The sequence below is a fragment of the Lates calcarifer genome, linkage group LG1 (assembly GCF_001640805.2).
Source record: "Lates calcarifer isolate ASB-BC8 linkage group LG1, TLL_Latcal_v3, whole genome shotgun sequence".
Lineage (NCBI taxonomy): Eukaryota > Metazoa > Chordata > Actinopteri > Centropomidae > Lates > Lates calcarifer.
Genome location: NC_066833.1, coordinates 7838381 through 7982559, shown reverse-complemented (window position 1 = coordinate 7982559; position 144179 = coordinate 7838381). Strand labels below are relative to the sequence as shown.

The 144179-nt window shown below is 41.7% G+C and overlaps 3 protein-coding genes across 8 annotated transcripts; 2 read left to right on the top strand and 1 right to left on the bottom strand.

Annotated features, from left to right (window-relative positions):
* Window positions 1–17305: 17305 nt before the first annotated feature.
* gtpbp8 (GTP binding protein 8 (putative)) lies at window positions 17306–22927 on the top strand. Of its 5 annotated transcripts, none has more exons than XM_018683078.2 (9): window positions 17314–17443; window positions 17563–17648; window positions 17801–17995; window positions 18071–18224; window positions 19574–19672; window positions 20219–20349; window positions 21105–21204; window positions 21923–22041; window positions 22659–22927. In XM_018683078.2, the coding sequence occupies exons 3-9, from the start codon at window positions 17826–17828 to the stop codon at window positions 22747–22749; spliced, it is 864 nt and encodes a 287-aa protein (XP_018538594.1). In that variant the 5' UTR covers window positions 17314–17443; window positions 17563–17648; window positions 17801–17825; the 3' UTR covers window positions 22750–22927. The 5 variants fall into 5 exon arrangements, with proteins under 5 accessions (XP_018538595.1, XP_018538599.1, XP_018538594.1 ...); XM_018683082.2 differs by having other exon boundaries at window positions 17318–17443; window positions 17628–17648; XM_018683081.2 differs by having other exon boundaries at window positions 17321–17443; window positions 17593–17648.
* A 134-nt stretch (window positions 22928–23061) lies between these two features.
* slc10a2 (solute carrier family 10 member 2) lies at window positions 23062–31748 on the top strand. The gene is made up of 7 exons (XM_018683077.2): window positions 23062–25364; window positions 27610–28096; window positions 28739–28857; window positions 29077–29165; window positions 29242–29417; window positions 29539–29696; window positions 30643–31748. The coding sequence occupies exons 1-7, from the start codon at window positions 25166–25168 to the stop codon at window positions 30831–30833; spliced, it is 1419 nt and encodes a 472-aa protein (XP_018538593.2). The 5' UTR covers window positions 23062–25165; the 3' UTR covers window positions 30834–31748.
* Window positions 31749–54554: 22806 nt separating this feature from the next.
* On the bottom strand, window positions 54555–126288 carry gli2a (GLI family zinc finger 2a). 2 transcript variants are annotated; one of them, XM_051069880.1, is made up of 15 exons: window positions 125652–126288; window positions 111661–111799; window positions 87329–87434; window positions 79690–79895; window positions 75632–75841; window positions 68618–68819; window positions 68118–68316; window positions 66772–66843; window positions 66123–66233; window positions 65568–65708; window positions 62538–62687; window positions 61152–61316; window positions 60545–60826; window positions 58999–59365; window positions 54555–58809 (listed from the first exon to the last, which is right to left on the bottom strand). In XM_051069880.1, the coding sequence occupies exons 2-15, from the start codon at window positions 111773–111775 to the stop codon at window positions 56528–56530; spliced, it is 4608 nt and encodes a 1535-aa protein (XP_050925837.1). In that variant the 5' UTR covers window positions 111776–111799; window positions 125652–126288; the 3' UTR covers window positions 54555–56527. The 2 variants fall into 2 exon arrangements, with proteins under 2 accessions (XP_050925837.1, XP_018538600.1); XM_018683084.2 differs by lacking the exon at window positions 66772–66843 and having other exon boundaries at window positions 125652–126286.
* Window positions 126289–144179: the final 17891 nt, after the last annotated feature.

Below are 144179 nucleotides of genomic sequence, written 5' to 3'. Positions count from 1 at the left end.
CTGGGAGCTTTACAACTGTCAGATAGTTTAAACTAAATGTGGTCAGGTTAAAGTTGAAGTCATTCAGTCACACAAATGAAGGATGAAACTGACACCAACACATGATGATGATCTCCGTCTGAAACCAGCTCCATGACTTCAGTCTAAACTGACACAGCACCAAAGCTTCACTGAAGCTTCTGACTCAGTCTTGGATTTTAGTTTCATTCCTATGTGCTTGTTACTATCAGATATTAGTCTCATTACTTTGAGGTCATTGCTTCTTAGGCTGTATCAGAGCTGCATTCCTCATAACGCAAACAGAGAATTTCCTGCTGCTGCTGCAGCTTCACAATAAAAGCCTTTCACAACTCTGGAAGGCTTTTGTTGTGAAGCAGGCTGAGGAAATGGAACAGATTTGTTCAATACAACAACATATGGATGTATAGTGATGACATCAGTGCTGTTCCAGCTGTGGTCAGTCAAGGTTAGTTTCACAATCACAGTGGTGTGTTTGTGTTGTTGTGTGGTACTTAAGAAAATTATCTGAACACTTCTTCCACCACTGAGAGTCACACAGTAACACAACCACACTAACAGATGGAGGCAGTGGTATTCCAGCAGCTCCCAGTAAAATCCCTGTTTTTGTTAATGGAGTCTGGTAGTGATATATAGAGATGTTTTCTGGTTAAACTAAAAGGATCTTCCTCTTTAATAAAAAGCTCTGTCTCTGTAGGAATCCTATCATCATGTTGTCAGACACTGAGAAGAACAATCTGAGTCTGTCAATGGTAAAAATACTGGAGTTGTCCTTTGAAATAATGAACTTTATCATTGTGTTTTATTTAAATTTGAGCCATGATTTCCACATCAGTGATCTTTAATTTAACCCTCAGAGTCTGTCTCAACACGACCACTGTACATTCATCATTTTCATCATTGATCATTTAAATACTGAGACATTGTGACATCAAACTTTTCCAGAGTTTCAGTCGGTCAAACAGAGCCTGGTTCTGTTGTTTGATTGCTGTGGGATGGACTCAGCGTTCCCTCAGCTAAACTCTGCTTTCATCCCATTTTACAACCACACTGTCCTCCTAAGCAGGTGCCAATCACAGCAGGCTAACTCGCCCCAAGAGCTCTGAGCGGCTGGAACTCATTAGAAAAAGCTGGGCATGTTTTTGTGCCGGCACAGCCCACACTCATCCAGAAACCAATGTGAGACATTCCTCGGGGCGGGGAGAGGTTAATCAACAGGGCAAAAACAATGAGCTCAGGTCCTGCAGGTACGGGGGGAGGAGGAGGAAGAGGAGGGCGGATGATCGTCGGTGTCCGAGGGAGAACGAAGGACAACATTGTGGGTCGACTGTGAAATGAGCAAATGCATCAGGAAACGCACAAGGACGTCCAGTATGCTGCAGGTTTCTGTGTATGCAGCAGATTTTAGAAAGTCAGAGGACATGAGAACGGCTGGAGAAGTGTCTGGAATTCAACATCTGTTAGGAGTGAAAGGTCTTACAGTCTTCTGATCCGCTGCTATGAATTCAGCACAGTTCATTTTCATTCTTCCCATTGTGTAGCAAAGCTATCATTAAGCAAAAGAACACTCATACGCATAACAAATGCAGAAACCGATCTGATCTGGAAAAAAATAATGTGGGATGAAATTGAGTGGAACGTGAAGGAAATTGAGGAGACATGTTTTAGCTCTGCTTTGTTTTCTTGTGCTTCACCTCATTTCTAATGGGAGGCTCCGTCCATGTAATGTGGGAGCACATGTAAAATATAATACTGCACAGTTGGATACGTGCACCTTGGCTCATTTTAACCACTAATGGTGGTGGCCTGGTGTGGATTCAGGGCTGGTCCAGCTCAAAGACTCGCTGCAGTCGCTCTTTAGGAGACTTCAGCTTTGGCCTCGGCCCATGCCAAGCTCACTCATACGGGACAGAAATACAGTTTACTGACCAGCAGACAGAGTAATGAAGGAGACAGCAGGGCTAACTACACTGTGTTTGTCAGAGGCTCCAGGGAAGATCGTTTATTTTGAAGAGATGAAATTATCAGAGGAAATGAAAGATAAATCAAATGTCTTCACCCTCCAGGTTCTTAAAAAATTGTTGATACCATCCTCCTTCTTTCCCCCATTGCTGCTACTGCTGCTACTGGACACAGTCATTAGCATATCCGGTCATTTTCCCTCATTAACATGCACCTCTCTGATTCGGTTGTGCCTCAGTTATCAGCTTGTACCATATGCTGTGTAGGAGAGAGTCTAGACGGATCCTTTGGCAACTCTATCTGCTGGACCCTTGAGACTTTCCTCTTAGTTTAACTGCTTCACAACATGAGTTTATTCATCCCCCTGTGTGTTTGATAAGCCTCCCCTCCTGGCCCTGTGTGTGTGTGTGTGTGAAGGTGCCCGCATGTGTCTGAAAAGGCCGATCGTGCACATTCTCCTCTATAGGCATTAATCATTTCCTGGCAAAGGTGTGTGTGTGTGATGTCTGAACTGCAGCCACTTGTGTTCAGGGTTTCTCTTTATCGCTGCTGTTGTGAAGCTGAATGAATGTGTTCAACTGTCAACAATCTTTGTTGTCCTGAGCTTTTCAGTTAATTTGACTCAAAGAAATGTTTTTAACTCTGCTGTTTCAGCTATATGCAGGATTTAGCTGCTTGTTTGTTCCTGTTGCTGTTATAAACATAAAGGTGACCTCACAGCTAGTGTTCATTTTAAAGCAGCGGGTCGTCAGACAGAACAAAAACCAGCTTCTCATCTTCTGTCAGTTTTACCAGCTGAAATGACAGCTGCCATTTTTATCAGCTGTAGTTAGCTAGCTACAGCTAACAATAAAGAATAGCTTTAGTCTGTGTAAATGATCAGTCTTTAGGATCATTGCAGTTTTGAACAAGAACAGTGACCCAGTCACTGTAAACAGCTGCTGTAATGTAATCCAGTGGACTATTGTCCACATCAATGTTCATTCACTAAAGTTCTTGTTTTGCCATTGCCCCAAAAACATGAGAAAATAAAGAGTTTCCAGGTTCAAAAATACTGGAGTTTTCCTTTAATTTCATAAAACATAAAACAGTTCAGATGTTTAGTGTTGTTTAAAGAGTTCATTACTTTGGTTCAATGCAGTGGTCAGGTTATGAGATACCTGTGTTACTTTCATGGCAGTTGATTGGTCAGTTTTGGTCTCACAGTTTACATTGACTGTTGTTGCCAGATAGAAAATGAAATATCCTAACTGGACCTCTGAGGCCATTTGGTTCTGATTGTATTTCTGTTTTAGAGGACACTAAACGTTCTGTCACTCATCAGAATGTCTGCTGGCAGCAGTTCCACTCATAAATCACTGAAATTAACACAGTCATCATTCTACAGCTAATAAAAATGCATCCAGTAACAATTAGACTCCTCCACTAGTTCATCCAGCAGAAGTCATGACCGCCCTGCCCTGTGGGTTCCCACACTGACCTCATTATGTTTTATATTCATCGATTTGGTTCCTTCTCTGTGGTTTAGTTTTCATAAAGTCCTCAGTGGAGCTTTGACTAATGTGGGAATCAGAGCTTAATGACTGAATGATAAGTCAAGAAAACACAATGGAGCATGTAAACTTTATTAACACTCAGGTCACATCCATGTTCCCATTCATTTCTCAAACTGTTGTCCTACAGCTAATAGACTGATGATCTTATTGTTCAGAGTTGGAGCAGATGTAAGTGATTATATGACCACACACTCAGTACATTCTCCACATCCCCTCCTCGTCTGCAGGGGGCAGCAGTTCACCCTCCCACCGACAGCAGAGACATTACCATTGTGACATTGGTTCTCACCTGCAGGGTCTCCATGATCTCAGCTGAAGCCAGATTTCAGAGAGAGGCGACGGGCTGCCCAGACAGGCTGCCTGGACCAGGGCCAGCCACGCAAGCTGTGAAAAGGTCCTGCGGCCTCCCTCACATTTTGCCAGCATTACATTTGTTCTAGCTCCTCTCTACTTCCCTCGCCATCTGTGGTCTTAATGAAGCTGTCAAGAAGCTGTCATTCACTCATGAGTGGCTGTGCCTCACAGCACGATGGCTAACATCTAGCCAACAGGGACTCAGCAAAAGCCTTGAGCTGTGGCACAAAGTTGCAGAATTGCTGTGTAAACTATTTTCAGCACATCAAACATCATCACTTGTGAGCAACTTTTTACCTGTGACGATACAAGCGAGCTGGATTAAAGAGCACAGTGGAGCCTTTGCATGTAGTCGTCGTTGGGAGAATAGAGGCACAGGATGTTTTAACAGAATGAGTAATGACAAATCACAGCACGCCACAGAGTCTTGGCCCAGAGTGAGATGGTAGTCGTGAAAAACAAAAGAGAAAGTTGGTGGTGAAGGAGCCATGGCAACAGTAGATCACTGGGAAGTTGCTGAATGACAGAAGGGATTTTGATTCTCGTTCACATGGTGTCACACATGGCTTCACGGCGCTGTGTCCATGCCCTCCTCTTTACTGACTCTCCTTTGTTTTACAGGCGCAGTGTGAAGGTAATTTAACAAAGTAAACCTGAGGTTAGGAAGGAAGGCTGGGTTTGGGATCTGGGCTTATTAGTCATAAAACTTTAGAACAACCACAGCGCTGTCACTCCAGGGAAAAGAGGTGCTTCTCCTCAATCCATGCACTTAAATGTCACGAGCTAAAATAAAAGCATTATTTCACCGAGCAGAGAGGATTACAGTGATTTTCCAGCAGATCTTTTTAAAACGACTGTAGAAGACGTCCATGTCAACAAGCTAAATTTAATTTGTCACTGACAGTGTGTGATGAAAACCATGCCTCTTTTAGTCATGTTGTTTTAGTTTTGTCCAATATTAAAGACATTCTAGGAAAAAATCATTTCAGAAAGTGAGAAAATTACAGCAAAGACTTTTATTACTGATGTATAAGTTGTATTATTGGAAAAACACCAGAGAAATTTCTGTGGAATAATAATGATATATTTGACTTAAAGGTTTTGTGCTTTGAAACTTAAAACTAAATCATACAGGAATCATGTCCATGTATTCATGGCTGGAGAGAAATGAAATTTTTAACTCTGGAGTGAATGAAGTTCAGGGTGAATCTAGAATCACATGAGAGAAGATGGCAGATGTCTAAACATGAGAAAATAGTTCTGTCTATGACATTACAGATGGAGGTGTGTTGGACACCTGGCATCACCAAAGGTTTCAGTGTCTTGACCTCTCTTGACCAATGTCTGAAGTCAAACTGAAAGTTATTGGTTATTATCTGAGAGGATGAGAGAGGGAGGATAGGAGACACATGTCCAATCAATGGAGACAGGATGTAGATATACATGCAAAGCTCTTTAGAGCGCTTGCAAAATAAGACCCAATCCAAAATGTGGTCGACTCAAACAAAACCTGCCCAGCTTGGGTCTTGGGTCATTGGACCAGAGCATCAGTCAAACGAGCACATGACAGGCTACCTACTGCTTCAAAGAGATCACTATCCCAACTCCTAAATGATCAGGCTCAGGCTGCAGCTCCCTCAGTGTTGGTGAACTGAGGAGGAAAAAGAAAAAATTACAAACAGATTTGGATACGAGTCCAGTGTCTTTGAGGGGAGATTTCTAACCGTGAGAAAGTGTTGCGGCTGTCGTTTTTTCCACCGGAGCTTGTTAGGGCTGTGAGAGGTGGAGGGGTTGGAGGCTTTTTCGCGAGATGCACGGTGCCAAATGGTGATGAGTAAGCAGTCCCACAGAGCCAGAGGTTGTTCTGGGCCATAAGGAGTGTGGCCACACTGACGTTAGCCAGCACTCTCTCCTTTTGTAGAGGAGGAGGGCAGCGTTGAGCCAAAAGAGGCAGAGGGAGCCAGCCAAAGCTAGCAGCAGAACTTAGTGGCTGTGGCCCATTCTCATCGGCTGGCTGCTAAGCCTGGACAGACACCCGCAACCGCAGCGCTTGGAGCAGACCGCCGCTCAGTCCCTTTCATTTAACCAATCACTCTTTCATTTCTCCAGCTCCAGCCTCTCTCTTTTCTCTCCATACACATCTGTCTCTGTCAGTTTCTCCCTCCACCTTTGGCTCCTGCTCTATCTGTCTTTTCCTATGCGTTTTCTTGGCTCCCCTACTTGTCAATCTGCTAAACCTATTAAGTATTACTAAGAGGGTAAAAATGTGGCGTAATGAAATAACACAGGGAATTACACCCTGTCGTGGATGAAGATGAAACTGGTCTATTTATGAGCGCAGAACAAATAAACCAGCGTTGAGGTTGCACCTGGACTGTGTCAGCCACAGAGCAGTGACAGGCCTCAGAGAGCAGCATGTCTTCTGTTGGAGGGAAAAACCATTTTACTCTTATAGCTGAAAAACAAACGTTATGGTTGGCATTAGCTTAGCAAAGTCTCTGCCTACTGTGCCTGATGCACCAGTGTTTTTAAACTGTATTTACCTGGGGTACAGTTCGTCATAATGTCTCAGGTAGGTTTTTTTATACAGATAATGTTGAAGTCCTCCATCACAGCTGCTCTCCACCTGAAAGCAAAGCCAGTTGTATTCTCTGAAGATTGTTGAAAGCCATAACAACAATAACTGGTAGTGTAACGTGAATAACTCATGTTGTTGTTGCCATGGTTACCTGTGAACACTGGTTGAGAGCAGTGGTTATTATTAATGTTTGAAGTGTCTTGAAACAGTGGACATGACTGGAGAGGATCAGAGTCACTGACCACGAGTCGTCGGACGTTCACATCCAAAGGAAAAGAGGTTATTACCTTCATGTCTGTATATACTGTATATATATGTATATATAGTATTTGTTGGGGGCACAGTCTTTGACAAATTTCTGTCTCCAAGGTCAAGAATGAATCTTCATGAGCAGTTTTTCTACAGTTCTTCTGTCTCTACGTTTTACAGGAACAGCTGTTGATGTCAGAGAGTGAAGGAAGGAGCTGATGGGTTTAGCTTAGCTTAGCTGGCTAGCATGGGCACAACATGCTCATGCTAACAATGCTAACATGCTAGCAGTAAACACAAAGTAGAGCTCTTCAAAGTCTGTAAGATACGTCCTCTGGGAACCATGAGTCAAGTAGCAGTGAAATTACATGTAGGCTACTCAGATCAAAGTTCAGTTTTGTGTTACATGTTTAAAATATTTCATTGTGTTGATAACAAAGCTATAAGATAGAAATATCAATGCATTTACATCATTCTCAGGTGAGAACTGTCAGATATAAAACCAACAATAAATCCCATCCCTATAGAGAAGCATTCTGCACTCTGTACATACAGTTATTAACATACGACCAGGAAACTCAGACAGTTTGACCAAAATGTCAATAGATACAAAGTCTGGATAGCATGGCAGATATATATAAAATATAACAAATTAAATCCATGTGAATGAATGAATCAATCAATGAATCAAACTGCCTAATGAACAGAAGATGAATGCAGTGATGTATAAATAGGATAAAGCCCACAGCAGCTCCAGTCACAAACCAGATAAAACACTACATTGCCAGGCAATGCAGTGGTTGTTGATGTACAGTGAGTTACAGCCGTCACGTGTGAACATGTTTATGAGCCTATTGTTTCACTTTCTTCAGATATCCATCCTTTAGCATCTGTGTACCCTCCCAGGTCTCCACCCTGTCCTCCGTCTGTCTGAGCTGGAGCTCAGTGTGTCGGAGCAGGACTCAGGAGATAATGCTTAAAGCTACAGGGCAGATTTATTCCAACATGGCCGAGCCAGAAAGATCCTCGTCACCTCCTAAAGCCCAGCGCTGCTCCCCAGAGCGATGAGGACAAAGGAAGGGGAGCGAGTGACCGAGGCCTCAGTGGAAACGACGAGAGAGATCAGACCTTTCCCATCACATCCTCTCTCTCTCTTTCTCCCTCTCTCTCTCTCTCTCTCTCTCGGAGGTCAGTCATCCATACAGATTACAACACCCACTGAGGGGACGGTGGATGGGTTCTTGCCTGACACTGAGCTCTCCCTAATAATGTTATTTTTGGAGCACCTTTGTCTGATGATCATCAGCCTGCAGACCAGCCCAAGGCTTTCCACATACAACATGTGATGAGCTGAAGAACTATCTGCTCTAATTTACCTGTGAGGTGTGTGTTAGAGCCTCTGATCTACAGTCATTCCTTTCACAGACATGTTGAATTCATGTTGCACAGATGAACTGTAGAATAGATAGAAATAAATAAGAATAAAAGTAAATAATAAAGAAAAAAAGTATCATTATGAAACAGTCTTTTTTAAGTTTTGTTCTCGGCCATTCGTTTTCTGTTTTATCCGAACTTTAACCTCAACTTTTTGTCTTCAATGTTGAGGCTAATTTTATAGCCATTGTTGAACGTTGTTGAACAGTATACATTGACATTTGTATTTTCTAATAGTAGAAATTAAGGTTAATCTAAGTGTATCTGAGGTAATTATTATTATATTATTACATAATATTCAAGGCAGAAGAGGAAATTAGTGGAAAATCTCTTCAGATCAACTTTAACTCCAGACAACCTCTGACTGAGGGCAGAAACTTCCTGTGAAACCATTAGGACATTATTGTGCAACTTGGTCCTGTGCTGTGTGCTACTGTAAACCTTTGAAATAAGTGTGTTTTCTGAGCGTTTTCTGTGTTCCAGGTGAGAAGCCAAGCTGCTTCCTGCAGCAGCTTCTCAGAAAACAGCTCGTTGGCAGGCGGGCTGGTTCCATGTTGGCTTCAGTGCAGCTCGTAATCTGCTGATTTGGGTTTTTCATTTCAAAATAAAGCTAAGCTATCATTAAAATCAATTACGTGTGATGAAGGGTTGTTTTTTTTTTCAAGTGGTCTTCATTTCATCCCATTTTTCTCTCGACCCTCGGGTTGGAAAGCCGTGTAAACCCTCAGCCTGCCTCGGGCTCTGTAATTTAAAACGTGAGCAGGAGAATGAAGGCTGAGAGCTGCACAGATAAATAATAAAAAGAATGAAAATAAAAAGTGGAGTGAGGCTGAGTAACGAGCATTAGGTACACCTCCTGTGTCTGGCATCTCCCAGGAACTGTGCAGAGCATTAGATGTAAACTCTGAATGACTCAGCCACGGCTCGTTCACTCATGGTCCTCTACTGCCACCTGCTGGTCACAGGCAGGAAGACAAACTGCACGCTGAAATAAGAAGAGACCAAGCTGCACAAACAAATCTGTGCCATCAGGTTAGATGTTCATTACACAGGAGACAGGTTCAGGAGCAGCTTCATGGATCCACTCAGGGTAGAAAGTGAAGTTCAGACGTCCATTGTGATGATGATGATGATGATGAAGAGATCTGCTCTCAGACTCTAATGATAAACACATGTGAGTCTTCCCATTATCTGAGCCAATTATAGACAGCAGACTCTAAACTATCTATCACAGCTGGAGAGAGAAACATCCTCCATGATACAAAAGGAGGATAAAAAATGAGCGGGGGGTGTGTGTGTGTGTGTGTGTGGGGGGGGGGGGGGGGGGGCGTGAGAGCAGATGGATTATGAACTATAAATGTATAACAAATGAACAGAGCAGGGGGCTCAGGACTGCCAGACCTGCTCAATCAATCACCGCTCTAACAAGAGAGTGGGCAACCTGTTGAAGTCTCAGAGAGGAGGAGTGACACTCACCAACACATGTCCACCCAGACACTCTGTTCGTTGTCTGATGGGTTATGAACTCATCAAACAGCTTCAGCTTCATCTCTGCTTTTATGTTGGTCTCCATTGTCCTCTGTCTTTTTCTTTTTACAGCCACAGTAACAGCACAGCTCCTCTTGCTGTCGTCTCTCAGTCCACAGAGAAATATCTCAGCTATGACTGAAATCTTGAATTCTGTGACTTTTCTGAGTGAAATATTTTGACAGCTGTGAAAGGATGAACTGCTTCATCCATCCTTTAACTTTAACTAGCTGCTGTTGTAGTTTGTGTTCATAACACAGTATTCTAACATGCTAACATGCTAAGCTAACATGGTGAACATCACCTGTGTCATGGTCGGCCTCTGGGGTGACTGTTATCGTTATCATCTCTCCTGTTTCTGGTTTCTTGGTTTTATTTTGGTTTTTCTTCTCCTTGTCTCTGGTGTCCTTGTCTACTTCTTCCTGTTTTATTTTGAAGTTGCTTTCCTGGTTTGTCTCATGTGCTTTACTTCCTGTCTTTGTGTCTTTCCCTCCTTTTTTGTCAGCCTCACCTGTGTCTTGTTGGTAATTATATGTAGTCCTGGCTTTCTCTCAGTTCTTTGTTGGAGTGTTGAGTTTTGGTTCATGTGATTTACCTTCAGATCCTCGACTGTCATTCCCCGACTTTTTGGATTTTTGAACTCTCACCTGTCGCAGTGTGTATGCTGTGACATTTTCTGTTGAGGTGTTCAGTCTGACTGTGAACCTAATTTTAGATCTATGTATTTATCATAAAGCTACAGTCAGAATTTAGAACAGTTAGAGATTTTAATAAGAGCTCCCGGTAGAGTCTGAGCAAGTCTTTATTGTTGTTGTGTTTACCTGCTCTCACCTGTCATTCACCTGTTGTCACTCCTCTCCTCCTGATCCTCTCTGCTGCAGATTGACTCTGTTTTTCTCAGTGACCACACAGATTGTGTCTCTGACCGCTCTGTTTGTCCTCAGTGATACCGCCTCGCTGCCTCCTCATTGTCCCCGTATAGATGACCTCACCCTCCAGCCGGGGCCCCCACCTGCCACCAGACGGAGATCGGGGCCCCCGAGGACGAAGGGGCTAAATGGTCACATGCAGCCGCAGTAAACACATTGTGATCACTGTCAGAGTCCAGAGAGTCACAATGAGCCGACAGGCTGCAGAGACGCCACGGGAGAGGGACGTCCTGTCGCTCAGGGCCTGGAGACAGAGGGAGGAGAGGGAGGAGGATGGGTGAGGGTGATTCAGAGGACACTGCATGCCTCCTCTCCCCACCCTGCACCCTGCTGTCCTCTCAAAGTGAACAATGAGCCTGTAACTGGATGATCCACAACACTGACTGAAGAGAGAGGAGCTGCTTTTTAAAGCAGCTGAACTCCAGTGTACTCAGTGTATGTGTGTTATTATGGCCAGTATATATCTGTATCAACTCTGAGAGTGATTCTGATCAAGGTTCGTAATTGAAAATGTTAAGTTTGCTCGATGACGTCATCATCACTCCTGAGCTCCTCCTCTGTGGGACAGCGGTATTACTATGAGGATCCGATCAGGTGAAGAGGACGGGACAGTGCTGATCACCTGGAACAGAAATATCAAACAAAGCCGTCTGTGTAGGTTCTCAGTCATCCAGGTCATGATCATCTTCAGAGCTGGAGTCAAAGGTTTCTCATCTGAAAGGCTTCATCAGGTCTAGAGGCTGGTTGGAGTCCCAGGTGTTTAATGTGTTGGAGATGGACCTGTCGTCATATGAGTCGTTAGTATCACATGGGTCGAGGTGTGAACAGAGGTTAAAGGATCTCAGGACTGTGTTATAGGTGGATGATAGTTTGTCCCATAGTCCACCACCTCTGTTCAAAGATGGATGATCCAGATGGACATAGACGTCCTCCTTCACTCCTCAAACCATCTGTCCTCTCTGTCCAACATGTGGACATCACTGTCCCTTCTCCTTCAGATGTAGATGACACAAACTGACCAATCACCTGTCGTACATGTAGCTAAAGCTAAAACTAAAGCAAAAGCTAAAGCTAATGCTAATGCAGACATGTGCACTGAAGCAAATTCAGCCTTTGTCTGACTCCACATGTGCTCTCCCTCCCTCTCAGCTTCCTCCTGGCTCAGCCTTTATGGGCAGAGAATTGTGAACCCCACCCCCCACCCCGTCCATCTCTCACCAAACAGGGACAGGAGTCTCACATCAACAGGACCTGAGACCACTTTTTGAATCTGGTCTATGGTCATGAAGTTCTCAGTCTGGTCTCAGATCAGTGCTGTTTCTCTGAGAACACGACCTCCATGGATGACAGATATTCTTTCATTTGTTCCTCTTTTCTTCTCTTACTGTTCTTATTTTTAGATTCTTTGTTAATAAGATCTCCTGGATGTTCAGTCTCTATTAACCATTATACTCCGCCCTCCATCCATTCACTCTGAGCCAACACTGACAATGACCTCATATAGGTGAAACACCCATAATTTTTGGTTATGTGAAAATGGAGCCCGGGGTTTCATTATTTTTATGTTCTGCTGCTTCTCTTCTATATTTTTGTCTGGGGGTCGACCATGTATCTTCCTTAGACAATTGCGGTGAAGTGGAAACCTTCCCGCCTGCGGTGGTGTCACCTCCCAAGGCTCTGGCATTATAACTCAGAGAGCCTCTGCAGCGGGCCTCGCTTTGCTGCATCACCTTCATTAACCACGGTGTTGGAAGCTTCTCTGTCATCCCCGGGTCGATGACTCGCCTCTCCACTCCGGCTTAGCTTCCCCAAGTTTATTTTTCCACTTATCTGTTGTGCGGACGGAGGGAGGCAGAGACAGAGGGAGAGAGAGGGGAGATACTCGGGCTGTGTTTTTTAATCTGTTATTCTCCTGTATTGGCACGGGCGTCTCCAGTACAGGGATTAAGAATCCAGACAGAGTGATGGAGCTCGGCACTGACCCCGAGGGCGGCTGAGGACTGGAGGAGGAGAGCGGAGAAACCAAATAAATCATCTGTGTGGAATGAAAGAGACTGAGAGAAAGACGGAGACACAAAGAGGCGGGTGGAGGACTGTGAGTCTGTGTGTGTGTGTGTGTGTGTGTGTGTGTGTGTGTGTGTGTGTGTGTGGTACAGAGGCAAGATAGAGAGGTGCTGGCGGTGGTAATGGACTTGTTGAGGTGGGGAGCGGTCTAAATCCTGGAACATGACCTAATAAATCTGAAGGTTACCTCACAGTGTTGCACAATGCATCGCTCTCCTGATAAGCAGCTGAGGAGCACCACTGACTTCACCCTTCATTTCACCAAGGACCAACATCGGGAATACACTAGCTCATGGTTCTCTGGACTCAGAGATGTTTCCTCCAGCAGAATTTACAGTGTTGCTTCTGAAGGAATGGTGTCCCATGGTTTTTAATTGGTCTCGGATGCATTTTCATACGACCCAGAAAGAAAGATCAAGTTGCTCTTGTTGTTTCAGGTGTTATTTATTGTTGGAGCATGTAAACATCAGTCAGACTCCACTTCCCTGTGACCTGTAACAGACTGAAGCATCAACAAACCATATGAAATAAGCTCAAATCTAAACGTGGTCACATCTGAGACGGCAGCTTATTGAAGACGTTCTAGTTGTTGATAAAATTCTCTCACTCACAAAGAATCCATTTGAATCAAACTCAGAAAATACTCACAAACCATTAAACTATGAAAGGATAACTCCAGTATGTTTGAACCTGGGTTTTTGGCTGTAAATGATTAATCGGGACAAAAATCTGTTCACTAACAGTGTATTACTGTAATGTAATCCAATGGACGATCATCCACGTCAAAGTCCGTCCACTATAGTTCTTGTTTTTGCCTCTGACAGACTCAGATTGTTCTTCTCAGTGTCTGACAACATGATGATAGGATTCCTACAGAGACAGAGCTTTTTTATTAAAGAGGAAGATCATTTTAGTTTAACCAGAAACATCTCTATATGTCACTGCCAGACTCCATTAACAAAAACAGGGATTTTATCAAGAAGTTGCTGGAATACCACTGAAAGTGACAAGAATGATCTGATCTGATCGAGGCAGTGATTCACCAGCTACTGTCTGCTAACAGTAAGCACTTTAGTGGATGTCCTTCGTTGTGGGCAGGACACTTACCCAGTAGATTTCATCGTCAAACTGATAAACTCCTGCAGTCTGATGTAGGTTCACCTTGCATCACTTTTTTCCATGGAAAGCTGGGACATGTAAAGACACATGCTCAGGTCTTTCACATAGCTGCTGCTTTTAACACAACATGAGTGTACTTTTCTTTTTAAGACGGGACGTTGGATCAGTTTGTTGATCAGATTTGTGAACTGTAGGATCATCTCTGCACAGATACACAGAAACATTTAGTGTCTTCTCTAAATGGAAAATCTCCTGAATCAATACCAGTTGAAAGAAAAAGATATTGCTTTAAAATACTCTGAATTTTTGGTGTTCCCTTATTGTCTTTCCACAGACCTCCGAGTGTCACCCCTGAGTCTCTGCTCCCTGACTTCTTCAGTGTTTTGTTTCCCTGCATTTCCTTCCTGGGGCTTTATTTGTCAAGATTGCTTCCTGGCTCAAGGTCATTCCTCCTCATCCTCCCTCCTCTCCTTGATGTATTGATGCCAGTAGAGCCATGCTTCTTGGCTACTAAAGCAAAATCGATATCTCTGAGCGCTCGGCGCTTGTGCTCTAATATCCTCCAAACACCACCTGCCAAAATATTTATGCTGTATTCATGGCAGATGCTTAGAGAGAGACAGAAGGAACAAGGAGAGACACCGCTGACGGCCTGTAGGATCTTAAATAGAACACAGTGAAGCTCGTTTTTCAGCGTCTCAGGATCTTTCCTCTTATTAAATGATGCAGAGTCAGTACAGCCGACTTGACTCCATTTTTCTGTCTTAGCTGGAGTGCGGTGAGGACTGTGAATATTATTGATGTGTGGGTTCAGCAGGGTGAAGAGCCTGATGTGGAGCAAAGGGGGGGCAGCCATTCCTCTGATTGTTCTGTTTATTTAACAGAGACACAGAGTAAAGAGAAGGAGGTGGAGTCGTCCACGTCTCCTCACACTGACCACAGAGAGATGGAGGATGGTTTCCACAGGTGTCGGGTCTGACAGCATTCAGCCTGGACAGACGGGTCGACAGAACAAATACAGCCCGAGTTAATCTCTGCTCGTCTCTCTGGCCTCGCAGCGAGTGTGACAGACGTGTGTTTGTAGGAGGTCGACTGACACTTTGACCTGTTGACTACATAAACTCCTCTGTACTTCATCTTCCTGGACAAACAAAAGGAGGAGGGAGGGGCGCATTGGTATTCTGACCACGCACGCCCCATTATGGCCCTGTCACATCTTGGCAGGAGCTGGTGGAGGTGGTGGGGGCCTGGGTTAGGCTTCGGTGGTTAACATGCAAATGAGCGGTTTAATGGGGATAGAAAGGTCACATAGGTCGACCTGTGTGATAATTCAGTGTCAGATTAAAGCGTCGTCAGTGTGTGTGGGTGGGTGGATGTGGGTGGATGGTCAGAGCTGCAGCTGGAGTCCTGCATCCTGAACTCTGTGTTGGACATTAGTCAGACACAATGAAAAAAGACATGGACAGAGGGCAACTGAAGAACTGATGATGATGATGATGATGATGATGATGATGATGATGGTAAGTGGCCAGCTCAGTGGTGTGGACAGGGAGTGTGGTGTGGTTGTTTGGGGAAAATCAATTTTGTATGATATCTTTTTTTATTTCATTGATATGCACCCTGGGGAGGTAAATGCCATCATGGCCGGCTCTGTAGATGTCTGCTTGGTGTACGATTGATTGGTCTGGCATTTGATCCTCTGGCTCACAGTGAAGGATGGGCTGATGGTGTCATGAGAGCATCCATGCCCCCCCCCTCTTATCCCCTCCTTCCCGCTCCTACCTGCCTCCATTTATCTCTCCCTCCTCCTGCTGTATATCCCTCACTGTCTTGTTTCCCACCCAAGTGCCTCTTAAAAACTCTGCTGAAGTGTGGTCTGTGAGGTTTAAAGGTTCTGTCCACAGCTCTGTTGTGCTAAAAGCATTATAAATGGTGGATGGCTGAAAAAAAAAAACCTATTAAGCAGCTGATCAGCTGTCCACAGTGTCCTCGTCTCTCTGTGAAATAATAATAAGTTGAAGAAATGTGACCATTCTCATCTCAGATGAAGATATTTAATTAACTGCCAAACACATGTAACACAGATGCACATGGAATAAAAGACAGACAGAGACTAAGTGGGAACATTAATTATATATTCCATTCTCTACTTTAACAAGGCACTGGGTTCATGTGAAATCTACATTCTCTTAAACAGGTGATGAATGAAGAAGGCGCACGTCACCACACGGCACCGAAGAATAAAAGACTGTGCTGCAGAGAGGATGGGGAGAATATGAGAACTCTAATTAGATACGTGTGAATTAATTTGTCCAGTGAACATACTATGAATCACATCAGGTCATAAAACCCAGATGGAGCAGAGGGAGGATTGGCACAAGGTGGTGAACATGTCAGTCTGCAGAGGGCAGCTTTCAGCAGCCTGCACTGCCACCATGTGGACAGAGAGGGGAACGACACGCTGTGAAGATCACTGATTCATTTTAATGTGCTTAGTTTAAAATGAGATCCCCAGAGAGAGACAAATGTTCCACGGTTCAAATAAAACAATGATTTTCAAACTATTAATCAAAGCTGAATAAATACTGGGACTGGTTTCTCCATAGGAAGGAATGTGGAGGATAAACCCGACCACTGCTCCAACATGGCTGCAGATGAAACTCCATTTCCTGGTGGGAGTCTCAGTGTGAAGGAATGCAGAGAAGCTCGGAGTCACTCTTATCACTGCCACCTCGTATAAACAGATTTATGAAGACATTTTGTTGGCATGCTCCACACAAACGTTAGTTTTCTAATCCTCAATAAGCCCCGGTGAGAGGGTGATGGAGGACGTCTGTGACAGGCAGAACTGAACCTTTCCCACATGGACAGGAGATATTTTCAACCAGGAATGTTTCAGCCATGCATCAGTGTGAGGAATGGAGCTGAATCTTAAACAGGATTCATGCTCACAGATTATGTCCCAGTGCAACAACAGAACAGATCAAGATGTAACTGTTTTACCTCTTCATCATCTTTTTACTTCAGTCAGAAGGAAACACTGATGTAGTGACATGTCTCCAGAGAAGATGTAACACAGTGAACCAGGTTTGTTCAGGTTACATATCTTCAGCTGTCCCGAATTTTTAAATATACCCAAATGAACAGACAGAAAATTCAGTTAAAATGGGGCATTTTTCTGAAGTGAAACCAGCATCATAAAATCATTAGACACCCTGCTTGTGTGCCAACCTTTCATATCACAGACAGCTTTAAATGATAAAGATGACGTAGTGAGTTCATGTCAGCCACAGTGGTCCAGATTATTGATTTAGGCTGATATCATTTAAATTTGTTCATGTTCTTATTTAGTGAAGTTAACTCATGGGTTGTTTTGAAATAGTAACTTGTAAAAGATCTGTAAGGGATTTAATGTTGTTAATGTCTGAACTGATGAATGGATTAAACCATTAAAACACACATTTCTCTACGTGTGTGAACAAACACACACCCCTCATTTTGAAGCGGAACCCAGAGCAGGATTAAGTTGTTTCCAGTCGGACTCGCTTAAGCCCTGCACATAACATGGAGGACAGAAATAGAGTGTGTTCGCTCAGCTGCAGTTAAACTAATCCGCGTAATTCATCACTGACTGATGAAAACATTTGATGTCGGTGAGTGAACCAACATGTCGAAGAGTTTGTTTTCGATTTGAACATGTGATGCTAATGTTTAGCTAATGATCGTTAGCTTGTGCGTCTGTCTAATGAACCCTGACTGTATATGTTCATAGTAACATCACCGACATGTTTTAATGAAACAGACGTCATTAACCAGCTCCTCGGTGTTTTACTGCAGAGATTCAAGCTTCATCCTCAGGTAGTTTCCTGTGGAACGAATATATAAATATAATTCTGAGTTTCAGCCCAGATGAAACTACTCAACAGTTTAGGTGTTTCTGCTCTCATTAATGTTGACCCTGTCTGTCTGTCTCCCTCTCTTTCCGTCTGTCCCTGTGTCTGTCTGTGCAGACACGTCTGAAATCTGCAGGACTTCATGTTCACTCTCCGGCTGTGTCTCAGGCTCCAGTCTGGGCCTCAGGTTTGTTCTGTGTCCCAGCAGAGGACCCACAAACTGGCCTCAGTCCAGACCGCCGCGAAGCTCCCCACAAAGAAAGCCCGGAGCGTCCTGTACCCGTTCACTGATCTGGAAGCTTACCTGGACAGGTACGGTGGTTTGTGTTGAGATATGATGAGACTGTCTGAGGCTCTGTCACAGCTGCAGCTGTTTTACATTTGCAGGTCTGTGGACCGGACTCAGTTCCAGCTGTTTCATCCCAGTGTGGAGGACATGATTAAAGCAGAGAAACTCTTCGTCTCTTCACCATCTCATAAGATCGATTACTTCACCTCTGCAGAGAGGATGGACCACGTCCCTGCTCTGCAGCAGCCAGAGGTGAGTGAACAGCCTCAGTCACTGACAACAAATCATTTATCTGAGGAAGAGAGTCTGTGTCCACTGCTGAAGTCTGGTACACAGACAGAAGAAGCATGAACTCTGTCAGTAAATCCCCCACTCCTGATGTTTGAAGCTTTTCCGTGTCTTAAAAAAGGCGGTTGCTAACGAGTGTCTAAATGAGACTACAGAGGTTGTCGGGGACGTTAACATGAAAACCCATCTACTCACCAGTCCACCTTTACAGCCTCGTTGTGTTTCTACTCACGCTCTTTCAAACTCTCACTAACTTTCTAAGAAGAAAGGCTTTTGTAGAAGAGCTCAGAGCTAAATGAAATGACCAGTTGGAAGCTTAGTGGTGGAGACGTTGACGTCATGTGACCGTGGTGTAGTTGGTTTATAGCCTAACATTAGCTTCTTACTTCAAACATCAGAACAGTGGTGTTCATCTGTGAAGATGATCTGATCAACTAAACCTGAAGGATCAGAAACTTTAGCTGCTCACAGTTTATTTTCTGGAATAATCCAAAACACAATGAAAAAATCCCATTGGCTTTTTGTGGAGGGAACCAGGCTGATGCTCACTTCAGGACTGGACTACAGAAACACATCATCACTGTGGGGCTGTGTGTGAATGGAGTTATTAATTCTCAGTGATCCTGTTCTCTTTTTGTTGACCTCTCTGTGGATGTTGTGTCTCTGTGGTTTTATTGTTGGTCAGTGTGACCTTCAGTCTCCGAGATGAACAGAGTAACAGAGTGGAGGTGTGTTAGACTCAGTGAGGATGTTGAACATACAGAGGTTGTTCACATTGTTCTGATGATAGAGACACAATATCAGTGAAAATGTAGTGTAATGTCTCTTTACCCTCCTGCAGTCATAATGATAATTCAGCTGGCAGTTGATAATAAACGAGCAGGTTTCTAACCGTACAGACAGCGGTGTTCAGCCGAGGCTTCAGGATGGAGCAGTGTGTTGACAGGACAGCAGGGTTTGTCTTTGTCATGCCCGGTCAGTCTCCACCCTGCCCCTCTGCTCCGTCAGACACTGATATATTCTCAACTCACTGGCAGCTCCAGCCTCCATCCATCTGTCTCTTGTCAGAGGGATGGATGAGCCCGAGCCACGTTCTCTGGGACTTGGCGGTCGTCGCGGCAGCGGCGGTGAAACAGTAGCAGCCGATCGCATCGGTCCAGAACAGTCAGAGCAGGTGTGCTGCTTCAAATGTAAAAGACCTGTAAGGAAAATATTCATCATCAATCTCTGCTCACAGGTCTGAGATAAAGTCAGGTGGTTCAGTCATTAACAGCTGAGTACAGGAAACTCTGTATGTGTGTGTGTGTTCTCAGGTGTGTTTCATCGGCAGAAGTAACGTGGGGAAGTCGTCTCTCATCAGAGCTCTGTTCTCTCTGACTCCAGAAGTGGAGGTCAGAGTCTCCAAGACTCCAGTGAGTAGTCCTGACCCACAGACGGCTTCAGCTCCAGGGTTTACTCTGGAGTCAGAGCAGGAAATACATCTGTACTGAAACTGGAGTCATCTGTTGTACTGTAAAAAATTATGTGTGTTAAAGTTCAAATCACCATGAAGCTTAGAGACTTTTCTGCGGCTGTAACTGATGAATCTCAGTCTTTCAGTTTGATATTCTGTTTTCAGTTTTTATTAATGCTCTAACTGAAGAACCATGTTTGTTATCTTGAGCCGTGTTTTTCTGTCTTCACCTCAGCCTCACAGGATGAAAGACAAACATGTTGTTAGAACAACTGAACCATTACTTTGTTCTGTGTCTATTGATTTTCTATGAAAACTCTTACACACAGTGAAACTGAAGGTGTTTGGACCACATCCATCCATTATCTATACTCTCTATGATCTGTAATCACAACGATCAGCTTATTAATCAATACATAAACAAATCAACCAGTGGGTTTTAAAAATGTGTATTTAACCTTTATTTCTCCTCGACATGTTTTCTCTGTCTGTGTGTGATTGTCAGGGTCACACAAAGAAGATGAACTTCTTCAGAGTGGGCAGAGCGTTCACCGTCGTCGACATGCCGGGCTACGGACACCGAGCGCCTAAAGACTTTGTGGACATGGTGGAGCCGTATCTCTACACCAGGAGAAAGTGAGAGACTCACTGTGCCTCAGCGTTAACAGATATACATGTGATAGATGTGTGGAGGGTCAGAGGAACTCTCTTAGAAAACATCTCATTAACACACTGTTGACTACAGTTTTCACAGTCTCCTGAAACTCTTTGGATTTATCTGTATTTGAAATCTAAATGGAGAATAAAGATTCATTTCCCATAGAGAATGATTCAGCACATTACGGTTTAGCAGCTCTTGTTGTGAGTGTTTTCTCTCTTTGTACGTTTCCATAAATGTTTGTGCTTTCTATCTCGTATCTGTTTTGTCCTCAGGGGCCACCATACAGAAGCAGATCTGTTTCTGCCCCAACATCAGTCTGCTGCCAGATTTTATTAACAAGAGCAAATAAAATAACAAATTAAACGATGGAATAATGTTTGAAATGTAAATGAACCATTTGAAGTAATGACTCCCAGAAAGAAGAGGCATTTAAATCAACATTAAAAAATCAAATTCATTTATCTGTGAACGAACAGAGTGATTCTGACAGTATCTGATTCATTCTGTGTGAAAAGCTCCGTCGGTTCATTAAACCTCTGCAGTGGATTCAGCAGGATACTGTTGCTTAAATTACAGCAGCTCTGTCCGTCACTGCCTCCTCTCCAACTTAAAGTGATATTTTATGTTTTATTCTTCAAACACATGATGGTGAAAATGCTGCTATGTCTCCACACACACAGTAGAAACTGAACCTGTGCTCATTTCATGCTCCTGCTTTGTTCTCTGTCAGACTTGTGAGGACGTTCCTGTTGGTCGACGGCAGCGTCGGTCTTCAGAAAGCTGACCTCATCGCCCTGGAGATGTGTGAGGAGATCAGACGTCCATATGTGGTAGGACACGCACACGTTTTCCTCATGAACGCATACAACATGTTTGTTCTGTGGAGAGAGAGTTTCCAAATGCAAACACCAGGAAGGAAAAGTTAATTAACTGGAATTATTCATCTGTATTCAAATATTCTGAGAGTGAGTGTTTATTAGATTATCTCTGGGTCTCTGTTAGAGGTGGTGAACACTCAGAACAACCAGATTTTATGTTTGACTCATTCTTCTTCTAAATCCTGCTCATTATGTCCACACTAAATTAATGCTGAACGCTCCCACTCAGCTATTTAAAAACTGCTGTCCCCTCTGAAAAGCCTCTGCTGTGGCATTATAATGAAGCACCCCCACTCTCTGCTCATACTGCAGTCAATTATTCATGCTCACAGGTTATTAAACACTTTTACCATTATTAAGGCTGTGACAGCTTTTAACAAAGATGAACTCTCAGTGCTGGAGTAAAAAGGAAGCATGAAAACCCAGATTCAGCAGCAGCTCAGTAAACGTGTGTGAGGGATTTTAACCTGTTCAGAAACAAACAAACAGGGAATTTTCAGGTCTTAATTGAAAGCTGCAGTTTTCCTGACCTGTCAGTAGATGTCAGAATAAGTCTGACTAGACACAGTCTGGTCCCTGACAGCTCAGACACTCTGTGGATCAGTTTAATAAGTGACAATGTGTTGGGTCTCTGTGCTGTTTCAACTCTTCAAACCTTGTTGTCGTGCAGATGGTGGTGACCAAGATTGATAAATGTGGGCGCGGGACTCTGCTGACAAACTTCCTGAACCTTCAGGATGTGGTGAAAACACACACCACCTGCTGCTTTCCTCAGCCCTTTCTGGTCAGGTGAGAGTCACAGATGGTCACTGATGATACTTCATATGTTTCTGACCTGGAAGTGTTTGTTTTTATCTGACTGAAAACCAGGTGCAGAGTAACTCAGATCAGATCAGATCCATTAATGACTGTCATTAAATCTGAGACATAAACTCTTTTATTCTCGCTCATCATCTGACTGTGTCCAAATGAACTTTCTATTTATTTCCCTAAATAATATTTATCTTCAGTTTATTCACTGTTAATGAATAAATTATAATTATGTCTCACTTGAATACAACACGCACAGCTCTAAATATACTCTGTGTTCAGTCAACACACGTCTGAACACAGTCTCAACAAACACTGAACCTTCCCAGGAGGTGTTTTCAGTCATTACAGAGTCCATGTTTAGACAGGTCAGAGAGATTAATAACTTTAATGATCAGTGATCAATGGCTCAGCTGCTTTCAGGGTCCTGGTGCCTGCTGGTTCACTGCTTATTATTATTATTATTATTATCCTTTAGTTTCCTGACTTTCTGCCATGATATGATTTTAGCAATGTGTTGAGAACAAAACAAATACATTTATCGGTTTGATGAATCATCTCAATTTCTTTTCTCTCTCTCTTTCTTTCTGTAACAGCTCACTGCAGTATTTGGGGATCTACCTCCTGAGATGCTTCATTACTCATCTAACAGGAAGCATCAGGTTGTCAAACACCTCTGAGAGCTGACCCCAGGACAGATCAGTCTCCATCAGGTCTGGACTCTTTGTCTTCAGTCTCTGAATAAGAGCAGAAGAGCAGAGGACAGGACATGTTTCTCCATATTTCTGTACCTCAGAGGTGACGTGTTGGCCTGTCTACATACAGCTGTAAGATGATTCTATTTTCTAATAAAATGTAAAACACACCCTTGCTGGTTGTGTATTATGCAGACAGAGGTAAACAACATGGCTGATAGTTTGTGGACATTAATCCACTCCTGAAGTCTGATGATAAAAAGGTCGACTGATGTTACAGAACTACAGCTGAGTTTCAGTTATCAGCATGTTGTCACATTAATTGAATCTAAGAGGTCCAACCATGAAAAACACCAGATCAGTTTCAGAAACACTCCAGTCAGAGTCAGTGAGATCTGTACCTCAGTGATTTTATGATTTTATACACTGCTGAATATTCATGGATAAAAAACACGAATAAGCAGGTGTAAAGGTTTCTAAAAAAGTGCTCAGTGAGTAAATATTGTAACTGAGCATATAGAGCATACACAGAAGTTTCTGTGAATTTGTTTTGTTCTCTAAGCCGTTGTTTGTGGTGAGATCAGACACTTTACATACAGAGAATACATAAGAAATATTCACAGACAGCAAACCATGTTTCATTGGCAGACGTAACTTTTTCACACAGATGTAAAACATTGAATCATTCATTTGAAATGTATTATTTAGGACAATAATAGTTATAATAGGTGATAATCATTTGTCATGGGATAGTTATCTTTAAAAATCTGTTTTACATGTGGTGACCAGAGTTTGAAGACTGACAGTAAAAGTTAAAGTTTAAAAGCTAAAGTAGAAACTTTATGTGACGCAGTCAGTTTACTGAATCTTTACAGAACTGAGAAACAAACTGTCACAGTCAAGGTTCTTGTTCCTTCATTGAGTTTTTTCTGTTTGGTAACAGAAGACTGATGAGAATCTGATGGGAAACACCGTCTGCAGAAAGGAAGGTTGTGAATCAGCAGTCATAAAGGTTTTTATAGAAGCTTGTCAGCAGGAGGTCAAGGTCACACTCTGAAGACCACATCAGATTTTTTTCCTTTTCATCCTCTTGTTACATAAAAGAAAAAAAGAGACAGTGGATAGTTTAGTCTTATCATGGTTTCCTTATTTTACAGTGCAGCAGGAACACAGAGTGAAGTGTGGACTGATCAGATTAGATCACTATCTGCTATCAGATCAGTAAGATAACAACCATGACATGACATAAACCTTCACACACTCATTCAAACATCAGGAGCACAGAGATACTTAAAATTTATTGCAGCCTGAATGAAGGACAAGTCTGATGGAGACGAAAAGATAAAAGCTGTTGAGACAGATAAAGACTGATAAACTTTCTGCGAAGAGCTACCATCAGAGTTTGACTGTCCCCTTCCTCATAGCACAGACGACTGAGACGTGAGTCACTGCATGAAGCTTTAAAGGTGTGGTTTACATATTAGTTTAAAATAACCCTGACCCTAAGCTTTCATTTGGTAAATCTACAATAGAAACTAATATGGTACAGCGAGGACACCAATCCAGGATTTCTTACTTTCCCACAGAAATGATTTATAGGGACAAAAATCTTTGGAGTCGATGCGTCATCACTGTGTCTAATAACGTACTTCTTTTAACCGTTAACAGGCTCAAATTATTATTATTATTGTTATTATTATTAAGGTGTCAGTGGCAAGAACAAGAACTTTACTGATGTACTTGGACTACAGCAACTGTTGGCTGTTCTTACTCAGTGCTGCACCAAATCCAAAGATTTCTGTCTCTATCAATCATTTATACCCAGAAACATACCAGAGTTACTGTTAAATGTCAGATACCAAACCACACTACAACACACAAAACACACTCAAAGATTAGTCAACAACATGAACATCAGAGATCCTCTAAACTTTTCTGTCCTGTCCCATTTTGAAGGCTTGAAAAATAAAGAAATCCTTCTACGAATTATTATTAATTTCTAACTTTTTGACAAGTCAGAACATCTGCTGTGAAAATCATCCATCTGTTGTTTTTCCCACGTGCAGCGTTTACTTCCTGTTGTCCATTTTTAAATGATCTGTCTGATGTGTCCTGATCCTGTTTGTTTCACCACATGGATCTTAACGTCTGTTTCTCTCTGAAGGTGTCTCAAAGTCGACCAGTCTTTATGGACAACAGACCACAGCCCACTTTATCCTAATTAGTGTCAAATTAAATCCAATAAAAATCCGCTTTGAACCAGAACCTGAATCTGCCAGTCTCAAATAAACATTTTATGAGTCCTAAGGGTTGTGCTTACAGTAGAGTATAATGTTTAACTGTATTAAATTGTACAGATTACATTACAGTTTTACTGCACATATTTAAGTCTAAAATGGATCCACAAAATGCAGCTAATGGATGCTGAGCCTCCCAAAGCTCGTCACTGTTCAGACTGCACACACATAGTATACAGCAGATACACAGTGGCTCCAGTAGCTTTTATTCTAAATGGTCTTAAGTTGGTGTTGTCTGGTTGTCCTTTAACTTTAAAGTCAAGCATTACTCCCTTCAGAGGGACACACTCTTCAGCAGGACTCTGCAAAGGTAAGAACAACACTATTCTGCATGTTTTGTTTTTGTTGGACAATGGAAATTTATTTTAAAAAGAACAATTAGAATAATGACAGAATTTTTCCTAATCAACAGAACGTGGTTGTAAGTCTCATGCACTGCTTGACTTTGGTCAAACATTAGTGCATGGAACATACAGGGACTGAGCGTCAGCTATACAACATTATGATGCACCTGAGTGAAGACATTTGTTTTATCACTCTTTAACTTTTTTATTGTTTCCACACTTGGCACGTGCAGCACGTTGATGTAACATGCTAATTCACCACCCTTGGAAGGACATAATTAAGACTGGCTGTAACAGACTTTTGACACCAAAAAGACAAACATGTCACATTGTTAGTCAGAACTACAAATCTCTACAACTGATTGAAGTGAAATGCAAATAAAAAAATTGCACAACTGTTGACCCAAGTCAATATTTAGCATAAACACATTTTACGAGAAATTACATTTGTGATGTTGGGTTGTTATATTTCTATCAAGGAATTATCTCACAGTAATTATCATTATTGTTTTATCACCTAGCCTGTGTGAGGGGCCTGATCTACATCAGGTTTTGCCTGTTTGCTGCACAAAATCCGACCCCTTCCCAGTCACTACAGGTGTAGAGTCCTGGGGCCCCTTCTCTTTATCTGTTAATCTTCTCCCCCTTGGCAATATCTTCCATAAATTCAATATCCATTTCCACTGCTTCGTGGATGCTCTACCTCTCCAGCAACCCAAACTCCACTTTCCTACCTTTCTCCCTTACCTCCTGTTTATAGGAAATAAAATCCTGGTTCACCTCAAACTTTCTAAAATTAAACAGTGATAAAACCGAGATCCTTCTTATTGGCACCAAATCCACTCTATCCAAAGTCGACAGCTTCTCCTTCACAATTGACAGCCCCCCAGTTTCCCCTTCCCCTCAAGTTAAGAGTCTGGGTGTCATCCTCGACAGCACTATCATTCCAATCTCATATTAATAGCTGGTCTGCATACTTCCATCTATGCAACATTAATTGACTCTGCCCCTCCCTCACCCCTCATGCTGCCTCCATCCTTGTCCACAGCCTCAGCACCCCCCACATTGATTACTGCAACTCTCTCCTCTTTGGCCTCCCTCAAAAGTCCCTCCATAAGCTTCAACTAGTCCAAAATTCTGCCACTCATATTATAACCACAACCCCCTCACACCATCACATCACAACGAATTGAATTCAAACTCCTCCTGTTTACTTTCAAGGTCACAACCTTGCCCCTCCATACCTATCAGGCCTCCTACACATCGCCACCCCATCCCTCAGATCTTCCTCCTCTATCCACCTCATTGTGCCCTCTGCCCACCTCAGCACCATGGAGAGCAGAGCTTTCAGCTGCTCTGTATATTGTACAGTGTCCTTGAGTGCCCAGAAAGGCGCTTATAAATAACACTTATTATTATTATTATTATAAAACTGATCAAGTTAGTTTCTAATTTTACCATGACTTTTGGATTGAAGTGTGGACTGGCCCATTTCAGAACATTAGCACAACTTTTCACTGTATGTTGTAGTGTCTTCCTGTCTTCAAACTCAGATACTGAACCATGTAACTCAGTCAGTTTTTTCTGACACATGGAAACCTGACGAAATTTCTGTATTCTGATGGATATTCAGTGCCTTGGGAGTTTTTGTGTTTCCTTCTCATAATTGCTTTTTATTTTTCTAAGTTGTGTCAGAGTTTTATTTTGTGTTGCATATTTAACTAAATGTAGATCAGTTATTGGGTTTGGTTTCACTTAACTTTGACATTAAAGACATTTTTATTGAAAAGTATGAAAAGCTCCTTCTACATCCACTGTTTAATGTCAAAAAAGTAATAAAAAAGGGCGAGGGGTGTAATTTTTATAAGCACTGTGCAAAGAAAGGGAGTGCCCTGTCTTGTCTTTAAGTAGTGCAAGCATCTTCCCTCCTTAGTTGCATTGTGGGATGATGATGCTGTTTAGCAGAGCAGTCCAATAAAGTTTAAAGAGGCCAGAGGGCAATAAAAGTTGGAACAATGGTGCAATCAAATTTCACATTTCAAAATGATTCTCTTTTTATGTGCATGTGCTTCTGAACACTGACCCCATAAAACATGAAGCATTGGTTAATTTTTTATCTTTTTTTCACCTGATTTCCCTCCCAGTTTTATTTGGCTGAGACATAAAGAGCTTTAAGTCTGACACCTCTCAGTGTCATTGTCATCTCTTCAGATATTGGAGAAGGAGTCTCCTGGAATCAGAGTCTTCTCTCAGGTTATCAGCCGCTCATCGTCTCCTTCTCCTCCATGACACTGTCCACCATGTCCATGTTCAAGGTGAAAACTGTGGTTCCTTTAGCCTGTGACTCTGTGGCCACAGTCTGTTCAGGTCCAAACTGCCTTGTTCCTCCCAGTGACTCCAATGCTGTGCTGAGCCTGGTGCTGAGCACGGTGCTCACTGTAATGCTGGCCATGGTCATGTTCTCCATGGGCTGCACTGTGGACACCAAAAAGCTGTGGGGCCACATCAAGAGGCCATGGGGCATCGTCATCGGCTTCCTCTGCCAGTTCGGCATCATGCCTTTCACAGCCTTTGCCTTGTCACTGGCCTTTGGTGTGCTGCCTGTCCAGGCCGTTGTCATCATCATCATGGGCTGCTGTCCTGGAGGATCTGGCTCTAACATTATCTGCTACTGGCTGGACGGAGACATGGACCTCAGGTAAGAAACCAACCAGGTTGACTGACTGTTAGTTAATGATGTGCTGACTGGACAACTGAATGCTGTCCACCTGACACACAGCATGGTTTTCTTGTTAATGGACCAACAGTTTGACAAACTGCTTCATGAAGCAAGCACAGCACAGTCATGTAGTAAATTACTATGTTTCCAGAGAGCCTGGTGGCATTTCTCTTCATATAGAGCTCAAAGCAAATATATATAATCAATTCATCAATATAGATTTTTAACTTCATGCTCTACAAAAACAAATTTATGCATTTGATAGTTATAGGAAACAGCTTCTGCCTGTGTATGGTCAACCATTTTTAAAGATAGCACATTTAGGTCCTGTTTGGGAAACCCAGATAGCTCCATGTAGAAAGCTAATGAGGCTAACGAGGTCGAGTGGAGACCATGTGAGGAATCATTTTCAGGCTCCAAATGTCTTCTTAAGGCACCGCACTGTACGTATATGTACCTTAATGATCAGGCCAACGTGGGATTCAACTGGAACCAATGAGTAAAACCCAGAGTTAACTATCAGTGGATCGGGAGACTGGCATAGCACTAGTTACATTTTCTTTCAAGCTGGTGGAAAAATAAAATGGAAAGACTGATTTGTCCATGTTTATTCTTCATCAGTATCAGTATGACAGCTTGTTCTTCTATCCTGGCCTTGGGGATGATGCCTCTCTGTCTGCTCATTTACACCTCCATCTGGACCTCCACCAGCACCATCCAGATCCCATATGACAGCATTGGTAAGGAGACAACTCATGGTTGATTACCCGCCTGTAATGTTGTAAGAAAATTAGATTATATAATTCTGTCAATCTTCTGAATGGTTTATTTTAATGGCTTATTGTTTTATTGTGTTATATAATGACTGTAGTTTTTTAAATGTTACATAAGTCTATAATCATAAAAATCCAATAATCATAAAAAAGGATTGTAATGATGTGAAATCTTTGTATCTTCAGGAATCACTCTGTTGGCCCTTCTTGTCCCGATCACCTTTGGGATGTACGTTAAACGTCGGTGGCCCCACAAGGCAAAAAAGATCCTCAAGGTAGGACCTCTGCAGTTTACAGATCCATGTGAATATATCAGCAGTGACTGTGTTTTAATGATAATTCTGTGTACAGGTGGGGTCCATCGCAGGCTTCGGCCTCATCATCATCATCGCTGTGGTTGGAGGAATCCTCTACCAGTCGTCGTGGACCATCGCGCCCTCTCTGTGGATTATCGGCACCATCTACCCCTTTATTGGTTTTGGCCTGGGGTTCCTCATGGCCCGCTTTGTGGGTCAGCCCTGGTACAGGTAGGGTGACTTAGTATGTGCTAAAAGACTTCATAAACCACAACTTCATCCATGAACACAAACAGTACGCTCACACATTCTACTGACTCGTGAGGTTGTTTATGATTCCTGCTTTTTTCAGATGTCGAACCATCGCACTGGAGACGGGTTTCCAGAACTCCCAGTTGTGCAGCACCATTGTCCAGCTGTCCTTCAACCCTGCTGAACTGGAAGTCATGTTTGCCTTCCCCCTCATCTACAGCATCTTCCAGCTGGTGGTGGCAGTCATATCTGTGGGAGGTAAGAGGTTGACATGCAGACATGGAGAGTAGCTCCCACTTGTTGTCACTGCTGGAACATTTAGAGCATCAGAAGTGGTTCTTCATCCTCCTGTGAAAAGACTGAACCATGGTCTTTTCATCAAACAGAGCCATTTAATAAGCAACGTTAACAAGTACTAGAACTCAAGCATGTTCCAGTTTTTTACTTCTTCTTATGTGAAATGAAGCTGTCATTGAAGATTCTCAGTTTGAACCATTAGACCAAAAGTAAATTGGTTCAGAACCTGGAAAGGTTGTTCCTAGTTAGAAAATTAACAGGTTTCCAAGAGTGACCTGTGACGAGTGAGTTTGTCATATTCTTCAGTTTGGATAAACAGGATGGAGAAGGCATGTGAAGAGTGCTATGCTGACAATGTAATAACAGTGAAAATGTTGCAGGTAATCGGTGTGACCCATTGTCCATTAATGATGCATTGTTGATCACAGTGGATCAGCTGAACACTGGTGGAAGTGCAGAGCTCATTTGGTGGAGAAGTGGTATCTGTTCACCTCTGAATATATATCCCAACATCCAGCCAATTAGAGACAGAGAGAGAGGGAGATGGTTTGACTTACGTCTCATTCCTAACTTCTTTAAATCTGAGTTATATGACTGCAGTGAAATGATACGAGCAGCAGAGAAGATGCTTCTTGGCTGCAGCGAGTTCAAAGACAGTGATCAAGGTTAATGACAATAAAGTCTGTGATAAGAAGCTGTATAATTTATACTTTGTGGAGTTCTGTTGTTGGTCCTGGTGCAGGCAGGGTGACAGTACTGCAGCTGCACCAGCTGCTGTTAGTCTCTGTTTTAACCCTGTCCATGTTATTTCCTATATCTCCCAGTTTAAACACAAGGACGGATAAATTCACAACCAGAGACAGATTCATCTCATCTCTTAAAAAATGTCTGTTTTTTCCCTTCACAGCCTACCAGGCATATAAAAAGTCATGTCACCGTTCAGCTGACGAGGACAGTGAGGCTCTATCAGTGGAAGATGGTGATGGAGAACGGGCCAAAGAGAAGGAGCTCGCTGTGGAGAATAACACCTTTGAATGTGATGAGAATGGAAACAGTGAAGAGAAGGGTAAGGACATCGAAAAGAACACCCAGCTGTGACATTACAGTCCTGAAAATCACAGACTGAACAACCAGGGCCAGAGCATCAACTGTGAACACACACTGCCCTCTGCAGGCTAGAGGTGTGAACTACACGTCCTCACAGACGTCTACTGCCGACACTTCACCTGGCCAACACACTGCATTGAATCACACTGTTTAAGACATGAGGCCCTTGTTTCCTTTAGTTTATTCATATTTAATTATTTAAACGGACTTTACTCTGTATGGTCCTGATCAACACATTTGTTCTGTGTCTCATCAGAAATTCAGACCTAATGTTTGATGCTGTTAATGTGGATTAATACAGATATTTACTGTACTCTGCACTGAATTGTAGAATATACATCCAAATAAAAGGTGATAAGGTGCAGAATTGTGTCACTGGACAAAGTATAAAGCTTTTTCTCATGTAGCAGATGAAATCACTGGTTATTACAGATCCCCTGTCAGTGTTTCATTCTTTATTTATTCTGATAAATAAACTAATATCAGGTTTGTAGAGAAGAAGACAGAGTTTATCAGAGTTCAGCTTTTCTAAACACAGTTTCACTCTGAAATACTGTGTGTACGCTCTGTCCAAACTGAAGAAAACACAATTATATATATATTTATAACATATTCACACTTTAATAATTTATTTGCCCACTGTTGTGACAAACACACAATCCCTTGTGTGCTGTATTGTAATAAATGATGATGATTTTGTAAGTGATTACAGTTTTTCATGGATGTACAGAAACTAAATATTTTACTGAACCTCTGTGCGTTCCTCTTTACCTGAATGTGTTTGACATGCAGGCTGAAATAATGTATTTTACATTTTTGTTGTTTATTTTGTTGTAATAATTGAAGTTTTGATATAAATATGAGTTCAACTATCAACTCAATAAACATACTGTTTGTAAACTTTTATTTTGTAGGTTTTTATTTGGGCTAAAAGCAAGGATGTAATAATTGTAGAATATATGAGAATGTTGTAATTATCCAGACAACAATGACCTTTGTGTCCTCATTAAAAAACTGTCTGGTGGAAATCTTCTAACATAATGTAGTAAAATGTGAACATTTACAGACCACGTACAAGGTCAGAAACATGCTGCTTCCAAATCATAAAACAATCACTTTTAACAGAAGAGAACAGCTGCAGGTGTTCACAGTCCAAACTGTGACATCAGAGCTACAGTACAGGTGCAGTCATGTGATGATGAGTGTGTTCACCTGTGTGTTCACCTGTTACTGATGTAACACACACCTCAGACTGCTCCACCAACATTCACCCCTCCTCCTGCTGCCTTCACGTTCTGCTGGGAATACTGGGAATTCACTGTTTGCACACACCAAACATTCCTGGATTTGTTTACCAAGTCTTTGATTTTCAAATAATCACACACTGTGACACTGTGATTTGTCATATATATAAGAAAACCTTACTCCCTGAAGTCATCACTTGGAGACCACACTGTCGACTGAGATTGACCTAATGGTCAATTCTTTGCTGACTCTGGCAACTTCGTTATTCACAAGTCTAAATTCATAACGAGGGTTAGGATTACCACCCATTTTCATGTCCTACTATGATGAAGTTCAAACTTTAAGTCGCTGAAATTAATCAGATCTAAACATGCCAGAGATCTCTATGTGTCATGAGAGAATAATATCACCAGCAACAGGTCTAACAAGTTTATTTTTTTTCTTTTTATTTACTATTTTTATTAATAACATTTTTGTTCTACTATAATTTCTCTTTAATTTCACACTATTATAACGTGCGTTCATTATACATTATGAAATATTTAAAGGGTTGTGAATATTCGCTGTATTTGTACATTTTCTACAATTAATTATTTAATCTAATTATTGGTCATTGACCAATCAGAGCCGGAGCACAATGAGCCGACCAATCCCTGTTTGCCTGCGGATGTTGGCCGGCGTGTGACGTAGTTGCCCACAACGCGTTGCGTCATTGAATGTGACCTGTAGCGGGAGAGGCGAGCAGAGCGGCTGAAAAACAATGTCGGGAAAAGGACTGAAAATAAGAGACCAACGTTTGAGTCGTCGCTTCGTGTTGTTTTTACGCGGAGAAACAAGTGTGCGTGTTAAAGCAAGCTTTGGAGCTGTTTTTGTCCAACACGATTGAAGCTGGACCCTTAGCAAACCTGCTGCACAGAGGTAAGCTAGCAAGCGTTAGCATTAACATTAACCTGCTCTTCTAATTATATCTCTTAGCTTTATTTAAATCTTCAGTTGTCTTTAAGGGTTGGTAAGAGTGTGTTTGTGTTTCTGTGGCTAAAGTGGACGGATGAAATGTCGATAGTCGTTTCTATATTTCTCTTTATGGTTGCTGTTGTTGATGTTCATGTCGGTTTAGCATCAAGCTCTGGTCGTTTCGCATCTTTGTCTGGTCAGGTGTTTGTCTCTTTGTGTTCATTTTGTATTGTTGTGTGTCTCAGGTTTGTGTTTGGTTGTGGCAGCATTGTTTTGCCCCTGTGCTATAACGGATTGTGTCTCTTTGTATTGTTGTATCCGTTCCTAGTAATCTGTTCAGTCATCCATTGATCTCCTGTTGTGTATAAAAGTGTTTAAGTAATTTGTTTGTGATAAGATAAGATAAGATAAGATAATCCTTTATTAGTCCCACAATGGGGAAATTTATGTTGTTGCAGCAGCATAAGTTATTGAAAAAGATAGAAAGACATAAATACAAGTAAGGGCAAAAAATAAAAACAAGATAAGGCTATTATATATATATATATATATATATATATATATATATATATATATATACACACAACAGTATAAACATGACAATGTAATAACAAAATATTAACAGAAGAGCAATATACACAGGACAATACAGATATTGCACATTTTGAAATGGCATTGCACACAATGAAACACAATGAAAGACTCATAGCAGGTGTTTTGGATTAGTAACAGTGCAGAACCTAGTGAAAATGGTCTATGTGTGTATGTGGTGTATTAGGAGCAGTGCTGGTTGTAGAGTCTGACAGCAGCAGGAAGGAAGGACCTGCGATACCTCTCCTTCACACACTTTAGGTGAAGCAGCCTGTCGCTGAAGGAGCTGCTCAGTGCTGTCAGACTATCCTGCATGGGGTGGAGCTCATTGTCCATCAGGGATCATAGCTTTGCTATCATCCTCCTCTCACCCACCACCTCCACAGGGTCAAGAGGGCCCCCCAGGACAGAGCTGGCTTTCTTGATCAGCTTGTCCAGTCTCTTCTTGTCCGCTGTCGAGATGCTGCTGCCCCAGCAGACCACTCCATAGAAGATGGCTGATGCCATAACAGTGTCATAAAAAGTCCTGAGGAGTGCCCCCTGCACTCCAAAAGACCTGAGTCTCCTCAGCAGGTAGAGTCTGCTCTGAGCCTTCTTGTAAAGTGCAGTGGTGTTGTCTGTCCAGTCCAGTCTATTGTTCAGATGAACACCCAGGTACTTATAAGATGTCACCATCTCAATGTCTCTTCCCTGGATGTTCACTGGTGTTGGGGGGGGGAGTGTCTGCTCCTGCGGAAATCCACTACCAGTTCTTTGGTCTTCCCTGCATTGATCTGGAGGCAGTTCCGCAGGCACCAGTCCACAAAGTCCTGCGTCAGTTCTCTGTACTCCCTGTCATCCTCATTTGTGATGAGGCCGACGACTGCAGAGTCGTCAGAGAACTTTTGCAGGTGGCAGTGAGGTGAATTGTATTGGAAGTCTGCAGTGTAGAGGGTAAAGAGGAATGGAGCCAGGACCGTTCCCTGTGGGGCCCCCGTGCTGCAGACCACCATGTCAGACATGCAGTCCTGTGTTCTCATATACTGCGGACGGTTGGTGAGGTAATCCAGTATCCAGAGTGTGAGATGCTGGTCCACCCCCATGTGTTCCAGCTTGTCCCTCAGGAGTGTGGGCTGTATGGTGTTAAAAGCACTGGAGAAATCAAAGAACATGATTCTCACAGTGCTCCCAGGTTTATCCAGGTGAGAGAGAGCTCTGTGAAGAAGGTAGATAACTGCATCATCCACCCCATTGCCAGGCTGGTAGGCAAACTGCAGCGGGTCCATTGACTGTCTCACCGAGGGCCGGAGATGGGCGAGAATCAGCCGCTCCAGGGTCTTCATCAGGTGGGATGTCAGCGCCACCGGCCTGTAGCTGTTGAAGTCCTTGGGGTGCTGCGTCTTCGGCACCAGTACCACACAGGATGTCTTCCACAGCTGTGGGACTCTCCCTAACCTCAAGCTCGTGTTGAAGAGCTGCTCCACGATCCCACACAGCTGGTCTGCGCAGGACTTCAGATGATGACTTGATACTTGATTGGTACAGTTTTGTTTTACATACAGACTTGGATATTGGAATTATATCAGATTTGTTTTTTTTCTCTGTGTTTTTGTGTTGTTCCACTGCAAACAAAAGAAATAAACACCCAAAGTATTTTAACTGTAAGAGGTGGTGCATTATCTGAAAGAAGAGTAAGGGTGCCAATATTTTTTGCCATGACTGTATATGATTGCCACAGCGACTAATTTCAATTCAATATATTGCCATATCACAACAAGTTGTCTCAAGGCACTTTTCATACACAGCAGAGGCCTATACTACGAAGGGAGTTTAACCTACTCTGATTTAACTCGGGGTTATCAAGGAAAGTCGGGGTTGACAGACCCTGACATTAAACTGTTTATGTTCAGTATTCAATATGTCAGAAAAGTATAATAATAGAAGTAATCTACAATATAAATATAATGTATAAGTAATCTGTATTAATAGAAGTAATGTAAAAGTAATTAGCAATATCAGAAGTAGTATGAAATAAGACATAATAAGACATAAAAAATGTCATAGTATAGTATAGTGTCTAGACCGTACTCAGCACCAGGCGACAGTGGCAAGAAAAAACTTCCTTTAAGAGGCAGAGACCTTGAACAGAACCAGACACAAGGTGAACAGCCACCTGCTTCAACTGGTTGGGTAGTATAGTGACGTATCAAAAATGTTGTGAAAATATCATAGTATAGTAAGGCATGACAATGTCTTAGTATAATCAGACATAAACATCTTTTTTAAAAGCTCTACTTCAGCTGTAATGTTGAATATTTCTCTGTGTTTTCATGGTTTAACTGTTAATGAGGAATAGGTAGTAGTGTATTGGTCATTTTCCTTTCTATGTTTCTCTTTGATTTCCTCCAGGTGTCACCACTTCGTCCACGATCGTCCACGATCGCTGAGACATGGTCCATGATTGGAGAGACATTGTTGAGGATGAGGGAGACATTGTACACGATCGCAGAGACCTTGTCAAAGATGAGAGAGACGTTGTCCATGATCAGAGACATTGTCCCATGCTTCGTAGAGCTCTGTGCAAGAATTGGTAGAGACACTGTGGTTCCTCTATTCGACAGCATGACCGCAATCATGGAGACATTGTCGATGATCACAGCGATGCCGTCTATGATCTCAGAGACATCGTCCACGATCACGATCAGAGACGTAGTCCACAATCACAGAGAGTCTTTGTACAATGAAGAAGTTCTTTGAGACCAGGACAGAGGCCTCCAGGTAATTCAAGTAATGTAAAAGTAATGAGCAATATCAGAAGTAAGATGTAATAGTCAAAGTAATCTGTTACTGGATGTAGTTTCAACAGTAAAAGGTATCTGTGCTATTCAAATAAAATTTATTTGAATTTAATTGAATTGAATCTGTAAATTGTAAAATGCGATAAGAAAAGATTTATGTTAGGCTAAAAGTAATGTAATACTAGAGTAAAACCAACGAGTAGTATAAAAGCTATGCAGAAATAATAATAATCCAAAATAGAAGTAAAAATATGTTGTTATAATAAGATGTCAAAAATGTAAAAAATGTCATAGTATATTAAGGCGTCAAAAATGGTCAAAAAATGTTATACTGTCTCTTAAATGTAAAAGATAATTTGTAGTATTGCAAGCAACAAGAACAGGAAAAGTTGTATGAAGTAGAGTCATTTTTTCTTTAATTATACTTGGAATAAAGTTTCAGGGCTTGAAGCTTTGGAACGTTTTTGTGATTAACATGCTCTGTCTCTGCAGGAGAAGAAGACTGCATCACCTGAAGAGGACAACAAAAGTACTTAAATGTTGTTAAAGATGTGTGGAAATGTAGAAGACTAATAAGTTTGAGCTCATCATTACATGAAATGTGGGTTAGGGTTAGTGTCTCCCATCATTATTTTTGCTGTGGTTTGTTATATGTTTTCTAGAACATAATCAATAAAGTGTTGTACTTTTGAGTTGAGTTTATTTATTTTTAAATTAATATCACAAAAAAGATTTTGTTATGCAGAAATGGCAACTATACTTGCTCTAACCCTGACCTCTGACTAAACATGGCCTTTGGTTAATAGTGGTAACCCTAACCCTAGCCTCTGGCTAAAAGCTGTAACCCTAACCCTGACTTCTGGATGCCTGTCCCTGTAGTTTTTCCTAACCCTATCCATTGGGTCCTCTTGCCTAACCCTAACCGTTGGCCTTTGGATGTGACTCTGGGACACCTTCCTTGAGGGCTTTTCCTAACCCTAACCAAGTGGATGGACTTACCTAACCCTAACTGGTGAGTTGCAGTTTTAAACCCGTTTTGGGATTTTATTTTGACACTGAATATGGTATTTGACGACTTTGACCACCAGAATTAATCCTATTCTTATCTGACAACCAATTGCCGATGGGACACACCCTGAGACTTGATCAATCTCGGCGGAGCCTCCCTCGGGTGAGGGTGGCTGAAACACCCGATGATCCTGGGGTCCACTACTGATGATGTGTCCTAAAATTCTTTTAATGACAAGACTCGACTTATTAACTACAACACATTTCTTCCCTCATGTAGAGATGCACACTGTACGGAGTTCCTAGTAGCAATATGCGTCAGCCTATGCATTACCTTTGGCTCTCCACACCAAACCGTTGAGTCGGCGGACAAAACAGGGAGGGTCAAAGAGATATTCTAATAACCCTAACCCTAAACCTAAACCCTGACTCCAAACCTAACCCTAACCCCAACACAGCACCCTGAACCCCAACCCCAACCCTGTCCCTGTCCCTTTCCCTAACCACTCCCACCCCTAACCCTAACCCTAACCACCTGCACCCTCTGCCCTAACCCTAAACACCCCCCCATCCCCCACCCCCCGACTTGGCCCGAACCCTAACCCTAATTGGATAATAAATAAATAAATAATCAAAAAACATATTAATTGACAATTTGAAACAATTGAGAACAAATTAGTTTATGTAAATCTACAGAAGTTTAAAATAAGATATTTAATTCATTGGTATTGTAATAGTAAAAAAAAAGTCAAAAATTGGCATAGAAAGGGTTAATAATTCATGTTAGAAGGGCTATTTTAAAACAAAGTTCACTGGGACAAATAAAATCTAAGAAATTGAAACGTAAGGAAAACAAATCTTGAGGGGGAGGTTATAAATACACATACAGGACAGACATAGTAACTCTTGCTCTGACTACTGGAGAGACAACATCTCTGAGGCAGAGTGAAGACAGCAAGCTCTTTTTTGTTTTGTTTTTTTTTGGTGTGCCTTGGCCTGAGGAAGACCCATTTGGGTCGAAATGTTGCCTGTTGGCACACAATTGTGGGTTTTTATTTGATTGTGTTTCTTTTTCTTTTTTTGGGTTTAATAAATAATAAATATTTGATTTAATTTTCATTTGATTTTTGTTGTTTGTACTTAGATATAGATAAAAACAATTCATTATTAATAAATAACAAAGATAAAATAAAACACAGACACACAAAAGAAAAACAGGTTTAAAACAGCTCAATGAGCTGGCAGTAGGAGGGCTGGACCGAGGTGCACTACGGCAGACGCATTGAGGGTCGCCATCAGCGCACCTGGGACCAGAGGGAGAGGCCACGCCACACTGGGGGATGGCCTGAGCACCTCCCAAATCCTTCGGGGGATGGGTTCCCTTCCCCTCACCTAACCCTAACCCTAACCCTAAAAAAATTGTTTCCAACAAACTACCACCATTCGACTCCAAATGACCTGAGATGCGCTCCTAAACACTTCCCCTGGGACACCCATAGGGTTGTTAGTTGTTGGAAATTTTCGACTGCCCCATTCATTCCCTATGGCGGGACATTTTGGACTATAACTCCAGAACGAAAGGTCCTAGAGACTTGGAACCTGCATCCGTTGGACATAATTCGACACAACAGTATTTATATCTCATACATTCTTAAGATATTGATGATTATCGAGGATCGTCACTTTGACGGTCGTGGTTATTACCCCTTTACCTTAACCCCTAACCCTATCCTTTTACACTTATCAGGTCCTACTAATTCCAAAAAGCTAGGAGAAATGCATACAAAATCTTAGGAGGATAAAAGATGTTTTACATTAGTTCCAAATGTACTTAAAGCTAAAAGAATCAAATAGCTGAAATTACGGAATATGATGTTTCCTCATGTTTCCCAAATATGCAACTATCCTAAAATCAGCATTCAAAGTGCATTGTACCAAACAGTTTTATTTTTTTTACATGCCATAGTCGTGAATATAGTAAAATAAAGATAATAAAGTACAAACATCAAATATACACATATGTGCAGTGCTTCACTGTGTCCTGTATCACGCACAAGGGGGCACCACAACCTCAGAAATGATAAGACTTGGGGTTATTTCTTCAACAGTCTGTCAGTGCCCATGATACAACTTTAGAGATATCATGTCAAAGCAAACCTGAGAGCATGTCACAAATCCCCCTCACTAATGGATCTGAAATGGATAACTGAGCTTAGCATAATGAAATATAAATTATGTGTGTATATATATATATATATATATATATATATGTGTGTGTGTGTGTGTGTGTGTGTGTGTGTATAATTTAAATTATATTTATATTCCTTGTAAATATAGTATTTGCTTTTGCTTTTTGCTCTTACTTTTACGTCTACTTTTTTTTAAATCTCTTAGTTTACTATCACTGTTTTTAGCACCAATATAGCAAGAAAAATTCCTTTTAAGTGCAAACTTACTTGGCAATAGTGTGATTCTGATTATGAAATATATGGCACATTATCATTCTATAAACATTATAGGTTGATTTCTTGAAAACCAAAATGTATGTGAAGACCTAAGACTGAAATGTAAATAACCATTCATAGGTTGCAAATAAATTTTAGAATCTACTCATAATAGCAAAAGACAGATGGTCTTAAGAGAGTGGAGGAGGGTGGTGAGTACTTGTAGCAGGCGATAGACAGTCACTGGGTCACCACACAGAAGAAGTCCCTCCTCCCTGAGAGATAGACAGTCAGACTTATGGTTGAATGACCAACAGGCCAATGCTGCCCTCTTTTTTTACTAATATCTATTTCTGCTTATACAGACTAGCACAGACAGGCACACAATTTCCTGTAGAGAAGCTCCAGATTTTGTGTTAACAAGTGGGTCATGATGATATGCAAGGTATAGTAACTACTACTGAATATATATATATTGCTTTTTGGCTATTCTGAGAACCTGGACTATTTGAGTGCAGGTTCCCAGGAGAGAGGCCTAGTTTGTAACAGCCATGATATACAGCACAAGACGGCAACTATCTCCATGATGTTTCTTCCGTGAAGAGTTTGATACGTTTATAAAATGGCGAAAACAAGCAATTCTGGTCATTAGTATGCAGTCTTTCTGCCTTAAATGTGAAAATGGGCAAAGTCAGATGTTAGCTCTAAGTATGCGTGGCACTGCAACATATGGCTGAAAGTAATCTTCAGGGGGTCATCTTTTGGGGATCAAAAGGTCATTCTGGTGGTAAGTGTGTCCTTTCTATAGCAAATTGTGATGAAAGGGAGATGTGTGAACTAAATGTTGGTGTAGACTCAGGAGAAGAGATGTCTGTCTCAGTACTCAAAGGTTAACGTGAAATGCAAACAAGTACACTGAAGTTTATCCTTCCAGTACTGTTTTCTGTTACATATATAGTGATTGTCTGTGGTCAGTGAGAAATGTAATGCACAGAGGTGCATTAAGATGTCTGACGGTATGCCATTACTGTCTCGCTGTGATTTGCTCCTACCCACACAAAAGTGAAACAAAACAAAACAAAAATACTGGCAACTTTATACTTCCACAGAAGAATAGTTACAGTAATTATTTCTATCATAACCAACAGTGCTTTTCCCATTAAAATCTAGTTTAATGTTTAAACAAAAACTCTTTAATTTAGAACTAGGAAATTTAGAACAGCTGACAAGACAGACAGTACTATCTACTCATTATTATCATTATTATTCATATGGTGAATGTATTTTTTGAGAGGGATTTGAGTTTAAGTGTAAACATGTGAGAGTTACTTAATTACTAAATTTCTTATACTTAAAAACTTAAATGTTCAAAATTTGGTTCGTGTGTGTGTCAGAGTGATTTTGACACAGTACTTCCTCGCCTGTAGAGAGCGTATCAGAGCTGTGAAACACTGATTTTAGCTCAGTCCAGTCTGATTGACCTCTTTGTTGTTTGGGGGTGGGGGGGTCTCATTACTGTTTCTCTTTTTGCAGCCTGATGAAGTTATTGTTTTTGATGAAGTGAAAAGCACATGTGTTCCTTCAGTGGTCAGTGGGGATGAAAATGATCCAGATCATCTTGCGCCATTCTACCATAAAGTGCAGCTGTCCATCCCTACATGAACACATCTGTGAAAAACTGAGCTGGCTGAAAATTGGAAGAAAAACTCACGGTCAGCTCTGCCATCTGAGATTTTGCCTTCATAACTGCTGTTCCCACTGAAATAATGCATCCCATTCATAAGGCATTACTGCAGTGATCATAAACTAGATTTAGCAGAGTGGAATAAACATTTTTGTGACATATTTTTGTGAATTCCAGTACAGCAGACAACAGCAAGCCACTGATTGAACTATCACCCTTGGTTTTATGAACAATGTGTGTTTTCAGCTAAGTCATAGTAATCACAGATTTTAATATATGGATCTATGGACAGTTTCCCACAACCCCTGAGGAGCGTTTCTCATCGAGCCTAAAATACACGACCCTGTTGACCTGGTTCCCAAAAGTCCACTACCACACAGCCCAACCTCCCAACTCTGTCTGCAAGCCTTGAATTATAACCTTTGCACACTGATGGGAGCACAATGTGACGATTGTGATTGTATTTTAATTCTGATGGTGAAGTGAAAAAAGATAGCTTCCTCTGAGAATGGGTTAGATTTATGGGCCCTGTCCTGGCCGCCGGCCCCACATCCTCTCTGATCTGCTTTTACTCTGACGACCCCTCAACCCTCGGGGGTCATTAGAGAGCCCCCGAATGGTCCGGCTGGCTGCCAGCCCATCTCACACTGCTTGTTTTTCAATCAAATCACTATATTTAACGGGGACACGAGCCCAGGGCCAAGTCCAAACAGACATCTGTTTGAAATTGTTGCCCGCAATTATTTCACACAGAAGTTCTCCCTCTGCAGCCCCTTCCGCACTCCTCGCCCCACTTTGGTCTTTTGTTTGTTGTTGTTTGTTTTCAGCAAAAACTCCCCCTCTGAATTGCTAATGGACAGAAATAAGAGGGGGAAGTGGGGGGTTTTATGGTTGGGAAGTGCAGTGGTGGCGAGGGTCTGGCTCCTGGGACCGTTGTCACAGACATATGCAGCCAGAGGAGAATAGGAAAACCAGCGAGGGCTTTTTGATACAGCACAAAGCAGGGTTTACACTGAACACAGAGAACAGCTTTTACACTCAGGGGCCCTACACTGCTGCCAGCTCAAATGATGTCTCCATTAAGACTGTCAGTTAGTGGCTTTCATACCCAACTGATGGATTTATAAACATGGATTAATAAACAAGGCCAATCTGACACCTATAATACACCTATTAGTCTTATTACTGGGTAGGTTTGTTTTACCTTTTGGTAAGAAGAATAAGATACAAGGCAAAAACCTGCTTTACATAATCCGTTCAACTGGAAAATCATGTCCTTTACGTAGATATTATGTGTTGTGTGACACTCTCATGCACTTAAGTCTATCATCCCAATTGAGTGCCTGTTGTTTTCCCCTTTGTAACTAGCTTAGGACAAAAGGCCCTCTGTCCTTTGAGACTTTCCTCAAACAGTGGACTTAGAGGAAAAGATTAGACCAGGATCTGCCTGTTTTGATCATAAGACTGCCTTACAGGTGTGGAACAAGATGAGGCCACATTTCATATTTGTAAAGAGTCTATGGTCATGCTACTGGCCCTGTGAGGCTGTGCTAAACACTAGAAACACCTAGTTAAGATTAGGAAAAGATTGTGGTCTGGTTTAAAAAAAACGACTGCAGTGACCTCAGACAAAACATGTCCATTAACATTTTACTTAAAGTGGTGAGCTGATCAGTAATCCAACAGACCAGCATTGCCATCTATAATCTGAAAATACAACAATTCAGGTTAATATTGGAATAATCTGCTGAAGTAACGGGTCCAGGTTTCATTCAAAGTATGACTACATTTTTAAGAAAAGCTTTCTCCTGGCTGGCAAGATGTGAAAAGCCATCTAAATGTTAACATAACTAGAAAAAGTGTGGAATACTGTTTTTGTCAATAAGGTTTTACTTTGAAAAGCAGATTCTTCTCTCACTTTCCCAGACATTAAATTGAATATGCCATCACAGTTCTGACATGGCAGTCTGATACAGAGGCTGCCGATGATGAAGAACTTTAAATTCAACAGGTTAGTGTGACAAAAATGTACCATGTAGTAAGGTACAGCATTCCACAGCTTACACTTTAAGAACTGCAGCATTTTGTTTATTCATCAGAGAAGTGTGTGTGTGGGACAGTGAGTACAATAGATAGATAAGATTTTATTATTCCATGTCTGATGACCTCAGGAGTCTAGAGAGTCAGGAGGAGCCTACTTCAAGGCTAAAACTGTCAAGTGGGGCCAGAATTGTTGTAGTATGGTTTCCTGGATATATTGCATAAGTGCAGGATGATAGATTTAGTATGAGTAGACAACGAAATGCTTTTGCATCAGAGATTGATGTTTAGGTCAGTTTTCTCTGATGCACATTCAAATCTGTTGTGGGTGATGGGTGGCTCAGACTAACTATGTAGCTATATAGTGTGTGTTGGATATATGAGTATTTAGCAGGACTGTCCTGCTGTCAGTTAAAATTATGCTCTTAGTCACCCCCACCCACGTAGGCGGAGATTAGATGTGTGATAATGCTTTGTCACCTAAAATGGGATGTTTTGACACTTTGGAGTGCTAAAAGCCAAGATATCAGAGAGGACTTTAGCACTGTACCTAAAGTCACACTAAAAGCCAAGTAGTGTGGTCATTTGGTAAAGATGCAACTATGAACAAAATACATGTATGGTAGTGATCTATGTGAGAGTAGATCCCAGGTTTGGTTTCTTATTTAATTTAATGAACAGAAACATAGAAACAACTAAGTTCCATGTTGAATCTTAACTATATGCACATGAATATAAAACTACCATCAGAAAGGCATCTGATATAATTTTCAGTTTTTAGTTAGTACAGCACAAGATTGTTGGGATTCAGTGTAATACTGTATGTCACCCATAATTCAATTTTCTAATTTATTGGCAGATAATAGTATAAAAACATAATAACAATAAAGTCTTTATCTACATACCATACCACTCCTGATAACTGGTGTAACATAACCTGATAACCTATTTAGCCGCCACAGATTAGTAAAATAGAAAATTTGTGGTCTTGTTTACATTGTTAAAGTGATTATCAGTCGAGACATGTTCAAGGTGCATGAGGCAATGGACATTTACAATGCTGTAAGAGCAAATCCCAGTAGCACTGTTCATCTACGTCTTACACGGAGTATTATCTTCATTTAAAAGAATATTTTTATTTGTCATGTACAATATAACAGAAAGAGAAGCCTTTCAAAATTGTGAATGCTCCACTGCAACAGGAGACAAAGAGAGTGAGCTGTCAAACTCTTGCTACAAAGCCAAATACTGTATTAATGTCTTTATGTAAAAAAAAAACAAAAACAAAAAAAAAACAAAACAAAAAAACCCCTGAACTACTGTCAAAAGTGATGTTGACAATGGGGCAGGAGGAGGGAGCCTCCAATGTGGTTTTGAAGCTGGTCAGTTATACGTCTTGCATTATATTTAAATGTCTGACATTTAAAATAATTAATTTTAGAGCCATATCACATATATAACCAAATAACTATAAATCTGAAACTGATTTATTTAAATAAAATGATGCAGAGGTTTTTGGCACTTGTTCATCCTTTCAAGTGTGAGGACACTGATGTTTACCTACAATACAAAATTCATTCAGCCTGAACCATCTATCAGGCGATGGTTAAAGACCTTTGAGTAGATGGCAAATTTCTATGCATTTCTTAGATGCAGCTTAACCAAATTACAGTGGTTTAAAAGGACACAAGAAGATGACAGAGAATGAAAAAGGGAAGAAGCAGTTCCTCAGAATAGACAGTATCCCACATGTTGGCATCATGTCCAGGATATATATGTAACACTTATTCCTTCCTTTGAAGAGCACCACAGTGGTTTACCATTCTACACAGACCTGCTGTGTGTGCTAAGAGGAACTTTTTTTTGGCAAGTGGACCATTGTGCGTTGTATGGAAGGAAACAATCTGTGTGTTGTGTGGGCAGTTTCTTTTTTTCTGCCCCAGACTCCCTCTCCTGCTTCCAGCACTGGAGAAAAGAAGGGGTGAATATATGATACTTGTGAGATGGTTAGGCCTCATGTTAAGTGAAGTCACAAGCTGGGAATTAAAGGAAACTGACCCCACAGCCTTATATACTGTGGATGGTTTCTCTAAAATGCATTGTGGCACCAACATCCTCTTTGTTCCATTGATTTATAATGGTATGAAGATTATCTCAGTGCTGAGCTCTTTTAAAGGATTTCAGACCTATGTGGTTGAAGAAAACAAACATGTTAAAATATCTGTTTGCAAGGTTGTAAGGGTAAATTTACATGTAAGGCTTTTTTAGAAGCCAGTCATTCCACTGTCTCTCAGCTCTGCTCAGCTATTCAAACTGTAGCTCTTGTTGGTATTTCCACTACATAATAACTAGTGTCGTGGATGTAAAAATACTAGTCATCAACATCAGCTACAACGCAGGTCTCCCAACCACTAAACAAGGTCAAAGGTTCAGGTTTAGGGTGGGAATACTCCTTTGGCCTATTAGTATGTTTAGAAGAAGCAAAAATGCTATGATGAAAGGGTTTTCAAAGTGTTGGGAGGAGGTGGCGCTCTGGTCAGTGTGGCCTGCTGAAAATGTGAGTGAGCCAAACCAAAGGAACATTAGCAAAAACGGAGCTGCCCATACTCCCTGTGGTCTTTACTCAATACATTTTTCTTTTCCACAATAACATCTATGTCTATTTTTTTTTTTTTAACTTTTGAGTGCATACAGGGTTATTAAAGATTTTAAACATGTTTTATTCCAATAACATTGCATTCAGCAGCAGACAAAACTAAATGTACAGTTATACTTTAATAATCAGAGTGACTGGTGAGTACTGATATACTGTGCATTTCAGAGGAAGAGAGCAGTGGGTTAGGGAGATTAGTGGGTGTGCATTCTTTGAACCAGTTACAGCGGAAAAGTCTAAAAAGCATAAAAGACGAGCTTAAAATGTTGCTGACCAAAAGCTTAGACAAGGTCATCCACTCCCTACATTCACACTTTAATCAGAAGATCCCCCTGACTTCAATCAAACGATGGCATTCCTCAACAGCCTACTCATGGCGTAGCTCTCATGGCATCTGACCTCCGGTCTAGCTGGCAATAGAGTATAACCTAGGAGAGGTCATGATCTGGGTTAGAGACTAACCCTGGACTCTTACACCCCCGAGAAAGGCCACAATGCCGGCCTTCATCACAGACATCCCCTAGGCTCTGTGTGAGTTGCTCATAATTCTTGCACTTCCAGGGTTTAGAGGGGCATGTTCTGTATTTGGGCCAGCAGCAGCAGGATGCTCTATAGGAGCAGTAGGTAACCCTGACTCAGACACAGGTCATGTCCCTCTAATCTCAGTAGGGTTTGGGCTCAACGCAGGAAGCCTTTGATGAAAACCTAAGCCAGGTCAGGGGAAAAAGGCACAACAGCCCCAGCCAGTGAATTGCTTTATTATGATGACCTGCCCTTGAAGTGCAAACTGTGACACACTCCAAAACTTCTTCAAATGTGCTCATTCAGTATACATTTCAGATGTAATTTTTCATATTTTATCATAGATTCACAATCATCATTTAGGTATAATGGATGCAAACTGGTGGACACACAGTTATACAGGGTGTCTAGTGACCTTGGTGTTAATTATCCTATTATCACATTAGCAGAGCATTCCATCCTCTAAACAAGTTACATATTCAAAAATATATGGAGGCCCAGTCTGTGGCCCACAGCCACAGAAATGCTGTCACCTGCACTGAAAAATACAGCAACTCCAGTCAGTGGAGATTTGGTGATTTGGTGTGAGCAGCTCACCACAGTGTCTGTTGTTGTGTAGTTGCTAGTTGTGTTTATCATTTAGGCTACTTTGTATTTACACCCTGTAATAGTTCTAGTATGGTACTTTAGTTTCTGTGTGGTCTGAAGTGATAGGGACTTACTCATTTTGTAGCCCCGGGTACAAGCTCCATTCACTAATTGTACTGTGTCACAGCTACTGGAGAGGAGGCCAACTGGTAGATATAACACCACACACACACTTCTAGGTTACTCTCTGTACAGCCACACTTAGGCAAGGGGTGCTACTTCTCTTGTAACTTTGGTTAGTGGTTTGGAACAGCTTTTATTTATTTTCCCTCCATAGACCAGTTCAGGTTAGAGCAGCTCCAGGAACTTTCTTGCAGGACTGAACAATGTTAAACTTTTCACCAGAGTAATTGCTGTGTCATTCTTATTTAGGAATAACCTTTTCAGAGTAGTGCACATTGTTTTGTACTGTGGGCCTGTAAAATCTTACTACTTTAAAACTATGAGCACTTTACTGTATATGAGAAGCTTTCCAGATTACATTTGTTCAGTGTGGATCAGCTGAGGATAGCAGTCTTTCATCCACTTGACAACCCTGCCCCTCTGATACATGTTATTTTGTCTGGTTGTAGCAATGGTGCAGGGTGTGAATGTCACCAGCCGACAGCTGACTTCCTCTGAATGCCTTCTACTTAACAGACACCAATACAGTGAGACACTGGTCAGCTTAGAGACAGCTGAACTGAGAGGAAGATGATGCCTCAGGTAAAGACAGGATGCTTCCCTTTCCCTCCCTCTCCACATCTTTGACACCTTAGAGAACAATGAGACCTCCATGATTGTGCTGCTTTAAATGGGAACTGCATTCTTATAATTTACAATACAATTGTAATGTTGATATTGAACACACTGATAAGGGATAGACTTAAAGGTAAGATAAGATAAGATAAATGTACTTTATTGATCCCATGAGGGAAATTCTTGCATTACAGTGGTAGAGACAGGAACAACAGGTGACAACAGCAAAATGAGAAATACTCTTAAAAATATATACAGGAAAATAATTTAAGTTGCAATTAAATAGTTATGTGCAATTTTCATCTGAGTGAATGTCGAGAATGTCGAAAATACAGGTAGGAATATGTAGAAAGAGAGAAAAAAATGTATTGAATATGTACTTCACAACAATATGTGCTAGTGTTAATGAATAAATACTTTCAAAACGTATGTACAGGTGGCAGTGTTCACCTGTCACACACAGGTGACTTGTTGTATAGAGCTATGGAGAATGGAAGGAATGATTTTCTGAATGAGTCTGTTGGAGAATGAGCTCCACTGTCTCTGTAATGTATGATGAAGGGAGTGGGATGGGTTGTTCATAATGGAGAGCAGTTTGTTCAGTGATCTCTAATCCCTCACTGACTCAAATGTCTCCATCTTGTGTCCAATAAAACACAGAAAAATGACACTAACACTCAGGAGCTGCTGCAACAGGCTGCTGCTCACACTGCGCTATCTTGTTCGTTAACCAACCAAATTTAACTTTGCTAAGCAATAGCGCCCTCTGCAGCCAAGACTGGTAGTTCATGTTCCCCAGCTTTCAGAGCCACAAGTGCTGTTGCTGTAGCAAACATAACAAACTTAAAGGGCAAGTGTCCAACCTGTTAAAATCTCAGTCTTTATTTCAAAGCCAAAATTTTGTGTTGAGTATTGTGGAATCTGGTTGATCACTTTATCACATGTAGATGCATTGTACTGAATGTCTGTGCTCTCTTACAGTATGAAGTTATGTCCTTTGGGACATGCCATTTCTCCTCATTTGTGCGCTTTGTCCATACATCCATTTCTGCCTCACTAACCTCTTGTTCTCCTCACTTACCCTGAGGCTATTTTTCTCCCGTCCTTCCTCTAAGAGAATGAGGAATTCTAGTGGCAAAAGCAATCACTGTGCTTCACTTTTAACCAGACCCCAGTTGAATTGGCTGTCAGATTAAAGGCTGTTAGTTAGTTTAGGTTAGTTGTTGTTCTTTTAGTGTTCTGAATATTTTATTTTATTTTCCAGTTTTTATTATATATATTTTTATACCCCCATCCCCTTACTTTACATGTAGTCTCCTGTGTCACACCTTTTATTGACTTTGCTCTGTTATTCTCTACAGCAGCTCTTTCTCTCCTGATTTTTCATGTCCTTTCCTTTGCCCTGTTTTTTTTTCCTCTCTCATTTTCCTGTTTTATGTGGCCCTGAGTGCTCTAACATGCAAACATAAAAAGCATACTTAATGAACACTATACATTATCTACTCATTAGCAGAGAATCAAAAAACATGCACTGATGTATACAGACGAAAGATGGGGCTTCAAAGCAAAACAAATGTTGCTCCTCTATTATTAATACATATGCACTGCAGTTATCATATAGCAATCTAAAGACACCTGACTCTAAGGCAACAGAAAGGAATGTGCAAAGAGTTAAGATAGATAAAAAAAAAGGTATTTACAACAGTGTGAAGAATTATTTTTCATTCTTGCTTTCATTCATCCTCCAGTAACATGGTTTGGATTAATAGAGTTAAAAGAGAAGTAAAAGAGAGGTTTGTTTTCCACTTTCATATAATTGAATATAATAAATAAAAAAGCAGCACTGAACAGTTAATAGACATTTTGGAAAATGTACCTGATCATTTTCTTGCCAGCAGCAAGATGTCAAGATCATTACCACTCTCTGACACTTACATATAAAAAAAAACCTTCCAAAATTGCACAAAAAGTTTTTACGCTTGCTTGAGGTAGTATAATTCCTGAAGCCCTCTCTCCATTTTTCTCTCATTAATGGCCAAGGCAGCTGGTTTTGGTTCTGCCTCTTCTTTAAGGTTATTTTGGCAGCAGAGAGACAACTTGTTTCTGGTTTGCGATTTCTATAGATATGTAGCCTATATCACCACCTTCTGATGAGACTGACCAACAACTAATGTTACTGCATCTGGCCAAGTAACTGAGAACATGATCCTACATAAAAACAATTACTTGTTTTCACACTTCAGTTTTTGTGCAGATGTGACAAATGACACATAATGTGTTAATTAGTGCAGGTAGAAAAAAACAAAACAAAACACAACATAACAGAATACACACACACACACACACACACACACACACACACACACACACACACATACATACATATATATAGACAAGCTAAAGTGATGCTGGTTTTAGGTGGTCTTAGCTGGATTTACAAGGCTGGTCTTGCTGGTTTGTCAGTATAGTTGGTCAGCTGGGTATGTCTGGTCACCCAGCCAGAATAAACTGGTGTCTGCTGGTCAAGCTGACCGACCAGCTGGCTGAACTGACCAACAAAGCCCAGCTGGTGAGGCTGGTTTAGATGGTTAAGATGTAAAATACCTGGAGGGTCAGTTATTTAGACTAACCAGGCTGGACTGGTCAGCAAAAGTCAAGTAAGGCTTGTTATAGTTTCTCTCTGCCATGAGAAAGAAGCAAGTTAAAAAAAATTGAGTTAATGACATTAATAATTTTTAGAGGATTTATATGAGACTGTCCCAATGCCAGTGATCTATTTATCCCACGAAGGACAATAATAAATATGAAAAAAAAAAAAAAAAAAAAAAAAAATGTTTCCCATATTTTAGTTCATAGTTTATATTATTTCTTAAGCCCAGTTCCTTCAACATTATTCATATCTGAATTAATAAAAGGTACGCTGAGTGGGGAATTGCTTTCTCTCTTGCAGTGATTATAGGCATATGTAGGGTTTCCCCTCAGAAATCGATGAAGTGGTTGAACCCAAATTCAAACACGTCAACACGTCACAACGCGTCAACACAACACGCTCGCCATCTTAACGCATTAACGCCAGGTTAACGGTTAAACGCGGTAAAGGTCGGGTTAGCATGACGTGATGCACTTTTATTCACATTCAGTGAGCTTTTCTACACAGTCCGCTAACTGCCCTGTTTGTCTGTGCGAAGTGTTTGTACACAGCTCTGGCTCAGTAATCGGGATGTAATGAGGTGGACAGGTGTGGTTCATTCCAGCCAATCATGGCGTCAGTGCACAGGTGGTGGGAGGCAGCGGGAGACGGACAGTCCGGTGCATGCTAACGTTTCAGAGCAGAGACGGTGTAATGTCAGATAAACAGCCTGAGAGGAAACAGACAGAGGAATATAAATGTAAAAAGAAAGGCTGTGATCAGGGAGAAGACCCGGGTTAACATTAGAGCGGGTTTCCAGCGGTGGAGAGACCTCCGGGAGCTGAGAGGCCTGAAAACAGACGCTGCTGTGTTTCTGCTCGACAGGTGAGTAACATTAGTTTACTGTGTTTACAGAGTCAGCAGCTCAGTGTTGTTCTGTCCTGTTTGTTAGAGGAGGAGAGCTGAGAGTATCTGTCTGCAGCTGCTCTGTTAGCTGCTCTGTTAGCTCTGACAAACCGTCTACATGTTAGCTTTGCTTCAGCTGATGAAACACACAACCTAAGTGATCTGTTTATTGTTGTGGTATTTGTTCTTACAAAGTTTGGACCCGAAAACAAAAGTTTGCGAGCACAGTGTGATAGTACAAATCTACAGGGGTGTCTTCAGCCACTGCAGTTCTGTAACAACCCAACTCCTGCTAGTTTTTACACTGTTATGTTGCAGATGTTTTATCTGTGTGTGCACGTCGTTCCTCTGATTAGATTTTATATAATGTTTGTTTGCTTCAGCTGTAAATAAGCGGACACACAATGTTTCGCCATTTTCCTCCCCGGCTTGTTGTTTGAGTCTGTTTCCATGGCTGTACGCGTCCGCGAGTTTGGGGGGCGGAGCTTCTAAAGGAATGCTGAAGGGAAGGATGTGCTTGTTTTACTGTTTTACTGAGTTGGAATTTGGCAAAAAATTTGGGTGCTACTACTTCATCGGTTTCTCAGGGGAATCCCTACGTATGAACTATAATCATTCGGAGTGAAAACCATTCCCTTCTCAGACACGTTCCTGCTATGATTGTTCCCTTCTCTAGGGTTAGGGTAAGGACAAAAATGAAACGTGCCTTGAGATGACTTTTGTTGTGATTTGTTGCTATATAAATAAAACTGAATTGAATTGAACATCAGTTGTCATTTATTGTCATAGCAACAGCAAATAGTCACTCATGTTCAAACTTCTTTTTATACTGTTGGGTAGTTTAAATACTTAAAAGGAATGCATTATATTTAGGGATGCTCTGATACCACTTTTTTTCAAACCAATATGATACTGATCCGAGTACTTGCCGATACTGAGTACCGATACGAGTACTTATTAATGCCATGCAGGAGTAAGCTAAGGCGGAATGTTTATAATGTCCAAATATCTTCCATCCAACTGCCACAGCATCAGCCACGCTCCTCTGTGCTAAAAGCCCCTCGTTAACGGCAGGCTCGAGAGTCCAGCACCACTCATGGCTTTGATCATGTTTTTTGCATTATCACGTAGCACAACATGAACAGAACTTTTAGGGAACTCCATGTCTGAAGCATGTCATCAAACACACCTGCGATGGCTTGGCTGGTGTGCAAACCCCTAAACTGTTTTGCATGCAGGACGACTCTTCGCGGAGTAAAATCCTTGTCAATCCACTGTGGAGTTAAACTGATGAGGGACACTGGGCTAACGCTGCTCGTCCAAATATCAGTGGTGAAGCTGAGGGCCGAAATGTCTCGCAACAGGCTGCGGATGTGCCTCTTCTTCTTCAAAGTTGTGTAGCTTTGGCAACACTCTGTCAGTGATGTGGTGTCGGCTAGGGATCTCATACCTCGGCTCCAGTACGCTGAGAAGACGTTTAAATCCCATATTATCAACAACCGACAATGGCTGGTCATCAAGAGCAATGTACTGGGTCAGAGCCTCTGTTATTTTCACTGCACGTGGGTTGTCTCTTTGCTGCAAAGTTGGTTGTTGCTGTTTGCCATTATTAGCAAACGCTTTGAACTTGGCATCGTGTTGGTTTTTTAGATGTTTTATCAGATTGCTTGTGTTGAAAGTACTCGCTTTCCTCCCTCTTCTAGACAGCTTTGCAGAGCATAATTTGCATTCCGCTTTACTTTAGTCAACATCATCCACTTTGAAATACCTCCCTCCGCCGACATTGCTCCTCCGTGCTCTCACTTAGCACCTGACTGCCCGAGTGAATGTCACGCTGCCGTAAAGTGGAATCGGGCTGTGGTATCGGAACAGTTTTATGAGTACGAGTACGAGTACAGGAACAGGGTATCGGACTCGATACCCGATACTGGTATCGGTATCGGTGCATCCCTAATTATATTTTATATGCTGATCATTTGCATACAAAAATTGCAAAGTAGCTATTAACTACTTTTTGCTATACTAGGCTATAAACAACTGTAGTTGAGTTAATAGTATATTCTTTATGCCAAAGTGGTCATAAAAACTTACAAGTTTAAAGCAATGTAATGTAACTTTTGGTCAGCAACAGCTGAAATGATAATTCATTCTGTCAGACTGCATAGACTCTGAGCGGTTAAGTGTTTTTCATGTACAGAAAACATGGCTGATGGCATGTATATAACATGGCAGTATATATTCCTCATGATCCCCAGCCTCCAGAACTGTGAAGTGCTTTCACTGTGACAAACATGCTAAACTCTGTTTAGACGTCTTGATATTTTCAAGGTGTCCTTGCTGAATATTGGAGTTGAACACTGGTTTTTAAAGACTTCTCAGTCTTTTTAACTCATCTACAGTTCATAGTTACTCTTGAGCTTGCTGGTGCTGATTCCAGCAGTTGAAGCTAATGACTCAGTTACGCACTTGTTATTGAAGATTGTACCTGCTTACCAAAGTTACATAGGGCAAAAACTTGTACTCAGGGAGTGAAGTGGGAATAACAGAGGCACCATTCTGCCAATTACAGGTCAGTGTACCATCGCAAAGATTTTGAAGCTGTTATTTTAAGGTAAAATAGATGTATAATGTTGCCTTGAAGATGTCATGACTATGCTAAACCATGTGGATGAAGGAACTATTCCTTTTAACAACTCAAGTTATTTGTCACATACATACAAACATACCTCTTTGGAAACTGACAGAAATTGTTGGACATCATTCAATCTGGTGGCCTAGAGTCAGCTTTACTGTACCCTTCAGACATATGGCCACTGGAGTTACAGTGAGTATACTGGTGCTTGCCCTTACCACTGTATTTGACAGCAGTCTCAGAGCATGCCAAACATGATTTCACTTGTAGCATACTACTCTTACTGTCACATGGCCTTCGGGGACCACAGACCATGTGATTTCAAAGAGGATACAATGAGGGGATTTAAACAGAAAAAAGAAGATAGTTTATTTGAAATGTACAAAAGCTATATACACACTCATACAAATCAACACACATTGAGCATAGTAAAGGTGAATGGTGGCATACACACAAACATTTGAAAGGCTACTTAGAAATTCAGCAAACATGATAAAACTGAGGAATTTGGAGGGTTAGTTCACCAATCCTGTCAGAAGTAGGATTTCATTATCAAAGTTGGAGTCCCTTCCTAGACTCTTTGCAGTTCATCCAGAACCCAGGGGAGGTATGGGCTGTAGTGAAGGGAGGCGGTATGAATGTGTTAATTAGGGTTGGATCTCTACTGAGAACACACAGAGGTACTTGTATATTCTTTTAGAGAATACTCTTCATCAGACACAGGGGTTCATGTGCCCTGATAGACTAACACAGGGGCATATCCTTGTCCTTTCCAATTATTTACCCTTGTGAGATGGGACCACGGAGAGTTATTGCCTCTGATCCAGAGGGAACAGAAGGAAGTCTGTTCAGTGTTCATCAGTGCCATCCCTAAGAGCTCAACCATGATCAAAAAGCACCTAATATCTGTGTACTATAATTTTCTTACAACCATGTGTTTAAACTAGGGCTGTCAAATGCTTCATTTTCTAAAAACCGCAAACATTTCCATTTTGAATAGTATTACTGTATGTTGACAGTTAAACAAACATAAAAACATATTTTCACTATGCCTGATGTAAGTAAAGTTTGTTCACAAATAAACCTTTATTCCAAAATCTAGGTGTATTTGAGACTCAGCAATACAGAACTAGTAAATGCACAAGACAGGGTGCTACAGTAACACCTCTTTGCTTAGTTTTTCTGCTGCAAGATAGTTGAATTAAGTGCATACAAACTGCAACAACAGTTAATGTTTACAGTATTTTCATGATAAGCATGTATCAATTTCAACATGCAAGGTTTATTGTTGGGCCCTGTGTTCATCAACCTCAATGCTTTAAACATCAGCATGTTCAGCAGTGAAATGAAAAGCTTAATAAACTGTAGTTCTAAAAAAAAAAATACATAGCACTATAGCTGTCCTTCTGAATCGTGATAGTTTCAAACCTGATCACCAATAAAAAGTTCCCCTCTCTTATTCATTTTCATAACTTTTCTGTAGTGTGTGTTCCAGGTTATCACTGTGAGTCTCTTATCTAATATATTGAATTGGTCACATACTAGAAGGTACAGCAAATTGTAGCTTAGCCTTGAGAGAATATTTTGTAATCTTCACAAAAAATTATTGGTGTCATTTAAAAAAGGCAAATTCAAAAATTACATTTATCATCCTTTTTGAATTAATGGTAGGTGTTCATGTGTTATTGTACCTTTGACAGCCCTAGTTCAAACGTCAGAAGTCTATAGCATAACTTTAAGTACCATACAGTATAATCTATATACATAAAGGTCTTCATGAGAAAATAATATCTGATCTCTACATATCATGTCCATGTCCTGGTAACTCTTTTTCAGACGCTCAACCATGATGTCCTCAGCAAGGCACTATGTGAACTGCTTTCAGTGCACCAATTTGTAAAGGGCTTTTACGCCAGTAAATACTGAATGGCATTTGTTTGTAGATGCATGTATATACCCTGGTCTACCATATAATTGTAGCTAAAAGTATGGCTTTTTAACAAATGATGATAGAAAATGGTCCTTACTAGTAACTTCTTAATGTGACATATCATAATCTGAGGCAAATATTACAAGGTAAGCATATTGCTATGGACAATGATGAAAACATTTATGAAATAACCAGTTTTGCATTGTTCAATCAGTGCTTTCTTGTAGTCCATATATTCCTGATGTAAAAATGCTAAAAATGGGTGGATGGTGAGGTGTTTGCTCTCAGCTTATCATGTTGAGGAACTTGCTTTCTTCAGCCAAAGCTGTGAGCATGGAGTTCATATCACCAATGGCCATGTTGCCAATCCCTGCCGGTACAGACGCAAGGGTGACAGAGTTGCGAGGGGTGGTCAGACGTGAGGAACTCTGGGAGAGGCTCTGCAGAAGGCCAGGACTCAGGGTGCCTGACATTAGGCTGGAGTGGTCTCCATCATCTAGCATGGTGTCAAAGTCAATCTGGGCATGCTCCGTGCCACCAGATCCACCAGTGGAAGAATCCACTGTACTGCTGGAGACCTGGTTGACCCCCGGTGAGGCCATGTTGGCTACTGCAGTGTTGTTGCTGGCAGGGGCCTGGCTGGCACAGGGGGACATGGGGGTATCAAAGCTGACAGAAGTTGGCTCAAGCATATGAATCTGACCTGTGTAAAACATAGCAGAGTTTGGGTTTTCAGAGTTACTGTTGTGGGTCACTGACCCACTGGGCCTCTTTGGACTCGCCTCTGAGGTGTCATTACTACGACTGTGGCTCAAATCAGTTGACTTGGGTATTCGGCTTTGTTGGGTATTCATGCTAGACCCAATGTGTTGTCTGGCAATAGACTTAGGCTCTGTGGGAGGCCGGGGTTGTAACATTGCCCTGCCTCCATTATGAATATTGGGCTGCTGCTGCTGGGAGAGAACATTACAATTTTGATTCTGATCTACTTGTGTTACATGAGAATACCCATCAGCCTGTGTCCTTGCCCTGTAACTTTGCAGTTCTGGATCTACCATACTGTTGCGGGTAGGTCTCATGCTAGTGCTCCCAGCTATAGAATTTGGGATTGCCTCTTGGCCATACCCTTGCTGAGGACTCATTTGCTCACTAAAGTTCACATTGTTGCCTTGTCTTTGTTGCTGATTCTGCTGGTAGGTAATGTTCATCAGCCTCTGCCCGTTGTGGTTTGCATACCCCTGCATAGACATATTCTGACTCATAGGCACTACCTGCTGGTTGCTGCCCAGGCCCTGACCTTGTGCCTGAAAGGATCCAAAATTGTTCCTCTGCTGAATAACAGCTAGGTTTCCCCTAATAGGATGCTGCTGCTGTCTGGAGAGCTTGGTTGTGGTGTCCACAGTCCCCGAGCTCACCTCGTTCCACTGCACTGGCATGTTATTCTTTTTCATATTGTCGGATGGTGCTGAGAAGGGAGGATCCTGAACAGACTGAGTCATGGTGGTATCCACCATGGCCATCCTCCTCTGTGCATAAAATGATGCTGGTGGCGCCATGCCTGTCTGGTAGCCCTGAGTCTGATTGTTGGAATGATAGTCCACTTGCCCCAAGTTGTGACCCAAGAGGCCAGAATTCTGGGACCTGAGGTACTGCACCACATCATCTGGAAGAACCATATCATCCTCCCCACTTTGCTCTTCCCCAGTTATCATCCCATCTACTGCCATGTTTTCCATGGCTACATTCTCAGAAATGCTAGGTGGTCTGGGAGCAAATGGGTAGCGTTGCAGGCTACCATCAGAACGAGTGTAGCCCTGCATAGCAAGTGCCTGGTGCCGTTCTGCAGCTGATGGACCATTCACAGGGTTCATGCTATTCATGCTGTTATAACGCTGGACCCTTGGAAAGGAGAGATGGTCAAGTGTGGAACGACGCACTGGGTCACTGGCACGGCGAGGAAGGTTGGTTGGTACCTCATGGGGCATCATGCTCTGGGTGGCATACCCAATATCACTACATCGCCGGGGTGCAGTTCCAGAGGGTGGCTGATGGAATGGATGAGATGAGCCTTCCTGGGAGTCACTGTACAATGCCATGCGGGTCCTCAGGCTCATTCGATCCATATTGGGCAGAGGAGTAGGTGGAGCTCCACCAATGGCAGCAGCGTACTTTGCCTTGAGCCGATAATGCTGAGCTGGTGTCAGACTAAGAAGGCTTGGGAGACCTCCTCCACTGACACCACCACCTCCACACTGGCTGGCCTCACTGGAACGGCGAGACAGATCAGTGGAGATTGGGTCATAGGAGTCAGCTGAGCTGATATTATTATGGCGGTTAGCACCAAACTGGGACGCCTCGCTGGAGCGACGACTTGAATAGCATGGTGAAATGCCGGAAGATCGCCGACTCAAGTTGTAAGCTGAGCTGATGGTGCTGGTGGTGCTGTCACGCCGCTCATTCAGCTGGTTTAGCAGTGTTATTTCACATGAAGACAGGTCCCCCATGCGTTGGCTGGGGTGCAGACCACCTAGGTTACTCATTGTGTTGGAGCTTTCCAGCAGGGAACCTGGCAGATACAAGAACCATTATTATATATGACACCAACTAATGACATATTTACAATTATTTACTATTATAGGATGAAAGTTACTGTATATGGCTGTTTTGTTTATTGGACTTGCACTACTTGGACCTCATTTTAAAGCACTTTGCCTTAAAAATGACAGCACACATTTCCTCAACCTTCCATACTTACCGACTGCAGGTATAGGAGGCAGCTTCATGCTGTTGCGATGGCCCTGTGGTGGTTGTGGTCCAGAGTTGACCCAGGGGCAGGAGTCTCTCACTGTCTTCAGCCTTTCCTTCTTGATGTTTTCCAGCTTGATGGTTACCCCATTACCAGGACCCGTGGCTTTCCTTAACTGCAGCCCCACCCCTCCCTGCTGTCCCCCGGCGGGAACAGTGGAGTCAACCATGGGGCACTCATCCTGTGTACTGAGGTCCCCGAAGCTGCCCCCGCTGTGCATGGCCATCTCTACCCCACTGTCGTTGTTGTTGGCGCTGCTGAGAGGCGATGGCTCACTGCTACATGACGAGTGGCCGCCAGGACTGGATTGATATGTCTAGAGGATGACAACAAGGAGGAATTTGAAGTAAGTGTAATGACTCACACAGTAGAAGCTTAATTGTAAATAATAGTAGTTCATCATTAGTAAATAAATATTCTGCCAAAACCTTGGTAACACTGATAACAATGCTCTCTGCTATATACGCTATGATGCAAAAAAACAAGAAAATGGTGGGAAAAAAGTGAAATTTAAAAATAGAAATGAAGAAAAATATATATTACAAGCTACAGTCTCCTGCCAAGTTCAGAGAAGTCCATTATGTATTCTTCAATATTAAATAATCACCAGATTTAAAAATTCTGATTGTAATGGTGTTTTGTAATAACTAATGTAGGACTATAGTTTCATAATCTCATAAATTATTGATGGGTTTGATTTATTTACAACAAGAAAACAAGTGGATAATAGATGAGTTCTGTGAGCAACAATCCAGCGGCAACAGTAATTCAGACTGGCCCAAAATGAACTAAAGTCTTGATCACAGTTTGATGCTGGCACTATTTGTTCAGCACAAATGCTAAAACAGCCCCAGCCTTTGAATATTAATGTGACAATGACTTTTATCATCAGCAGACAGCTAAGGCTACTCACAGTGATCTTGTGGACAGAAAAAATCCAGTTTAAGGAAAGTTTAAGTGCGTGTGTCTCCACACATGCATCCTATATACAAAGGAGCTCTTATAAATGCGTGAAAATAGATTATCATGCAACCTGTTTTATATCATGCAAGAATAAACATGAGCACACATTCACTCATCTCCCATGCTTAGTTGTAAGAAGACAGACAGTTTGAGTGCTCACCTCAGTGAAGTCTGTCCATTAGGAAGGATACAAAGGAAAGAAAGAAGCAAGTTCAAGCAACAAAGAGATGAGTTAGGAAGGATGCAGGCAGTGCTGGCAGTAAACATTTAACCTCAGAGGAATGTTAGTAAAGGCAGTGAGGAAATAAGTTTGTGGCTCTCTTTGTTGCTTGTTATAAAGCCATGCAATTATGTCATCATGTTATCCTAATAGGTGACACAGATAACTTTAAGTGCTGAATGTGGCAGTTTCCCTCAAAGGTGCAGTCAATCAAATCCCAACAATGTAACAATGATTTTCCTGCACAGAAATTTTTCATGAACTATAGAATGTGTGGGTGACTTATTTTAAATGTATGTGATCGGGACACACCATAGAGTTCTCTGTCTTGATAGATTTAATTTGTAGGCAGTCTTCCACTCCTCTAGAGGTGCTGTTGGCCTCAATCTTGCCGTCCACCCCTCTTGCACTGTGCTTGGAATTTGCCTCATTCTCCCCGTTGCCTTTGGGTGGCTGCTGTCTTGGAGGAGCGTCGCTACGTTGTTTCTTGGTGACGTGGGCCTCTGGTCCGTGGACTGTCTTAACATGCTTCCTGAGAGAGCTGGGGTCCGTGTAGCGCTTGGTACACCCTGGGATCTTACACACATATGGTTTCTGCCAAGAGGGATTTGACACAATTCTTATTGTGGAAGGAAGGGATTATGACTCCGTCTCAGATGTGGATGGAAAATATTAGTATACAATACAAAAGCTCATCACAGAAAAGCCACAACATATGAAGATTTGATTCTTAAAAATACATCTACATGAGGAGAAATTTTCAGAAGCCTAATGTTGCCCTGTACAATAAATATTATCTTAAAAAGATACAAATTAAGAGCACAATGTACTCTGTAGTAAAGATGCAAATACAATATTACATCACAAAATATCAGCATGTAAGAAAACATTGTCAGTTGATCGCTGTATGTAAACATACTTCATTTGAGTGTGTGCGGTTCTGGTGCTTGGCCCGGTCTGAGGCGTTGGAGAAGGCCTTGTTGCAGCCTTCATGTTCACACACATACGGTTTCTCTCCAGTGTGGGACCTGAGGTGGGTCTTGAGGTTCTCCAGACGAGAGTAAGCTTTGGAGCAGCCCTCAAACTGCAGATGGACAGACAGATGGAAAGACAGACAGTGAGACTGCCTGAGTGCTGTAATTTTGTCTGCAGCTGGTTAGAGAAAAGAGCCCGGCAACAACAACAAAAAAGCTCTGTGTGTTTCAGTTTTCAAATGTAATCTACTCTTGGACTCTTGCCCACCTACTGTGGCGTGCCACACAAAAGCAGATCCCTGCTACACTTTTGTAAAAAGGGCTATTATGTGAAATATCTAAACTAAGTGTGAGGTGTGGTACAGCTCTTTGTCTAGTGTGCTTTGCTGAGACAAAGACAAGTCTGTGTTTTGCCTCTGTATTCACTTGTAATGTACAAGCTATAATTTGGTATTCCTTCTGAGCAGTTATTGGGAGTGTAATTGGCTTTGAAATTAAAAGAGAATCAAATTAGAGTAGCTCAGAAATGGGATACAAAAGTCAGAAGATTCCTGCTTAAAAGATGAGACTAACGGGGAGTTAAGAGTGTTATGAGAAGATACACGTGGGATTTGTGCAGAGAATATACAGCGGGGTCTTAATAAGGACCCATGGCCCCATGCTAGTCTGCAGATTTTAATTACACGCCCACACTGTCAATCAGCTTTCTTAACGCTCTCCTTTACAAGTCATCTGTTTTAATGCATTCATAAGAGCCTGTGAGCGAGCTTTGAAGCCGAGCAAACAGGCCCTCAATTTGATCTTCACACAGCAAATGAAGGCTTCAGTAAGACCAACATTATTTATTGACAAGGAAATATCACTGGCTCTAAGCACAAAGAAAATCACATGAACTTTTTTTAAAATCACTTTTTCCTGAGGCAAAGGGAAGGGCTGTAGGATAGAGACTGTATGGCTGCTAATGTGGCTGACATCCAAGTTCCATTTCTAGTTAACCAGTTAACCAGTTGATCAGTCAGTGCAAGGACCAGAAACAAAAAGCCTGTGGAACAAACTAGATGGGTGGAGTTTGAAAAATGACTGCATTCTGGTAGGGAGGGTAAACCTAAAGTCAGTGCTGGTTGCTTCATGGTAACTCTGAAATCCATTGCTTTTGGCTTAAAGTTGGGATATCTTAACCTTCAACCTTGACTCTTCTTTTTTAATCTGTCCCTAACCTTTAAGTAAATGTAATACTTAACTGGTGAAGTACCTCTAAAATGCAGTGACTAGCTAGTGACCAGATAGTAAACAGTTCACTACAGTGTTTGATAGTGACGTGAGGTTCTTACTGTGCATTTATGAGGCTTCTCCCCGGTGTGTCGCCTCATGTGGACCACCAGCATGTACTGAGCCTTGAAGGGCTTCTGCTCCCGTGAACACTCCTCCCAGCGACACACAAACTCCTTCTTCTCACCATGAATGTGGTCGTTGTTGATGTGCTGGGGAGAAAACAAATCCAATTTGATTCAATTACCACAAAGTATTACAACGTGTCTGTGACACAGGGCTGTAGATGTTAAAACAGTGACTAAACACTGAGTGTGTATACCAGCATGTGTTAATAAAAATGAGTCAGCAGATTCTTGTCTTTTCCCACCAGATGATTCTCCCTCTTTCATGTGTCCATGCACGAACACACACACACACACACACACACACACACACACACACACACACACATGTTCTGAGTGACCATCCATTATGGCTGACAGTTATTATGCATCTGTGAACATGAGACAATCACTCTAAAAGCTCTGTCTGTTTTTTCAGGCTGTGCATATCTGTGTGTGTCAGTTTCTCAAGGAAGAGGAACTTCCTCAGAATATCAGTAAAAGTGATCAGGAAGAGGATTTTTGTGACCAGCTTGTATTTATCTTCAATTCTTCTCACTTTTAACAGATCAGGAAGTCAGTGGGGGATGCAAACATTCCTGTACAATGCTTAAGATTAAAATTTTGAATTAGCTGCAGTAATTTCAGACACATTAACTTGTAAACCTAAATGTGACATCTTTGAGAATTCTCTTTGAAATAATTTGTCTACACTACAAAATGATAAATTGTACTGGAATTCCAGTATGTATTGCACCTTCAACATGTTTGAAAAATGTCTTGTTAAAATCATTAATTTGGAGGAGGGAGTTTGTCACTCCTACTACACCGTGTTGACATGCAAAAGAATGACACATTGCCCACAGTACCTTCAGTTATCTTAATTATGCCCTCAGATGCAACAGGCTTTATTAAACTGCTGACAAATACACACTTATTGTGCACACAAACACAATGTTTCTGAACAGACACACACTTGAACAACACATCCTGTTCACCACATGCAAATATCCACACACCCAGAGGAACCACTTCATTTCCTGAGGACATCCCAGGCCCACAATGCTCCACTTATGTGGCCAGGTCTTCACCAGTAAAAAAGCTCAGCGGTCGATGATTCTGCTGAGATCTATTTTGGGTGAAGGAGGAGGAATGGAAACAAGTGTGTGGCCCAAGTGCAGGCCTCTATTTTCAGGTTACACACTACTGCAAATCCATAATTTGGGGGCTCTTTAAACAGGATTACTTTGGTTATGCAGAAGCCAAAAAAACCCACAGGTGTGTGCTTTTTTTGATGATATTGTGAGAACCTTTGTGTGAAACCCTGGATGTCCTTAGGGAGATGGCATCAAGAGTTTTTGTTGTAAGAATGGATTTTAAACCCCTAGATTTCTAGTTATTTTTTATAAAGTTGATGGAAAGCACATTTAGGAATGTGTTGGCCTCACATTGTCCATCCACATTCCAGATAAAACCACCACTCCACTGACTCGCTAATCCTGGCAAGCACTCACAGAGTTTGTAGTTAAGGGGCTAGAGCTGGGGCAAAAGTTCTTAAAGGTAACTCTGGTCCTGACTCCTGCTGTCCACCACAACCCATCAGTCTCTGTGTCTGTGGACCTGACACATGCCCCTCTTGCCACTGCTTTGAAATGACTGAGATCCAGTCAGAAAGTGGAAAGCAAGAAGAGAAGTTGGCCTTGAAAGGGGGGCATGAGGTTCCATAACTCCAGAGTTGCTGGCATGACGATGGATTTATGGCCAGCCCTCTGGGCTTTAGGGGTTGGGGGTGTTGCTGGGAGTGAGAGGTTAGGGGTCATGGGGCTGAGGGGTTGGTGGGGCACAGCTGCAGGGCTTGGGCTTGAATTTGGCAAGAGCCAGCAGGCTCATTAATGCTGCGTGTGTCAACCTAACAGGAAAGGATCAGTTACTGGACTGCTTTCTGACTGAACTGAATCAGAATGGATTTAATGAGTGGCAGAGTTGTTTGAACTTTTCTCTTTTTACACAACAAAATGCAGTAGTTCTGATGACATAGGTTGGAATTTACTTTCACTAAAGTGAAGGAAACTAATAATACTGATGACATGAACAGGGTTCAGATTAGCAAAATGAGACATGCCTGCGAGACTTGACGTTAGACGGCTTCTGTTTTTCATAGTGGAATAGAGCTGCAACTGATAATCATTTAGATTTATTATTGAAAATAGTTTAGTTAGTAAGATTTCCCACAGCCTGAGGTGACATCCTCACATTTCTTTTTGGTCCAATCAGCACTCCAACATCAAAGATATTCAGTTTACCGTCACTATGTCAGAGAAAAGATTTAAATGTTTCAAGGTCTATATTCTGTCAGTGGGCTGTAATAAAAAAGTGCAACAGTGTCTGCAATTCAGTAAGTTTCTACACTAGCTAAAAGGGCCCTGTTCATACCTGGCATTACCATGAGCTCTTGGTGATCAAATCACAAGTGGACTGCTCTAGTCACAGGTGTGAATGCATCCAAAATGAATTGAGGATCCAGTCGCTCAGACCAAATTCAGAGATGGTCTGACACTTTTTTTTTAGCAGCGTGTATGTGAATATGTCCTGAGCCACAGAGACATCCTCTGCAGAATATATTCATACATACTCACTCAGTTGGTTCTCATTGCGTAAGCTGTCTTTGTCCATGATGTCTGAAATTTTTGAAAATCCTATAGAGATATATTATGGGTATGATCTAGTTTGCATGGAACACTCCAAGGAGTAGACCCAGTCTGTATTGTTTTGAATTCCTCTTTTAATTTATGGCAGACTAGGCACAGGAAGTTCATTGCAGTTCATGAAATAATATATGTGATATTTTGCATATAGAATAGGAAAGTGAGTTCCGGTCACTGGATGTGGACTGATGTACTTAGAGCTGTTCAACTGTTGAGAGATCACCCAAGACACATATTAATGCCAGGTATGAACAGGGCCATGGACACCAAGACTGATTCTCACATGAACAAGTTGATCCTGGGTGTCGTACTCCTTGGTACAGCCCTCCCAGTGGCAGTTGGTCTCATATATGGCCTCAGGCTCTTGCTTGCACTCGTCTTTATCCAGATCCTCACTCAAGTCCAAAATCCCTCCACCATGGTCCTGGAGAAAGGGGATGGCACTTGTCATCAGGGAGAAGCTAACAGACTGTATAGATGTACATATCCATTAATGCAAAAAAAAAAAAAAAAAAAAAAAAAAAAAAGGAAACAGACTGCATCCAGCAGTCTGGGCTATTTTGCATCTTTTCCTCTTCTTAATCGTAAGGAGTTGCTGCTCAAGCTCAATGTGTGACAGCATCTTTTGTCATTAATTAAAGCTGCATTTTTATTCATTGTCTGTAATCAATTGAAACCAAATTAACAACTGCAGTTAAAAAGAGGACTGTTTTCCTCCTGCAGAGGCTGAACTTAAAATGATACAGCAACAAAATCTGTGTGGTTGATGAGGATTTTCTGAAGGTCAGTGCAGACCCAAATTTTTGTACTTATATCAGCTATTTTTTGATTGCCTTACCTGAGAAGTTGGTGAGATAGGCAGCGGACCTTCTGCTTCTGTCTTAACTTTTGATCTCTTAGTGGTCAGTGGGTTGACTGTGCTGCTCACTGCTGGGTCTCCACTGGCATTCTGAAAGAGACAGACAGGGTTGAAGAGGCACACTTGTACTGCAATGAATATGACTTTCTTAATGCCTTTGTGAAGCAGAAAAGGAGGCAGAGTAACATGGATCTTAACTATGCTTCTTTTGCCATTCATGCATTCTGTGCCAACCCACTCATTCATAATCAGTGAATCATTCCATTAATTCTAACATACACCAACCTATTCATTCATCTGTCTGAGCATCCATTAGCCTTCCCACTTTCCACTTCCTTACCTATTAATTTAATCATTCATTCAATTTATTAAACCACCAGATTCCACTGTTGCTTTCCACACGGTCATCACAGAAAGCGACTGAGAGGAATCAGATAACTAAGTCGCAAAGATGCCATGCAATTGTTTTTGGCTCAACAATCAGCTGCAAAGAGATATGAGGAGTCACGGTTGCACCAGGCACCACGGCCCATAAGTCAGACTAGGACCTGCCACCAAGACTAAACAGTTTAGACTGCTTTATGATCGCAAAACCCACAAGAAAATATGAAAGAAGAGGAGTTATTACCCTTGGTATAGAGTGGGGAGGAGACAGGGTCGGGGGTTGGGGAGGGAAGGGGCTTTGATCTGCCAACAGACTCTAAACAAGACAGAAAGACAAAGACTCAAAAGGCCTGTTGAAGCTCTAATGGAGATGAAAAGAAAGGAAAAATATAAATGAGTGTGTGTGTGTGTATACATTGAGGTTCATTGGAGGGTGTCCAACATTGGAGGGGGGTCTCTTAATCCCACCCAGACGCTACAGCGTTGAGCGTTTCTGGGGGCCTCAATGATTCATGCAGTGGCTGGAGACCAAAAGGGAAATATGTTTCTGATCACTGTTGAAATGAAGCTGACTGTGTGTTTGTGTATGAATGGGGGGTGTGTCTTGGACACTGTTGGTGTGTGTCAGTAGACACTGTGCTGAAACTGTGCTTGAGACAGTTGACAGCAGTGTGAGGTGGAGTGATTCACTGAGAGGGAAGTTTACATTACGAGTGGCTGTGGTGTATACAGTGGGCTGATAAAGAGAGACAGAGGAGACAGTAGGAAGTAAGACAGATGGAGCTGGGAGGGAGTCTCCTGCATATTTTTGACCTGAGACACAATTTACAAAAATTCTTCATTCATGACAACAAATCCAAACTATATTTACTGTACAACTCGTCTTCAGTTCTGAATAAGTGTCAAAAAATTAGTTGATTAGTTGATCAACATAAAATTTTGATAAGCAAATGATTATGTCACGTATGGAGCAGAACATGCTGGTTCCAGCTCTTGAAACAAGAGTATTTGTCAGGTCAAGCTTAGCCCAGACCCTCAAGATTATTGAGTCGCTGCCCATATATCATAATTTTTCTGGTGATTTAAATAGTTCCGGATTTGTTGCCATTGAAGGCTGCGTGTTTGGTTGACAAAACAACTGAGACAATTGGAGCTTTGTAGGTGAAATTAAGAATGGGTATGTCATCTTCCTGTGCCACAGCCAGAAAAATGGTAACAGAAAAATGAGAGTGTGAATGACTGACTAAGATGTACAGGTTGTTTTAAGTGGCCTTACCTGAATAACAACTCGTAAATCTGCATATTTATATCTATCCAATAATCTATACGACTGATTAAGGAAGCTGAATGAACTGGCAGTTCAGTTTGATTGTAAGGTTATGGCATGAGTCGTCTCCAGCAAATCCAGTCTATCATATGAAAGTGAAAAATCATCTTTTTGGAGGTTGTTTGCGAAAGCCTCAATACAACAGCCATACACAAATGGGAACTGAGGTAAAGACTGAAAGAGAAAGGGTATTTCCACTTGAATCTGTGTGTATGTTAATATACAAGTCACACATTTATCCGTAGAAATTCACTCATTCCTACCTGGTTTGCCTCTGCATTGGAGCTGTTGTGGGAGGTGGACATAGGCGAAGCAGTGAGGGGGTGCTGGCGAGCAGAGAAAGAGGATGGTGAAGGTTGAATGAGAGGAGGTGTGTGGCCGAAGGCGTTGAGACCCCTCTGCTGGGACAACAGCTGCTGGTATGCCACTGGATTGATGGGATGAGGAAAACTGAACGAGGGGCTGGGAAAGAGGGAAAAGGAAACTGTTATCCTGTGGGAATTATGAATTGAGTTTTGTCTGCTGGTTAGTGTTCAAATAAAACCACCACTACGTTTCTAATAACTCTTTTTTTCTATTAACTTTTTTATTTACTCTAGATGTGATGATTTAATGTTAAAGGGTAACGCTGGTATTTTTGAATCTGGGCCTTATTTTCTAATGTTTTAGGGTGTAAATGATTGATGATCAAGTTCATACCCAGAAGTGTATATCTGCCTGTTAGTGTGTGCACACTATGTATGCATGGGCTCCATGTACATACCTGATCCCTCCGACTGAGAGGTGGCCATAGGAGCTGCTGGCAGCTGAGCTGGAGCGGGAGTTGTTGATGTAGGCCACAAGGGAGTTGGGTGAGGTGCGGATCATGGTCTGCAGGTCGATGCTGGCATCTGACAGTGGAGAGATGGACAGTGCCCTCTTCCTGCTCAGCCGGGGTGTTAACCGTGGGCTGGAAAAACGTGACACTGGAAACAAAAGACATAGAAGCTGCGTCGTCATCTATTTAGGCATCACTACATTGATGAACAACTTTAACACAAATTTATATGATATGTAACGTGCAATATCTTTCAGACACTGCTGGCATTCCTCACATTAACTAGACTGGAGAATGAATGTGAAAAGTCCCTGTACTTCTGTTAAATCTCCACATGGTCGCAATTGAAACCAGCATTTATCCTGGACCATGTTAGCAGAAACATTTGGCCCCAAGCATTCTAGTGGAGGTCATAGCCATGCTAAGCTACACTCTATCTCCCGCATCTCTCTCTCTCTCACACACAGCTCCCCTATTTAACTTTCGCATCCTCTTATGCATAATGAATCGCCCTCAGTCATTCTCAGTAATTACCTTGATAGCAATCTCTTTCAGACCGCTGTACTTGGGCGAGTTAAAAGGAGGCAATTTAAACAAATTGATCTCAGAATACCATTTAAAAAGAACAAGGCTGACTCTCAAAGGTAGGGTTCATGGCCTCCTGCTAGACCTGCTTGTTGTACTTTTTTCTTCTTCTTGTAGAAAAGAAAACGATGGAGGAGACTACTTTCCCATGAACTTAAAGAGAAAGCTATTTGTTTTTCCATACATACTGAGAGTCCATCATTCATGTCCAGACCCCTCCCTCAGATACAGAGACAGGTCACTTGTTGGGACCAACAGGTGCTGCTTTGCTGTGTAGAGCAGGGCTGGTGTGTGTTTGTGCACGTATGTAATTGGGTCTTAAAGTAGACATCATCAGAGGCGCGAGAGGCAGGAAACTCATAATAGGCCCATCACAACACACCTCAGCACATGCACAGTGACCTAACATACACACTGCATGTCAACTCCACTGCTGCCAATATGTTGCCAATCCCCAAGTCTCTGCTGGTGAAACTCAGCCCCTGAAGCCAAATGAATCCAGGCACCACCATAATCACCATGCCAGACCTACAGCCATAAACTGGGGCCTTACTTCCAAAACTGTTATGTTTGGAGGTGGCGAATCATTAAGCAGAGGCATATGCACTTGGTTAAAAGGCTGCTGGGAACTTCAGAAAGCAGACAACAGTAGTTGGGGGTCTGGAAAAAAAAAGACTGCTAGAGATGACAGAGACATGCATGAAAGAGCTGGCAAAAACAACAAACGGTCCTCAGGAATGTGCCTCTTTAAGGCTAATAAATAAATGTGTCATCTTTCGTTAACCACATAGAGGGTTGGGAGCAGAGTAAAGGAGGGAGGCAGTAGGAGAGAAATGCAAAAAATGTTGAGGGTGAAGAAGCAGGCAATCGTCTTCTTGGGAACATTGATTGTTGTGAATGAGGACTTCATTCTGGTAAACTATGCATTGCTCCATATGGGTCATGCAGCTGCTATGATCTGCTGTTTTTGCAGTGAGGCGAACTTGCTGCCTTGCCAACAGATTTAATGGGAGATAAGTGTATTAATATACCCCTTTATAAAGCAGGAAACAGTCCTCATAACCTGGTGGCCTGGTAGCCTGCCGCCTGTCTCACCCTTCTGGGCGCTGTGCCCAAAACACCGCCCTCTACCTCGATCTTCAAACCACCCACTCAATCTATACATCTACCTCAGCTCAGAAGAATTCTCAGCGCCTCCAGCAACAAAGTTTAAACGTCTATAATGTTCGGTTTTCTATTGCTAAGGTGCAGACAAACTACTTTTGTTTAGCTCGGTCTTGTTCCTTGGTCTAACCTAATTTTACCTGGAATAAATTTCACACACACGGACACACAACTCTCACCACTTGGTAAAGGAGTGTTTTATTTGTGGTGGTTATAATTGAAAGGGCGAGCAGGTTCCGGCACAGAGTGAAAAAACAGATGTTGCACAGGCAGTGGCGGCACAGCAGTGTGTGGTAATATGGCATGTGTGGGTAAGAGTATATATGTGAGTGTGTGTCTATTGTATATGTGTGTTTTGTGTGTGTGTGTGTGCGTGTGTGCGCGTGCCATTGCTCTGTGTACTGTCTCGTGGGCTGGTTGTAATTGTGGGATCTGGATTTATATAGAGTCATAATTACAGGCTCTCCAGTATGCATTGATACAGTAAAAAAAGAGAAGAAAAAAACGATAGTGTGTGTACATTATGTGTGTGCGTGTGTGTGTATATATATATATATATATATATATATATATATATACTCACACACACACATAAGGTATATGTGTGTGTGCACATAAAAGGATAGGGGTGAGGAGTGTGTGTGTGAGTGTGTGTAATTATTTTAAGTATTTGCCTGTGCTGTTTTTACTGAAATGGCTTTGTGGAAAATGAAAACACTTTAATTGGAGGGTTGAACTAATCCCCAGAAGGAGCACCAGCCCAGAGCATGTAGAGGGTCACTACATGGCTCTGTAAAGAACTGGCTTGTAGCCTTTTCTCTCAATATAGTGATTCTAAAACTGGGGCTGTCACATCAAAAACACTGGCGTTTTTAGATGCAAGAAAATAAAATCTGAAACTGACAACTTCAGATTCAGATTTATTCATATTTATGAGTGAAAGCAGTTGCAGTTTTCATTTCTCTGAGAAATCAGAGATCTTGAATTCATGGAGACAGTGGAGCCAACAACTGAATGATGAGCAGTCCTGAACTAGGCTGCTGCTGAGTTGAACACCTTGATTTAAATTATAGATTGTTTTTAGACATTTTAATGCAGAAGGTTTAGATATTATACCTACCATAAATACACAGGTCACAGAGTGATGGGGGGCTGGAGGGGTTTCAGTTGAGGTCTTTGAGGAGTTAGTAGCATTGCTAATCTATGGATCCAAATCAGAGTGGTTTTTAGGTCATCAACTTCAATAAAATGCCACAGTGGAGTTTTATACTAAAAAGGCTCTGGTGACTTGTATATGTTTATTGGCTTGGGAGTGAATCTGGTTTTTAGGTTTTCAATTCTCTGGCTTCTAAAATTTAAAAACATCTGTCTTTATTTACATAAAGAACAAATCACCAGAAACCCTGTGTCCTGAGCAGTTGGCCTCGTGGATAATCTTTGGCTTGTCCTTGTCTAGGGTGAAGAGGGGGCTGCCCAGCCCCACCACACCACAGCCTCAGTTGATGCCAGCAGGGCCCCATGCCTCCACATCTTCAGCCAGCTTAGCCAAGAATGTTTATTTTCCCTGCTAAATCTCACTAATACTAACACTGTGAATTTTATTAGCCAGGGAGCTTGCACAGAATCCTCTCTGAGCACCCAGTGTCCAGCCCAAAGCCACCGTTGTGTTTGTCAGTGTGTTTATGCACACACTTCTACCCATGTGTTCATGAACCAACATATAGTTAAGTGTTTGTATATGGTGTCTGCAGGGACCAAACCCCCTCTGCCCACCTCCTCTCTCCTCACCACCACATTGGTGCACAGAGCTATCTCCCTCTCCTGCTGCATCAACAATAAAATCTCTTTTTTCTCAGGATGGCAGACATTTACTTTGGCTGTTGCTTTTGTTGTGGGAGCTTCAATATTTTCCTGCAAACCGATCTAATATTTCTCTGCCCACCCACCCCTTACATACCTGCTCGCTCACATACAAAACAGCTTTCTGAATGCTTACCAATGTTAAATATCATCATCTCTGTCTGTTTACACATCAAGCAGTAGTGGTGTATCAGTACTGATGCTAACCATACTTGCATGATTTTTAATTATGGATGTTTTTCTATCTTACTTCTACTGGGGTTCAGAGACTGAGTCCAGCTTCCTGTAAAACACGAACAACAGATTTGGCCCTGTTGTTTATACTTTGGTATTCTGGTGGTGGGTGGTGGTTTTTCCTCCTCTGTGCTTAACGTAAATGGAAAGACTTCTCTAACAGAAACTAAGAGGCATAAGCATAGATCATTTAACATAGACTCAAACCTAAATTCTCTCAGAGGGGCAAATGAGGGGTTCAGATAGTGAAGGGTTTTAGTTATTATCATTGAATGTGGCTCTGTCTGGACAGAGATTTCACGTTGTGATCTGAACCACTGGACACGACAACTGCTTGTTTTATTCCATGTAGTGGGTTGTAACTGACATAGGATCTGGGACACTTCAGGACATCTTAACAAGAAGACTATGAAAGCCTAGTATATGGCTGTATGGTGTATGAAATGGTATAATTACTATTATTGGTTGGTGTCTCTCACCAAGTCATGGTGAGAATCAGTGACTCTATAATCACCTAATCTGACACAGTGAGCTCCTCAAAAGGCAAAATAATCTGTAATCCACTTATCCTGAGGAAATTGACTGTGTTTCTGTGTTGCACCTCCAAATAAGAACAGAAACTACTTCTTTTAGAGAGAACTGAAATGACCTTTAACCACTGGGCCAATTTACTTTGCAGATTTACCACAATACCAGATTTAACTATTTTTTATGGATATTTTTAAGAAAGTGTCCCTGGAATGAAATGTATTGTTGTTTGTTTTAATCCAGTCTGCTCCTCACACACACCGTAGACACCAACACTGATTTATTGGAGCAGCTATGCTGGTAACAGCACTTTGTCATGTCCATCCATGTGGTAATGTGGGAAGAAAAATCCAGCAAACAGCTCACAGATCTTATGAAACAAGACAAATCCAACCATTATTTTTCTGGGTAGCTTTGTGTTATAACAGGGGACATGAAAAGAGGTCCCCCAAAGTGTGTGGCAGTCTGTAGTTGTTGGCCGCAGCATTTTTAAATCTTGTCTTCTCCATGCACTGGAGATAAATTCTTGTATTTTAAGTGTCTGGTTTGATTTGTGCCCAACAGTAAATCCTAAAATTCATAAGTGGACCGATAAGATCCGTAACCATGTCAAAAAACTTTTACTGTAGCATGTATTCACAACTTTTCCACCAGCACACTTTTCACAGCAGCGCTCAGTGTTTCATGGTTCAACCATAAGCCTTGCAATTCACTTATCCAGAGAGGAAAAGAGTGAATGAGAGAGAGGTGGGTGAGAAGCCAAACTATGGGTTCACTGAGGGCTTCCAGTTCTTGTGGTGGGTCTGCTGAATACTGGTGCATAAATTGATTTTTATTATGGGTTTTATCTGCGCTGCCATCCAAAACTAACATTAAGGGATGAAGCACATATTTGCCACCTCTGCCACTACTCCTCCCACCCTCTGGCAGTAAATAAGGTCTTTGATTCTGGCCAAGGCTGCCCGCGATGACCATTAGTTGGCTGCCTCAGTCAATATGGGCCCTGTTTCTGGAGGCTGCTGTGGAAGAGCCTCCAGACTGGCAGAGTGGCCCAAACCTGACCACATCACTCCCAGCATGGTAGAACACTAAATAAAAGCTGCTGGGATGGAGGCAGCGAGTGCGGACACTGCGTTAGAGCAGGCGGTGGGGGTGAAGGAGGTGGGGGAGTTTGTGGCTATTTGAGCAAACAACTTCCCCAAACAAGTGCGGGCAGGGCAGCACAGCGGCAGTCACTGAGGTGGTTGGAGGTAGAGAAGAAAAAGAGGGAGGAGGGAGGGGAAAGAGGTGGTCCACAGTTTCTGCAAGGCCCCTTACTCCCCCCCTCGCCCTCCGGTCTCACCACGGCTGTATTTGACTTAGTGATTGAGGTAATTAAAAAGATTAATTGCAAAGCGATCCCGTATCTGATTCTGTTTTTTTCTCTCTCTCCTACCTGAGCGTGAGGATGCCTGCATTAGTGTCATGCAGTGACTCTGGAGAGCGTGACACTGCAGCAGTGAGGGGGGGTAGTTTTTTTCTGGGTGGGTGGTTGGACGCAATGAAAGAAAAAATGAAGGCTCCAGGAGCAGCGGTGGAGTCATTGCCAAGGGGAGTATTTGATTATCAGGCATCGAAAAGACTGACTTTCATGGACCGTTTTCCACTCTGTGCCCTCTCTGTTCCCCATTCATAAGGGCTGAAAGTTTCTTGGATGCGTTTTGCTCTTGAAATCAAATGTCTATTCTGGTGCCTGACCATCATTTTGATAGAGGGCCGAGGTTCTAACTGGCATGAAAGAACAGGCTGGTCTCTGTTAGTCTGTGTGTAAACACATATACAAGTTTTTCAGAGCGTTTGCCTGCCTATTGGCCCGGCTGTTAAAGTTTTTGTGTGTGGTGTTGACCCGCCTCATCCCTGCCAGTGGACAGTGCATGTAACCTATTAGGTTAATCCCTCACACAGAAACATAGCAGTGATGAAGGTCTCAGGTTTACACTCATACTGCTGCCCTTTTACAGTTACTCTGGGTTTATTTTGTAGGATGTTATTCATAACAACACCTGAAACCCTACCAGAGGGTAATGTGTTTTTACAACCTCTATCCTCAACAAGCTGCAGCCTCTCCATGTTACATTTAAGTCCAAAAGCTCCACTAGCTTTGATGTGGCACGAAAAAGCCTCAAGAATAAGAGGATGACATTAACTCACCTGAAGCTGAGAACAAAGAGAGTTGAGAGTTGAGAGTCTCTTTCAAAAAGCAATGACTGTTGCTATCTACAGGTAAGATCAGCGGTGGCAAATCATATTACCTTTAATTATTTAACATGCTAGTAACTTACTAAAAGGCCAAAATAAAACTAGGCTTATGTGTAGTTTAGCCAAAACTCTACAAGCCACAACTTATTCTCCAAAGATTGTTTACTCAGAAAAGGAAACACCACTCTGCTGTGATCGGGTAGTGTGTTTTCACAGTGATAAGTCTTCTCTAGTGAAACAATCTCACTGATTTTTTTCTAGAAATCTATTTAACTGGAGTAAAATGTTAAAACTCATATACAGTAAAACATGTTCAGCTGTGTAGAGAACATCAAGAATTATTCTCCTCACCGTCCATGGGGCTGATGTAATCAGGCAGGTGCGCTGCAGCGGCCGCCGCTGCTGCCGCAGCTGCCGCCGCACCGCTCTGCATCAGCAGGTCACTGTAGGGGCTTCGCTGACTGGCACTGGCCATTAGGTGGTAGTACTCTGTGGGGTTGGCTCCTGGTGGAGGAGGGGGGAGACTGAACAGGGCACGGTCCTTCAAGTGTTCATGGGTCACTGAAGCAGAAAAGAGGAGATGAGGGAGAGGTTAACTTTTTCTACCTGAAATTGAAACGGAGCTACTAAGCTTCTGTGTCTTCTTGTCCTATAATATGAAGTAACCAATCAGCATATGAGGTCTAACAAAATCATCATAATAATCCCCTGAAGTGATGCTAAACACAGATTTTATTCTCCTGTAGTGTTCACAGACATCATTGACGTACCCTCTGACCGAATGACAGAAGCAAAGATGAGAACAGAAAGGTTATGAGAGGAGGACTTAACAGGAGAAATGAGTGCCCTGCTGTTACAGATAATAAGATTTGTGCTTGCATGCCCCAGGGCAGGAGGCTCCTGATAAAAGATGTCTGATGTCTTTGAGGCTTGCTGGGTTATGGGAAAATATCTAGGGAGTAAAGGAAGCAGAGGGGGAGTGGGGTGGATGAAGCGGTTGCAGAAGGAAGAAATACCACATTCCTGCAGTTCTCTGGTGTTGTGTATACATTTAGTTTGACAGGCTGAAGTCATACACAGAGTGCAGGTGCACACACACACTCCGAATGCTGAGAAAGCCTTAAATGCTGCTTGTGAAAAGGTAATATTGACGTAAAATGTGTTAACACCTGCGCCTAGTAAAGCCACATTTAAAAGCGTCAGAAACTATAAGAGTGAGAGATGGATTGGTTTTCCTCTTTCCTTCTTCTTACTATGCCTGTGTCCCCCCTTTCCTCCATTTCCTGCTCTCACCCCCTCCCTCCACCAGCGGGTATGGGTGTGTGGAAGGACAAGGGTGTGGACCGACGGTGGTTTAATATGCATGGTGGTGGAAACAGGGAGGAAGTGGGGGCGATTATCACTGGGTGGGGGCCAAGTGGGATATTGGGGAAGCAGAACCGCAGCCTCCCCCACCCTCTGTGCACACAGGCTGATACATTTATGCACACATACAGAATAAGTCAAGAATCTGGATCCATCAGAACCTATTAGGCCATGGCTGTGGTAATGGTGCACAGGCAGTGTGTTTGTGCTGCAGCAGCAGAGAGCCGGGCATGTTCCTCTGGTTTCTCCATGGCTGCCAGATCACGTTACCACCACCACAGTCATGAACACAAAGGAATGAGAGGAAGCAGCTACACTCCCACTGGTCCCAGTAAAACCTGACAGAAAGTTACACTGGTAAGTGCAAGGACGTTCTCAAAACACTACTTGTACTTTTATAAATTCATTCAGTGTCTATATAGAACAGTTGAACAGTTTATAGGAGAAATAAACTGAAAGGTAAATTAAATTCACGATGAGGGGTGGTGTCAATGTTTTTGGTTTTTAGTTTTGCAGGTATAGGACAACACATTTCAGTCTGTAGGAAATATGAACGTCTGAGCCAAATTTTCTGCTAAGCCATCCAATATTTGTCAAGACATTTCAGTCAAAACCACAAACGTCAACCTCATGGTAGTGTAGTCAGGGTATAACTAGAGGCAGTAGGATTCACCCTCAGTCCAGACCCCAAACACTGGGGCAGTTACACCTGTTTTGTTCTTCAGGCTCTATGCTTCATGACATTCACTCTGAATGTTTAGGATCATTGTCCTGTTGAATGATGAAATGTTGTCCAGTGGGTTTTGATGCGTTTGGCTGAATCTGAGCACATTCATCCTGTTGCGTCCATTGGTAGTAAAATCATCAATAAATACCAGTGTGCCACTTCCACTGGCAGACATACTTGTCCAAGCCATAACAGAAGCACCACCATGTTTGACAGTTGACGTGGTGGTTGATTTTTGTCTCATCAGTCCATAGAACTTTGTTCCAGAGCTCTTCCAGTTTTTGTTTTTGAGTCTTGCATTTGAGTCTTTGCATCTTGTGATGAATCCTCTGAGGTTATGTTCATGAAGTCTTCTCTTGATTGTGAAAATTGTGTGTAAACTACCAGACATTGCAATTCTAATTGTTACAGCAGAGATCCTGTTAATTTATATAGTCTACCAAAGCAGTTACAGTTTCACAAACAACCTTGAACACACGCCTGGCACCCAGGTATCCCTATCAGAGGTTTACACATGCTCCACTGAGCTCTGTGCATCCACAGACTTTATTTATGTTCTGCAGAGCTGCAGAGTGCCCTCCATTTGGTGCCATACTTCCCTGCCACTTTATCAGTGACAGCATCTCTTCCGCATTGCTTCTCTTGAAAGGCTGGGAGGTATTACTTGCCAGCAGTGTGTGCTTGGTGATTTATTGGTTCTTGGTGCAGGCCAGTGGCTTCTCACTTCCCCAACCTGTTGTTTGAACAGGAGTAGCAAGGACAGATCTGCCATCGTGTGAACTCAATACTTAATTTCCCTGAGGGAGTCATCCCAAGGGATCAATAAACTCTAGTCTAAGTCTAAGTCTAAGGGACTCCACGTTTGTGTCTGTGCTAATTTCCATGGTTTCCTCCGCTAAACACACAAACATACTGGAAAGTTGCCTGTACCACAAAGCATGTGTCTGATATACCCACAAATCACCAACATGAACACACATGCAAAAGCACCATAACATGTTTAATGAAAGGTGTGCCTCAGTATTTTATGAGGGGGAATGTACAGTGTACAAGCTCCAGCCAAGCAGAGAACAGCATAAACAAATTCTAAACCTGCTCAGCTCTAATCTCACCTCCTTAATGTTAACTGTTCAAAGCAGCTGCAAAATACATTTTCCACAGTTCATTCTTCATTTTGTGTAGGCTTGAGTGTTTCCATCTTGAAAATGCTGGTGTTTGTTAGCTGACAGCATGACAGCATGTGAGAAGTATATTTCTATTTTGTCCATTTTGTTCCAGGGTTTGCCATACGTAAGTCCTGTAAATGTTCCAGCCTAGGTTTGTGTATATACTGGTACATTCTACCAGACAAATGTGTTTGCAGACCAGGATTATTAATCAAAATTTGCAACACTTCAGCCAAAAGCCATTGTTCTCATCAGAGACTGAACATACTGTACAGCGTGTGGCTCTAACAAGGATTGGAGAGATAGAAAAATGTCAGGACATGGACACATCCTGTGCTACAGCTGTATAACTGCTATGGGAATTAGAGGTAAAACATGGAAAGCCATGAAACTACTTAAGTGACAAACGCTTTAAGGTGTGTTATATTAAAACTTAACAAGTTTCAAATAATTGAACAATCTGAATAGGGCTGCACGATTAATCGCATTAAAATTGCGATCTTGATTAAGAGCACTATGCGATCTTATTTTTAAATGACAGTAATTCTGCTGCATTTTCATCAGGGACACCTGCAGCATCAAAATGAATTTTCCTATCTCCCTCAGCCAATGACAATGTGTCATTACACCACATGGTTCAGAGCAGCAGAAACTCAAATAAAGTCAGCAAGAGCATGTGAGTGACAGCGGCTAATGACAGTGTGAGGCCAGACGTTGTGTTAGGACAAGTAAAAACGGCAAAATTAATCCAGAGGAAAACCCCACTGATGGCACTGTGCTCGTGACCAAAAAAGATTAGCTAGGTAATTGTACCTTTTTCAATTCTTTCTCTCTCTCCCTCTCGGCTAAAACCAGGTATTCTGCAAGTTCATAATATTTCGGCAGTAGCAGTAATATTCCTGCAGTGGGCCGCAGCTACAAAATGTCTTATCACTGGTAGTTTCCGCTTTAGATGTACAGATTCTCGCAGTGGGCATGCAGCTCTCAGCAGGCAGGTAGAACTCACCTGACACTGGAGCGGAGAAAGTTAGAGCGACTCACACTGCCTGCATTGTGAGTCGTTTTTAGCTAGCTTGAATAGCTTTGATAGCTAGCTACAGCAGAACAAAGATCAATGTCTTTGTGCTGCCAGTGTGTGGGGTAAGTCTTACCTTCAGCAGGGCTCAGTCCTCGGGCAGCTGAGATCATGGAGAGTGTGGGGCTACTATGTACTGAGCGCAGGTAGTGCTCCATGTGGGGGCTGACGTATGAATGTGGCGGGCTGAAAGGTGACTCGCCTGTCCCGGCTGCCGCGTGGGGTGATAGACGGATCAGGGAAATATCTGAGATGACTGGACTGCCTGTAAGTCCTGGAGGTCTGTGAAGAGAGAATAAAAATGAGACACATTTGGTGGGGGAGGAAGGAATGAAGGATGATAATCTTAGATAAACAGAAAGAGAAAAACATAGTGGGAGGTGGGTTGAGGGGATGGGGGTTGAGAAAAGCCTGTCCTAATTTGATTAGTTGTATTACGTGCACAGTTATCATTGTCGGTGATCCTCATTGGCATGTTCATAGACAAGCCTTACCTTCTGTTATTCCAGAAAAAGTGCAGATCCTAGATTCACTAACACCCTTTCCGCTCCACAGTCCCACAGCTAATACATAATAATCCCCTTTTGTTCACCTTGTTCTATTAACCCCTACAGCTACAGACAAGTTTAGACCAAGGGCTTTTCACCTGCAAGGCAACAAGAAAGCGTACTCTCTGTTTGGGTGGGCAAAACTATAGAGTCTCTCACATCAGAAATTACATGACATATGATAAGAGAGTACAGTGTGATGCTCTAAAATTTAAGTAGGTGCCTATGGTCAAAAGTCTCGCCTGAAGATCTCCGACAGCCTGCTGGTCACTCCAGGCTATACAATAAATTTGTCATCTCTGGGAGGTAATTGCTGGTTCTGCTTGCAGAAACACAGACACGTGGGTGTTGTAATTCTCGATTGGCCTGAAGGGCTGAACTCTAGATAAGAATGTCTGCTGGCTGCTGGCAGTGGCACAACCCTTTGAAGGGGCACTACTATTTATGTCGACCTGGTGCATGTTCGCTCTGATAAGCAGCTTCTTGTTCACTTAGTGTGTGGTAAGAACACCTGGTAGAAATACAGTCATCACAGAGGCACTTAAACAGGAGAAATGATGACTAATAGAAAGAAGGTTGAATGACAAACTGTGGTTATATTGCTATTTTAACAGTAACTAATAATCTCCTGAAGGGATCCAAATGTACCTGACTTATCATTTTGGTCCCATATTTGGCCTCACATTACATTCTGAATTGAGAAAATTCAGTGACCTCATGCTGGCCCTGTCAAAGATTACACTCTCAGTGCTTCAAGTCAGTGAACTCCGTAACATCATCTGTTAATTTTCTTTTGTCTCTCTCTTTGCGTTGCTTCAATCTGTTTCAAAATCAGGAACAATTCTTTTGTAGGACATGTGACCACAGTGACACTCTCCATAAGTCATCTGTCATATAATGTAATAAAAATAACAGAATAGCTGTCTTTATGAGTCCCTGAGAGCAAATGCTGTTAAAACTGCCACTTTAGTAGCTCCATGGCCGCTGTGAACAAATGAGTGTTTATATGTGTGGTTTTGATTCTTGGCAGCATCAACTACATGTTGGGTACACAGTGTGTGAGAGAGCAGAGTGTAAGGAATGGAATCAACATGAAACATTTAGTTTACATCCAGACTTTGTGCCTGTCTGTGGACTGAGTGCAGACTGAATATAGATAAATTACGTTCAGCAGTATAGATTGTCATCATTCAAAAGAGGCTTAAGTCTTAAAATGATGACACTGTTTGAGTGTGTGTCGAATCATTTGATGAAATGAGTGTGACTGGTCCAGGTTGTAGTTACTGGCTTTGGCTATGAAAGGTGGGCCTGAGACCTAGTGAGCATGCTTGGCAGGACCTCAGCACACCATCCTCCCTTCAGAGTTTCCTTGCTTAGTCTTTCTTTCACTGCCTCTGTGCAGACGCCAACCTGCACCCGGCCCAACCCTGCCCAGCTCAGGCTGAGCCAACCAACCCAGAGCCCAGACCCTCGCTCCATTTCCAGTAAGTGCCTGCAGACTGTCGGCCTTGTCTGAGGGCCAATTTTCTGCCGTCAAGCCCACTCTTCCCCTACAAACAACCATAAAGAGCCCTCTGTTCTGGGTAGGAGGGGAGAAGTGAGAAGAAACAGACGCTCCATACACAAAAACATGCTTCCCTTGGTCCGCCTCTAAGCAGCATACAGAGAGCTTGGCAGTGCCTCCTCAGATTAGTGCTCAGGTGCTTCACTGAAGGACTACCTGGGCAAACTGGCACTAGTGCTAGCTCTCTTTTTTTATCAGACAGGGTTACTCAAAGCTTGACAAAGTAATCACATACTGGGATTCCCGGCATTCAGCTAAATCATAAAACTATAGTTCAGTATAATCTGTTTATCTAATATGTGAATGGACCGAAAACACCTGCCTGATGAAATGCAGGTTCTGTTTTCATGTTTGATCATGGATCAATGGGTACCAGATTTCATATAAGTTTCATTAAATAGTGTATGGTTCTAATATTTTGTATTGTCATAAAAATGCTGCATTTTTAAAGGATAAGGTTAACATTAATTTTCTTCGTCATCAAATCCCACCAAAAGACTTTCCAGTTTACCTACAATCTCTGTTGCTGAACCTCATTGGTGCCTATTGAACCTCTGAATTAACTGTTCATTGTCTCATGATGTGTTGTGATAAAGATAGCATGAACCACAGTAAATGTACTCAGTGTACTTCAAGAAAAATACAATCAGAACATCAAGCATGAACTTGCTTTGACAAGAAATCTGTTTAATTTTCATTATAAACAGCATGCCATTGCTCTGCGCTCCACCTACCAAAACCATTTTGCAATATTGTATTTTAAACCTATATCCATCAACAATAGTTATTTGTTTCTTGGCCGATAGCAAACCAGCATGTTGACACACACCACTCAAGCTGCAGTTTATCACTCAAACAACCATGAGTCTATATGAGGCCTTCATAATAAGCCGAAATTTACTGCTGTTGCCTGTCAGGAGACGGCAAATAATAGTCTTGTCTGGCAGTTAGCGTTATTGACGCCTTGTCGATCCACCCTTTTTCTGACAAGATGTTACTTGAAGTCTGTGTGTCTTCCAGACGTTCCGGTCACAGAAGTTGAATGGGAATCTCTTGGAGGGCCTCAGAGCCCTAGAAGAACCCTATCTCTTAATCAGCAACTGCCATTTCAAAAACCTCCATCATACCTCAACACTATGAGTGGCTGCACTAAGAATTGGGAAACAGCACTTGCGTGTACATTCAATATTTCATAAATAAAAGTTGCAGGAGTTTGTCCTGGTGAGGATAATACTTGATGAGAAATAGGGACAGATAGAGGGATAAGAAGCCTGTATGAGTCAGTGGCTGACATGCTTTCAACAAGGTAATTGCTGTTTGTCTTTGTGTTCTGTACTGTGTGATTACATGCTCTCTGTTGTTCCATTGTTAAAACTCTGCTGTGAGAAAAAGTGATTTGGACATGGTACAGCTTGTTGAGCATATGAGTAAGTACATACCAGAGCATATGTACATCAGACTCCTGGCAGGGGCAGACTACAGCATTAGCACTGAGTTAAAGTAGTCTTTTTACATTTTAGCCAGTGCAGTATCAATCCAACATTGAACAGAAGTAAACGGTTAAAACAGGCTTTTTGGGAAGCTGATCTTGTGTCCAAACATTTCTGTTATCTCATAATAGCTTTCGGTTTTGCTTTGGTGACTTTGTCATTTTAGCTTTCAAACACAAATTAGCAAATATAATCATTTTTAATCATCATAAGATGGCTTATGGAGAAAAATGGCATCTGCGTGCTTCAATTTAGTTTTGTTTGATTGTCACAGAGTGTCTGAAACAACCTTTAGCCATGTCTTTGGAATGTCGGCTGCGTCCGAAAAGTTTTTGTTACTTTCAACTACAAACAATCACCAAGCACAGAAACCTTTTGCTGTGATTGGCTCAGTGTGCAAAAGTAAGAAGTGAAAAGAGAGAGTTTTCTTTGAAAGTGTGCATCCATTTGAACAATTACTACATCTCATGACAGCAGTCTTTTAACTCTCTGCCTGAGTGTGAGTGTGGCCACTCACAACAGCCATAAATACTGTCAAGTGTACCCCTTCAATGTAAGAGAATTTTTTTAAAGAGATAATAAATTTAAATTGCTTGTATCTATAGGCATGGTCATTTATTGAGTATACACTGAAATAACAAAGTTTAGATGGGATATTCTGCAAATAATGACTTTGAAAATGATCAGTTTTCACTACCACAAAATGCTGCCCAAGTAACCTGTTTTCAAGGTGAGGTGATACAGCCACACTCCTAAATTCCATTTCTATCTGCTGCCTCCCTGCCCTCCGAGCTGACCAAGAAGTTAGTATTTGCCTCTCTGGCATTTTCCCTACTGGCTCAGGGTGGGATGAATTATGATGTGACACACTCCCTTCTGTACTTCTGGGCAGCCAAGGCGATCAAGATAAATCACCGTGCTACGCCACAGGGGACATGCTAAGATCCTGCCTTAGTTGTTTTTGGGGCCCTGATCAGGATGCTGAGGATTTGGACACAACTGGATACTGTACTCCCTGAGAAGCAAGAGCTGTGTACCAGGGAGGGGCCCAGTAGAACTATGTCAGACGACGGGATAATATACTTAAATGAGATGGGATTATACACAGGGTAATTATCCATTATTCAGCTCCACTGCTGTCACATACCATTTGGTCTTTTTCCAGTGCAAGGAAATTATGTTGAGACCGTGCGATAAACCGTGTAAATTTCAGGCTATTGACTTGCAACTTCACAGTCTTTTGATTGATAGGTCCCTTGTCTTTTCAGCAGCACATTCCTGGCTGTACTTCAGCAGAGCATCCAAATTCAAACATTAACTGTGACAATGAGCTGGGACTGGAGCCAACACGCAACAACGTAAGATAACATGTCTGACGACCAACTGTCATATTGGACCCCCCCCCAAAAAAAAAACAAAGAAACAAAAAACAAAACAAAAACAAAAAAAAACTCTGACCCTCCATCCGTCCCCCTACCCTGTCCCTTTCCATGTTAACCAAACCAAAACAATGTAAGGAAAAAACACCGCCAACCGAAATGGCTGATCTGTAAACTCTATTTAATCAACACATTCCGTGCTGTGGGGCTGCGAGCCTTGAACAGGCTGACTGCCTGGTGAGTGGGACCACATCTGTTTGTGTACAGGGGCGGTGCAGGCCACAGCTCTGCCACACAAAAACCTTGGGCATATTTCAACTTTTCAGTGCTGCAATTTGCCCCCCGACTGCTTCCCAAAAAGCATAAATACGGGCTGTGGAATGAGCGGGGGATCTGTTTTTCTCATCCGTTGCGTTGTCGTTGAGGTTCTGGGAACGGAAGGCTGGATTTTGGATGCTAATTACCCGGTCAAACATGTTGGCACGGTGGCTGGCTTTCCTGGCTTGTGGGTTCGTACAGAAGATGCCCGACTCCACAATATGCAGCAAACCGTGCATAAGTAGTGTCCCTTCATCTAAGTTCTGCTGTCATTCCACAAGATGCTCTTCCTAATGTGTTCCAGAGACAGTTTGGATATGGCATGTTTCTTGTCTCTGGTATGCTCAGTTCGTGAAAAGCAGGGAGACCACAGCCGGAAGGCTGCTCCTTTTAAATCTTGGATCAAGCATTTAGAAATGTGCTGAAAGATGCATAAGCAAAAATGCTCTATCTTCTGACTGAAACCATGAGCAACGCTGAAATATTATTGTCTGACAACCTTTGTGTCACAGCTTGTGAATAGGGGAAGATAAAGAGTCTCAGGATACTGTAGACTATGTACTCAGTGGATTGTCTAACAGTGTCTGAAACCCATTCCCCTTCCACTGTCCAAAAAACAAAAAAGAACAAACATAAACTCTCCTCCCGTGAAGGACTGGCGATCTGTCCAGGGTGTACCCTGCCTCCCGTCCAATGTCAGCTGGGACAGGCTGCAAACCCCCACCCCCACCCCCACAACCCTTAACGGATAAGTGGTATAGATAATGAATGAATGAATGAATAAACACACCTGGTGTTATACATGAAGAGGCTGATGACACACAACCCCTCTCCTTTGAAGCAAACTGAGACCTTTAGGGCAGTATAGACCTTTACTGCATGTTGTGGAGAGCCACACAATTTCTTAGACTCAACACTACAACAATATAAATTGGCCTACAGAGTCACAGAACACATCCGTCTGTTTCCTTACATTGAAAGCCAGTGAGAACAGCAGGAAATGAAGCAGTGAGTACTGCAAGATCTGCATTATGACTGCTGTGACAGAATGACCACCAGCCCTCATTATATTACATACAAACAGTGATGACAGGTGCTCCATCATCACTGTTTGTATGTAAGGATTTGTATTGTGTTAACTGTTTGTATTGCGTTAACATACATGCAGCATCCAGCCACGGACGAAGTGCCGGCACCCTGCTCCATTTCATGTGACGACACATGGTAATTAGGTGAAATTTGGCACGGGCTGTGGAAAAGACAGCTAGATCAAGGTCTTGATGAATTAGTGGGAGCACTCTGTCAGAGTCACATCACATTAATCAAAACAAACTGGGTGCACAGCCCTCAACCCCTCACCCCCCTTTTTCCTCGCTTTGCAGGTGATGAATAGCTCTGCCTGTGTATCACCTGATCTTGCTGAATTTAAATGTAGCAGCACAGTTCTCACAAAACCTCTATTGATCTTACTCCGGGTTCCCTTCCTGGACTTGAATATTTTAGATAAGCACAGGAAGGCCTAGCAGTGTTAAGAAGGCCAGGGTTCTATGGTAATTTCACATTAATAAAGTCAGAAAATAAATTTGTGTTTCTTTTTAGGTCAAGTTAGGATAGAACTTTCAAGACCAAGCACTGCCAAGCTATTTATTCTAACCAATATGTATGTTATTGCTTTTAAAGTTAAATATTTTTAGAGGTAAAACACATAAATGTGTGATATACATTTCAGCATATTTCTACATTAATAGCCAGTAATAACATTTTCTCATGAGGGTTTTACAGTTAGAATTGATGCCACCTTTATTTAAGTGAAGCATCTGTATTCTTCTTCACTCTGCTTTCTCTCAGCAGGGTTGTTCTACTAGAGACAGTGTGTCTTGGCAGAGCACCTAGTTTTTGGGTGATGCCAGCACCAGAGACCTCTCCAAGTCCCAAACCATGAAATGTTAGGGGAGAAGACAGGAGAGGAAATGCTGACAGTCTGTTGTGCTGCTGCTAATGTGGCTTGTGTTGTCTGGGTTTGATGTATTTGAACTAGGTGCTCTCAGTAGAACTTGGACATAGGAGCTGTTTTTCCAGCAAACAGGAAGGAGCAGTGGTGAACTTTTAGAGAAATGACATTAGAAAATGATAATAGTAAATAGATAATAGATGTTATTTCTGTACCATTATTAAGAGCGAAACTATAAAAACTAAATTGAAAAGTTACATGATGCAGTGTTGCATCATATTATTGGAAATGTTGTCTTATACTTATGTTTATACACATGTCCTTGTGTATTTAGTATCTTAATAAACAGTTATCTCCACTAGAACTTAAAGTTCTGTGGATTAGAATAATGCCACAGTAATGTTAAGATACACTGTGAGTGTCACCATGAATAATTAATCTCTACATATATCTAATGATACTTACCCATGCATAGCATGAAGTGGGTGTGGCTCATAATGGTACCTTCCCTCATGGTGTCTCATGTCGATTGGGATGGGAGCGTGAAATGGAGGGAAGAGGTGGTGGGCACCTGAGAGAGGAGAGAAAAGGTCACAAACTGTTAACAGTGAATGATAAGGACGACACACTAAGAGAGGATGGAAATAACATAAGAACTCTATAGACAAATATCGAGGTTGAAATGTAGTTCCTCACAAGCGCCCACAACACAGCATGAGATGCAACTGTACCATTTTACAGTTCCTGTAATCCACCAGTAATTGAAACCTTCTCCACTGTCTGTAGCTTTTGCCCCAAGAAAAGTGTGTTCATTAAATACTAGCTCTATCCAATAAGACCAAAGCAGGTTTTACACAACAATGAACATGTTTTTATGTGTCAGACAAAGAATGCATGAATCCACCATTTCCTGCCATAAATGGTCTTGTGGCTTGAGGGAAGCCTCATTAGAGCAACACAGCCGATCTCCATTAATTACTGTCATTACAATGACTGAGTAGGAGACATTATAGTGATTGAAGGAGGAGGGTAGCTCTAATCGCAGACAAAAGGCAGACTAATTCTCTCCAGTTTCATATGATAAAGCTTCACGTTTGATGCAGGAAATAAACCAAAAACAGCAGAATGACATTCAGACAACGAATTCAGCGCAGTGTGTGTGTTTGTGTGTGTGTTTTTTTTATTTATTTTCATCTGCGTGCTGTTTTACTGTGTTATATGTTCCAATGTGTAGCATTTGCATTGAAGTGTTTGTCGTTGCAATCACAGCAATTATAATATCCTATTTCTTTTCTTTTCAAAGTTTGCATTATTAAAACACCTTCTTGTTTGAGATGGGCCTTAGGGGCCCTAACTCGCTCCAGCCAGCACTGTGAAAACAAGGTGTAACAGGCTCTGTGCCTATAGGCTATAACAGAATGCTGGATGTTGTTTTTGGGTGATGCCGGTTACAAAGACAGACATTACTGCTACTTAACCCTGATTGAGGCTTTTGTTATTGTGATGGAGGTGATCATCGTAACGTTGTACCATCTTGTTCTTAGTTAATTCTGATGGGATTACACATGACTGGGAGAGGAGACTTCCCCTGAAGGCAGCTCTGAACTGTGAACCACTTGACTGGTGTGGAATTTGTTTAAGAAGCAGCATTAGGAGCCATTGATTGTTTTCCCTTTGAAAACTCTGGATGGGCATCACTGATGCACTGCCATGACATTTGGTGAGATGACACAGAGTTGATTATGATGAGGATTTTATAAAATTCATTAATTCCTGTTTTTATGATGCAAAACTAAAAGGCTGATAATTTCGTCTGACTTTCGGACATTTAGGGTTGGCATCTGTCCATCTATGATTTACAAAGACTTACAACACTTGTCAGAGCATTTCTTACTCTTAACGGCGAGTTGTCAACCCGTCTCCTTTGCGGCTCTTCCACTCCTGTGTGTGCATACATATGTGGAGACACTCATGAAACAGGAAGCGGGGAGAGAAATGCAAACGTAAATGATCTTTTAATTCTTTTAATTGTTATCAAAACAATGGTAGGGGAAACACTGCACAGAATAAAGAAAACTGTCTATTAAGCCATAGTGAGTAGTAAAAATCTGTCTGGTGCCCCATCCTCCATATCTCCTCTTGTCTTTGAACTCAGGAGGCCGACGGCTTTGTGTTTCCATCAAGATCTATGTTACTGGATCTCAGCCAGTGACCCTCCATCGCTTTTGTGTGTGAGACAGGCAGCCAAGTCCAAGTCAACTTGTGTGTTACAAAGCCAAGAGAGGCACCCAGTAAATGAGTGAGAGGGAGTGAGAGCTGGGAAAAGGAGTTTGAGCTTTGTTTCACAAGTGGAGCCAGAGGTTTGGTCTTTGTCTGAGAGGTGCCCTCTGCTTGTGCTCCCTGGCACATCTCTCGTGGAGAGCATGGGACAAGGAGGCTGTACTGTGACAATGACAGGTTGTACTGGAAGTCAGGCCAGCTAAGGGCTAAGGGCTTTACGTTGTACTTAGATTTTTGTGTCTTTTGATAAAATTTTAGTTTATACAAGTAGTGCTTAATAATATCAAACACTTGGAGTGGCAGATGAACTGATAATCAGTGAAAACTATTGATGGAGGAACATGGCAGTTCATTTAAATAAAAGTCATGCATCAGTAATACAGTGATTTTTGATTGAAATTCCATTAAGGAATTAAAGGTTCAGCAAGAGATATGACAAACACACTAAAACAAATAGCACCAAGCCAAAGTCCCCGAGAGGCAGATTCCCAGGTTGAGGCTGTGGGATGTGGGGGTGATAAGGGCTGAACAGGCCCCTCCATCACCCAGACAGCTGCATTGTTTCCTGGGCTGCAGGGACAAATAACGACAGGTACGCGGCTCGGGCGACCCACACGGCTCAGTTTCTTGATTTACCGTCCATGTGTCTCCTTTGGGTGTGTTGGCATGCAGGGTTACTCCACCCTGGGCCTCATGTAGGGAAAACAGTGCAGAGGACTTGAGCTGACAATAGCACATCTTGACTTAGGAATTTTTTCCTTGCTACTGTCGCCTAGTGCTTGCTCATTGTGGGATCTGTTGGGTCTCTCTGTTTAATTATAATAATCTAAAAAATTGAATTGGCTCAGCTTTATACTACAGGACAATGTGAACGTGACAACTTTCCAAGAGTTGTAAAATCCTGTCTTATTCATGAACCTTCAAAATCACTTATTACTTAAAATTGGACTTCCTAAAATCTGATTGTCTTATTGGAACATGAAACAACACACCCTAATCAGTAGAGTCTTTAGCATATTTGTAGTGCACTGATAATTCCAAACCTACACCCACATAGCTACCACAGATACAGGAAATGGTTCATATCCAAAGGCAAATGTCCTGCTTATAGTGGATCTTACCCACAATGTATAGAGTATAGTTAAGTTTGGACAAAGAATTTGTTATATTCTTATAAGTAATGATGTCAACTGGATCACACAAAACTATGTTTTACTGCAAGGATCTAATTTTGTAAACGATGGCAAGGTCTCAAAATTCAGTTAAGAGCACAGTGCACTGAGGGGCTTTTGTGTTCGTGTAATCTAATATCACAAATCAATCCAGCCCACAGGAACCTTTGACTGGTGGTTGCTTTCAGGCCCCATATCTGCTCTGATCTCTCATAACGTGTTTGTTTTAAGACTGAACATATCTTTGCCCCCTAGCCCCCATAATGAGGCTCCAGACGTGCCAAACATCCTGCCAAGCAGCAGGGAGAGCCCCACAACCTCTTCTCCTTTTTAGCTTGCATCTTAAAGCCCCGGTTTGATCTCTCACTAAAGACAATGCCAGGTGTTCGATGTTAACAAAGGCCCCTTCGAGTCTCATGACTCAGAGAAAGAAGAAGGAAAAGCACTCTCTCATTATGTCCAAATGAAGCTCCAGATCAGGACCATGCTGAAGTGGAGAGTGAAGTGGGCTCATGTCTTTGAGGAAGTACTCAACAATAATAATAATGCCCTCAGAGGCCAGGCCAGGCCAGGAATAATTTTCAGCAAAAAAAAACCTTTTTCGTGCTTTGAGAGAAAAGGAGAGAGAGAGAGAGAGAGAGAGAGAGAGAGAGAGAGAGAGAGAGGAGCACAAAAAGAAAGAAAGAGAGAAGTGAATAGTAGAGGAGTAGGAGAGGTGGGGGTGCTCGATTCAGACAGGAAATTCCAGCAGAAAAAGTTGGCCTTGGTCCTAACTACACAGCGCCGTGCCAACGGCTATACACAAATGCTCATGTGCATGCACACACACTCACACACAGACACTGATTTGTTCTGCAGTTCACTCTCGGTAAGCAACCATCAAGAGAGACAGACACAAACGTGTTACTCTGAGATTGAACAGAAATGCCTTTAAACACACAAAACTGAATTCACTCTCAAGATGCTCACAAAGTCACTCTACAGCAACTGTCCTGCCCAAAGTTAATAAAAAGTGTATGTTTCACCCTAATCTCAGAATCCTGCAGTACACACACAACATGAAATCTGCAGGTTTTGTTTGCAAGACGTTGCTTCCTCTAGGGCAGTACATGGGCGAGTGATGGCGACAGAGGGATTAGAGGCTTACAGGAGAGCACGAAAACCACTGCCATCTATGAAAGGAAGTCTTAACAGAGTGGCTCTTTACTTTTAACAGCCCTCAGGGACGGTAAAATGATACCTTTTTTATTGATAGGGGGATTTTGGGTAGAAGGTACGTGGATTAGGCCAATGGTCTCCGTAATGACATGAGATTGTTTAAGCGGAAATTCATTAGTCTCTGTAAACTCGTGCGAAGTCTGAATATGTTATGATGTACACATGAAACGCTTGCTCCCTGGGAAGACTAACAGTTGTTTTCCTGAAGTTTTGAGTCAGTACTGGAAGAACTACATTGTACTTGAGGCCTGTAACTTATTTATTGTGGGTTAAGAAATCAGAAGCTTATATTTCAAATATAACGTCAAAATGGCCATGAGTCAGTAGTTGTAGTTGGGGCACAAGGCTGGGAATTGGACATCGGCACTGAAAAGTGTCCATAGCACAGAAAAACTGTTAGGTACCAAAGCTTTGCAGTCTCCTTGATTTATGTTTTTTATCAGACACTTCCTGATTTCAGCAAAAACTTTTGTGGCTTGTGGCTGTTTTATCTCGGCAGAGCCCTTTTTAGCTTCTTGGGTTTAGATCATATTTAACATTTCAGAAATTAGTTTTTTTTTAAATCAAGTATGTTTCCATTCGCCATTCATTTCCATTCAGGTTTTTAAAAAATCAAAAACACACAGAGAGCAAACACACATTTGACATTTCATTACCTTAACATGTAAGCAAAGAAAAGCAAACACTAGCATTCATGTGGAGCTGTGTTTCTGATGACCTAACAAAATGATGTCCTATATTCACTCTCCTTTTAGCTCTCCACCAACTCCTGAGACAAATAACTGGGTCTTCAGCTTGCCCAACCAAAACAGTGAAGATTTGGTCCATTAAGCCAAAACAATAAGAAAGAAGCTAAAATGCTGCAGAGTCTTTGTTGTAAAGTGACATCTTTCATAATACACTTGGTTGTGCAGCTTGACAAATGTTCCAATGATACCCAGGCCTTTTTGCAGTGAGGTCTGCATTTAGAAATGTGTTTTTAATGAGCGATAGTGAGGTTGAGTTGCTATCAGGGCCACAGGCCTGTGTTTATGTCTCGTCATCATGACCCTCAATCCCCCCTAGTCTACTCCCCCCAGGTGTCTTGTATCATCTCGCCCAGGTCTCTGCTGCCTCCGTTCCTGTCCTGGTGTGTTTACAGAACCTGCTCAGACCCAGCTGGTTTCTCTCCTCTGTGATTAGTCTCTGTCAAATCTGTATGCCTGCCTCAGCCAATCACTCCTTAGTCTCAGTGTCAGCCCTTGCGAACCCACCACCAGTATGATCCATCACTTGGGCTGCAAGGTGCTGCATTGCTTCTCCTAATTGTTCTAAAGACTGAGTGTTACCAAGACCTTATCTCACCTGGGTTGCCATTAGCCAGTGATGCTAAAGTCCATTCAGCACCAAGGGAGACAGGAAGGCTCAAAGGGACTATTGCTTTTGTCAGGTGCTTCAGCTCCAAAAAATGTTAATGATGTTACTTTCACTATTGCATTTTTTGAATTGTAGTTTTTTACTTTTTCAAAAAGCCCTCCAACAAAGTGTTATGATCCCAGCCTACTGAGACTCATACCCAACTAAAAACACAAAAATCAGAGTTACAGGGTTCTTACACTGGCAGCAGCGGTGAAATAATCACTGGCGTCCAGCAGCAGCACAGAGGGATCATTGCCTAATGACTGCCATGCATCACCCCGCCTGAGTGTTGGGTGTTTAGCAGAGGTGTATGGGTCTGTGTGATGTTAGCGAACAGGTAGCTTGGTTTAGCAAGCCTCTCCCTCTGGCAGGCAGTGGAGCTCTCTGTGAAGATTGATGAGGTGTCAGGATAATCAGCTTCCCATGCAGACTTCTGATTTATTGTCTGGCTGCTTTCGAACACAGGTGTAAGCTTGATCAAGTAATTAATGCACTGGATTTGTTACTGTTGCAGCAATGGTAAGATAAACTGGTGTCCAGTTTAGGAGGATGCTATTCCTTAAAACAACACATATTCATTTTAGTTTATACGTGCCCCAAACAGCATTTGCTTGCCAACGCACCAATAAAATCAAGTCTGTTCAAACGACGGGAACTCAGTGCTGCCCTGTGTCTTCTGTGAGACCTTTAACCTCTTAGACACAGCTGATGGAGAAGCTGCCAGTTCACACAAAGAGTGTCCTCAGCGCACTATGACCGCATCCTCAGCGCAAGCTCAGCATTCACCCTCCCTGACTCATAAACAGGGGCTTTTTTCTTTAAAGGAAAGAAGGGAAAGGCAGAGGAAGTACCCAAAACAGCACACAGTGTGTGTGTGTGGGTGGGGGGGAGGCAGTGCACATCAATCTAAAGCTGTCTCAGCTGGGGGGGTCAATCTGAGGTGAGGCACCCCCTGGGGAGACTGCTCCCCAGGCCCTAGCAGGAGGCTGGGGAGTATCTCCTGGATGGACCTTGCCTGATCTCCATCAAACGACCGCTCTGAATCCGTTAGATGTCTCTCTGGTCTCACAGAATGATACACATTTTCCCTTTTGAACAGTGAAGACACAGATGAAGGTACATTTTCTAGAGGGACATTTAATGTTGGTAACAGTGTTCAGCATGGAGATTTTTATTAAACAAACTAATGATGTCCATTAGTTTCTGGCTGACATTAATAGCAGCAAAGTTTATAAGAGCTCTACAACCATTTGGGCCATTTCAGACTTTACTGTAGGTCACAGCTAACATCCTTCTACTTTCTCTTTCTTATGTGTGTTTGCATTATGGAGCTGACTAATGCTTAGTATGTTAGTCCAGTGACAGGTGAGAATAAACTTTCAAAAACATTTGGTCCACCATATTGTTGCTTTAAGATGTGAATCTACAAGTGAGTGAATTTTATTCAGCTTTTCCCAAACTGGCTTTTTTGTACATTTACATTTATACATCTAAGATAAGGCTTACTTACTCTTGTTTATTCTCAGCAACAGCTGAATTGAAGGTCCACTCTTACTGAATGACTGAAAACTTCATGTGCTACTGAAGCTCTGTAACAGGTTGATCATTTTAAAGCAGAAATAGATTTGGAAGAAATCAAGACCAACTCTGCTGATGTTGGTGCTCACAACACAGGGCAGAGCATCTTAAATGCAGTCAGCTGCTCTCTCAGGTCATCTATCCCGATAAGATAAAACGTTAAGACAATGCTGTTTATATACACACACACAGCAGCAGGGTCTTATAAACCCCCTTCTTGTCTGGCCTCTTTCTCTGGGGCAGGATTCAGCATGGAAACCATCTCACTCTGGGAATTTGTTTTAAAGCATTAACAAGAAACAGCTGTGAGGCAGGTCAGAGGGCCTTTGACCAATTGGATTAGCTCTCGGGTAATCCCCCCCCCCCCAGTACGATAGTGCTTCCCTGCTCTTTCTCTCTTAAAGTGACTCTCTGTTATGATTCCCCCGATCCTGTGAATTTTGTCCAGTCTGCCCATGTTCTCACTTCCTCGGACACCTGCATTTATATGGACCTTTACAGACCTGCAATCCTGCACCTGTCCACTAGATGCCCTCGACTTCCCCACCTGTTTCAGTCACCTTCCACGAGCCCTACAGTAAACCCTGTTTTCCCACCTTTCTAATTCAATTCAATTCAATTCAATTTTATTTATATAGCACCATATCACAACAAAAGTCATCTCAAGGCACTTTTCATATAGAGCAGGTCTAGACCATACTCTTTAAAACAGGTAATTACAGAGAGAGACCCAACAAATCCCACCATCAGTCACCTGACTCCCCACTTGCTTACCTGATTTCCTAATCAAACCATAGTGTATACAGTATACCAGCCTTCTTTCCCCAGTCATTCATCACGTTCCAGCTTGGTTGTTAATTGCACAATAAAGTCATGTAGACAAAGACATATTTGTACCATATACTTGTCATACTTGTCTCCAAATCACTGCTCTTCAGTGAAACTGTTTTTACTCCAACAGGCAGTTAAATAAAAACTGAATGATGGAACACAGCTAATACGTTATGATAGATTTGAACTTTCTGACTCTCTGTCCCTTTAAAAGTTTGAAATAACTATTAAATAAGTATTAAGCTTAGAGGATCTTGATCATCATTCGAGTGGTCACATTGGTTTCAAATGAGAACTGGACCATCTTCACTTTATGATATTTTGAGACACAGCTTTGTGTAGTTTCAAACCCTGCACAGCCACTCTGATAAAGACCTGTTTGGAGATATTTTCCATTCAGGACTGATGTAGCTCTTTGACTTTGTTTTGAACTGAGGAACCTGTGTTAGAAAAAGTTGGAATGACTGAGGGTGGAGACTAAATAACTTTGTTGGAGTGAGTGACAGTGACATGTACATGCACAGGCAGTGCTCCTGGTTACTGATAAATCTAAACAACATCCAGTACTCTTCCTGTCTCCTGTGATTTAGATTGGAAAACAGTAAATAAAGACTCTCTGGCTTCAGGCTAGAATGTGAGAAGAAGTGAAGAGTGCTAGTTGATGTAGAGATAGGCCAAGAGGAAAGGAAATAGGAAGAAGAGAAGGGCACAGAGTCAGCAGTGGCATGACTTATTATGGCTACAACCTCTTGGATCTGCCAGGTAGCAGAACATGTGCTTTTAATGCTACTCGGCCTTGGGGTGCCAAGATTCCCCCAAGACCCTGAAGCAGAGAAGCTTAGTTCAATACTACGATCTCATTTAGATCCTGATACAGAAAAACAATGCTGTTCCCTAAACCTAACACTTCTTTTTGCACATTGTCTCTAAGGTTTTGTTAACTCTTTTTTCCAGGTTCAAACATTAACATTTCACAGTTATGTTTTTTGGCCTTAATGCAGGTATATAAGTCAGATAAACAGGCCCCAATGAGTAATGCATGCCACTTTTGTATGCAAGAAGCAGGAAGATTTGTGACACTGAAAGAGAAAATGAACTTGCTCTATGTTAGTCTACATGCTTGTCTTCGTTAGATTGTATGTAGACAAATGAAAAGGCCTTAAAGCAGATTGGTGGAAAGCTTATGTTGAAGAGGAACTGGCAAACACAGAATACAGTTAGCCCAGGGCCTAAATGGCACCTGAGTTTGTGTACAAACCAAAGACACTTGTTTGTTTCTGTAGAGCTGTACTTAAAATCCTACCATATCTTTGATTGTGTTTGCTTTGATGTGTACACACACACATGGCTGAAGCTTCTGAAGGCTCCAGAGATGAGAGCGAGTGGTCAGGACATTACTCAGCAACAACAAACAGCAGCCCTCAAGATAAGGCATCATTTGTCACTGGAGCTGAACTGACAAACGGCATGCATTGTGGGATAAAATTAGCTGACACACTGCTTCCCTTGTGTGACACTGAGAGAGCTGAGTCACCTCAGGGTAAGCCTGTGGGGGAATCTCTTTTACCTGACAAACACTCTCATGGATATGGTCAGGAAGGGTTCAATCATATGGATGATGCTCTGCAATTTCTAAACTTTTATTCAGTAGAATTTTACTAACAGGATAATAATTATCAGTTTCAAGTATATTATGATGAAATAAGGTAATAACAACAAATTGTGACAACACAAAGAAAAACTAAACAGATAACACAGACTGGTTGAATCTGATTAGGTTTTTATCATGCTTCTCCATCACTATAACATATGATTTTTGTGATATCAGTTTTGTCCCTTGTCCAGTTTGACATGTGGAAACCATGTTTTTCAAATGGATCTGGGAATCTGGCCAGTTTGACCACAGGCCTCTTCTGATGCACACTGAGCAACCTTACTGGACCAGTTGGCCTTTAGTGAGTGCCTTGCTCAAAACCACTTCAGCAGTAGTTGCTGAGAGAGAAGCCACTTTCCTACAAATATTTCTAGAAGGCATGCAGATTTAAATTAGCAACCTTTACACCAGCAATAACTAATAACTTTGGAAACAGTAGGCAGACATCATGACACCTCTTTTTTTTTTTTTAAAGAGAAATAAAAACAAATATGATATTTTGTATTTAATAACTAAATATGAATAAAATGCACCCCATGTTTCACATTATCAGGTTTATCTGATGTTTAAAGCAGAGAACTGCTTCCAAAGCCAAGCTGTAACTAATGAGTTTAATCACTGATGGGTTTGGACACTGAGGGCTGTGCTTTCCATGTTTGGAGTAGAGTCTGGGAGTCTATGGTGACTGCTGCTCTGAGATTTGTTCATGCAACCCTCGCAGTTTCAACAGCATAGTAAACATTATCTGAGTGTGGAGAGAGGCCGTACTGGCCCTATGTCTCTCCTCCCTTAAAACACACTGCCATGGTGACAAGGGGTCATATTGGTTTACAGGACAAACACCTTATACGGGTCTAAGGTTACGTACATAAACCCCTTTGGGAACAAAAAAACATCACACCTCTATGCACTGCACTGTCACCTCACAGCAAGCTCTAGGTTCATCCTGGGTTTTTCTGTGTGAAGTTTGCATGTTCTCCCTGTTCCTGCCTGGGTTCTCTCCAGGTTATCCAGCTTCCTCCCACAGTCCAAAGACTGGTTAACTGGTGAATCTAAATTGTCCATACATGTTAATATGAGCATATATACATTTGTTAAGATGGTACTAACTCTCCCAGCAGAATTCCTCCTCGCTGCTGAGGTTGTTTTCTCTCTCAAAGAGTAGAGCATTTCCTGCCATCTGTATAACCATTTGGTATAAATGGGTAATGCTTTGACGTGTCTTTAACTGAATAGTGTTACATTCTGCTCCTATGTCACTATTCAACTATAAAACTTCGAGTTCTATGACATGATAAAGCCAAGTTAGCTTGATTATATAACGTGAGTTAGGCCATTGATGCTATGTGGATAGACAAGACAAGTCTAGACAAAGGAGATGATTAAAAGAAGAGTGTAGACTGTCCACAATTAACTGCTGCTATTCACAGTGTTCAATAGGCTCTGTCAAAGTAAGGCCATTAGCAATTGCAGGATGCTAGATCTACCTGCCTTGATTGAGACTTTAATATAGTGATTAACAATTAAAGAACAATTTAAAAGGTGAAATTCTCCTCTGAAGATGTCAATGATGACATAAAAAATATCTTCCTTTGCAGAATCCTCTGTTCGTAAGGAACACGGAAAAAGGAAATTACTTCTACTTGATTCCACTGGAGTTGGCTCATAATATACTTTCCCTTTGCATCTGCACTGCATTGTGTGTATTTGCTCTAAAATACACCGATATACCCTTACAGTCTTTGATGAGATGAGGGACTCATTTGTACAAGGCAAAGTTGTCATTCACAGAAGATTAGTGGGTGACAGATATTTTCAGTATAAAATCAATCAAATTAACTTTTTTTTTTTTTCTTAAAGGGCCACTCCACCGATGTTACACATGAGAATCAGCTCCTTTGTCAAGGTAAGACCTGCTCATGTCTTATTTAACCCTGACGATATCATAGTGATGTCATCAACTTGGGCCTGGATATGACAGAAAGATGTGGGCACATATGTGCTGCAGAGCTTTCATCAACCTACAGTATGAAGCATCTGGGTAACAAAGTTAAGTCAGTGTTAGACTATAACAGTAATGATAACAGATTTCATCAAACCTTGAAGTATTGGTGGGTTAAAATAAGACTAATGCAGGAGAGAGTCCGCTATGATATCTCAGTCATAGTGACGGCACAATTGAGTGGCAACATAGTGAAACAATTACAGTGTGGACTCACGCCAAACTCTAGACTCCAGACCAAATCCAGGCAGAAGTCTTATAAGAAAAAAAAAAAGTTGATTCTCTTCACAGTCTGTTTCTAAAGCTGAATTCCATTTATTACATGTTGTTTTTTATCTCTTAAAAAATCCCCAAAGGCAGCTTTAGCTCAGCATTTATGTTCAAAACAAACAAATGACTGCAGACTGACTTATCATATAATTCTTTATTTAGTGTGGGTTTTCCTTCAGTAGAAACAAACAAACAAAAACCATCTGGCTCCTGAGGTTGAAGATGGTCTTTCTAGAGTTTGGGTACTGTGGCTTTTGTTTTTGCAAGACCTTGATTAGAAACCATTTTCCCTTTGCCCTTCTTCAAAGCCCAAATCTAAGAAAGCATTGAAGTTTTAACAATTCTTGGCTCTTGATAATGATCCACATGTGGCCCAGTCATGATCTTCATCAACCAACTCTTTTTGGGAAAGGATGCCACATTTCTGGCACTGTATTATTCTTAATCTTCTCTTTACAAGCACCACATTAAACGCTTGAAACAAACACCATATGAAGTTGTACTGTATGCTGTGGTTTGAGAGAGGGTGAATGAATCATGACTCCATTAAAGGTTGTCAAGATAGTTGGGTTTTTGTCAGCTTCAGCTATCCAGCATTTAGGAATGAATTATCACTGTGCACCCACCCATCTCCTTAAACCCATCAACGCCTTGATGCTGTTGTTCACCCTACATGTCTCAGGTAGCCTGTGGTCTTTTCTGTAATCTGCCCCAGACTCTAGTGGCAAAGTGCAGTTTGCGATTGTTAGGATGAAACACATCAGCTGCACATGATGTTGTCATTGTACATGACACTGTTTTAAGTGCAAACCCACAAAGGCAAAAATGGAGTGATGGTGGCATTGCATGTCATAACGTTGTGGGGATTGGTCAGCAATGTGCGTGACTTTGACACTGTTTGTTTCCTAACAACAGTCAGTGTTGGTTTCTATGAACTGTGACTACTGTCTTTCCCTTTTACTGTTTAGTTTGGAGGATTTGGAAGACTCAAAATTCTTGTGTCCCTGTGACTGAGTACCTGTGTAACACTGTCAGACTCATGATGCAACGTTTAAAGAGAAGTTGATCAAAATCAATGCAACAGAACCACAGAGTTAGTCCTTTTAACTCCACACATTCTTCCTCTTTGTTGAAATCTGGCACCTACATTACTCACAATGCAGCTTGACTGTCATGACATCACTGAGGCATTTTTTTCAGATTTCACACTGCTTCCTCTGGAGCAACAAAAGGCTTCATAATAGTTTTTTCACATATGCAGTTGTACTCAACACATGTATACAGACTTTGTATATTTAAGAGAAGAGAAACTGTGAAATCCTTGCTGCTCATTTAATTGAGGGGTTTAGTTAAACATAAGAACCATATGAAATCTAGCACCAAGCTAATGTAGATCTCAAATGATGGAGAGACTGAGCAGCAGGGGAGCCCTGAGTTGAGTGTTTCTTCTGTACAAAGTCTCTATTTAAAGCAATCCACTCTGCCATAGGGCCTATAGAAACCGAGCTCTGTTTCTATAGCAAAAGGCCAGCCCAAACCATCTGATCTCCCCTCTGTCAGACCGCCACTTGTCAGCTCCTATTAGGACCAGTGGTTGCCTCTGCTTACATGTGGTACCCATCACCCCAGACCCTGAGGTAGCGATCATGTTTGGCTGCCGCGGTGCCTTGCCCCCGGGGAAGCTTGATTCACAGTCCTGGGATCACCTCTGGTTATATGTGCCGTGTTATGACAGCTTAATGGCGCTAGTAACTGTGTGGCAGCAGAGTGAGGGAAGGGAGGAGGAGGAGGGAAAGAGAAAGCTAGAGACTGGAAGAGAGAGACAGAGGTGAAAGTGTGTACAAAGATCAGCTGTTATATTCAGCATGGGAGGGGTGGTTCTGCGTCGACAGCTTTTAAAGAAATTATGAATACTTGGCCTTTAAGATTGGACAACACAGGTGGAAGCAGACTGTAAAACCTGTAGTCCTGAATAGTAGAATTAGATAGGAGGCTGTGGTGTTAGCTTCAGCAATAATTTCATGACGGAAAATATTTCTGAAGATGTTCTTTGCTCAATATGAGCCCACAGAACCCCCTCTGTTCTTTCTCCCAGCTCAGACTCTTAAGAGTGGCTGAGGAAACACAAATTGCCAGTGTGTAAAAACTATTGAGATACCAGTGTGTAACAAAGGCACCGGTTCAGCTGAAATGCAAACATAATATTTCTCTTCACCGTAAAAAAAAAAAAAAAAATCATGAATAAATATTCATCGAGAGGCTAATTTCATAAACTGCCCTGGTTGTCCTGGAATGAACAGAGGTGACTCACTCAAAATGAAAACCTTGTATTGTTACTCCATCTGCCCCACAGCCCAAGGCCTAGGGCAATTACAGTCGCTACAGCTATGACAAGCTGCCGGAGCTGAGCACTAACCAAACAGTCAGAGTAACACACACACACAGATATGTGCACAAGGCCAGTTTTACAAAATGCCCAGCAGTGTAGTATTGAGTTAATGCACATCTGTAAAAATAGCTCTATCACAGCCTGCACTTTCCACAGAAACTTTCTTTTCACCTTTTGACATATAAACAAGACCAAAAACTATCCATGTTCTGAATGGGCTAGTTCAGAAAATATGGGATTGACCTGTGTAGTATGGATTAATGTGGACAGGATTAGTTTTAGGGCAGTAACTAATGATTATTTTCATCATCAGTATTTTCTTGATTAATCAAGTAATTGCATGGTCCTAAAAATGACATTTTATCAGAGCCCAATATGACTTCTTAAAATTGTTCATAGTCCAAAACACAATGAGATATAGACTGAGCTCACACTGAGATCATTTTAGCTGCTTTATAACTCAACTTACTTCCTGAGTTTTGAGACCAATTAACTTCCATTTAGATTTGGCCTCTTGCATTTAAAAGAAGTGAAAAACCCAAACCCTTGATTCACTTACTCAGACTGAATACACAACTTAATGACCTATTGATGGAGAGTTTTGCATTATCCATATATTTTAACCTACATACTTCTTGGAACATTTACTACCTGGGTCAATATTTACTCATGTCTGTCATTATGGCTTACTGTGGAAGTACTCAGTTTGGGTGTTAATTGTCACCTCTGGATGGTTTTGCATCCAGTGTTCCAAAATGTGGGATGATTTTATGAAGTGATTGCAAGTCTTTAATGGGTAAAGGTCCCTATGGTTTTGGCAGCTTTTGCCAATCCCCAGCCCCCCTGATCCCACGTCCTCCAGGCCCAGACACCTGGAAGTCTCCACCAGGGGAGCTGGTCTGACTTCACAGAGGGAAGTATTACCTGAACTAATTGGCAAGCACCCAGACATCCCACAAGTGGTAATGAACAGGCAAAATGGCTACAGCAAAGAAGGAGTGAGAAGCCCAGATTCAGTCCAAAACTCAGGGAGGCTCTCTCCATGAGCCCTCACCCTCTGTCCAGGGCTTAGGCCTACTTCCTCCTCTATAATTAAGGGGTTATCCCCCTGCACAATGGAGAAATTAAACTATATAACCATGCAAGGCAAATTACTGCTTTTCCTGGGAGTTAGAGGAAGCGTCTTGATGTGTAAACAATACCCCCACTTCAGCTGAGTACCCTCTCCTTCTCTTTCTTTCTCTCCGTCACCCCCTCTCCTCCCTTCCCCACCTTCCTCTTTGTTCCGTGGGAATTTCAGATGGGCCAGATACTCTGTAAGACTACAACTCTGCTGAACAAAGAGGATTTACAGTACCTCTATCACTTAAGCATCTCAAACCTGTTCTGCCAAAGCTAATACTGAGAGAATGTGCACTGCACTCATGCAGAGACAAGAAACACACACACACAAACACATTAACGTTTTCCCAATACACACTGCACAGACTGCAATTTCATGAAAGTGGGTTGGTGACAGATAAATATGATTACAAAACTGACCCAATACCAAGCTGTGTGTGTGTCTCCAAAATGTTTACATTTTGAAAAAGTAACACTGCTGCTACACTGCAAAAACAGAAATGGGGGAAATATTACTTAAAATATATAGGTTTTTTAAAAGCCAACAGGAAAATTTTACCTGTCAAAACTTGTACATGCTCCTACAGAAAAAACTGTCTGCTAAGAAGAAACATGTTGTCAGACAGGCATACATCACTTTGATTTAAGATATTTAATCTTACTCAGATTTCACTTTTTGTAGCGTATGATATGCTGTACTCGGCTGCTGAAGAAGCGCCGTGCCAGAACATTACAATTTTTTACCATGACAGTCGATGCCAACCTTATAATCTGCGATAAGAATGATCAGGAGACAGGCTGTGTTAAACTGACAGGGTCAAGCGCTGATTGTGAGACTGCACATTCACCCTCAGCCGGCTGATTTCAAATTCTGTCCACACTAGGATTTTCAGCTTGTTTTCTTAAGCGTTCTGTCGACACTAAAAATGCATGAACGATGGCATGAAACAACATAAGCACAGAATGAATTAAAGAACAGTATGACTGCATGATATACAATTCATCCATTTAGCGCTGCACGGGTGCAATCAACATTTGAGTTGAACTGAATTCGTCTGTAGAGAAACACACAATCTGAGTGCAGAGACAAATCCACACCATCTCTCTGTAACAACTGCTGTATATCTGTGGACTTCAGATATATAATGATGGTGGTCAAGCTGACAAACAGTCTGCTCACAGTGTGCTCATCAGAACCATGTCTGCCATGAACATGTCTGTATTCGCTGCTGTCAGGGGGTGACCCCGCTGCTCTTTGAAGCCCAAGCCAGGAATTCTCCGGCTTAGCTAACACCGTTGGGGAAAGCACCTGGCAAACAAAACACAACAGGCTTACACACTATACTAACACATACAGGCTTTCATTCAACAAACCCCTTTTCATTTGTAGACTGTTCATTAGACGTCTGCCTCCTTGCACTTAATAAACGTCGTGAAGCTACAGCAGAGCCATTAACCTTATTGCAGTAATTAGAAATTAGGGGTGTAATCATGATGTAATCAAGGATTTGAGGATATTTTCATTAGTGGATTCTATGAATAAATGACTCCGAACAACGCAAGCCTGAAAGTCTAATCTCTGTTCATCTGCAACTGGACCAAAATATCACATGTTGGCTTGTGTTGCCTTGTGAAGAGGTGTCTTCTTTCTACTTTTTATTGCCCTTGTTCACACTTCTTTCCAGGAGACTCTCTGTCTCCTGCTTCTATTTATTGAAGGACTGTGGAATCTTTTAGGCTCAGCTCAGTTCACATTTTCTTTTAGCACCATTTATCAGTCATGCCTTCACTTTGTCTCTGTGTTTTGCTGAGTATTTCCATTTCATGTTTCCCTCTTTACATGCCATCACTGCTTTACAGTGAAATCCCTAAAACAAAGAAGTCAGAATGACACTTTATATATACTTTGATCTACTTTGCTGAACCTTTACCACCGTTGATTTGTATTTCACTGAGGCCATCCAAGCTGAAAACTTTACTGTGAAGCACCAAGCAGTGGGAATTTAATGTTTAAGTTAGTTGAAATTAGGAGAATTTAAAATTCAAATCTCAGACATCCTATTTCTAGAAACAGAGTGGATTCTTTGATGACAACAAAAAAAACCCTAACCTGTTCACCCCAGCCAGAGATACCATTCAATCATCTATTGCTACCCAGCTGAACTACTGTCTTCATTCCTGCAGCTGTATGATGAATGACATTACAAATCAGTTTTCCATATGGCAGCTTTTTTTTTTTTTTTTGCCTTTTTTCTACAGGTCATGACAACCACACAGGGGCCTTGCTGTGATTACAGAGCAATGTAACTAATAGTAGCAGTCCTAAAAGACTTTCTCACAAAGAATATGGCACTGTAGCAAATGTATGCATATGGCTGGCAGAGGGTCTTCCCAAATTATGGCTTTCTTATCCTGAAGTAAATGTAAAATATCAATTGTACAAGAGGAGCTGTACAGAAATTCGTCCTTTATTTTATCTTTAACCTGCTTCCAGTTTTGCTTTCTTAACCCTCAGACAAAAATGACACCAAATATGAAAGCTCACATTTGTTTGGGAAGCCTTTGTGTCTTTCCAAGATGGTCATCTTTTTTGGGCTTGGTCTTAGAGCCAGTGAATTTGTAGGCAGAGACAGCTTTTGTTTGTTATACCTGCATCCACTTTATTTACCTAGGAAACCTCATCTGCTTATTTTGCTGGTTGCATGGTTTACACGTCTGCAACCTGTGCTTGGGTTGAGGCCAGTGGCTGTTACAGTCATCTGAGGAAAGATTCACCCTCCTAGAGATGTGACCATAAAAATATACTGTAAAAGTTTATTCTTTTCAGAGATGTTTATGGAATTCCTCCGCCTCTGCTGCAAGTTGCTGACTAGGTTGGATGGTTTGCTGTTGTTTCTGACCATTTTATTTAAAGGTCTGAACCCAGCTCATTTCACTTAGTTCAGGTTGGCAGGTGATATGTATGAACAAGTCTGGCTCAACGTGACTCATGCCCCAGAGCTCTCAGTGATTAGGGCTAATTGCTAAATGCTAACCCAGGCAGGAGAACACCAGCAGTGAAACCTTAGATCTGTAATTACAAGAAGCAGCATTTCCCTCAGGAAGAATTTCACTGATGGCAAAAATCAATTTCCTCCTCTTTCTTTCTGGGGGTGGCTACAACACAGTTACACCAGGCATTAATTGTAAAGACACCAATTGTTCAGTGCCTTACTCAGGCTGAGACACATCTTCCCCAGGGAGGAATATGTTGATGCAAACCTTTCAGTTAGTTTATTGTTTTATTTTTTCTTGACTGACGCCTGAGTGACTGCAGACATGCACGTCACATCCCGGTTGAGCGGGCTTCCTTGCAGCACTGTGCTTCCTTCAGCAATGTTTCTGCGAGGGCGGACAACAGCTGTGTCTGCAGGCGAGGGTGGGAGGGGGCTGGGGGGACCGGAACAGCGTGACCACAAACTGTCCGCCTTTAGACCAACTCAGCCATCAGAACCAGGCGTGTTTACTCAAGTGCCTCCCGCCCGTGTTTACAGCAAGCACACATTTTTGTTTTACCATGTCTAAACTCCTTAGATGTTTATTTTGCTTCACTTGAACTGTGAGTGTTAGGGCTACATTAGCGGATGAAAGTAGCTGAGGCTGGCAAACTGGTGGCTCTAAGTCTTATGGATACTGAAGGTAATACTGGGTCAGGGAGAAGTTCACAGTGTAGAAACTGAAATGCACGAGCGTGGACTTTCAACAAGTTCTTTAATAATATGCAGCGTCTTCCCATCCCAAAGAAAGCGGTTGCCTGAGGCGACACCTTAGAGAAGAGGAGAGAGCTCAGCACCTTATTGGGCTAAATTCCCATCAGCCTAACAAACAAAACAGGCAGGAAGTGTCTCAGAGGCAGGGGCATGGATTACACTCATGCATGCTGGGAAGGAGCTTTCTGTTTAAGAGAGGATGAAGCACAAAAAGAGAAAAGGGAAGTACAAGCAAGGGAGAAGGGAGAGACTCAAGGGATATGGAGAGAAAGCTGGCTGACGGAGTGTTGGTTAATCCCCTAAAGCATCCATATATTGCTTCCACCTCCTGTCCCACTGCTTGTAAACGGCAAGGAATGTAACATGTTGTCTTTGGGCCCTGCGTGTGTAGACGCCTCTGGTACAGAGAGATTTATATTCACAGACATTGCCCAGAGCATACCATGTTGCTTTTTTAACTCTGGAGGCTTTGAAGCTGAGGCAGAGCGTTCCAAAGAAGCAACCAATATCAGAAATGTCCTCTCATTTGAGCCTGATTTATGTTTCATAACCACATTAGAGACAGTTTCAGTTTCCCATTGAGTCAACATACTATAGGCATTTGCTCAAAAACTACAATTGGAGGACTGGGCTGCTTAATATAAGCCTTTAAGACTGTCTTCTAAGCATTCACTAAAATAAACATTTGTCTTGTGATATTCTTTTTCAAAACTAGAAAGACAAGTCTCTATAGTGCTTTCAACTTCTTAAGAATTCCTCTGAACTCTGTACTTTCAGATTGAGTTTTCTTTGCTAATGTACTTCAAGTAAACACAAAAAGAAACCAGGGAACTTATTAATAATTTAGATTTATGCATAAAAAGTAATGATAATACATATATGTACAATATATTAAGCTGTAAAACCCATGTGACCAATTGCTGTGAATCTGTGGAGGAGCGCCACACTGCCTCTTGCTGCAGTCCTCTGCTCTTAGTATGTAGGCCAGCACTTCAGTGATGAGGACACTCTGTAATGAGTGATGATAAAGGCAGCAACTTCAGTGACTACTCCACTCAAAGACCTGTGTTTTTGGCTTTTACACAGCAATTGGCAAGGCCAAAAAACCCCCCAAAAAAAACAAAACCCCACACTGAAAGAACAAGATGTCCCCCTTGTGCTTTCACTTAGCATATCTAATCTTTAAATCCTGTCGAGCCCCAAAGTGAAACTCTAGATAAGACTGAGAGAAAGAGATAGATAGAGATGTGATGATGGAGGCTGGAAGGGGATTTGAGGGGTGACTTAGAAAGCGACCAAGTTAACTGTTTATAGAATCCACATGAATTAATGTAAGCACCAATCTCTGTAACCCAGATAGTCAGTCAGCCATTTGAATATTTCAGCAATACTGGCTGAGATTATGTGAATATGTAAAAGACCAAAAAAAAAAAAAAAAAAAAAAAAAAAATGACTGTAATCATGCATTTGATGTATCCAGTCCCAGTTTAGGGAACATACTGAACATATCAGGCTTGAAATATAGGTGTAAACTGACTCTGCAGATGATGAAGCTATAAGTTTGCAAATACAAGGCCATAAACTGAAAGTCATTCCGGGACAGAAACAATATCGGGCTGCTCTTGAAGTCATTCTTGGAGGACAGCAGTGAGTTCCTGATAGTGTGTGGCTATAGACTCTGACAGGAAAATAAACAACATTGGGACTTGGTCAATAGGCCTTCCTGTAAGCTTGTTGCTTGCAGGTCTTCTCAAGTATCAGGAAAGGCATTATTGATATGCTGTAACAAAACGTTACTGTAGATGACACCTGATAGAACTGATTCTCTCTCAACACTGGGGATACGAAAATGTACTTTGGGCTGTTAAAAATGAAATCCATGACATGTTTGGTGGCTTTAGGAGCCAGGGGAGGTGTTTCTTGTATGTACAGCCATGTAACTCAATCTACAGCATTTCTTTAAATAGGAAAGATACATACATTTGCAGTGTGCTACACAGATAACCTATGAGTTTCTTTGCTTTGGTAAAAGACTAATCCACAGTGACATGGCCATTATGAAGGACTGCATTTTCTTTTTTCCCCAAGTAGAAGGTGGATGTCCAAGGAGTTAAACCCAAACGGGGCACAGGGGTCTGGCATGAATGCAGGCATCCCTGCATAACCATCGCCACAGAGCAGCACCCCTCCCACCTCCCCGCACCCTCCATCTCTCACCCAGTCTGTAGAAGCACAGCAGCATAAGAGCCTCATTTAGGGACATAGAAAGAAAGGCAGAAATCCCTTTCTCAGGAAGATTAGTGGCTGTCTTCCCTTTGGAGTAGGTCTGTGGATGGAAAGGGAGATGGGGGGGGGGGGTCTGTTTTACTCTGGGACATTTTTCTCTGCTGGAAGGTGGGGTGGGGGTCTGACCCGCTCCAGAGAAAGGCCCCGTGGGCAGCACAGAAACCTGTGGTGGTGACACTTCAGACTCAAGCTCCATCTGAGGCCACGAGTAACAACCAGATCCTTATCGCAGAGCCACGTTCTACTCCCAGCAAGACTAATTATACTAGACCTCTCTTCTTCATCCATCTACACCACAGTGGCTGGAGTCAGACTGGTAACGCTGGCTGCTGATCCATTTTCCTGGGCAAACCTTAGAGGGGTGATTTAATGCTGTAGTCCTATTTCGAGTCGGCTGTGTTGACAAAGGTTAGGAATTTTTTTTGTGATGCCTCTCATTGGCACCCTTCTTAGATACATCAAAGCTGTGAATAACCATCTTTAGACAATGTGTATTATGCTGAAGAACATCAATCCTTTACAGGAGTTTGCAAGCTATGACCAAACTCTAAGAAAGATGAATATAACACACTGGTTAGGTAGAAATAATCAGAGCACGTCTGCTCCACTGGCCTCGTACAGTCAACACCAAAGTGAGGGATGATGGAAAAATTCTCTTTGGCAAACTTTCTCAGCATATAATAAGGGCTGTAAAACAAGAAGTTGGCAGATCTATGTTAGAAACCATCTTTCCTTCTCAGTTGAGGCCAGAGGAAGGCAGCGAAGTACAGCACATCTGAGCACCTATACCCTCAGACTGTGAAGTATTTGGGGGGGGGTTCAGTGCATCAATCACAGGTATTCCTTTGAAACTGTGAGATGTTTTACAGTTCTGGAAGCGGGCACCTAATCTGAACACATGTTACTCTGACATGGTAAGGCACAAGCCGACACAGACTCGTAAATCCCGGGGCCTGGGAGTCAGGTTGCAAGGGCCCAAGCCTGTGGAAGCATGCCCTGTCGCTGTGAGACAGATGCAGGCTGTCACACAAATTGTGGGCGCCCATTTAAAACCATTAACAAGGCCTTGAGAAAGAAGTCTGATTCCTGTCATATAGACTGAACCTGACCTATACTTGTGTGCCAGCATCCCTGGCCGCAGTCCTACCTTCTCCGCTTCCTCTTGTACCCTTCCATTATACCTTCACACCCAGAGACACAGTTAAGTTCAACAGGGCAAGGCATGTCTCTATGAAACACAAGCAAAGTGCGCTCTCCTGAAACAGGTTATGAGATTCGTGGCCAGCTGACACAACAGATTAGGGTGAACAAAATGTTCTCAGGATGTTTCTACTTAAGTTACACTATTTTATGGTGTAGTGTTATTTTCAAGTTTAAGAACTGATAATGTAGTCTTTATGGTTTGGAGTACTTTGCAATTCCAATTCAAATACAAGCAAGTTGAATAAACAAAGACCTTTAAGGACAAAGCACAAATGTATCCAAGCTACTTGATTTATTCACACTTGTCCCATTTTTTTTGTTTGCACATGCATACTAATCTGAAAACAAGTTCAAATAAACAGAAGGAATAATCAAACTGAAAACAAAAGCAGAGCTTTAAAACTATCTAATGACATACTAATGCCCTACTTTTACTGTTCCCCTGTGTGACAAAGTGAGCTTTGTGATGGCAGGCCACCAGGCCCTTCATTAGGCACTAACACAACTTGAATGATATGTTTCTGCAGTGCCCCCTCAAATGATGCCAGTGTGTCTTCCTGGGTGTCGGTGTCCACCAGCAGGCATTAGTAATTTATAACCGTGGTACCTCAGAGGCCTGAACAAGGTCCTCCAACCTCGTTACGAGGAGTTTTTATCACACGTTTGCTAATGAAAACGTGAGCTCTCATCTTTTAATTATGATCCCATTACAGAGGGAGTCTCGCATAGCTTGCACCCTCTGTGTGACCTCACCAGTACAAATAACCTCTGATGGGTAACGACTCCTTTTTTTCCAGTGGTGCAAGTTTATGAAAATTCAACCCCCACAGCCTACATGACACACAATGATCATAATTGTGTAAATGACTGAATAATTAATGTCGTGGCAAGTGCAATATTTTCTTCTTTGCTTGTTTGAAAAACTTGTGGCCTCTTTGTGGAGGTGCCAGGGAGGGCGCACTGAAGCGTCCTAGTTTCTCACCCTGCATCCCTAAACAATTAATGCTCATGGCTCATCTCGTGGCAGGCCACCAAACCCATCATTAAGCAAAAATACCACCACAATGTCATACGACATCTTGTTAGCATTTCAAAGGTCCCTCCCTCCTCCCTGCCTTTATCTGAGGCCTCTGATACACCATGTTGTCCACTGCTATGCCAGCCTTTTTTAGTAATTCATGTAATTTACACTCGGGAGGTGAGAACAAGGTCTTTCGACCTCATTATAACATTTTTTCATCATCCATTCTTTGACATCTTTGAAACATGCAGTGCACATCTCTGGGTCTAAGTCTTTTCATGTGCCACCCAGCAACTTATGTGAATAGCCATAATGTTTCAGTTCACTGAACCGCAGAGTGCATGATCCTACAGAAAAACATCAGGATACCAGAGTGCTGTATTATACCAGTGTTTCACATGAACACATGTATTGGCAATTTATCACCCAACCATTAAATGAGTAGATCATTCAGTAATTTGGCTAGTAACCTTCATGAAGGGAGCAGTTTACTGCAGTACTGTTGTTTTAAACTTCATCAGGTTTAGTTAGGTGTAGCTAATAAACTGCCAACTGGGTGTATGTCCACCCTACATCAAGTATCTAGTGTAAATGTGAGAAAACAGTGTTGGAAGATTACTGTACCTCTGGTCATAGTGGTGGGTGAGGGCTTTTTTGGGAGTTCTGAGAAGCTGCTTCCGTCCAAACCTGAGCCCTTACACTCCTTCTTCTCAGTGGCTGTTGGAGCTGAAGTCTCCATGCTGCTCTTCAATGTCCAGCACAACTTGGAGAGGCAAGAGAGACAGTAGTGTTAGGTAGGCTAGGACCATGAAAAAAAAAAAGAAAAACTGCTCCTGAGTGACAGCTGAAGAAACTGGATGTTAATTGTGGTTTTAAACTTTACTTTTTGGTCAGATCATGACACTGTGACAATTTTAGAGAGAAAATCCAACTAATCTAAAACCTGCAAACCTCTATTCCTTATTTCAAATTTCTCTGTGACGGGATGAAATGTGTAGAAGTTGATGTCAGACATAAGATACACGCTGACAACAGAGAAAGCTCATCTGAGCTGCAGTTTTTTTGTACACCAACAAGTAAATAGTTTAACTTTGTTCATTTAAATTACAATTACACAGATACATACAGACAATGCTCTGTGACAAATTACAGAAGCTGGTGGTACAGACGCTATAAGCAGAAAATCACATCATGACTTAATATCTTTATAGAGTACAGTAAAGATGCTTCTTAAATCTGGAGTTCTATGGAATGAGCACCTTACATCTAAAAACAATGATTATTCCCGTCATCTAAGAAACACGACAGTGAAATTCTCTTTTTTTCAACTAAAGTGTAGTACAATGTTTGCACTGTAATTTCTATAGTTGTGTATGCCTTTAACACACTTTGTGTCAGTGTAAGTGTTGTCCAGTCAGGACCTAAACAAATACAGGTTTCTCAGTCTGATGTAATGAGTTCACAATGCTCCCTCTGTTCCAGTTGTAGACACGAGTGGCCCTCAGCTCTAAGGTTTTAGCACTGTGTTAGTACCTCCTTATGTCTGTGTGAATGGCCTGATAACTTGGCAAAGTGCCACTTGTTTGACTTGTCGGGACCTACAAGATCCATCCTCTGCCAAGAACAAACAGGACCCGCTCCCCTGGCCTGGGAGGGAAAAGTCTTCCCTCTCTAGCTAGCTTGCAGCCATAACTTTTCCACCTGCTTTCAGACACTGGTGAGAAAACGTCTGTGTGCTTTGACAGAACAGTGAGATGTAACTAGCTGACTTCATATTTCATGAGTGTGAAGAAAAGGAGATTTTTCCATGTAAGGTCTGTGAAGGTTTGGAAGAACTCTCAACTTTATTTTACTACAGCATCTGAATGCTTTGGGGCATTCTCACACCTGCTAGCAGCTACAGGAAGTCAGATGATTAAAACTTCACACAAATATGCCAAGAAATAATTTTGCACTCTCCAGTCTTTTAAACCAAAAGTGTTTATGACTTGACTTGTGCCCAACGGACGTAAGCAACACCCTGAAATGGCAATCCAGACATTCATTTTCTCTGGAGTCATGCAAACAAAACAAATGTGGTTTTTGGCTGTGAGAGTGAGCATAATAAATATTTTAAGGATGAAAGGAACATATTAAAAACACACTCTTTAAAATACGAGATGAGGATATGTAAAGGTGAATACATAGTTATGAGTGCTGAGAATGATTCTGTCTCTAAAAGGTAAGCGTAATTGTTCAGTGATCTGGTTACCACTAGCCGAATGTGTGAAGTGCTGTTTTTGGTTTCATGTGGATATCCAACATGTCATCCTTTATTGTGAGGTGTGTGTACTAGCAGCCATGTCTGTGACTCTTTGGAGGTGCCAGTCGCCTGTCGCCGAGCCAGTGTAAGCCGATTAGAGGTGGGCGACTAACAGGTTTAGGCTGCATCTGTTTCTTTTTTTTTCTGGTGCCAAGACAAGTCCTGGAGCTAGCCAGGAGCCGTCTTGTCTTGGAGGACTCCGTCACTCTGACATCACCTTAGTGATAGAATTTAATGTGCTCTTTTCATGGGTGCTTTATTGTACTCAGCATTGGCCAGAGAGCAGGCTCTTTTTTTTGGTAGTGAACCCTCTTGGCTCAGATAAGATGTGCACATGATCACACCAGTGCTCACAGCAATGGCGTTTGCCTTTCAAGCAGCCTGCCCCTTAAAAATAACTATGAATCTTCCCCTTAACATCACCGTCTGATGAACATCTGGTACAGCATTAATGGCTGTTTCCATGCTTTTACAGCACGCCAACTATTTGCTTTCCAATTGCCTCTGAACCTCGAGTCAATATTTTGATGGAGAGAGGTTTCGGGTACAAGCACCTGTAAAGGTCATTTACCTAAAATTTTAATCTGTTGGATCTAAAAAAACAACAGTGGAAGTAAAACTGCTGGATTTGAGTTTGTTTCTCAAAAAGTGGCCCCAATTTCACCCTGAACCCCCCCACCTCCCACCCCAAGCCCACCTCTTTCCTTAATTCTCCGGAGCTGTTGCATTTGCCCTGCTTGTCGGCATCTCCCTATAGGCCAGACCCATATTGCCCCCAGTGACAGGGAAGCTCAGCTCTGACGGGCTGGTACAGGTGTCAGGGACCGAGTGGACAGATGGCAGGGGCCAAAGGCGAGCAAACAACAAGGGTGCACTTCTTTTCTCATCTTCTGGTTGGCTGGGCAGTCCGTTGTGGCACGAACAGGATAAGACCGCCTCTCCACCACCACCCCTCCTCACCCGCTCCTTACCCCACCCTCTTCTGCCACATGACCACAGAAACTGGGGGGTTCAAAGAGACTAGCACAGGATTACACCCGCCACAAAAAACACACCTAACGCTCAGGAAACCAAATGATTTCTCATGACGCAACATGAATAAAACTTCAAATGTTTCATGTTGTGTTGTGACACATCACCTCTCTAACCTCTGTCCATGTCATGAAAATTTCTTCATCCAATGTCTTAAATTCCTCTTATCACAACAAGTGACACTGAACAGACCACCTCAAAACAGGGACAAGATGCCCCAGTATCAACATTTGAAGTGATTTCTGGGAAATGCAGAGCAAAAACATCACAGCAATGACTGTCTGGCAGCAAAATAAAAAGTAAGAACCTTTGAGATTATTGCTTTAAATGATTTATTTAGTTAGTTTCAATGCAGAGTGGTGGAAAAGGCAAGACTAACCATATCCGAAACCTTCAACCTAAGTTTTACAGTGAGCCTGCTTTGTTCTTCTTCCTTCCTGCCACACAACCATAAAACTGGATGTTTTTTTTCCCATTGAGAAACGTCTTTGCCTTGAGTGAATTATCTCACATTCAGAATGAGGTTTAGAGAAGAAACTGTGTCTGTGTGTGTGTTTTTTTTCCCCCCCAGCCGAGACGCTGCTGGTTTAAGTGTTCTAGTAATGAATTCAGACGCCAAGCAATATATCTTGTATTTAATAAACTAAACAAATTCTTCAGTGCTAGTTTCAATCACAGTCCATCCCCAGTAGGAAGAATATGAATATGTTTCGGGTGAATGCAGAACTTAGACTTTTTTGTTCACAGGTTTAGGCACAGGATGGAAATATTGACAGGGAAGAGTATAGTTTATAGCAGGGATTGTATGTCTGACTCTGATGGACCGTCCAGACATGCCACTTAACCACACAAGGCACAGGAAAAAGACTGAGGTAATGGGGAAAGTCACTGTTATGTTTTCTTCTGTTAAGGTCAGTTTTAAAATCATAAGAAGGTCAGAGACCTCCACTTGTTTCCAGTGCAGAGTTATTTGTTAGATAGATTATAGATTATCTTAAAGAAGAATCACTTGACTGATGAATTCACAGTTCAGGTCGGTAATTTACTTTCCTCTCATTCGCAGACAAATAGTCTCTCTGCCTCATCTTTTCTTCTGGCTCTTCTTCTTGCTGTTAATTTACCTTCTAATCCCCCCCCCCATCCAGACTTTTTGTTATGAGACCTGGTGTGTGTTTTTCCTAGCGCCTCGTTCAGTTTCAAGTGTTCCTCTCCTCCACTACCGTTCAACAGCTCCCCTTTCACCAACACTGAAAGGAATGCAAACACACATCAAAAGAGGCCCTCTCATTTTGAAGATTTCCAGGCTTTGCTCTTCTTACTTTCTTCCTTCCTATCTTTCAGTCAATGCGATCCGTATGCTGGTAGGCTCTCTTTCCTGGCAGTACTCACACTCACACACATACACAAACTGTCACACACGCACACACACACATGGGTGCACACAGAAAATTTGCACAGGCGCAATAAGAAACTCACCAACTGCTGTCCCACACTCTGCTCACTTGGCAAACACAACAGAGAAGGATAGGTGAGGTCTCCTTGCCCTTATGCCACCTGCAGACCTCTCTAGTCATGATGGTGACACACATGCAGGTTAACATAACATCCACCAGAAGCCAAAATATGGTTTTGTTTTACATATTTTTGTCTTCATCACAGATGTGATGTTTGACATGTTATTTTTGAGGACTGTTGTTGGAGATGAAATCGTGCCACTTAGAGTACTTTGCTTAGCTTCTGAATGTGCTCACTTACAGTACAAGTAGCACAAGTCCCATATACTCCACTGCATTTCAGCTGTAAATATCCTCACACTAGTTTTTAAATATCATTCAGCATCAAAGTTTCCCTCAAGACATGTTTTAAAGTATGTCTGAAAACCTCTGAAAAGGCACTGGAAGCACATCCACACTGAGAAATTCTGGATCTCTGAAAATGCTCCACCCACCACTGCTGCTAGTACTAGGCTGAACTAGCCCTTCAGAAACATCAGAGAGAAGCAACCATAACTGTTTGAATGCAGCTCTAAGTTACCCTCAACTCTACAGAGCATTGTAGCATCTTCACTGCATAGCGAAGCATTTAGCAGCAAAGACCCAGGTATTTTACTCAGAAGGTGGTGGGAACCAAAATAACAAAAAAATGTTTGTTATATGGTTACCTATAACAGGCCTATCCCTAACTTTAACCCAAAATGGCCAAATGATCATGGCCATGATTAAAGGAAATTGTCTGTATGAAACAAGATGACAACCATGGTCCTTGGTATTAAAGTCGGACATCATCTACCACTGTTTTTGTTTCTGTCTGACTGCAACGTCTAATGATTCCTTCATGAGGACACACCTGAAAAACACTAAAACTGTCTTTTTAAGCTTTGATACATGATGCACTGCTTCAGTCATTTCTTCAGTTGCACTTGTGTGCAAAAGGCTAAACCCAGTGATACACTGAGGAGGAATGCTGGAACCGTCAGATCTAATTTACAGGTGGACAGGTGTAGAAGTCAGGGGAGGCAGTGGGGGTGGTGGTGGTGAAGGAGTCCACACAGGCTTCTTCTTTCACTGTACCTCAGTTGTACAGGACCTTCACTATATCCGGATCTAGAGAGCTCCTTGCATAATTCAGACAAAATGCAGCTGTTTTTCCCCTCACATGGCTGGTCCTAACCACCTTGGCTGGACTTTCTCCGGTACTCTGCAACAGTTTCATGAGAAACCTTTAATTTAACTTACCAAATGTTCTCTCCATGAGAGCTCTGTTTGCTCTTTAAAAACTTCCTTCCTTAGACAACACATTTCATTTTTAGTCCTGACTGCTGCAGTACCTAACAGTGAAATGGTACTAATTTTTAAAACCACATTCTAAAACTTTCACCTTTGGTTTACCACATGAGAAACGGTATACCTGCTGGCTTATGTTGTTTTTAATTTTATTTTATTTCTGTATTTTATGGGACAGAACACAGAAAAAAAAAAGAAATATTAACAGGCTCCTTTGGTCATAGTGAGATGAAAGAAAAGTCGTGCAGTTCCTATAAGGTCTTTGCTCTAATCACAGCACTGATTATAAACCAATATCTTATATTAGACCATAGTTTAGGATAAAACTCATCTGCAGGTTTGTATTCATTTTCATAAGCTGCAAGTGACCGTGTGGTACACATGCATTGGGCTCATTTATAAATGTGCTTGTTTTTGTTTGTTTGTTTTTTTTTTACTTTGAATTTACCTGTAATACGTCGCATATAGTGACAGATCCTCAGAGAATTACAAACCTGATTCTGCTCTGATTTTATCTCAAAGAAAAGCAACTGGACTTAGTTGTTGTTTTACAACTAAGTCCAGTTGCTTTTGATTAAACTTCTTTGAGATAACTATGACCTGGATAAATGAGAATATTCACAGGCTTGCTCTGATTTTATGGAAAACTTTTAGAATCTAAAACAAACTAAACCTTGCAAAGCTTTGATGTATTCCTGCAAAATTTGTAAGATATCAACACAAAGCAATCAATATCAGACCAGGAGTGTTTGTTCTTGTCGACAGATGATACAATTGACAGCAAGCTACAGAGACCTCTGGGAGAAGACAAGTTTAGACTAAGACAGGGCACATTCTCTGTGGGTGAATCATTTGTCTTTGGAGAAACATGTCCCTGTGAAGATTTGAAGCTCAGGTCTGAAAGCTCGTGAAACAGACTGTTAAAGGTCTGACAGCAACACATTAGCCATTAGTCTAATTCAGAGGTTGAAACAACATCACTACAGGCAATCGCTCGTATAGATTTCAGGTCACTTGAGCGGGAAGGGTATTGTCATGATGTGGCTTTATCAAACCAAGGTGAGGATTTTCTATGGGGGGATGATTAAGAGCTTAACTTGCTTTAAAGAAAATTAAATCTGTGGGTGATTCAAATTCCCATTCAAAATGATTCATCACATTGGTCTAGAGCGTGATCGTCCATATGTGTACATTCTGTGTGTTCATTCTTTTAATCATGTAAATTAGGGCTTTTTAAATATTTAAAATGTTTCTCCACCACACTCCAGGTTTTATTAATCTCCTGCCTGTTCCAAACTATTACAATCTGCAGACTGCACATGAGGACTCAAATCCCTCACCAAAACCCAACTATCCAGTGGGCTGCAGAAGATACAGAGCAAGGAACAGCTAACAACTGATGTAATATAGAAGGCATCTAAAACAGCAGACAAAAACCTTGTGGATGAGTTCTTACCCCACCCCTGAACCTGACCTTTCCTTCTAGTAAAGGCAATATCCTGTGGTTGATCTTTTCGTCTCCCTCAACCAACAGAAAACAGATGTGGAGCTCAAACCCTATAGTCCCTGGCAGGGAGGAAAATACATGGCTGCAATTTGGGTTTTTGCTTTTGTCCTGTGAGAGAATCAAGTACTGTAACTAAGTCAATGAACAGACGCTGACACAAGCTTTAAAACTTACAAATGAAAGAGTAGTCCACCAATTTAGCACGGCACTCCTGTAACATTGTTGGACTCATGATGGACAGTTTTTTTCAAAAAAAGATCACATTTGGTCCAGGAGAACCAGAAATAATTCAGCAATGTAGCTGTGATGCTAGTAGCAGCTGATGTAGCCTTAAGCTAGTGGCTAGAAGCAGAGATAGGATCGGGCTACAGAGGTAGGGTAAACTCACTTCTTTCTAAGTCCATGCCACCAGATTTCTTTTTCATTTTCACCCTTGTAGTGACTGTAGACACTGACTTGAGTGACATCAGCTGAGGACTCAGATTTTATGCATCTCCCTCAGGAGACACAAAAGATTTTCTACAACTCTGCATGTATGCAACAGTACTTTCTAAAACTCATAAATTTACTTAGATGAGTAAAATTGGTGGAATTCACCTTTAATGTAAGTACAAACCGGCAGACATCAGTACAGCACCCAATGATTTGTTAAGTCCTGAAACACTTAATTAACCAATTAGTTAATAGGTTTCATCTTGTAAGGATCATACATGTTAACTGGCAGGTGAACTGATAGTAAAAATAATACTGTATCCATGTGACAGAGGTGATGTGTGTATGTGTGTGTGTCAGAGCTGCAGCTGTCACCTGCACCACATTTCACTCTGCTGAGTCGAGCCGGCTTCTCTGAAGCATTTGGTCCAAGTCATTCATCCTAAATGTGTTGTTAGCACTCTCTCTCCCCTGCTTCAGCTGTCAATAACTCTGGCAGCTACTGTGTGTGTGTGTGTGTCTATGTCTGTCAGATTTGGCCAGATCAAAGTTGGTGTTTGCTCCACTCAGGTTTCAGTGTGGTGCGACTTCCACATTGTTGTGGTGAATTCACCACTGCAGTAGAAGTGCTGGTGATAGTTGTCAGTTTGTAGTTGTGTAGATGTGCAGTGTCGGCTCACGCAGCCAGCTGCTGCGACCTACACCCAGATCTCAGACCTTTGGTGACTGGGGGGGGGGGCGTCTGTACATGTGTGTTTGTGTTGTCAGGAACTCGTCAGCAGCAGCTGTTACCTCACCAGGTGAGATCACCTCTGTTACTAACGTCTACATTAGTTACAATTACCACTCACTGAGATGTCATTTTGTTTCAGACACAAAGTGATTTTTTTATAAAAAGAAACTACAGTGGTCGGAAGTGGAAACACCTGGCTCCTGTTGGACATAAACCCACTCAGACAGGTGGATGGATATGAGGCAGTAAAGTTAGGAACACAACTCTCACATGTTACGTTCATTAAACAGAAGCAGCATAGTAAACCCTGTTTACCTGGAGCTGTTAGGTCTGAGTGATATGGTCAAAAACGTTATCACAATGAAAATTTTCATATCAGTAATTATCATTGTCAAATAATTATTCCTATAAGAGTTATTCTCAACATGATGAGTAAACTGATTATAAAGTGTAAAATCGATGCAGTGTGTCTTATCAGAACTTGGTCAGATAAATATGAGGCTCAGGGTAACGTTAATGAAATAAATCAAGTTGATTTAAACACAAGGTAAAATATAACCATGTTAATATTGTTGTCCGTTTTATGAATCCAAACTTCAGCTCTTTGTATTTTTGCTGTAAACATGCAGCTGTCCACACTGAGCAGACGACTGACATTGTAGATGTAGAGTTTCTGCTGTCTTCACCAACTTTTTTTCCGGGAATATTTCGCCACTCTACGACCGACTGGTGACGCCGCTGAGTTCAGCCTGACTTCAAGTCTCGCATGTGAAATGGCCAAGCTCAGAGATGGGCCCCGCACGTAACCAGAGTGATTTTCATCCCACTTTCTCTCTAATGAGCTGATTACAAAACACCAACAAACCTCACTCTGGCCCCGAGCCACACGGTGGGGGGGGGGGGGGGCAGACATGTTGTGAGAGGAGGAGGAGAAGGAAGAGGGAGAAGGAGGGAGGAGAGCTTACGGAGCTGGTTGCTAAAGACAACCACATGTCTCTGAATCCAAACTCAGCTCTGTCTCTGCGTTTCTTGTCTCTGGCTTCTCTCTGAGAGGAGACTGTGGCCTGGCTCTGAGTCAGCCTGATGTGGAATCTAATATCTCCCATCATATGGAAACGTAAGAAAAGCAGCTCTGCCCTTGAGGCTGCGTCGACTTTGTAGCTATGTGAGGGCCCAGTGTAAATCATAACTTACAGACTCCTCAGCCTCTCCCCTCAGCAGCTCAAACACTGCCCCTCCTCTCTATCTGTGTTGGCTTGATGTTGTTGTCAGTGGCCTCTCGTAGACCCCAGCCTCTGCCTCTGCATCAGATTAGAGCCCGTGGCAAACATCAAAGACAATATGCCATTGTCTGAGAGCCTGTGTCAGTCTGTCCTAATAGCTCACAGTCACACAGAACAGCCTGCTTTGATGAGGAGGTGATAATGATACAGTGAAGAGAAAACATCTCTTACAGTTATACACCTGATGGCAGTGACAGATCATCATCTCTTTATACCAGCCAGAAAGAAGTTAGTTAAGGTTTCTCATACAGCAGCTCATGATTCCCTCTTCTGTCCAAACCACAGATAGTCCTGATTCTGAGAATCAAATGTATGACCTGGATCCTGGAGGCCATTATGGACTGTCAGTTTCAGTTACAGTCCATCAGAAAATTGAAAGAATGTGGAAGTGTGGAGTTTTCTCAGCTGACAAACAGAAGCATCACTACCAGTCACTACCAGAGTCCATTCACAAAAACAGTGATTTTATTTTTTAGAACACAGCAGCTGCTGAAATACTGTGGCCTCCATCTGTTAGTGTGTTTGTGTTACTGAGTGATTTTCAGAGGTGGAAGAAATAATCAGATACTTTACTGAAGTAAAAGTCTCTGTATGAATCTGTTCACGGTGAGTTCACTGTTCTCACTCAAAACTGCATCAATTCCAAAGATTTGTGTCCCTGTGGGAAAATAAGGCTCCGGTTCAAAAATAGCAGAGTTACCTTTAATGTGAAGGTATCTCTCTGTTTGCTATACACTCTTCTTTTTAGTATTTTAATGACATTTGATGCAGAAGCAACAGAAAGTTCAGCATCAATTCAGGACAAACTGGGCTGTAAAATGTAAAGACAAACAGAAAAGATTCAAAGTGTAAAAAACGACCTGTCACTTTACATTGTCCAGAGAGTTTATTTTGTGTTGAGATAATGAAATCAGTCTTCCCCTCCCCCTCCCCCCTCTGAAATGACCTTCTGTGACCTGGGCAGGGCTCCCCCACAACAGCAGAGCCATGACCACCATTGTCTCTTAGCAGGCCGACAGACAATGATGATGTTCGAGCTGAAACACTTTAGGGAAACTGGGTTTCCAATGAGTCAGTGAGTGAGGAGCTGGGCTGTGATGGGAAGGCCTCTGTTCGGTGCTGCTGATGACACATCATGCATCACATGGGCTTCACTGTATACAAGACTGAATCTGTTTGAGCTTTACTCCCTTTTTGGAGATAATGGAGCAGGCTGCGTCTCATGTTTCTTCTTCTGCAGCTTAAGTTTTACAGCAGAGGAACAGGAACAGAGTTGTTAGGCCTGGTTTTACAGTTTGTCCTGAGCGAACCTGTTTCCAGTTGTGTGTTCGTGCTGTAGATGAAGTGACTGATGAGGTCAATCAGCCTGTAACAGCCTTTTTAAACATCTTGTTAAATACATATCAGCTCGACGTTTCAGAGCCCGAACGACTCGAATGCTCAGTGCTACGGTCCACCCTGACCTCAGGGATTTGAGTGTCCACTCAGAGCTGCTCAGAGCTGCGATGTGCTCGCCCCCCACCCCCAAACCTCACCCCCCCAACCCCAGGTATGACGTGGGCCTATTTAGCCTCACACACTTGAGGGAGAATGAAGGGGACACCTCGAAAGAGCAAGTGTTAAAATGAGGTTTCAGTGAAGGGCTCTACAGATGAGTGTGAGCGACCATCCCTCTCTCTCTCATGTTTTTCCACCTCTCTCGCCCTCTGAAGCACAGACTGAGTGATCGTGGTGGCATCGCTCGACGTGACGCTGTCTTTTACAGCAACCCCCCACACCCCATTATTTACTCAGGTTAAAACTTCTGCTTCATTCATTATGTTTGAGAACATAAATGATTTAAAACAACACAAAATAACAGTTTCCAGCTTCTCCTCTTTCTGCTCCCATTATTGTCAGTGATTATTGATTATCTTCCAGTTTTTTACTGTTAACCTGACAAAATTACCATTTTATAGACTTGTGTTGGATTCAGAAAAATGTGCATTTTTCACTGTTTTCTAAGATCTAATAATAAATGAGTGATTTTCATTTTACAGACCAAACAATTCATAAAAAACAGATTCATTTATAATGGAAATAATTTTTCATTGCAGCCTTGTTATGGAACTAATACTAACTTATCAATACATTACATGATTAATTGCAGCCTTACATTGACACCTGAAATTACTTACAGCTAAATATAATTTATTTATTTATATATATATGCCACATATGAGTTGGTATCGGCCCCAAAAATCCAGGATCAGTGAGGCTGTAAAGTGAATTAAATATCTAATCATGACACATGTCCTGCTCTGTAACAACTGATCTCACTTCTCTCCATCTCATGAATTTATATATAATTAAAAATTAAATGTATTTGTTTTTTGTTTTTTGTTTTTTTAAGAAAAGAGACTTTTCCTGTTTCCTGTGCCTGACAATTTAAATGAGCTTTAAAAATGCCAGATAGTTTTTAGCTGAAGGAGAAATCAGTGGTTTTATGGACATTGTCAGGCTTTAGTGTCAGTTACAGTTACAGAGAACAAGCACAGATATTCTATTATATTTCTATATTTCTACAACCTCAGCAGCCACAAAACACCTACAACCAAACATCCGCTCTGTGGAGGAGTTTATACTCCATTATAGAAACATTCACACACTGATGATGAGACTTTACACTCATGTTAATGTACACAGATCTTCAGTCAGATACTGTGGGAATTGAACTGTAACATGTTGATATGTTCAGAGCAGGTCAGAGGTTTACTCAGTGCTGAAGAGAAAAAGCAGCAGCCACTAAATTCCAGTGCAAATATTTTTCGGCCGAACCGCTGAAGCCCCAGAACCCCCCCTCCGCCCCAGCACACCTAACACATCCCTGTCCTGAGGTGACGGCTTCATTTCTACAGCGAGAGGAGGTCAGAGTGGGACGAGCCAGGTGAAGCCTTTCTCCTCTCTCTCTCTTTTCCAACTTTTGAGTTTACTCAGCAGGAGTGGGTGGTTGTGGTGGAGGGGGAGGAGGAGGGTGCCCCCCCTCCCCTCAGAATCACTCTACTTCACCCTCCTCCAACCCTCCTCTATCCCTGTACGCTAGACTTCATCGGTATTTGCTTTAAAAAAAAAAAAACCCTCACCCACCTCCTCCTCTTCGGCCTATCCCCCTCCAACACACACACACACACACAGTCACTCCTTTTCCAGTATTTGATTCATTAAATTTTCTGTGGATTTCCAGAAAAGAGGAAAAAAAGGAGCTGGATCAATAAGGTGGGGGCCTGTGCTCAGGGAGGGATGTGTGAAAATGGGGGCTACATGTGGCAGCACACAGGGGCTGCTGGGCTGTGGGGAGATGAAAGTGACATAACCACTATGGGTCTGTGAACGCTGCTGCAGAGCAGAGCCCCCCAGAACTGAGGCTGAATGAGCTGAATAGGCTCATCCATTCTTCTCTCCTTTCACTTTCCGTAGGCCTGAACTGTTGGAACTCTTCATTCCTAACAATGGCCAAATGCACTAAAACTTTTTCTTTTTTTTCTCATGCAAATCACCTCAGCCCTGACAGGGTTTATCATCATGAAGCGGAAAACACACACCCACACACATCCTCGCCCTGGTTCTTTTTTAAAGATCACAAATGTTACACATTCATTCTTTTTTTAAATTTACTTGATGATTTTCCATTATTTCTGGATCTGTGTCTCATCAACATGCAAAGAAAATACTTATATGAAAAAAGCTTTAGGAAACCAAAACACAGTTTCTTTGCCACTAAAATGTAGGCCAAAAAACTAACAAAAAAGTGGGAGTCCACACATGAGTTTGGAGATCATTAGCAGCGCCTGGTAGATAGGAGTAAAAGCCAACAGCAAATATCGCTGGTAAAAGGCCCCCACAAAGGCGTCAAGTGTTTGTTGACTGCTCAGGCTGGAGAGCAAACAGCAAACTTTGAATCTTTCATCAATAAGTCCACATGTCACAGGCAGTGAATGTGTCTGTGCTGCTGCTGCATTCCTCACACTCTGCTCAGGTTTTGTTTCTTTGCTTTGTTGCATTAAGAGATTAAAAAGTGAAGTGCTTGGAAAGTGAGGTGAGTGTGTGTCTGTATGAGATTATAACTGTTTTTTATTCTAAAGATACAAAGATAAAACTGTGGAAAAACCAGAGTGTATTTTAATGGATTTTTCCCTCAGATTTAAACATGTTAAATTCAGCAGCTTCATAGTTGTTGGAGGCGTCAGCAGCAAACATCACAATAGTTTGTGTTAAACTATTAAAAGCTGTGCAGGGGGATTGGCGCCGAGCTTTCTGATCACATCTCTTCCATATGGATCAAGTTGCAGGACAGAACATTTTTTGGATTCCTGTGTCAGATAAGTTCAAAGTGCAAATGAGATGTGAAGCTGCTGTGAGTCTGGTCTGCGGCTGACACACACACAGGAGAAACTCTCCAGAAAAACACTGTTTGTTTTAATCAGCGCGGACAGAAAAGACACAAACTGAACCAAAGGCCGCTGCTGTCAGCATCACCCACCAGCCTCCCCCCCTCACCCCTTACCTCTCACGGCTGCCTCTGTCCGCGTCGACACCGAAGATCTCCCACTCGAGTCTTTTTTGTCCGAGGAAAAACTTCGTCGGAGTCGGATTCCCGTAAACTAACGACTTGAGCTGGCAGCAGCGCTGGACGCAGAACGCGCAGACTTGACGCGAAACTCCATGAACTTTAGTTAAGAAAAAAAAGTTTTGAACACGGACAAAGTTTGCTCGGCATTCCCACCCCTTCGCTACTCCCGGAGAGCTGGTCGACTCAGAGCGGAGCACAAGTCGCGTCTAACTTTTTCTTACAATCCATCTTCATCTAGGAGCTGCGCTCTCGCGTGCGTGCTCTGCGCGCGCCTTTCAGCAAACAGTGAACATGATGCGTTAAAGGTTTTTTTCTCAAGTTCTCGTAATAAAAAGTTTGGAGTCAAAGCGGTTTGGCTTCACTCAGCAGTTGTTGCAGAGACATGCGGTGGTGTTGAGATCTTCAAGCTGCTGATCTGTTTTCAATCCCCCCTCCCTCCTCACCCCCCTCTTTACCATCTCCTCTCTCACTCCCCTCGCTCCCTGGTGAGTTGGGCCATTTGCTGCACCAGATGGGCCGGGCTAACTCAATCCAGCAGTTGTAGACGGAGAAAAGTTAGATAAAGTTTCATTTGTTATTTGATTCACGGGTTTTCTGGTTGTGGATGTTTGTCGGAGCCAGACTTTTACAGCTGACTTCTCACAGTTTAAATACTCAGTTAAATCAGCTTTGTTACAGATGAAAGAAAAGAGCTGTTGGAGTGAAACTCTCTCCTCAGGAGCAGTGATTCTTTGAGGGGGTGGACAGAAAATCAAGGCACAAACTAAACTCACACTTTACACACACATACATCCAAACCCATAGTTAGAGCCACAGCTTAGTGTTTCAAAAAAACAGACAACAATCTTTATAATTCATGCTTTGTTTATTCCCACTCAGGCCTTTTCTTCATTTGAGCTGGAACCTTTTATTCAGTGGTGCAGCGATGTGTTGCAGACAAACAGCATTTATTATGTGATTTCACCTAACGTCAGCCTGTCCTCTCACCTGCTATCACGTCCTCATTTAGTTTTTAAGTAGTTGTTGTTTTTAGTGAAGAGAGGAAATAAAATGATGAAAGTGCTGGATTCAGATCCTTTAATAAACTAAAAGTATCTAAATGTTAAGTAAAAGTATCATTAGAAAATGTTAAAAGTAAAAAGTTTAATTGTCATTGATTATTATTGTTGATGCATGTGTGTGTGAGTAGGACGTCAGTGTTGTATTTAAAATATAATAATGGATCGTATTTAATAAAACATCTGTAATTACAGGTCTTTTATAGACATGTTTAATCTTTAATAAGGAATAGAACATATAAATACTCAAGTAAGGAAAAAGAAACTTACATTTGTTCTTAAGTGTAGTATTTTATTTCCCATAGGAAAATAAGTGGGATTCAGTCACTGAGTTCACTGTCTGCTCCAAGTTTATTTGTTAAGACCTGTTGCTGAAGCACAGCTAATGGTCCACATTTAAAGTCCCCATTTAAACAACAGAAACATACATCTCACATTACACACAACACAACACAACACAACACAACAGTAAGATGTGTGAATAAAATGTCCACCAGATGCAGATACAGACATACAGATATACAGACGTACAGATATACCAACAGACATACCAGTGTAAGCCAAGTGTAGTTTAACATTAAGATGAATAACATTAAAATATGAATATAAAACTTACACTAACATGTATATGTGTATGTATATTAAACACCAGTGTTTCTAAACACTAGAAATCCTCACATGTATATCAAATCCTCCTCTGAGTATGATGCTCTAAGTTTTTTCCTTATTTTCTGGTTAAACACAGAGTCGTGTTAATTTAGTCAGTGGAAAATAATTCCATGTTTATATTGCTCTGTATTCGACTCCTCCATTCCTTTAAGGAAATGTGTAATTAATTAGTTGTACTTTAGTTGTGTGATATGCACCATAATGACAGCTGACAAGTTGTAAAGAAAGATAAATCATCACATGCTGTCCTGTACAGTGAAAAAAAAACAAAAGACACTAAAACATGTTTCAGAGTTTTCATTATTTCAGCATCTTTCAAAAAAGGTTTTCTTGTTCTACTGAAATCTCTCTTTAATAATGATACAAAAGACAAAAAAAGTTTATTGTACTCATATGACTGACAAAGTTCTCAGATAATTCAGGTAGATTATGTTAATGTCAGTTTCACTGCATTCTGCATCCACAGTTGAGCCTTTATACTCTGTTGGATACTTCATAATAATGCATCATACTTTATAAACTCTTGTATGTGTAAAATAAGATAGGAAAAGTAAAGAAACCTTCCTCCAAGTTGGTAACTGAGAAACAGCTGAAAACAAGTCATCATTCTGAAGCTTCATCCCTTCATAGCCTCCACACTCATTCATTCATCCTCCACTGCTCACTCATCTCTGTGTTGAGGCTGTTGTGGTGTGAGGATGCCCTTAATCATGTTTAAAGTCTTGGAGTGAGCTGATGGTGTTTGAGGAGATGACGGAGAAACTGACTCACACCTTAGAAATCTAACTGTTCTCACTGGTTCTTGAGAGAAAACAGTTGATAGTTTTCAGACAGGGAGGATGAAAACTCTCTGTCAGGCCCTGGTTGTTTTTAGGGCTCAAGGTGCTGCCACCTATTGTCTCTGTGTGGCTGCATCTTGCCTGAGTGCTCAGTGTGAACAGCAGCCTGTGCATGACTGGCCTCTGTGTTAAAGGTCGCTGTGCCTCTGGGCCTGTGCTCAGCCTCTAAAGACGAGTGAATGCCAGTGTCAGGCTCACTGCTCCTCCTCTCCTGTGCTGCTGAGCTCTCACAAGCAGGAATTTTAATGAGCTGCTTTTCTGATTGGAAAAGAGGAATGTAACAGTAAAGTACTGACAGTAAAGATGTTGGATGGAGAATAATGATGAAGAGGAGAAGAAGTTTGATAGGATCATAAGAGATCATAAGGTTATGTTACCTCATGCATTCTTCAGAGATAACATCTGCAGTCTGAGATTGTGCAACTCATTATTTACCCCAAAGTTTCTGAGTTATTTAAATGAACTCATCACAGATGTTAGTGGATGGTCATTCTATTACATATCACTGAGTCATGTTAATATGATGACTGTATCAAAATGTCTCTTTACCCATATAATCATTTCATTATTTATTTGTTTTTTGGTAAATTAATTCTTTCTCTCTCTTAGTGTTTGTCAGTGTTTAAGATGATCTGAATATGTTTTCTGAGGTTTTTTTCAGTCTCTAAATTTGTTTAACACTTTATTAAGGTTTCTAATACGTTAGAAAAATATCTGCAGATATTTCCTCATTACAGTGTGGGATCTATTGGCCAATTCAACATTAAAATCTAACTGACTTTGAAGTGTCTGTCTTATCGTCCACTACTGCCTTTGTTAGTGTGTACGTTTAATACACATGTAGATGAAACAGACAGCCGTGTTATCAAAGATAAACTTTGGTAACCACTGGGATTTTCAAAGTCGAGCTGAGTTTTATTTTTAAAGCCTCAGAATCACCAATGGGTTTTACTGTCTGTGTGACATACAGCCCCTCTGTCCTCAGACCCTTGATAAGGTGAGCTTTCCTTCACTCACATCTCTGTGGAGTGGATGAGGTAAGTGAGGCGGCCCTCTGCTGGAGCACAGTACAGACTTTGTCCTCTTATCTGCTCCATCTCTGAGCTCCTGACAGTTTCTGACCAAACTCTCTGTGCCCTCCAAATCACTGCAGTGTTTTCTCAGGACAGCAGATGTGGTCAACCTTTACCTGTATAGTACAGCTACAGTGAAAAGGTTCAGGGTTTTCAGTGAGGGAATAAAGACAAGGAAATGGAAGTAGTGCCGCCTGCGACACTCTACCCATAAGTGGTATAGTGGATGGATGGACAACACTATACAGTTCTACAGAGTATAGTGTAAGATAAGAGATAAGAGATAATCCTTTATTAGTCCCACAATGGGGAAATTTACATCATTGCAGCAGCATAAGTGATCAGTGTATCAGTGACTCATAGTGTTTTTGGCGTGTGACCCCTTTAAATAAAGTCTTGTAGCTCTGACCCCCTCATCACAGGTTATGAGTTTAATGTGGAGATGAGTTGTGAGCAGTTGGATCAAAGGTTCACAGTATTCACACTAAAAGCTGATATTAAAGAGAAAAAAAAGACACAACTTCGTGTCAGAGAAATGTCTGGTGACCTCTGTTTTTTTTTTCTTGGGAAGGACCAACCAATCACCAGGTTAGAACGACTGTGTTAAATACCACAGTACTATGATTTTAAAAAGTACTTTGAACAGCTAACATCTTCAGTTGAAAAGGAATAAATTCAATCATTCTCAGTTACATCTCTGAGTCAAGGTATCACTGGCATGAATTTCTTAGAAAATGCTGCCCTCTAGTGATTTTTTCAAAATATTGCAATAATTAAAACTTTTATTGTGTACAGTGCCTTGAGATAACTTCTGTTGTGAATTGGCGCTATATAAATAAAATTTGACTTGACATTGCACAATCCTGTGTGCATATTATCTTTTCTCTGTCACTTGAAGCAGGTGCCATATACACTGTACAGATAAATCTATTCCTCCATAGATGCACATAATCCTGCACAATTAGTGAAATGAAACCGTAGATGTTTTTTATTCTTATCAAGCAAACAGTACCACCAGGGAGTTGTCTGATAAGTCTTAAATTCATTCTGATGGCAGATCAAACAATTAAGAGACAAGACTAAGAGAAAGAAGACACTGAAAAAGCCTGAATCTACAGAAGAACCGTGGCAAGTTCTCCACCACACTGAGAACTACCTGCAGAGTACCACTAAACAACTGTGAACAAGAGTACTGAGGAGAACTGCTGCAGTTTTAAGGACACAGGCTGTTTGGCACTATGTATCCTTGTCTATTAAAGGTGCTTTATAAAGAAACTTTACTTACACCAAATTCTATTCATTTTATTTATATAGCTCCAAATCACAACATGCATTATCTAAAGGCACTTTGCTAAGTTTGAATCTTACGTTATAGCAAGAAACCCAACAGTTCTCACCACAAGCAGCACTTAGAGACAGCATAGAGGAAAAACTCCTTTTTAATGGCTGACAGGACTGGACTCAGAGTGGACGGCTGTAAGCCTTGACTGATTGGATGGAGAGGAGAGAGAGTGGCCAGAAAATGAGGAGAGAGTAGAGAGAGAGACCAGCAACAGCTGTATATATTGTTGTATATAATCCCTGCCAGACTGTTGTTATAATGGTAATAATGATACCAGTGATAGTTGTAGGTGAAATAATGCTATTAATAATAACTGCAGCAATGAATGATGATAATAAAAATAATGATAATATTACAGATTTGTTTTAGGGTTGCACCCAAAACTTTTCAACAGTAATGTCTATGATTTTAAAAATAACCCAGTGCACCTAATAATTGCCTCTCAAATAGGATATAAATGTATGTGACCAAAGATTTCTAAGTTACGGGATTGGGATAAAATTTGTGTCCTGCACTGTAGGTAAATCAGCTCAACTTTAGTGAACTAAAAGGCAAAATGTTGAAAATGTGTCCAATGATCTACAAACCATACAGTTTAACAGTCCTCAGTTTAAAGTTGGATCACAAGTGATGAGTGAATCCTGATGCTGAAAGAGCAGCATCAATATCTAACCCTTGAATTCAGTAACATTTGGCCTTTGGATGTCTCGGCCGCAGCAGTGAGAGTGTGAGTTTTGTTGTGACAACATTGTTCAGAGCTTGTAAGCTTCAGTTAGGCACCTAACCAGACATTTGTTCAGGTTCCACTTTGGGAATCCTCATTACCAGCAGTCTCAAAGTGGCCATCACAAAAGAGCATCCGTCCGGAGGTACGAAAGCTGCAAAATGGCCCTATAAACTGAATGGAACTGTCTTAGTGGCCATTTCCTTGCCTTTGGGTGGTAAATCACAGTGTTTGTTGCAGGGAGGTTTATGTTGTTTGTGCACAATCTGCCACCACTTCAAAGCTGTGGGAGGGGACCGGGGGGGGGGGGTTTGTCCCCTTTCAGTGACTCACAGACAGTCAACCTCAAAGGACCTGGTCTATAACATCCCGTCCAGGCATTTTTGTTGGCTTGACCAGGAGATGTGGTCAAGATGTTGTCATTATTGAGGCTTTGAGAATTCAGCAGGTGGGAAGGAGTCATTTCTGCAGATCCCAGCTGAACTCCTCCTGGCCCTAATTTTACTCTGCTCCACAGGAAGAATTACAAGGCTGCTTGTCTCTGCGATGACTTGATTGTGGGCTTTCCTTCATTTCCCCTCTGAGAACCACGTGAACGTAGCTCTGGTCACTCGAGGTCCAGACTGCTGACCGCAGATTGCAGCAGATACGGTAGCTGTCTGCAGCCAAAAACCTCACAGCAACAGTCACAGCTTGCTGAGTGAGCTGGCAGTATAGCAAGCCACAAGTGCCCTGTCGTCTCTGACTCACGGCCTAGTCTGGCTCTCTGAGTCACAGCAGTGTGCGACGCAGAGCCTATGGAAGAGCATCAGACGTCAACACACCCCAACCACTAATCACACACTAACAGTCTCTCTCAGGGGAGGAATCAGTCAGGGAGTTTTGTGATGTCTCCAAATGATGCAGTAAAAAAAGTTTCCCCTGCTGTTACGGTAAAGACGAGTAACAAAATCACACATTAGAGAAAGCTTTATAGATGGAGCCAGTGTATTTTATAGAAGTAATAAATGTGCTTTTACTGTGCCTTCTGAGTTTAGATTCACACTCAGATTTGTGTGCAAGTGTCAGGTGCAATACCTGTAGTGAACACTAGGAGGAACCAGTGATCTATTATTTGCCACAACAACCTTTTAAAACCATGAATTGATTTGAAAATTCTTTCCTGTGTGTTGCCTTGATATTCTATAGATTTTTCTGGTCAACATAGATAAAGACTCATCAGTGAGGACACAACTCTATCTGAGAGAGGGGGCTGACATGCAACAAAAACCTGCGTCAAACTGGGAATGTTGCTGTTATATCATGCACACATTAGACATAGACCTACAGTATCTTTAAGGAGGGAGATTCTGAGTGCACAGTTTGTGTAATTTGACACAACAACACTACACCTTTTCTCAGTCTTTGAAAATGAAAGTTGAGTGAATCCGGGGCTAAACTGAGTAATGGACTGCTATTGATCCCCTCATTACTTGTGTTGTGTCTACAGAAGGCCACACTCACTATATTTGGCTGTAAGGCCACGTATTCCTATGCTGGTACAATACTGTTTGGCCAAGTTTCCTATGTATCAACCAAGTTTCCTATGTAACCTATGTGTCTGTTGAAATCAGGCAGTGCACTTCAACAGTGATGCTTGTCAGACAGTGAAACAGCATCAGAAAACCACTTCCACCACACCTTTCCAATGCTGATGAGAACAACTACAAAGAGACACAAAACAACCACAAAGATGCACAAAATAACTACAGAGACACAAAATCACCACAAACAGATGCGAAACAATCACAGAGAATAAAAACAACCACAAAGATACATAAAACAGCCACAAAAAGAGGCAAAACAATCTAAAATGACCACCAAAAAAAAAGAGACATAAAAATGAATACATCATTTGTAGTCATTTTGCATCTCTTTAGGTCTGAGTATTTTGCTCTTATGTAGGCCAGGTGGGAGGGCCTTATACATATCTGTGCCCAGGGGCCCATTTTCTTATAATCTGTCCATGATCTGAGTGATTCATATCACCAACTGAGTTTGCTATTAATTAATTACCAAAAATCCGCTGCCATGCAGTAAACCTGGGGAGTCTCCAGACAGTCTGGGGCCCCTTGGGGAAGCTTTCCACCAAAGTCCACCCCAAAGAATTACAAACTCAAGTATACAAACTTACAGTCTATGTATGTGAATATGTTCATTTGGATCACAGGACACATGCACACAACAAAACCAAGCCACCACACTATCCTTGATACTTTGTGGAAATCATTCTCTGTAATATATCTGTTTTTACAATGACCTGTCTTGTCAAATTTAGTCAGAAAAAATCTCAAAATGGAGCATTAGTTTTCAAATTTGATGAGGGGTTTTACTCTAGACCTTATCTAGCAAGATCACTGAAATATCTATAGATAGAGATAAATTGCCATGTTACTGATGAGGATATCAAACAAAGACAATCATTGTTTATCAAAACTGCAGCAAGTTAAGCAATGACCTGCCTTGTATGTTAGAGACCTCCCAAGCAATCTTCAGTGATCTGTGTCACTGATATGAATGAGCAAAAGAAAGACACCCATTTTCACCTAAGGCCATTTTAGCAACATCCGCTCAGCTCTTCAATTTTTGCCGTGGTTGTTTGCTGGTTTTCCTGACAGTAATGCAGGAAAGCATCTTGGTTGGTCTAAATTACAACATACATCCTGTTGTTTTTTGACTAGAACAGTCTGTTTGAAATTAGACCAACCAAATTGGCACTTTAACATAATTAACTTATCAGTTCAGTGGTCTTCAAGGCTTTCTGCAAGACTTAGAGAGGTTTAACAGAGATACAGCAGGTACAACTTCCAGACCTTCATTGAATCTCTTCAGGTAACATCTTACTGTGTATTCTCATTGTGTTGGACTTCACAGTCTCATAAATCACCCAGTCACTGACCTATAAAGAACCTTTACTGGACCCATGTTGGGACTGCTGCTGTAGAAATGTGAGATGACAGGCATGCGTTGAAGCTATGCTCCCAGCTGCTGATGTTGAGATAAAACTCAGTCACTGTGTGCGTCACTCTCTTGTCATGGTACTTTGAATACTATCAGCTCTCTTTCAAGCTTGCCCAAACACAGAGGGCCAGTTTGAGGAACCCCAGGGAGGGATCGGGCCAAAATATGCAGGCCAGATCTAGATACACATCGCTGGTTTGGGCCTGGGAGAATAAAAGGACAGCAGATGAGGGAAAAGGAATAAACTCTCCCTCATCTCTTGATCTCTTAGCCATGTTGCTTGTTGTAGTGTTCCTCTGTAACTCTTTCGGTTCTCTGTTTATCCTATGGCTTTACTGCCTCTTCAACTGCCCAACTTAATGTCTCATACTTCATGAATGTGCAACACATTTATTTTAGACCTCCAACTAATAAGTATTTCTGTTATTGAACAATAGATTGGTTTTCAGTCAGTTATTACATTGTTTATTCTATTTTTATCAAGTGTCAAAGGTTTAGGGAGTCCTAATGGCCTGGGGGTTTAAAGACACTGATCATGAAGTTGTCATGTCCCCAGTTTGGGTCTATTTCCATTTCATTTGCTTTTCCCGATAGTCCTCTACATTCTGTCTGTTTAAAGAAAGGCAAAATGCCCAAAAAGTAGTAGAATAAGGTTCAGGAGCCCAAGATTATGTCTTCAAATAGACTGTTTGGTTCAACCATCAGTTCAAAACCAAAACAATTCAGTTAATGATGAAGAAAACAGAGAAAATTATCATTTGTGAGAGACAAGCTTAACCTGAGAAATGTTTGATATTCATGCATGAAATTTAAATGTTCTTTTGGTTGATTAATGGACTCATTTTTCATACTTTTTTAGATCCTTTAGTTAAATAAAAGTTTAATTCCATTTTTATGTACATAAATCATTGAAAGTAAATGCAGAATGGCCCCTGTCAGAGTACTATATCGTTATATATCATATATCATATATATCATGTTATTTTTAATGCAGGAACATGTAAGCAGCATTATAATATTGTAGCTGGTTCAGGTGGAGCTAATCTTAACACTTTATAAGCTGTTGAACTGTTTAATCTATAAAAATACATTTTATACGTTGTTCATGTGTTTAATATGTAAACCTTATCTGTAAACTATAAGTATCATACAAACATAGCTGAGAAAGTACAGTATTCACCTATGAAATGTGCATGTATTATAACATGTAAATATTCAAGTAAAGTAAGCACCTTAAAACAGTACACAAGTATAATAAATGTACTTAGTTATTTTCCACCACTGGTTGCAGCTCTACTTTATTACTTGATTTAGAGTTTAGCAGTAAAACATTGCTGCTACAAGGATAGTTTGTCTTAAACACCAGAGTGCATTCTTGTAGCTTTGTAAGCCTGTTAGTGTCTATACTTTTCCTATCTGAACTTCATCTGAGAACTTTCAGACACCTGTCCAATTGGTGTTACCTAAACACTATGCAGATGTTTCAGATCAAGGCCTTCTTCTTTGACATGCCTTCCTCCCTCTCTTTTCATTATAGTTGGCCTGTGATGTATTACACAGTAACCTCCATGACTGGCCAGCTTGATTCCTCTCAAGTAAAAGACCTCGCTGTTTTTCCTGTATGACCAAACCGTCTGAGAACTTCGAACATTGAGACAGACGAGAAAATTGGACTGAGAGTGGTTCCTGGGGATTTGAATAAGGGGTTCATATATGCCACATTTGAGAACTTTGATAACTCACTGGGAGTCTCATGAGAGAAAAGGGTAAGAAGTTGGGGTTTTTCCCTGCTGTTTCTTGCTTTTGTTGTCTCACTGCAGCTTTGGTGATTCAGTAAAGGAGCTTTGATGTACCATTAGACGATCCTGCAAGTGACACGGCAACGTTGGGGGTGGGTGGTTGGTAAAGTATCTCTCTCAGACAGGCGAGTGATGATCTCAGACACATGAATGATGATGAAAGACAGCGGTCTTTGCATTCTCAACAGTCTCAAACCTACTATAAAAACATCTTTTAGCATCTGAACATGTAACAAAAGGGATTTGCTTCAAGAGCACACTTAAAACCTCTTAAATCAAAGTCCCAGGTGACCATGTTTAATGTTTTACGTATCAAGTGTTTTTGCCTGTATAGACACGTTACCTAACAAATGTTGTTTGGGAAACATACATTTGAAGTACATAGGTGAAAAAATCATCTGTGATTGATGGCAGAGAGAGATCAGCCTACAGTGACTGAAGCAGTCTCTATTGGTATCTGATACATATCCACAAAGCAAACACAAGAGTCCTATCACATTACCTAATCCCACATATACTGTGTTGTGCGTTTGTGGGTATTTTAAGGACAAAAACTGAGAACAAAAGGTCTTTTATAGTCCTGTTGCTTTGGAAAGCAAAGACATATTATTCCCCTTAAAACGTGAAGCCAAAACGTAGGGGCAGCTATTGAATCTGAGTAAACACGTCTCACACCATAACATGACATGTAGGCCATAGACATCTCTAAAGTGAATCAGCCAGACTGGGGCACTGTCTGGGACTTCATCTTATTCTAAGTGACCGTCTCGACTATCTTAACCCTGTTTACTTCATCTCTGCAGTAGCAGACAGTCTGTCCAATAAGCATGCAGGAGGGACGTGGGAAGCTGGATGCCCTCATTTAAGAATCTTAACACCTATGCTTGGCAGGATTCACTTTAAGTCGCTCACCTTAGTGTTGTGTGTGTGTTTAAGTGGCTCGATGCCTACATTAGCTCACGTTTTCTTTAAGCCTTAAAGGGTCAGTGAGTATTTTTCCACCTTCCTCGCGTGATATCGAGCCATTCAGATTTCACTGCAAAGGTTTTAAGATGTCTGTCTCTGAGATTTCTCCCACCACCCCAATACAGTGGAGTTTTTTTCCTTTAAGATCAGTTTCTTTTTTTAAATCTGACTTTTTCTGAATTAACTCAAGGTTCTCTTGATTGTCTTCAGAGAGTTTCTGTTAGTTTCCCAAGATTGTCTTCATCAGTTGCTTTAAAGACAACAACTTTAGTTGACCTGACTGAGAGTGAGTGAAATGGGGCCATTATCAGGAAACAACACTGTGTTTCCATCTTGTTTTACCTTAAATCCATTTATCTGTAAAATGCCTCAATGTAATGTAGCAATAGCACAAGTAGAAATGAGTCAAAAAGTCTGCAAACTGACTCAGCACTGTTACACAGCCGTATCTAAAGTTAGCAAATGTTAGCTAACACTAGCCACCATAAGCTTCTGGTCATACCAGACTAAGTAAAACTTTAGCAGCAAAACTTCTTAGTCTGTTGAACTGACCAAAAGTGTATTTTAGAGCTTACGAATTCAACATTTAATTTTTAAGGGGGAAAGTCAAATTTATTTTCTTTTAAAGGTTATGTGGTCTTACTGATTCTCTGAGTTCAGAGTGGGAAGAGCATCAGTTCCATCAACTCCACTGTATGGAGACAAAAGCTCAGAGACAGTATCTCAGAGCGTAGACGAAACAATATCCAAACTCTCCACATGCAACTTGGATTGTTGTGGAACAATAGTTTAAAACTTAAACAACTGTGTTAGAAAATATGTTTCTTTAATTGAAATATCAAAAATTCAAGATTGTGGACATAGATACTGCAGGACTGACTTTTGGGGTGTATTTATATAAGAAACATCCAATCACCAAGCTTAAAATGTGTTACGAGTGTCACTCACACAGGTGGAATATCAAGATTTGAAAAAAACGAGAACACGACATGAAGCTTAAATCAGTTCACTTTTGAATTCTGGGTCAATTTTGGATGAAGTCAGGAACAGGACATAATGTTTTTTTCACAGCTGCATCCAATGATGGCTGTACAACATTTAATAATTTGGCAACAGCTGATGAGGAAGCTGGGTGTGATATTTAGAGCCATGTCAAAAGGATAGACAAACATGAGTTCTCAGAAAGTTGAAAATATGAATCAATAATAAATGGGGGCCAAACATAAACCCACTTACAATCGGGATTCAGGAGTAAAACTGACGATACTGCTGAGTGGAGACACTTCCGCATACTGTACTGGGGGAACTGGATGTCAGAAGATGACTCGCTCAAGGGCACACAAACAGTAGTAGATGAAACTCTAATTTCTTGTAAAGAGTAGAAATGTTAAATCCTCCCTGTATGTAGGATGGATCTGAGCCATTGAAGAATACAACCTGACACATTAGTGAATGAAACTGAAGCCTTCTGTCTACCCAGAAAGCTTCCCTGTATTACAACTACACGTGTAATCACAGTAATCTGACTGAATCCCATTATAGCACTACCAGAGTCTAGACGGCATGATCTCTGCAGCGCTCTGAACTTTCTGCTCATAATGACATCAGTGAATATTATACCATTACATTTTTCCCACACATACAAACCGAAGCCTGCACCACACACACATGCTCACAGCCAACCCCCATCCAATAATCCACCTAAATCAACCCGCAGCGTAACCCTACATGATATCAGACAGAGTAGATAGAGGATTTGTGATCTCTCTAAAAATACAGCATAAGAAATGGATGAGTGGAATCTGTCTCACTAAGCTGTATTATATTGTGTATGCACATGCTTTGCATTCATTTACCAACTCTTTTGTTTTTCAACTCTCACCCTCCATCTCCTATCAGTATGCCCTCTGGTTTCTCTGCAAAGTAGATTGATTGTGCTTAATAGTCTGCTTTATGAGGCAGGACATGTTCCAGACAAACACGTGGATTAGAGAGTACAGGGACACTTTGTAACCCGAGCACAGGCAGATGAAAATGTTTTTTTCTGGATTTTCTCTGCCGAGCTGAACTTAAAACTGTCCCCATGGACATGAGGTCACATGTCCTTGTGTGTTTTCATTAATGATGATGCTGCTGCTGTCCTTAAACAGAGGGCATCAGCACCCTGACAATGAAAAACATAGGTAGGTAATATAAGTGAAAACAGTAACAATGACTGTGTCCTCAGGGAGGATGTCAAATGTCTGACATAAAACATCAATCCATTTCAGGATCAGGTACTTGTTTCTAAAGTGGACATGATAGTGTGATTTAGTCCTGCTGCTGGTGGGGCATGAGGATTGTGATGTTTGTGGGTTTATGTGTTGTTCCACACTCAAAATATACCTGTCCTGTTGTTTTTGCTGTCTTTTTCTTCAGCCTCAGGATAAATGTGAATTTTTTGTCAGTAAAACAGTTTTAAAGCAACATTGTGTTATTATTTACCTTAAAGTAACAGCTTCAGAATCATTTTGATGGCACAATGACTTGTAATAGGGAGAATGGAGCCTCCTCCACTCCCACTCTGCACCTGTTGTTTCTCTGTGTAACTGTGGTTTTTCAGGTACAATCTCCCTCTAACTGACAGTCAGCAGCTTAAACTGCAGGAATCTGACCCAGCAGGTTCTAGAGTGATGCTGAACTGTAGATCAGTTAAAAAGACTGAGAAGTCATTAAAAACCAGAGTTCATCTCTGATATCCAGCCAGGACACTGACGGAAATATCAAGAATTAGAAACAGAGTTTGGTTTGTTTGTTGCCACAGCACTTCCTGCTACAAAAGCTAGGGATCATGGGTAATACACACCATTCAGCCATGTTTCAGTTTCAGCTCAGTGAGTAGGACTCCACAGTCAGAGCTCTGGTCAACAGATTGATAGGCTTTTCTGTACATTTACACTGTTAGCCACTGTTCTGTTAGTAGAATACTAGCACTATGTGAAAGTTTCCTCGACAGCAAGTACAATGAAAAGTTACTCAAATATGACAAAGCAGTAGATATATTGGTAGAGTAGACTCTTATCATTTCAGTCGTTGTCTAGGTACAACACACAACAGAGTATACAGCTGATGCTGCTGGATATTAAAGAGTAGAACCAGTCTTTCTACACAAGAGCCTTTTGTTTCACCACCAACAGACAGCTGTGTTTGAGCCACCATAGATAGTTATACAGTTGTGCAACTGCAAGAGAAGCTTTTATTAGAAAGGTCTTACCCTAGTTTTCTGTATTTACTCTAGGCTAGTTGACTCATCTGTCATGTTTTCAGATGATGCCTGCTGACTCTGTAAATAGTACAACTTTTAGAAACTGGTTGCACTTCTGTGCCCCAAAATGACTTAGTCAGTGTAAGATACTATATATCCATTACTCACTTTGCAAAGCTTCTTTTGATGTGCCCTGCTGCCTGCTGCACTGCTTACTTGAAACTTATATTTGGTGCCAAAGGCTCCACCTCCACCCCAACATCCACCTATAGTCTGTATTTATTATCATTACTCTCCAGACTTTGTTAAACTGAATTTAGTGTATCAGAGATTCATACATATATACATACATACATACATACAATAATCTGTTCCACCTGAGATGACCAAAAGCCTGATGATGGGCTTGAACATCCCCCAGTGGTCCCTCATCACATGCACATGTTGTAGAGCACTGAAGTACCACATGATTTGAAGAGCTGAGCAGGTCTCGAGGCCTGCCAAAGCAGAGCTCCGATTGCAGTGTTGACATTGCTCTTTCTCATCCTTCACCTGCTATCTATTAGCTCTGTGCTGGTGATACTGAGGCAATGCAGCATATTTTCTCCTCCCGAGTCATTTCTGCCCCAGGCTAGTTTCACTTTTTGGACCTTATGAGGTTTTGGTTGAAGATTAGCATGAGGGCTGTCATGGTTTCACTGGTGTCATGGAAAAACCCTCTTCTTACAGTTCTGGTTACTGCAGGAGATTTCAGGTCACAGCCCCATTCATTATGAATACACAACTCTTTATCTTGATTAAAATAAGTATGCTAATCATTATGAAAATATTATTTTTTACTTTTTCTTACGGTGCAGTGTTTTTTTTTTTCTTTTTTTTTAAGTAGCAATACGTCCTGTGTCTTTGTTCCAATCGTGTGAGAGGCCAGAAAGGTCTCTGTTGTGAAACAGTGCCCAGCTTATTTCTCCTATACTGTTATTATTTGGCTTCTTGTTCCTTTGTGTCTCCCTGTAGTATCAATAACATGTGAATTATAAAGGCATTGTTCTGTGTTTTGGTCATGATGCGACACATATTTCAGATTCAATGTGCGGCAGCTCCTCAGAGGGATGTGTCATGGTAGTGTGTATTACCCCCCTGAGGAAAGGCAGGGATAAGTTTACAGACACACACACACACACACTCACTCACTCGTGCACACTTTGATGGTGTAAAAACACATACACCTATGTGTATGCATGGGCACATACACACACACAATCCTGTCTCCATGACTTCAGGGGACATTATATTGACTCACATTTGTTTCCTAGAGACTTACTCTACTGGTTTAACCCTTACCCTTACTACTAGCCTAAACCTGACTTAAACCTGACCCTCTGTCATGTCTTCACCACCTAAATATAATGATTAACATTATGGGGACTTGCTTTTTGTCCCCATAAGGAAGACAAGTCCCCATAATATGATTGGTAAATTCTCTCCCCACAACATATCAACACATTTCATTGACTCTGTTCTATAGAAGCTTTATTGAATCTGTTCCGTTCTTCTGTATTGTGTGGTTTGGGAACCTGAATCTGACCAATAAGAACAGACTGAGTCAGCTTGTCAGAGCTGCCAGTAAAGTTACTGGTGTAAATCAAGCTCAACTTTCTGATCTTTATGATCAGCAGTTTGTAATGAAGGCCCAGGACTGTACTGACCATCCCCTGCAGAGTTTGAGCTTCTACCTTCAGGTAAAAGATACAGAGGACTAAAAGACTGAAAGACTGTGTTTGTTCTGTGATCAGTAGATTGAATTTACACAGATGATGGTGTTGAGCAGTTCACATGTAGTGATCATTGGATTGTATTGCACTGTATTGTTGTCCCTGTGTTCTGACTGGTATACTGTGTTTTATGTTTTATTTGTGATGGAGTTAATGTGTTTGTTTAACACCTGGTTACAACCACATTTTCCCCTCGTGGGATAATAACTTTTAATTTGACTTGAGAGTGGCAGTTAATTTCTGTACATGCTGTTCACGGAAATGAATTATATGGAACATTTATCAGCCATTTGTTACATTTCTATGGATGAAAGTTAGATCACATTGCTATATAATTTTACATTGCAATAATTCTCATTATTATTATATCACCTGGCCCTGCCCCTTTGACCATCGATTCAGTTATGATAAAACACTCCCCCAAAAAAACCTTCAGTAGGGGAAATAATAGATGCAGTTGATATTATGTGTATAGAAAAGAGCAAAATAGCTAAATGACAATACGAAAAATCAGGAAAAGATAGATTATAGATTATAAACATGAATGACAAATATGATCTGGGAGGACGTTGACAAACTTCCAGGTTCTGCCTGAGCTGTGTCAGCTGTCCCTGTCTTAATGCTGATTAAGTGGTCCTACTCCTCACAGCACACACACACACACACACACACACACACACACACACACACACACACATTCACAAACACACACACACACACACACACACACGTGTGTACGTCCATACATCATGTGCACAGAGCTCACATTAGAACACTACATGCTAACTCACACACCAATGATCACACACAAAAACATGAATATTCTTGTTGTCTTTCTGATTTAAAGGAAAATGACCTCTCTGGATGAATTACATTTAAATTTAAACAGTCTCCAAAGTTGCACGTCGTACTTCCTTCTGTTGTCCAGGTGGTAACAGTGGTAATCCCGCCCTGTGAGGACAGAGAGTGTGAGTATTGTATGGTGTCTGGACAGCATCCATGGGACTGGCAGCTCTGCACGGCAGGTCCAGACAGACCTAGAGAGGGGATTTGGTCACGCAGGAGTGGGAAACTGGGGCACACTGTGATCTGTGGTCCTCAGAGTGGAGTCCTGGGTTTTACTGAATGAGTCTGAGCCGACCCAGTGACTGTCGCTGCCTCGTCCCATTGGTCCAGCTGCAACTGGTTGTGTGCATCAGCTGTTGTGCTGGCAGCTGTCAGTTAGTCAGCACCTGCCTCTGTACTGGACTGACTTGTAGACTGTGTGTGGGCAGGTCTTTGGACTCAGTGTGTGTGAGCATTGGAAAAGGTTTTATACACATAACTGGAACTCCAGATTTCACATGGATGATTTTTTAATATGTATTTTTCAAACTCCATGGATTAGGAGAATCATTGGATCACCAGCATGTAAATGTCCAACACATACCTGTGGTGAGTGGAATTCATTTTCCAGCAGTGTGTCCAGTCTGTGCTCAGTGTTTGTCATTGATAAAGATGGTGCAGTCCAAAACCCACCAGGTTGACTATGAAGGTGTCTCAGTGGTTTGTCTGTTAACAGTTTAATAGTCTTAACTAAGATAATTTACTTGTGTTTGTTGTTACTGTGGCACTAAGTTTAAGTCAGATTAATACTCAGACTTTAATTTTGCAGGGTGTTCTCATGTCACAGCCACTGTGTTGATACTGCAGAGAACACATAGGAATAAGAGGTCAAATAATCACATTATAGGAGATATACTGTAAACTGGTTACGGCTGCACGACTCAGACCTTTGTGGCCTCCTGTGATTGGACCACATTCAGAATGAGATGCTGTTATTGAACTGTCTGAAAGAGAATGAAAACAAACTTCTAATGGACACATATGATAAACATCCCGTTGGCTCGACCAGTGATGCAGCAGGTGCTGTATATACCCCCTTATTACCCAGCTTTGGTTGATTGCTTGTAATGCCTGAGTGCATTAGGCTGAAG

What these genes read in the sequence shown, in the direction of transcription:
- gtpbp8 (XM_018683079.2), top strand. Translation starts at nt 17,826, where the DNA reads ATGTTCACTCTCCGGCTGTGTCTCAGGCTCCAGTCTGGGCCTCAGGTT. An exon ending in CTGGAAGCTTACCTGGACAG is followed by an intron (nt 17,996 to 18,070) that starts GTACGGTGGTTT and finishes TTACATTTGCAG; the next exon opens with GTCTGTGGACCGGACTCAGT. An exon ending in AGATCAGACGTCCATATGTG is followed by an intron (nt 21,205 to 21,922) that starts GTAGGACACGCA and finishes GTTGTCGTGCAG; the next exon opens with ATGGTGGTGACCAAGATTGA.
- slc10a2 (XM_018683077.2), top strand. Translation starts at nt 25,166, where the DNA reads ATGCAGCTAATGGATGCTGAGCCTCCCAAAGCTCGTCACTGTTCAGAC. An exon ending in GATCCCATATGACAGCATTG is followed by an intron (nt 28,858 to 29,076) that starts GTAAGGAGACAA and finishes TTGTATCTTCAG; the next exon opens with GAATCACTCTGTTGGCCCTT. An exon ending in GTGGGTCAGCCCTGGTACAG is followed by an intron (nt 29,418 to 29,538) that starts GTAGGGTGACTT and finishes TGCTTTTTTCAG; the next exon opens with ATGTCGAACCATCGCACTGG.
- gli2a (XM_051069880.1), bottom strand. Translation starts at nt 111,775, where the DNA reads ATGGAGACTTCAGCTCCAACAGCCACTGAGAAGAAGGAGTGTAAGGGC. An exon ending in CTCCCCACTCTATACCAAGG is followed by an intron (nt 66,234 to 66,771) that starts GTAATAACTCCT and finishes TGTCTCTTTCAG; the next exon opens with AATGCCAGTGGAGACCCAGC. An exon ending in AGAAGCCTCATAAATGCACA is followed by an intron (nt 61,317 to 62,537) that starts GTAAGAACCTCA and finishes GTCCATCTGCAG; the next exon opens with TTTGAGGGCTGCTCCAAAGC.